At 36.1% G+C, this 140,387-nt stretch overlaps 10 protein-coding genes, 1 long non-coding RNA gene and 1 other non-coding gene across 18 annotated transcripts; 3 read left to right on the top strand and 9 right to left on the bottom strand.

Annotated features, from left to right (window-relative positions):
• Positions 1 to 5,526: 5,526 nt before the first annotated feature.
• LOC110693187 lies at positions 5,527 to 6,486 on the bottom strand. The gene has a single exon (XM_021870316.1). The coding sequence runs from the start codon at positions 6,153 to 6,155 to the stop codon at positions 5,886 to 5,888; it is 270 nt and encodes an 89-aa protein (XP_021726008.1). The 5' UTR covers positions 6,156 to 6,486; the 3' UTR covers positions 5,527 to 5,885.
• Positions 6,487 to 38,049: 31,563 nt separating this feature from the next.
• On the bottom strand, positions 38,050 to 38,473 carry LOC110693323. The gene has a single exon (XM_021870476.1). It carries the CDS (start codon positions 38,376 to 38,378, stop codon positions 38,121 to 38,123), a length of 258 nt encoding a protein of 85 aa, XP_021726168.1. The 5' UTR covers positions 38,379 to 38,473; the 3' UTR covers positions 38,050 to 38,120.
• A 1,883-nt stretch (positions 38,474 to 40,356) lies between these two features.
• Positions 40,357 to 41,366, bottom strand: LOC110693322. Its single transcript, XM_021870475.1, has 3 exons — positions 41,113 to 41,366; positions 40,617 to 41,033; positions 40,357 to 40,532 (listed from the first exon to the last, which is right to left on the bottom strand). The coding sequence occupies exons 1-3, from the start codon at positions 41,125 to 41,127 to the stop codon at positions 40,392 to 40,394; spliced, it is 573 nt and encodes a 190-aa protein (XP_021726167.1). The 5' UTR covers positions 41,128 to 41,366; the 3' UTR covers positions 40,357 to 40,391.
• A 13,939-nt stretch (positions 41,367 to 55,305) lies between these two features.
• Positions 55,306 to 56,241, bottom strand: LOC110693294. Its single transcript, XM_021870451.1, has one exon. The coding sequence runs from the start codon at positions 56,239 to 56,241 to the stop codon at positions 55,306 to 55,308; it is 936 nt and encodes a 311-aa protein (XP_021726143.1).
• A 1,526-nt stretch (positions 56,242 to 57,767) lies between these two features.
• LOC110693186 (protein ACCELERATED CELL DEATH 6-like) lies at positions 57,768 to 64,878 on the bottom strand. The gene is made up of 5 exons (XM_021870315.1): positions 64,250 to 64,878; positions 62,093 to 62,692; positions 59,707 to 60,230; positions 58,751 to 59,302; positions 57,768 to 58,631 (listed from the first exon to the last, which is right to left on the bottom strand). Exons 1-4 carry the CDS (start codon positions 64,500 to 64,502, stop codon positions 58,778 to 58,780), a joined length of 1,902 nt encoding a protein of 633 aa, XP_021726007.1. The 5' UTR covers positions 64,503 to 64,878; the 3' UTR covers positions 57,768 to 58,631; positions 58,751 to 58,777.
• A 7,876-nt stretch (positions 64,879 to 72,754) lies between these two features.
• Positions 72,755 to 76,573, bottom strand: LOC110693185 (putative disease resistance protein RGA3). The gene has a single exon (XM_021870313.1). The coding sequence runs from the start codon at positions 76,198 to 76,200 to the stop codon at positions 73,294 to 73,296; it is 2,907 nt and encodes a 968-aa protein (XP_021726005.1). The 5' UTR covers positions 76,201 to 76,573; the 3' UTR covers positions 72,755 to 73,293.
• Positions 76,574 to 81,469: 4,896 nt separating this feature from the next.
• Positions 81,470 to 84,215, bottom strand: LOC110693184. Of its 3 annotated transcripts, XR_002505564.1 has the most exons (4): positions 84,132 to 84,215; positions 83,392 to 83,573; positions 83,241 to 83,302; positions 81,470 to 83,054 (listed from the first exon to the last, which is right to left on the bottom strand). It is a non-coding gene; the product is annotated as an uncharacterized LOC110693184 (long non-coding RNA). The 3 variants fall into 3 exon arrangements; XR_002505563.1 differs by having other exon boundaries at positions 83,206 to 83,302; positions 83,392 to 84,186; XR_002505562.1 differs by having other exon boundaries at positions 83,392 to 84,186.
• Positions 84,216 to 84,286: 71 nt separating this feature from the next.
• Positions 84,287 to 84,358, top strand: TRNAD-GUC. Its single transcript has one exon. It is a non-coding gene; the product is annotated as a tRNA-Asp (tRNA).
• A 1,129-nt stretch (positions 84,359 to 85,487) lies between these two features.
• LOC110693182 (protein kri1-like) lies at positions 85,488 to 89,239 on the bottom strand. Of its 2 annotated transcripts, none has more exons than XM_021870311.1 (2): positions 87,270 to 89,239; positions 85,488 to 85,772 (listed from the first exon to the last, which is right to left on the bottom strand). In XM_021870311.1, the coding sequence occupies exon 1, from the start codon at positions 89,183 to 89,185 to the stop codon at positions 87,293 to 87,295; it is 1,893 nt and encodes a 630-aa protein (XP_021726003.1). In that variant the 5' UTR covers positions 89,186 to 89,239; the 3' UTR covers positions 85,488 to 85,772; positions 87,270 to 87,292. The 2 variants fall into 2 exon arrangements, with proteins under 2 accessions (XP_021726003.1, XP_021726004.1); XM_021870312.1 differs by having other exon boundaries at positions 87,273 to 89,239.
• Positions 89,240 to 92,216: 2,977 nt separating this feature from the next.
• On the top strand, positions 92,217 to 101,359 carry LOC110693181 (ABC1 family protein C21C3.03, mitochondrial-like). Its single transcript, XM_021870310.1, has 5 exons — positions 92,217 to 92,579; positions 95,554 to 96,841; positions 98,623 to 98,889; positions 99,718 to 99,873; positions 100,982 to 101,359. The coding sequence occupies exons 1-5, from the start codon at positions 92,572 to 92,574 to the stop codon at positions 101,099 to 101,101; spliced, it is 1,839 nt and encodes a 612-aa protein (XP_021726002.1). The 5' UTR covers positions 92,217 to 92,571; the 3' UTR covers positions 101,102 to 101,359.
• Positions 101,360 to 102,655: 1,296 nt separating this feature from the next.
• Positions 102,656 to 117,330, bottom strand: LOC110693180 (ubiquitin carboxyl-terminal hydrolase 14-like). 2 transcript variants are annotated; one of them, XM_021870308.1, is made up of 19 exons: positions 116,955 to 117,330; positions 116,322 to 116,493; positions 115,288 to 115,400; positions 114,627 to 114,960; positions 113,201 to 113,295; positions 112,465 to 112,598; positions 112,328 to 112,384; positions 112,139 to 112,216; positions 111,031 to 111,085; positions 109,337 to 109,417; positions 108,625 to 108,823; positions 108,447 to 108,504; positions 108,249 to 108,371; positions 104,894 to 104,982; positions 104,713 to 104,802; positions 104,437 to 104,607; positions 104,163 to 104,287; positions 103,943 to 104,069; positions 102,656 to 103,297 (listed from the first exon to the last, which is right to left on the bottom strand). In XM_021870308.1, the coding sequence occupies exons 1-19, from the start codon at positions 117,060 to 117,062 to the stop codon at positions 103,119 to 103,121; spliced, it is 2,388 nt and encodes a 795-aa protein (XP_021726000.1). In that variant the 5' UTR covers positions 117,063 to 117,330; the 3' UTR covers positions 102,656 to 103,118. The 2 variants fall into 2 exon arrangements, with proteins under 2 accessions (XP_021726000.1, XP_021726001.1); XM_021870309.1 differs by having other exon boundaries at positions 104,437 to 104,604.
• A 3,547-nt stretch (positions 117,331 to 120,877) lies between these two features.
• Positions 120,878 to 131,580, top strand: LOC110693179 (tRNA (guanine(37)-N1)-methyltransferase 1-like). 3 transcript variants are annotated; one of them, XM_021870306.1, is made up of 9 exons: positions 120,880 to 121,981; positions 122,151 to 122,249; positions 126,599 to 126,718; positions 126,799 to 126,965; positions 128,127 to 128,197; positions 128,517 to 128,659; positions 129,801 to 129,909; positions 130,844 to 130,956; positions 131,076 to 131,166. In XM_021870306.1, the coding sequence occupies exons 1-9, from the start codon at positions 121,070 to 121,072 to the stop codon at positions 131,121 to 131,123; spliced, it is 1,782 nt and encodes a 593-aa protein (XP_021725998.1). In that variant the 5' UTR covers positions 120,880 to 121,069; the 3' UTR covers positions 131,124 to 131,166. The 3 variants fall into 3 exon arrangements, with proteins under 3 accessions (XP_021725999.1, XP_021725998.1, XP_021725997.1); XM_021870305.1 differs by having other exon boundaries at positions 120,885 to 121,981; positions 131,165 to 131,580; XM_021870307.1 differs by lacking the exons at positions 130,844 to 130,956; positions 131,076 to 131,166 and adding an exon at positions 130,122 to 130,667 and having other exon boundaries at positions 120,878 to 121,981.
• Positions 131,581 to 140,387: the final 8,807 nt, after the last annotated feature.

Genomic DNA, 140,387 nt, shown 5'->3' with positions numbered 1-140,387 from the left:
CTTCAGTAGTAGACAACGTAACCGAAGACTGCAATGTAGACTTCCAACTAACCACAGAACCACCCAAAGTGAACACATATCCTGTCACGGACCTCCTGGTATCCACATCAGCTGCATAATCAGAATCACTGTACCCAGTCACCAAGCACTCCTTACCATTTCCATACACAAGACCAATATCAGTTGTCCCTCTCAAATAGCGATAAATCCTTTTCACCCCCTGCCAGTGTTCCCTTCCAGGTCGAGCCATAAACCTGCTTACAACACTAACAACATGCGCAATATCTGGCCTAGTGCAGACCATAGCATACATCAAACAACCAACCGCATTGGCATATGGAACTCTAGACATATAAGACAACTCCTCCTCTGTTTGAGGTGACATAGACAAAGACAACTTACAGCTTACAGTAGTTGGCGTACTTATAGGCTTTGATTTTTCCATCCCAAAACGAGACAAAATCTTTTCAATGTAGCTTTTATGTGTCAAGAAAAGCTTACCTCTAGCTCGATCTCGGTAGATCTCCATACCCAAAATCTTCCTAGCTGCACCTAAGTCTTTCATGTCAAACTCAGAGTTAAGCATCTCCTTTAATCTAGCAATATCAGATTTATTCTTTGTGGCAACCAGCATGTCATCAACATATAACAAAAGATAAATCATTGAACCATTATCGAGCTTACTATGATACACACAACAATAATATGAATTCCTATCAAAACCATGCGAAACCATAAAAGAATCAAACCTCTTGTACCACTGTCGGGGGGATTGCTTAAGTCCATACAATGACTTTAACTATCTGCAGGCATAGTGTTCCTTTCCAGGAACCTCGAATCCCTCGGGCTGCTTCATCAGAATCTCCTCCTCCAAATCACCATGAAGGAAAGTCGTTTTAACATCCAGCTGCTCCAGCTTAAGATCAAAGTGTGCTACAATTGACAATAACACACGGATAGAAGTGTGTCGAACCACAGGTGAGAATATCTCCACAAAGTCGACCCCTTCTACTTGATTGAACCCCTTAGCAACTAGTCTAGCCTTAAAACGCACTTGCTCAGTTTCTAATAACCCTTCTTTCTTCTTGTAAATCCACTTACACCCCCACAAGCTTCCTCCCTTCCGGTATCTTTACCAGTTCCCACACTCTATTCTTGTAAAGAGACTGCATCTCTTCACCCATTGCAACAAGCCATTGCGCCGACTCACTACAACTAATTGCTTGTTTATATGTGGCAGGTTCAAATGACTCTACATCATCAGCTACACTTAATGCATAACCTGTTAACTCATCAACACAGCAAGTCCTTCCCTTCATCTCTTGAATCAATCTAACAGGCTTCTTGATAACTCGTTTAGGCATCTCAAGAATGGTGTAAGGTTGACTAGATGACCCCTGATTAAATTGCTCCACCTCCTCCCTAGAGTTAGAATGAGTTGGAGTAATCTCAGGTTCAGGAGTACCTGGCACTAAAACATCAGCATCATCATCAATATATTGTACTCGAGGTAAATCAACAATGGTAGACTGATGTACCTCAAGCACCCCATCTGTCTGTAATAAGTTCTCCCCTTCCTTTCCCAAATCAGAAGTCTCCGTATTTTTAGTTGAATACATGGTGCTCTCATCGAAAGTAACATCCCTACTAAGGATGACCCAACCCTCCGAAGGTGAATAGATCCTAAACCCCTTCACACCATCCCCGTACCCAACAAAACACCCCTTCTTGGCTCGTGGATCCAGCTTTCCCTCACTAACATGATAATAAGCAACACAACAAAAAATCTTCAAATTTGAAAAATTAGGCAACTTACCACTCCAGATCTCAAAAGGAATCTTGAAGTCAATTCCCGAATGAGGACCCCTATTAATGACATAACAAGCTGTCAACACAGCTTCACTCCAGTACCTCCTCCCAAGACCTGTATTAGAGAGCATGCATCGAACTCTCTCTAGCAGTGTCTGATTAACCCGTTCTGCAACACCGTTCTGCTGTGGTGTCTTCCTGACGGTATGATGCCGACCTATACCCTCATCTGCAAAGAACTGATTAAACTCGTCTTTGCAAAACTCTAGCCCATTGTCCGTTCGTAGCTTCTTTATCTTCTTTCCTTGTCAATTTTCCACCAAAGCTTTCCATTGCTTGAAAGCTTTGAAGGCCTCATCCTTTGACTTAAGCAACCTAAGCCATGTTTATCGGGACTTGTCATCAACAAATGACACAAAATAGTGGTAACCTCCCATACCTTCAACTCTAGATGGACCCTGGCAATCTGAATGGATGTAATCGAGCACAGCATCAGTAATGTGAGCACCCTTGCTGAACTTTGACCTGTGTTTCTTACTAAACACACAATGCTCACAAAATTCAAGGTTGGCAACCTTGACTCCGGATAGAAGACCCCTCTTAGACAATAGCTGCATCCCCTTCTCCCCCATATGACTAAGCCTCATGTGCCAAATCTTAGTCATCTCCTGGTGAGACACCGATGCACAAACCGCAGAACTAGACAGTGTAACACCCTCAAAGACATAGAGGGTGTTCCTCTTGATACCCTTAAGTACCAACTCAGAACCTCTATAAATGCACAACTCCCCATCCGAAAACACACCATTGTACCCCAAATCATCCAGGGTACCCAATGAAATCAGATTCTTTCCTAAAGCAGGAACATGCCGCACCCTAGTCAAAGTTAACCTCCGCCCATCAACAGTCCTCAAACTCATGGACCCAATACCTGTGACCTTACAAGGAGCATTGTTACCAACTATAACCGTACCCCCATTGCGAGGCTCATATGTATCAAACCAATCTCGACGTGGACTCATATGGAACGAACACCCCGAATCTAGAGCCTAACTATCAGATAAATCGCCAGACCTAGCAGAACTGACTAATGCTAAGTCTTCCTCTGAATTATAGATCTCTTTCGGTTTTTCTTCGACTACAGCAGCTTGGGGCTTGTTTTTCCTCACTGGACAATTAGCCCTACAGTGACTCGGTTCTTTATAGTAATAACAGGTCTTAGTAGCAGTTTTACCAGATCCCTCCATGTCGTTTCCAGCACCCGACCCAGCATTGTTCCTTTTGTTAAACCCCTTTTTCTTTTTAGACTTCTCGGACTTAACAAACAACCCACTACCATTATCCCCATTATCTCCTATAGCTTTCTAATGAAGTTCCCTAGTATGAAGTGATGCCTTCACTTCTTCTAAGGTTAGTGATTCTTTACCAACAACAAAAGACTCTACAAAATTCTCAAAGCTAGACGGTAGAGACACAAGTAATATCAACGCAGCATCCTCATCATCAATTTTAACATCTAAATTACGCAAATCAAGTAAAATAGAGTTAAGTTTTTCTAGATGTTCGCGTAAGGGAGTACTTGACTGCATTCGGAGGCTAAAAAACCGCTGCTTCATTAATAATTCGTTGGTCAACGACTTAGTCATGTATAATGACTCCAGCTTCATCCACAATTCAGCCGCCATTCCCTAATCAGCAACCTCTGTGATGATGTGATCATCAAGGCTAAGTAATATGGTAGAGTGAGCCTTCTCTTCCATAACTTCTAAGTGCAAGTCAGTCAGCCCGTCTCCTGACCCCAAAGAAGTACTCTTTGGAGCCAACGGACGCCATATCTGTTGTTGTTTTAACAGAGCCTTCATCTTAATTTTCCATAGCCCAAAACTATTTTTCCCGGTAAACTTCTCAATTCTTATTGTTGAATCTCCTGCCATTGTTTCCCTACAAAAAATCTCCAAGGATTAAACCTGAGCTCTTGATACTAGTTTTTGTGCGGCAGCAGAAGCAAAGATCGAAAACAATAAAGAAACAACAAAGAAATTCAATGCAAACAATAAGAACAACACCAAGAATTAACGTGGTTCACTATCAATGTGATAGCTACGTCCACGGGCACCGAGATCAAAGATTTCACTATAAACTGCAAAGAATTACAATGATGAATCAAGTCTTTTTCAAGAATGGCTCTCTCTTTGTCTCTCGTAACCCTAGCACTAATATCAGGAAGTTTTTATATTAATCCCTAATTAAAAGATACTTGGGCTTCAAGATAATAAAAGATAACTCTAAAAAAACCGTAGAATCCGTATCTCTATCGAAATCTTCTTCCGCCCGGTCAGACCGGGCATGGCATGCCCGGTCGGGCGCGCGAAGCAACATCCAATACGAGACATTTTGCACTACCTACCCTCACCGCCCTGTCTGCCAAGGCATGGCCGCCCGGTCTGCCAGGGCATGAAATGCCCGATCGGGCAGTGGGGATTGCAAGATACATTGCACACATATCCTCTCCGCCCGGTCTTCCAGGGCATAGCATGCCCGGTCGGGCAGAGATAAGCTGTAAGATTCGAGTCACCTAATCATCAACAATTATAGCTACTATGTCATCAAATATCTTCTTCACAACTTGCCTTTCTTCGATGACATCCTCATAAAATCTAATTTGGTTAACAATACGTGTAACACGACCAAAGCACTAATGAGTTGTTTCACATTTTGACATCACCAAATCATCAAACTTGCTCCATAAAGTTTGAAGTTTCTTAGTAATTTCCTCTCGAGAACCCTTAAGCTCGTGTTCCAAAATTCTCCACGCCTCGTTGGCCGTTGTGGCAGCCATAATTCTTGGAAAGATTGTCATGTTAACTCCTTGGTGGATCAAAGTTAAGGCAGTAGCATTTTACGTATGGTTTCGTTGTACACTTTTCTCATCTAGAATTGGGATTGATGTTGATGGATTAGGAGTGGCCAGGTAGCTAGAAAGGAGTGAATAAGGCATATTTGATGCCATGTATAATCTAATCTTGTGTTAGTAGTCAAATTATATTATGATTATTTTTTAGGTTTATTGATAAAATAAAGGTTTCAAAAGAACAAAGTAACCATCATAGTTGTATAAGTTTAGGCAATCAAGCGCGCACGCATGAGTCGGTGGATATGCACTCTCTAGAATTTTCCAGGCCTTTTCCTTTAATCTCTTATTGACAAGTTCATGTGTTCGTGTCAATTTTAGTATTTACATGTCTAACTAAATTTTTTTGGTTTTTGTTATGTAAATTTGTGTTTATTATCCTATTTTCTTAGAATCTTAAGTCTTTGAATTTATGGATGTTTATGTTTATAAATCAGTCCAGATTAATAAAAAAATTATTCTAACCGGTCAAATCAATCTAGCCAACTCCAATTTAGTCCGATTGTCCAATTATCAGGAATTTAATTGTGAAATTTAATTTTATTTTGTATCAATCTTTTGTTGTTCGTCTAATTCGGTCCAGTTGGACTTGGGCTGATGAACATCCATACAAGTAAACACTGTCAATAGTTGCATAAAAGATAAAAGTGTTAGCGCATAAACCAGGAGACCAACTCTAAATTTGATAAGAGTATCGCATAAATTTAGATTCTTGAATCCCAACAAATAAAAAAAAGTGACATTAAAAAAGTTAAAAATAATAAGAAACAGAGAATAAAAAGAAAAAAATGTGCAAGTGCAACAAGTAAAGCTTCAAGAACAGAAATTTATAGATGAACCCTTGTTTTTTCATACAGTATACATAAATTTATAAAAACCAAACATAACTCGGACTACATTTCAAAGCCGAGTATGGCTCGGGTATTGTCATTTTTTTTTTTTTGGGCTTGATCAGATCTCAACCATTACAGTTCCTTAAAACCACATTTGCAAGCGAGCCACTTGAGACTGATTGAAACATAAGGGGATACTACCCTCAGACACCCTCACTTGGCAAGATTCGAACTTCATAAGAAACGTACCAAGTGAGTCAAGCCACGCTCGGTACGACTCGATGTAGTATATACAAAAATACTACAACAACAACAAAAAGAAAATTAAGAAACTAATTAGGACCCCAGCAACTGAGGTACATAACAGTCCTAAGAGACTCTTCAGATTGTTTCAACTTCTCATCTTTCATCTTCTTAGAAACCATAGCAGAAGAATTAGAAGATAACTTCTTCGCTTGAGAATAAGATCTAATATTACTCTTCAAATGTTGATGAACACATCTAATTGGGTAATTCCATCTTGCAATTCCTTGATCTTTCAATGCTTCTACTGCTGCAATACTTGCTGCTACTGCCCACTTCATTCCAGCTGACGAACTCATCTTTTGTTTTGAGAATTTGATGAACTAAAATCAGAGAGTTTTGAGTAAGATTTTTCTGAGTGTTTTTATGATGTTTTTGTTTATGATTTGGTTGAATGATTTGATAAGTGAAGAGTGGTATTTATATAGTTGTAACAAAATAAGGCGGTTGAGAAATTCAGTGGGAAAAAGTTGATGGTTTTTGTGAAATACCAGAGAAGTTTTCACATGGTTTGTTGGAGGAAAAGTTTAATACAGAAAAAGCAGATAAAATGGGGAAAATGACAAAAAATGCCGCACATTTTTGTGTGGTTTGTTGCAAATGGATAAATCAGCTTATGTATTATACAGTACTGTACATTTATACGAGTTGTACTATTATGGTAGTACTTGGACTGACTACAACTCGCAGTTTAAAGTACGAGTTTTTTTTTTTTTTTTTTTTTTTTTTTTGACAGAAAGTACGAGTAGTTGAATGCGCAATTCCTGGAAATTGCGTGTAGTAATTACTACTCGTAATAAAGTACGAGTGGAGTACTCCGTAGTAAATTTTCTTCAATTTGCGTGTAGTAAAGTGCTACTCCGTAGTGTATTCAGCTCTTTTTGTAAACTTTGTCCACTAGGCATGTGTATAGTGTACTGTGTAATTTAGCAACGAGATAAACTTCTAAGAGTTAAATAAATAAAGGGAAAAATAAGGTCTTGTTTAGCTGACATGAAAATTAAATTCTCATATAAAATTGCATTTTATGGAAAGTTATTTTCCTAATGAAATTCCTGGGAATTTCCTAAATTTGTTTAGTTGGCAATATGAGAATTTAAAAATCTCATGAATTTTGATTGACCTAGGGAGGGCTAGGTAATTTACTTCCCTTATTTTGTGGGAAGTTGAAATTCGCATGAATTTTCACTTCCCTCATTTTTGTTTTTTTTTTTTGTGTCAACCAAACAACTCCTCAATTTATCAAATCCCATGAATTTCCACTTCCCTCATTTTATATTGTCAACCAAACAAGACCTAAGTAAAAATACATCTTGTAATACCTTGTGCCTGGTATATTTATTTGTTCTTGTGATCTTGATAATCAACTCACTTTTTTATTTAGAGGGGACCGAGCAAAACTATCCAAAGATCCGAGTAGTCGAATATTCGATTAATAATTGATTGGATATCGATTTTGGATATTGGGTACCTATTCTGATATCAATTTTTGGATTTTTGAATTTTTCGGATATCCGATCCACATATCCAATATTTTGGATATTGGTCATGTTTTCTTTATAAAAAGATAGAAATTTCAAAATTAAAATAACTACGGAGTACTCCGGATAACCTTCGTAGTATTTTCGGTTATTATTAGATATTATTCGATCTGAAAATTTCTGGATATCTAAAACTTTTCTGATCAGTGCTTCTCTTCATTTAGAGTTGTATTTTATGTTTTTAAACCCCTTGATAGAATATGTGACCCTTAAAGTCTATACACAAAAATTTAGAAAAAAAAAAGGGTTTTTCTAAGCTATGCCCTCAAGGTTGTTGAGTTTCTAAGGTGTGTCCATGCCTTTTCAAAATTACAAGTTGTGCCCTCCAACTTAAGTTGTTTAATCAACCGTACCCTCTGACGTAAACTCGACGTTAACAATTGTAAATAAATAGGAAGTAATAAGAAGCGGATGAGAAAAAAGAATAAGAAATACACCGAGAGCTTGACATATCAATGGTTGCTTTTAGAAGAAAAATAGATGATAAAATTTGGAAAAAATGCTAAATGTTAACCTACTTATATAACTCTAACCCAATTTGGGCGTGAAATTTTTCTCCAAAGTGTTGTAATAAACCATGAATACAACTACTAACGTTGGATTAACGTTATAGGGTACGGTTGAATAAACACCTTAAGTTGAAGGGTATATCTTGTAATTTTGAAAAAGCATGCGCACACCTTAGAAACTTAATAACCACGGGGGCATAGCTTAGAAAAACCCAAAAAAATAAAAAAATTCAAAGAAAAAATAAACCCGACAATTTCTCATCTGTTGTTGTATTGTTGATGATTACTTGTAAATTATTTCCTCAATACATTTAGCTTTTAATACATTCAAGCTATATTTGCTATTTTGCTACAACTTATTTTGTAAAAATCAATTTAACTAATAATTGGAATAATATTGAATTAACCGAGGCTCAAATACTCCTAAGAAAAATTAACGTAAACTTATCAAATTAATTAATTTAATATTAATCAAGTCTTATATGAATGACCACTTTGCAAAATGCCCTGTTGAACTTATAATAAGACGAATGATGATTCATGGCTTATTTTGTTCACCTTATTTTCATTTATTTCACGTTTACTAAATTTATTTAAGTTCAGATTAGGGTTAATAAGTTCAGATAAAGTTTAATAAATTCATATTAGTAAAATTCAGGTGAATAAAACACACCCTTAAAGACTCGGTATTAAATCCAATGTTAACGTTCACCCAAGTACAATTAGTAACTAAATATTGACTTTGACTATGCTTAGTTCATCTAATTTATTTATTTATTTTAGATCAGATCAGGAAAAAAAAATCTACCAGATTAGATTAAAAAAAAAAAGTTTTGATATATTTTATCATTTTATGTACGGTTTTTTTTTCGCTAAATATTTTTAATATCATAGTAAAAAAAGTGAAAATTTTATATATTTATTAAATACATATTACAAAACTAACAAAACCCCTTATATATTTTTTTTTCTTATAGGCTAACTTACTTATTAGGTCAAAGTTTAGTCAAATTTGACAATTAGTTTAGAAAAAGTAATTTTAGATCATATTAAATTAGCGAAAAAAGGTGAATTAACATGCCCTAAGTTATTATGGTTTCAAGGGTTATGGTGCAATGAGCAAGTTAAAACCACTATCATTGTCAAGGTGCAAAAAGATGATACTAGTAATATTTTTATGGTGTAATGACAACATATTAGTGCTAAGACAAATTCTTGAACAAGGTGGACTTTTATTGTAAGACATGTTAAAGTTACCTTAAAAGTATTTGAATTTACTCTTATATACAACAAATTTTACCATTTCTTAACATAATTTTTATTCTTAATTAAATACAGTCATAACTGTAAGGTTTTAGATACTCTAAGAGAAATTTCGTGAATCTCATTCTTACGCACCTAAACAGGATCTCATGCATATACAAATAAAGGATCACATAATAGTTTAGAATCAACCTTTGATGCGTGAATTCTCAAGCTTTCTTCAACCTTGTTGCAGAGATTAGAGCCCCAATTGTTGCTCCTCTATTATTGGTCCACAAGCGTAGATCAAACCTCCACCAATGCTAGTTGGACAGGAGAGATTAATCTCCTCTTCTATGAAGAACTTCTAATTAACTGGTTGTAGAGAGAGAGGAGGGGAAAAATATTACGTTGTTTCTTTTGTGAAAGATGAACCTATGCATATTTTTCCCCAAACCCTTAATTATATAATCACATTATCTAATTAGGGTAAGACTTATGTCCCTTCTACTCCTTATGGCCGGTTATCCACTAAGCCCAACTTTTGGACTCAATTTCCTTATTCGACCTAACACTGTAACGTGTGACCTCATAGGATCTATTTAGTTGGCATCGGTTTAAACCAATGATCAATATTGGTCTCTAGCAAGACGTAAAGATAACCCAACTAAACAAACTTATTATCTCCATAATACGATCCATATTATATTCAGTAATTGCACGAGAGTCGAGGACACATTTCCTTCAATCTCCCACTTGTCTGAGACAAGCGTGCAATCTTCAAATTCCTTAAGTCTCTTAGTGTCCAATTTAATAGTAAGATTACATCTCTATGGCATCCATACAAGTCCTCAAATTGTTTCTTGAAATCCGAGTTCAAATTGTTTAAATAAATGATTATCTTATAATCCATTTGAGCACGACCATGCATTTCCAATCCTCACTCCTCAAGAGGCCAAGACACCCATCCTATCTAACATAGGAGGACCTTTCCAATCTTGTGGCAACCAAAACTCCCACTCAACTTTTAGCACAACCCGAGCACTGCTTTTATTTATATAGTCCCCTTTTACGGCATGACGTTTGACAGCATCAAAGTTACACTAATCATCGAGCTAAGTAGTGTTACACTCATGTCTTAAGAATCCATTAATATAATTACGAAGTTTTCAGAACTTCTAAGTAGGTCAGTTCGATCATGTATCAACCATATACATCCATATGATTGACTGAACATCTCTATGTTCCCATAGCCCATGAAACTGCGCTATCAATCAATCATATATGCTAATCCTTTTAATAAGTCATTTATGTCCAATTTAATGACTTGGATTAGGAACTGAAATATTCCATGAATTTAGTTCATTTATGGAGTTTCATTCATCAAATCACGCATTTGACATACCCATTGAATTCCATTAAATATTTTGGACATTTTATTTAATACTAAACCATGATTAAATAATTATGAAACTTGGTTTCACATTGATAAACATAGAGAGCACAAAATTGATAGTTTTGCAGCTGTGTCCAATACACAATTTAAGCCATCTAATATGTTCAATTTCCAACGAGCTTATTATGACTTTCATATTTAGGCTTTTGAAATAGTTTAGTTAACAAATTTTGAGACATTCTCATCCATATGAACTTTGCAAACTTTTCTTTTATGATAGTTTATATCCATATACCTAGACGTTGCCTTTTGTTCTTCTCAACGTACTTTAGGAAACTCTTAAGTGTATAAATTTCAATATCATATATCAGAATTCGATTGAAAATTGCACACGTGCATTTAATGAGTATAATGCATAGCTTACATGACGAATCCTTTGCAAATGCACAAGGAATGTCACTCATTCGCTAAATCTCATCAGTCTTTGCTTTGCACCGAGTCTTGCTAAGCGATGCGCTATGTTACATGGGAGTGAAGCCTCTTTTGGAGTTTCATGTTTGAACCTTGAGAGAATCTCATCGATATAAGTTTCTCAATTAAGTTCAATCCTCTTTCAAGACCTATCTCTATAAATATTGATTCCCAAAATGTACTCATTTAATTCTTCAAGGTCTTTCATACAATAACAATTCATTAGCCATTACTTGACCTATTCAAGTATGGGAACATCGTATCTTGTAAGAAGTATGTCATCCACATACATACAAATTAAAACCAAGAAGACTACATAGCTACCACAAAACCTCTTGCCTGCACAAGTTTCTTCATTTATGAGACTATCAACCAATTTGATTAACTCAGTAAATCGAAGATTCTACTCCATGATGCTTACTTCAATCCACTAATGGACCTATGAAGCTTACAAGCATCTCTAGGACTTCCTGGTCCTTCAAAACGTTCTTGTGTGAATCATATATGCATTCTCTTTCATGAACAATTTCAAAAAAGTGTTTTGAACTCCATCTACCAAACCACATAAGGTAGAAATCATTAGAAGTGTCTAAATAGGTTTTAAGCGATATTAGTAACGAAAGGTTTCATCATAGTCAATAATTAAATCCTTTAGCGACTAATCTATGCTTAGAAAACATTTTTCTTCCTTGTCTACTCTTTTGCATTCAATGGGTCTCACCCAATTCATGCAAATCAACCAAGTGTCTCACACTCAATTTCAAACATGGAAACCATTTCAGATTTTCTTTGCATTAAGCTATTTTGGAGTTGTGGCTCGTCAAATCTTACCTGTGACCAGTTTCTTCCTTACATTCTAAAATCAATATTTCAGAATTTCTAAGCCATCAAACTTATTTCTCTGGCTAAGGTTTAGATCTACTAGACTTTGTGGGTTTATATGCAACAAGTGAAAATTTATTTTCAATGATGAACAACATAAGAAAGGTATACATGGAATGTGGCCCTTGACACATGGTTATGTATCCCATTACCTTAATGAGACCACATGTTGGTCATTTTTAACATGGTGTGAATCATGCTCATTTGTTGGTTCTCTCGAACACCTTCGAGATTCATATACTCCCACTTGCCTTATGAAAAGGCTCTTTTAGCATAGGGTAATCCATGTTCATTTGTTGCTCTTCTCGAATTGAACTTTTCAAGATGAAGCCATTTTTGTTTGTTGCTCTTCTCAAACTTTTCGAGATTTACATAAATTACTCCCACTTTCCTTTTTGGAAATGACATATTTTCCATAAAAGCACCAATTTGAGCAACAAACCCTTTGTTCTCAAACATCTTGTGGTTGTAATACCCTTGTGCTTTAGAATTCAACATTGCACTAAACATTTTAATACAAGTTTCTTATTCTTAAATTTTGTAGAAAGACAAAATAAGAACTTTTCTTATCCATATCTTGTATGAAGTCTTTTCTATCGTTTGATTTGACGCAATCCTGTTTAGTATAAAAGCTTATTTTAAAATTGTATCCTTAGAACGATTGTTTGGAAGTACGATTCATCCTGAATCATGTTATATCTTATATTGTTTAATTCCTCCATTTGGAAACATTTTCACTTAGTGGAGTAGGTTGTAAACTAATTTCACAATCCTCGGGATGATCATCAAGTTCTTTGCTCAAATGCTCATCAGTAAAATCATATCGTAAATGCTTTTGAATTCTGGCCAAGTTAAGATTATCACTCAAATGTTCACCATCACGATTATATCGCAATGCTTTCATTGTCTTGTCAAGTCTCTTTTACTCTTCATTTTGAACCTTATTGAACTCCTTCAAAATTTTCAGATTCATGCTTCATGTAAGTATGTGTGATCATGTCACAAATGAAGTGTCCAAGTTCATCACTAGCCTTTGAACCTTAGGTTTCTTACATCGTTATGTATTCGGCCTAAGGTTCATGTCACCTTTTTTCCAAAGACGAACTTGTCATTTATCAAACTATAGTAAAATTCACATACATCAATTGATTCATAATCTTATGATGTCGGAAGTCCATCCCTTTGGAGCTTCCGTATGCGATTCTATTTTATTTTGATCAAATTGAAATTTCTAGAGATGATTTATATAGAAATGGTTCATATATATCTAATATGTAGAACTCTTTAACCTATTTAGCGTTTCAAAACATTCCTTGATTCAACACCTACACGTTTTTGAATCTTTTACATTCAGTGATAACCACAATGATAATGATATTTTGATTATAGCAACAATGTAATAACGATTATATGGTTAAGTGAGATGTAAAGTCATACATGTGAAACAAAAATTGTTCTCACATTATAGATTTACTTCCCCCTTACCCAAATTTCCACTCATTAGCTCAACTACATTCTTCAATGGGAGAGCTAATATTGACATCATATGTAAAATAAGTATGACTTTGCTAAATCAATTTCTATGAAATAATACTTGATGTGGAACATTTCCATTCTTTACTTCCAACTGTACTTTATGAGGTAGTTTCCAATTTCTTGGAGCTAGTCCTCAATTTAAAACACTTGCTATTCATAATAACAATTGACATTTTGTAGCCTCGAGAATTGAAATTGACAACTTCTTTGTCTTTTCTTCAGCCTTTAGCTTCTTATTGTCATCCCCATCCATCTTAAACCTTTCCCATTTGAAGCATTTAGAACACTTCTTTCAAGCTCAAAATGATACTATACTCAACTACTTTAAGCATCCTAAATAGTTTTGCTAAATCCATTCAACACAATTCATGTCGGAGTTTAATCTTGTATTTAACGCCGCATGCAATAAGTGAAGAATGATGTCACCTAGTCAACATTTGACGGTATGAAAATTCAACTCCTTCCCCATGTTCAATCATATTGAAGATAAGGAATTTTATTGGATTCTTCATTTGAGTCGCACTCAAGATGTCTTTAGAGGTCTCGTACCTCTCCATCGTATCCAATCACTTGAAACGTTTTCAAAATGAATCAATGGTGTAGCCATTCAATTATTCAAATTTTTGAGTTCTTGCAAGCTATCAATTGACGTGTGACATTCTTAAATAGGTTTCTAATGCTCCTTTTAGCCTTTACAACCTTTTAGCAAAACATGGATAATGGTTTACGGATAATCTTTTAGTTTTGGAACGCTTCTCAATATTTCTTTCAATCGAGGAGATAACATATATAAATCAAAATTTTATTTATCATTAAAGACATAATATTTACTAATAAATACAAAGTTCAACTATGTTTATCGAAATAGTTTATTATTCAAACATCCTTTGAAATTATTTTAGCTACTTTGCACTATATTCATTTTTGTGTCCCTTCATGAATAATGTGATTCCAAGATCCTATCCCAATGTAGCATTAAGCGGACGGAGGCCCTTCCTTAAGCTTACATTTTCAAGGTAAGTAAACTCCTTTACTAATTACAACTTCTTGTAACTCTTGGTTGGATAGATAACATCACATGTTCAACTATTCCCTTGTTCAACTATTCCCTTGCTTCAAAATCCAAAACGCTTTTGATGATTTTGCTGAGGATAACCAAATTAAGTGTGTAAAATTCGCAATTTCACCTTACTTCCCAAGATTAATAATAACACCCTGCGGAGGCATGCCCTATTACTATTAATCAAGGGTTTAATAAGTACTTTATATTTGGAAAAGCGAGCCTCAATATTTGTGGGACTTAAGTTTATTATGTTGTTATAAATTAGTGAACTTTAGCGCATTTGATAACCAACATTTAATAAACTTATAAACATTTTAAGAACAATAATAAAATGAATAAAATTAAATATGAGCTAGTATAGCCCCTAATCCTCAGAACTAAGCTTGATTAGGCACCTCCTTGAACTCTTCATGGATCTCCATCCACCTTCGTCATGGGCCTTCTCATCTTGGGCTCTTCTTTGAATTATTCAAGTATTTAAATAATTAAACTAATTCATAATTAAAATAAATTACAAAAATACTTAACGATACGCAAATCGTATTTAAATTACAATAAATACATAACGATACGCATGCAGATCGTATTTTCTAATTTAAATCTTGGGCCATATTAGTCATTTATACAATAATAATATATCATATATATACATACAATTTCCACATAATAAATCACGTAGCATACTTTGCCTGAACTAAAATATCAGATATTCTTTAATTAAGGCAAAGTATATTCCAAAATATCACATATTTTAAGACATGAGTAGATAATATCTCCATATTATTCATTACCATAATTAAAATATCATATCTTTAAATGAGAAAATACAAGTTTATAACCTTGATAAACAATATCAAGGAGTGTATATGTAAATTACATCTAACTTTGGTTAACTGTTATTTTCTCTCTCCTCTTTCAACATTTTGGTATTTTCTGATTTTCTCTCTCCTCTTTCAACCTTTTGTTGTTTTCTTTCTCCTCCTTGAACCTTCAATTTCAATGGTGGAAAGTAGACCTTTTCACTATGTGACGTCGAACAAGTCGAAATCAATGGAGGGAGAAAAGCTTATCTACCCTATGAGGTTAATCATGCCCGTTATTCTCACTTTGTTATTTGGGTTTTCGTTTAATTCCAGCGGTGAAGCCGTCAGAAATGGTGGTCCGAAGTCGAATTTATGGAGGAAGGAAAACTCAACTACCTTTTAGGGTTAACCATGCCATTAATTTCTGCTTTTGTTATTAGGGTTTTCGTTTAATTTCGCTGGCGAAGTCGGCGGAAATGGAGTTGAACGGACTTGAAAGAGAAGGTGAAAGTGGGCAAAGATTGGAGGGAGAAGATAAGGTGGGTGGAAAGAAAAAATATGAACAATGAAGAAGAAGAAGGTGGGAGGAAGAAGATGATGAATAGTAGCAAACGAAGAGTTAACGTGTTAACTTTAAAATCTGTCCAGCTTGTCATAGTGGCCCACGAACAGTAAAAAAAATATATTTTTTAATCAAAAAACACAATTTTCAATGCAATTTATTTACAAAAATGTTATTTGATAAACACAATTTGTTTACATAAATTATAAACTAGGGCTTTGCTCTATTTAAATTAGGCATGAGATGGAATCAAATAAATATATAATTTAAGAAAATAAATCATATTTATATTCTAGGATTAACTTAACGAATTTAAATATTTCATCCTAATCACTAGCCAACCATCCAATTTTAATTAGATTAAAAAATCAAATTATGGAATTATCACATAAACTAAGTCAAATAACCATCATTAAAATTGTCCTATCACCTAAAAATCTGATTTTGAAATATTATCCATAAATAAAATTTAAATTTCATAATCAAAATCAAAAGTAATTATTATTATTTTTTTTTTGAAAAACAGGGGAAAAAGCCGTGACTGAGCTGTTGCCCAGCCACGTCACTGCCGCCACCGCAGCTAAGCTCACAGCCCAACCACCACGGCCAGGCCAAGGCTCAGCTACAGCAGCGCCGGCCGACGCAACCAAGCAGCACGCCCAACCACGCCAACCAGCAGGGCAGCCACCAGAGCCGTGCAACTCTTCACGCTCCGGTCACAGCCCAACCCCTGGCTACCGCACCAGCCGCCGTGACCTAGCACCCTGCCCAGACAGGCCGGAGCCCAGCCGCAGCCACGGCCAGCCTCGCAGCCAGGCATTGTGCCCAGCCATGCCGACTTGCTAGACAGTAGCCGAAACTCGTGGAACTTTACACGTTCAACCACTACCCTCCCCTCAAACCGCCGGACCTGCTTCCCTCCGCCCACCTGACCACCGGAGCAGCCACCGTGACCCACCAGCAAGTGGCTCCGCCACCCAGCCGTGGCTGCTCCCACTCAACCAGATTGTTTTTTTTTTTTTTGAATGAAATTAATTTTACAACTTTTGCAAAATTAATTTAGTGATCTAAGTTAATTAAACATAAACATTTTATGCCTAATTCATAAATTAAACTAAAATATCCATTTTAATTAATTTAGAAATTTTCATAAAATTTAATCCTTAATTCACATAAAATTCTTTTACATAAATTAATTAATCATACTTAAACAATCTTTAAATATGAATTATATCAAAATATATGAAATTAATCACAAAAATTCGAAAATAATTAGGGTTCATAACACATCAAATTTTCGAAAATTAATTAGGGCTTTTAGGGCTTAAAATTCGGCAAGGGCTAAGAAGAAAATTGAGCAATTAAATCTCCATTTAATCAATTCCAATCAATCAAAATCATATTTTAATTGGGTTATTTGATCCATAATTCAATTCCTCCCCTTAATTGAATTAAAAATTAACATAGAACACATCAAAATAATCATATTATTGTGACCGATAAATTATATGCAATGGGCTCTCTGATACCACTGTAATAAGATTTTAGGTACTCTAAGCGGAATTTCATGAATCTCATTCTTACGCACCTAAACAGGATCTCATGCATATACAAATAAAGGATCACATAATAGTTTTGAATTAACCTTTGATGCATGAATTCCCAAGCTTTCTTCAACCTTCTTGCGGAGATTAGAGCCCTAATTGTTGCTCCTCTATTATTGGTCTACAAGCGTAGATCGAACCTCCACCAATGCTAGTTGGACGGGAGAGATTAGTCTCCTCTTCTATGGAGAACTTCTAACCGGTTGTAGAGAGAAGAGATGGAAAATATTACGTTGTTTCTTTTGTGAAAGATGAACCTATGCATATTTTTCCCCAAACCCTTAATTATATAATCACATTATCTAATTAGGGTAAGACTTATTTCCCTTCTACTCCTTAGGGCCGGTTATCCACTAAGCCCAATTTTTGGACTCATTTTCCTTGTTCGACCTAACATTATAACGTGTGACCTCATATGATCCATTTAGTTGACATCGGTTTAAACCAATTATCAATATTGGTCTCTAGCAAGACGTAAAGGCAACCCAACTAAATGAACTCATTATCTCCATAATACAATCCATATTATATTCAATAATTGCACGAGAGTCGAGAACACATTTCCTTCAATAACGTATTAGATTAATAATATTAGAGTAGCTATTAGCCTTTCTAACAAGTAACAATAACCTTGCTATACCATTGTAACCTAGCTTTGTATTGAATCGGACCTCCTATTGAATTAATTTATTCATTTAACCCTGTTTAGTTTATAATCTTTCTAACAAAACTTAATAAAGTTAATATGTCAATGTGACTACTTGGTAGTTGGTGCTAAGATGATAAAAACTAATTTTTCATCACATCTTTGAATTATGAATCATTGTAGAACAACAATTTCCTTCAAAAAGTGAAAATTAGCATTACTTTATAATATAAATCGACTACATTTACATACTCTCTAGTCTCTTCGAAGCTAAATTAGTGGTAAAGAGCAATACTCATCTACTATAAATTCCCCAAATTGAAGTCCGACATTTTTGATTTTTTGACTTCCAATTAACATAATCCATATACCCAAAAAACAGGGGAAATAATCCAACATATCCATTCATATTATATCTATCTTAAAATCTAACAGTAGAAGGACCAAAACAATCAATCTCCATAACTCTCTTTATCTTCATTTCTGTCTGCTTCATCTTTTCTTTCTTACTAATCTTCGACCCCATCTCCGAAGCAGCCGACGAAGACGCGGCCGCTTTGGAGGATTGAGGGATCGAAGAAAGAAGATTGGTTTTAAGACGATTATGAAGTAATCGTAAAGGGTAATTCCATCGCGCAAAGCCTTGATCTTTGAGTGCTTCTACTGTGGCAATGCTTGCTGCCGCGACGTATGATCTACACGCACTAGTTGCACTCATATTTGATCTTTTTTTTTTTTTTTTTTTTTTTTTTGGGTTTGAATTTGATTAAAACGAGTAGTGAATTGAAGAAGATGGTGTTTGAATGGTGGAAAATATGTGAGTTGTGTTTGATGATTGTTGGTTGAAAAAGTAGGGTTGGATTTATATAAGGAAAAAAAGTATGAAAAATGTGAGGAAAGAGAGCGGAAATATTGGGGGGAAACAGGGAATGTAAGAAGTAAAACTATGGGCTAAAGTGGCGAGTAGCAAGTAGTGCCAACGGTTTCGGAAGTCGCATTTTAGTTAAGTCTACCGCCTACCGGTTTAGTAGGGTCGTTTTCCGATATTAATTTGTTGTTATTTAAGAAAATGATATTTGCGGTCCTAAAGGTGGCGTATAAGGATTAGATAATGAGGATATGGAGTTAAAGTGGACATTAATGACTTTTTTTTTTATGTGTGATTTTGATATTCATTTTTATATATTTTTAATCTAGTCGAGGAGAATAAATTTGATGATATATCCAACCAATTTAATTATACAAAATATAATTTAATTAGTCTCAATATATATTTTTATATATCAATTTTGTATAGTTTTTATTGGTAAATTATTAGAAATCGATATTACAAAGTAATAGTTAAAATAAGGAAAAATATAAAAGAATAATCTTACCTTTGTTCAGTCTTCCTAAAACAATCCCACCTTCAATTAATTCAGAAATAATCCCACCTTTGACCCCATCTTCTTTTAACGGTCCTTTTAACCTATAACCTGTTTTACAAGTTTTATTTATTTATTTATTTATTTATTTTTTTTTTATTTTTTCTTTAGTTTTTTTTGCTCTTTTTTCATAATTCTCTCTCCTCTCCACAACCACCACTAACACCACCCCCACCGTCGCCACCTTAGAACACTCATCTCACCCTCGCAATTCAAGCCCACACACTTGAAATTTCGAAAACGCCTCCTTACCCCCTTCTTCCTACCACAACCCACCACTCCACCTACAAACCCACCCATAATCCCACCCTTTAAACACCACCACCCTCCAAAAAACCCACGTCTAGCCAATCACAATAACCCCACCCATCCAATCTGCATCACACATCAACTCTCCCTCCTCGCTGATACCAAGCATTCCTAAGTTGTTGCTGCAACTCTACTCGTCACACTATCAGATCACACAAAATCAAATTAATCATACATTTTGTTATAATGGATAAAAGAAAGAACAAATATTGAATGTAAAATTGACAAGAAAAACATACACAGATTTACCTGGTTCACCAACAATGTGTTGGCTACGTCCACGGGCAGGTGAGAGTAATAGTTTTATTGATCTTGGGAAAACAGAATACAGAATACAGATTCAGAACATATTTGAGACCAATCACATAAAACAGATTGATTGTCTCTCAGATTTCTAATGTTATCTCTCCCAGATGAAAATTACACACAAGACTCTCAGATTTCTGAATAACCACTCAACTTATTCGGCTAGGAGTAACCCTAAGGGGTATATATAGAACTCTCCAAAACATAAACTGATTTGGACCAAAGCCCAATTAATAACCACATGGACCAAAACCACATGACCGTGTACCTTAACCTACACGACCGTGTGACATGTCTTGTAGTAGCGGAACTACACGACCATGTACCATGAACCACATGGTCGTGTATATTGAAGAGTACATAATAACACTGACTACACGATCGTGTACAATGGACTACATGATCGCGTACCTACTCGGTCACCGATTTAAGGCATATTCCTTACACAATTCATCCAATTAAATACACTTTTTAGTTATTGAGGAGATAATTCAGAATAATTGAAGGCAAAATCTACAAAATTAAAATGTTTTTTCTTAATTGGGGTTGACTTGCTCGTGTTATCTGAGCATTCGATTTTCTCCCGCCCCGACTGCGGGGGTGTGATATAGAATATTCTCATCCTAAGTTTAGGATATATTTTGTATAAGAATATCTTTATGATATCTTTACATATCTTGTTAGTTACCTAATATGATTAGGACTCTCATTGTAACCCTATATATATTGATCAATGAAAATCACTCTAATCGAGGAGTTTATATTATCTGACAGATGGTGGTTGTCAATTTGTGGGGCAACGTTGGTATGGTGTTTCTATGGAAGAGGGGGGGGGGGAAGGTGGCTGGGAAGCCATGGAAGGAGGAAAGGGAACAAGGCTGGGAGGGAGTGTAGTTTTTTAATTTTTTATAATTTTGACCAATTGAAAATTGACATGTGGCATGTTACCTTCTTCAGCAAGTTACTAACCCATCAAAACCGGTCATGGCCTATTAATACAAGATTGATGTCAAAGGTTGGATTGTTTTGAAAATATTCAAAGGTGAGATTGTTTTGAGAAGATCGGGCAAATGTAGGATGATTAGTTTCAATTTTTCCTTAAAATAATACTTCGTATTTTGACAAATGCAGCAACTAAATGCAATGCATTTATCTTGAAACAATGGTGTATAAATTCAAGTTGGGTTTTGAGTGATGATTTATGTTAAAGACATCCAAATAAGTATATACATTTTTTATGGCATAGCATTTATCTTATTCAAATTTTAATCGATTCATTTCATTCTTATTTCAACTCATATTACAGAGTACACATTAAAATGAGTTTAATAAGAACCTACTTTGATAGCTTTTCTTTTCTTATTTATTTTTATTTTTATTTTTTTATTTTTAGAGTATGTGTATAGAATGTACTGCAGGTGCAATCAAAGAAGTAAATCTCAATAGACTAGCCTGCAAACCAAGCTAAGCTTGGTCTAGTGGCAAGGATTGTACGAGGGTTTCAATCCCCACTAGAGATACTTTAAGGGTAAAGATCCCTTACCTTTCCCTCTCACTCAACACATCGTTGAAATCATTTTTTTTTAAAAAAAAAAAAATAAATCATTGTTGCCATATTTTAACACATTATTTCTACTTAATTTAAGAATAAATACTATTTAAATAAAATTAAGGATAACTAAGTTCATATAAGAATTAAGAATAATATAAGTTCAGTCTAATTTATATAAATGATGAAAATCAGGGAATAAAATGCACATTAAATTATTTAAATAAACGAGAAATTATAATGTTTCAAATTGTTCTTACACGTTAATTAAATTATCTGTTATGATCATTGTTTCATTATGTTGACATTAATATATTTACAGACACTTCGGTTGTGGCCTATAATTTGTTTTTTATTCACAAAAATTAATGGTCTTTGGTCTACAATTGAAATTGGAAAGAGAGAAAATATCAACTTATTGATTACTTAATCTTGTAGGAGACAAACTCGCACTTAACTTATTTTGAAATCAAGTGAACGATAACTTATTTAAATCAACAAAGGTAACTTTTAGAAAGCGTTTGGTAGTTTATTGAAATCAATAGTAAATAAAGTTTGTTGACAAAATGAATGGGTTTGTTTTTGTCACCTTTAAGAACTGTTTTGTTTGATCAAGTAATACAACTACCAATCAATTGATTTTCAATTACATTTTTCTCGATGATTGGTTGATATAATCAATAATCTAATCAAAATTTTCGCAAGGTTGAAGATTGTGATAATTGGTGTTGGTGTGAAAAAATTATTCGCTAATTGAGTTATAAAGTCTTATAATTAAGCTATTAACAATTGTATGTCTAATATTAGTTTGAATTTTTTTGTCATCAATTAAAAAAAAAAAAAAAAAAAAAAATCACTCAAACACCAAAACTAAAACAATTGATGAGCAAAATAACTTAGTATAATTGTAAATTTCATCTACAATGTATACAAATACAATTGTTTAATTAGGTCCCCAACAACTCAAGAACATGACTTTTCTAAGAGATTCCTCAGATTGTTTCAATTTTTCATCCCTAATTTTCCGAGAAATTACAGAAGAAGAAGACCCAGAAATCTTTTTAGCTTGAGAATAAGATCTAACATTATTTTTAGCATGGTTTTGAAGAGATCTTATGGTATAATTCCACCTTGCATAACCTTGATCTTTCATTCCTTCTACTGCTGCCATTAAAATCCATGCTCTGCTTTTTACTGAACTCATTTTTACAAGTAGTAATTTTTTGAGTAAATTTCAGAAGAAATTGGGTGTTTTTAATTTGTTGGATTTATGATTTAAATTGTTGAAAGGTTGATGATTTAGAATGGTAGATTAAATTGGGTTTTATAGAGGGGCATAAAAGAGGGAAGAGATAGTAGAGGTAGAGCCAAGACGAGGTAGTTGTTTTGGGGAATACCGAAGGAAGAGATACCCCTGGTTTTTCCGTTTTTGGGACATACCAGTGTCATTAGTTTATTCCATCCGGAGTATAAAGTATGGATGATTTTCCATGATGTTCAAAATTAGAGCCTTAGAGGTGTTAAAAGTACATCTGATTTGACTTGATCTGAAATCGACCCGAAAAATATTCGATTCAGATTTGGAATAGCGTGGACATAATAATTTAGCATGACTCGACTTTAAAAATTGACCCGACTCGACCTGACCTCAACAGACCCGATCCGATCATCCGATTTGATACCTCTATTCTAAATACGTCTTTGAATTATGCCTCCACCAAACAATCCGGTCGTATACACCCATATGGCCCTTATATGCTCGTATGAAATTTTTTACTCCAATCGCTGTTAGAGTAAAGGGAGTAAAAGACGTGTTGTTGTTTGGTCGAATTATTGCTTTTCTAGATTGATTAGTTTACTCCATGGATAGGTTGTGGCATATCACGTTTGTTCACAGGTTGGTTGTAGAATAGATTTTTTTCATATCTAATTCATTTAACAACATGTTTATAGACACCTTAAAACATAAAGTGCCCCTCATTCTGTTTCATTTTCCTCTGTGGAAGGAATTCGAATATGGTATGACTTTTATGTGGCTATAGCCTAATGTAATATATTCGCCTGTTTGCGTTAAAAAAAACAGGAGATGTGCTTACTCCAAGATCAAAATGCAAGACCAGTGCAGCAGAACCAGAAAATACAAGATGGCAAGCATGGATTTGAATGAAGACTAGTGGTAATACGTTAAGTTGGGAAAAGTTTGTTCAGGTTGTAATTTGATTGGTTGTTATGTATTTGACAAACAATCATGCTAGTTTGTTTTAGGGCTATGAAATTGATAGTAGTTACACATTCAGTTTGTGTTTGGCTACAAGTTTTGTAACCACATAAGGATTGTTTCGGGTGTTTTTAGTCCCTCGGGAGAGTTACAATACGGAGTAGGCGCGGCTGACTTCTGTACCTGCAAAACCATGAAACTCCGGTTGGGTGGAGTTCCGCCTCCGACGACCAAGTTAGTATGATTTACGGATGGATAATAGTGCGGAAGGTAAATAAGTTTTTCTCAGTGATTCAGAGAAATTCCGCAATTAATATTGCTCGGGTTTTGTGTATGTATTTTTGAATACCCAATAAATGAGGAGGATTCCCCTATTTATAGTGGGGGAGACATGTTCCCTGATTAGGGTTTTGATGCCACGTGGCAGCATCCGATTGGATCCCGTTGGGCCTTTGGTGGGCTGCCACGTGTCATGGTATTATTGGGCCACGTGGCTAGGGGGTAGTTTTACCCCAAACATTTGCCCCTCACAGGTGTGACGTGGCATAGCCACGTGTCACCTGTGACAGGTGTCAAGCAAAGAGGAGGCGACGATTGAGTTGCTTCCCGCCTCTCTTTCCTGGATTCAAAATTCGAAAGTGCAAGGCAGAAGGTGGCGATTCGCCTTCTGCTCTTTGCCTATAAATTGAAGCGCACACCCTCTCTCCTCTTCACTTTACAAATTTTTCCAAAATTTCCTTGAAAGCTCTGACACCGGCTGCTAGTTTGTGCAACCAGTTGCTTCATTGAAACGCATACGGATACCGGTTGAGGACTTCACTTAATTTCCCAGGTACCGTCTGACTTGATTCTCTTTCTTGAGTAGAACCACAGACGGTCATACACCATCTGGGACTCCATAAGCCCCTTTTACGCTTTGCATTTGGTAGACCCACAGACGGTGTAGACCGTCTGGGGAATCTTTAAATCATGATCCTCAAAGATAGACCCTCAGACGGTGGTGGACCATCTGGGGTATCCTTGATTAATGGACTATACTCTGATTGCATGCCATAGCCCCACAGACGGTGAATACCGCCTGTGCACCTTTACACTGGTTTCTAATGTAGTTGCACTTTAAAAGACCCACAGACGGTTATATGCCGGATGGGACATCTTTAAACCTTGCTTTTCAAATGATAGACCCACAGACGGTGTGGACCGTCTGGGGTACCTTCAAACCTTGGCTTTTAATAATTCATTCCATAGGACCACAGGCGGTGATATACCGCCTGTGATATCTGCAATCAATGTCTTTCAAGAATTTGCATTCAAAGGACCCACAGACGGATACATGTCGTCTGGGGTATCTTTAGACTAATCATTTTACATCCAGTAGACCATCAACCGAAAATATTCTGCTTGGACCACCTTCACACAAATGCCTATCAAAATCTCCATCTCATAGACCCTCAGACGGCAAGGAGCCGCCTGGGGGGTCTTCAAACAAGATTCTTCAAAATCCGACCCACAGACGGTTTTGGACCGTCTGGGGTGTCTTCAAATAATAGCTCTTCATAACTGGACCCACAGACGGTAATGGACCGTCTGGGGTATATGCAAGCCATGTTTCAAGACTTAGATATTTCGCACCCTTAGCCGGGCTTATACCGCCTGGGGGGCGCTTGAACAATGATCTTCATAGCTTGTTCATAACCTGCCCTTCAAACACCCTTAGCTGGCTTTCATGCCGTCTGGGGGCCTTTAAGCAACCTTCCATAACTAACGCTTGAGGCATCCTTGGTTTCTGATAACCATTCAGTGAAGCCTCAGACGGAAGTGTTCCGTCTGGGGTATTTTTGAGTGAGCTTTATTGATCCCGCATGGGGTGTATTTGAATAGAACTTGTGATACCGTTTGTGGTATCTTTGAGCAACCCTCCTTGATACCGCCTGGGGTATCTCTGAGCAAGCCTCCTTGATACCGCCTGGGGTATCTCTGAGCAAGCCATTATGATACCGCTTGGGGTATCGTTGGATAAAACTGCATGATACTGCTTGTAATATCTTTGAACGCACTTTATTGATACCGCCTGGGGTATCTTTGTGTGAATTTCTTCCAAAATGTCTGACTGTTTGCGTTTGTGCTTCAGGTTTTCAACACAAACGGTCGTCTCCGCCTATGGCATCTTCAAGCCATATCTTTGGAATTTCAACACTAGTCTTCTTTCAACCGTCTTCATAAAAACAAGGTATCATCCTTGCCCCTTTAGTAACCTCTTGAGTTTACCGGTTGTATAGGTTAGAGAATAATGGACTCTCCCAATACACACACGGCACGGCCTAGGGCAGTTGTCAACCGTTCTCCGGATACGGCTGGGGATGCCGTCTGGGGGTGCATGGAACACCCTTACATTTCTGAGAATCCGACCGTCTCTTTTCTTGTACAGGACAGAATGGCTCGGATTAGAGGGACAGCTATTGATTTTGATTACAAGTCAGATGATTCAGCCGGTACACCGTTTGAAGACGTTCCTTTCAATCAACCAGACGTTCCAAGTACGCCTGGTGATGAGATTTTAGAAGAGTACGGAAGCTCAAGTGGTGAGGAAACCGACCAAGAGGCCGGATCATCAGAGTCCACAATGACGCCGGATGCCCTTCATCAGGATGAGGAAGCATACAGCTGGCCGGCAGTAAACAATCCATTGGAGGCGCACATGAGCGCCCGGACGTTGTGACATTAAACGCAACACTCGAAGCTTTTCTGAAAAAGCGTCCGGTAGGGGACGGCTGGGAGGTGGGTGTCCCGCCTATGAGCTCGTCAGTTGTCTGGGAGGATGACTTGAATCATGCCGATAACTACTTCGGCTGCTATGAGTCGGCATTCAAAGCCGGCCTTCGGTTCCCCCTTCACAGATGCATTAAAGCCATTTTAAGAGGCTATGACTTGGGGGTTTGGCAGCTTATACCCAATTCATGGGTGAACATCATCGGCTATATTGCCTCCTGTGAGATGCAGGAAGTGACGCCTAGCTGGGAGGCGTTCGCGCATATGCATTACCTAAGTCGTGCCCCAGGCGGCTGGAATGCCTGGTACACTCTTACCACGCATCCGGAATACATGATGACCTTGGAGAAGCCCTCCAAGTGGACGAGCTGGAAGAGCAAGTTTATTACGTCTCTTCCCCTTAAAGGGCTGTTAATCACCGGATGCGCCGTTACAATAAGAACCTGGCTCTTCTAGGAAAGAAGTGCGCTCTACCAAGGGTACCGGCTGAGGCTTAGGATGCCATAATGGAGCCGGGGTTGTTTAAAAAGACCACCGAGCCTTTGAATGATGGGACACAAATCATTGTTCCTTTATTCTGGGTCCCTCATCCGGACTGGTTCAAGAACCAGGCATTCCTCTCCGCCTGTGGTCTCAGCACCTTGTATAACAAAGGTCTACTACTTAACCGGCAATTTATACCGTTTGTATGATATGCAAATGATGCTAACTTTTCCTTGTTGTTTTGCAGAGGAAGGTTTAGAAATGACTCCGCCTGAGATGACGCCGGCTAAGTCAGCCGCAGAGATCAGGAAAGAGCAGTTGGAGCAGAAACGGGCCCAACTTGCTGCCCGGGCCAGTGGGGTAAGCACCGGCTGTCATATAACCGTCTGCTTATTTTGCCAATAACCTTGATTCTGATTTTTTATTTTTTTTTTATTTTTTTATTTTTTTACAGACGGGAAGCCAGAATGTTCCCCGCTCTATCTGCCAGATGGTGAGACCTGGTGGGGAGCTTCCTCAACCGCCTCCACAAAGGCGCAGGGTCTCATAAGGCCCTACTCCGCCATCAGCCGGCAGGACTCCGGCTCCTGTGAGGCCCACTACTGCAGGCAAAAGTCTACAAAGTCTTGGCCTGAGCTCTGAGCCGGCTGAGACCGGATCAAGGGAGCCTGCTCCTTCTAGCCGGGTGCCTGCTATTGCATCCGGTTCCAATGCGGCTGGGGGTGGTGGCACCCCTCAGCCGGATGACCAAGGTATGGACTCCGCTTTTGACCCCCCTTGGCCGCTTGGGCCAGTTCGAGTCAAGTCTCATACTTCTCTGTCGGGAGACTCGGTCGGGAACCGGCTGAATGTAGGAGCCGTTTATTCCCAACACTTAGCCGATGTGCCTCATGATGCAGATACCTCCTCTCGCTGGTCGAACATGCAAAATTACACAAGGAGAATGATAAGGACCTTGACTAGGTCCGAAAGGGAGGCTGTGTCGGGTGTCAGCTAGGTCAACCTTGACCGGATCACCTCGTTGCTGGCTGAGGTAAGTTGCCGGATGTGGTAGTTTTGCACAATCTACTGTTTCACTGGATGGGGTATTTTTGTGCAAGATTTGGTAGCTGATTGTTTTAAGATCAATATGCTAACTCAATTACCGGTTGGTCTTGCAGGCGATGCTAAGGGTGGATGGGTTAAAAGCCCCCTTGTGAAAGAAGCAAGAGGAGGTAAGGGATGCCCAAAAACGGGCAGCCGATTTAATTGATGTATGTCAGTACAACTCCCTAATGCTTGAAATCCACACTAAAGCCCGGGAGATGAAACAGGAGGAACTCATCCAGCAGCTGACGGCTGCTGCTGACACCGCCAACAAGACGGTTGCTGACCGTCAACTCCAAATCGACCAACTCAAAACCGACATCCAAGCTCTAAAGGATGCAGAGAAGGAGAAGACTGGGTTGAAGGAGGAGGTCAACCGGCTGCAGGGGGAGCTGGACAAAGCCAAAAATGATTTGGTTAAGTCCAAGAAAGATTCTCTGGACCAGCTGGCGGCTGAGCAGACCCGGCTGGTGAACGAGAACGAGCGTGACTGTGAAGCACGCATGAAGATGGCGTGGTCCATGATCCATCCGGAGACCGACTACGCCTTCTTTGACTTGAGGTACAAATACGCAACTGAAGTATTTGATGCTCAAGTTCTCGGGCTTCAGCAACCGGCGCCGTTTGAGGAGTGGGCCGGTGTAAGGGAGGAGCAGACGGAGGGTAAGGTGCCAGGTGACGGAACTCAGACCCAGCAGATCCAAGATGCCCCTAACGCCGGTCAAGGCCAGCAGCCGGAGCAGCAGCAACAGCAAACCTAGCAACAACAGCAGTAGGATTTTTTCTTTCTTTTTTCTAACCGGCCTGTGAGCCGTGAATTTCTGTATCACTTTTCCCGGACAGGGGTCCGGTTAACATTTGAAATATTTAATATATTTGTGCCGACTGTGTCGGTTTGCTTTGCACATTTGCAATTCTCGTTTTTTTTTTTTTTTTTTTTTTTTTTTTGAATCGAATCATGAAATCATGCGATATGCTGGATGTGTGAACCCTGATTGCCCCTAGATGGTTGTTTGCTTAGTTACCAACTCTAAGCAGGCAGCCGTCCATATGCATCCGGACAAATGATTAGGCGGTCCTTGACCGTTGTGCAATAGGGTGGGTTAGTTTAATTCGTTAGAATCGTACCGGATGTATGCGTTTTGAATGGTATCCGGATATATACAAATATGTGGATTACCGCCTGTATTGCTTTTGAGCAATAACCAAGCACAAATGTAGACAATGTTTGTCAATTGCCGGCTGTATTACCTAGGGGCACCAGCCGATTGCAATATAAGACCTTAATATCAGCAGAATAGCCTTGGGGCAATAGCCAATGTCAATTTGAAGATTGGAAAAATCGGGATAGAAGCGAGGTCCGGCTGTAGTGCTTTTGGGCAAAGCCGGCTGCTTAGCAAGATTTAAGTTACCGTCTGTATTGCATTGGGGCAATGGCCGGTTTTATCTTGTTTGCGATAGGTCATTCAAACGCAAATGGGTTATCTTCAACCTAGGCGGTTGAAGCCGTTTGAGAATGTGACGCATAGAACAATGTACCACCCGGAAGGGAGATGTTCTCTTCAACGAATTCACCCGGATGGGTGTCGTTGGATGCCTGTTTTGTATTTAAAGCAGACGGTTTAAGATATGTAGGCTTTGTGCCTTTATTCAGCTAAGTTAGGTACTTAGGATGTCCGGTTGTGCATTGCACACGGATTTTTAAAAGGTGCCCGGGTGTGTATTACACACGGGGCTTTAAAAAGCGCCCGGGTGTGCATTGCACACGGGACTATAAAAGGTGCCCGGGTGTGCATTGCACACGGGACTTTAAAAGGTGCCCGGGTGTGCATTGCACGTGGGACTTTAAAAGGTGCCCGGGTGTGCATTGCACACGGGACTTTAAAAGGTGCCCGGGTGTGCATTGCACACGGGACTTTAAACAAAATTGAAATAAAGTATTCTTTGTTCATTTACTCTATTTACAAAAAGTAATTACAATTTCCTTAGAAGTAGTACTTTTTCAGGTTGTCTATATTCCAAGTTCTAGCTAAAGGCCTTCCGTCTGGGGTTTCCAGGCGGTAGGTGCCGTCTATAACTTCTTCAAAAATCCGGTAGGAGCCCTCCCAATTTGGGGTTAGCTTTCCTTGTTCATTTGCCCTACCGGTTGACTCCATTTTTCGTAGCACAAAGTCCCCCACTTTGAGGGGCCGCTTGTGTACTCTTCTGTTGTAAGCCCTCGTCATTCTCAGACGGTATATCTCATGACGCAAGGCAGCATTGCCCCTACGTTCCGGGAGAGTATCCAATGCAAGACACATGGCCTCCCAATTAGCCTCTTCGTCATAGAGCATGACTCGGAGTGTTGGCTCATAAAGCTCAATTGGTAAGACGGCTTCTATGCCGTATGTCATGAGAAACGGGGTTTCACCGGTTGCCCCCCTTCGGTTGTTCTGATGGCCCAAAGGACGTGAGGTAACTCATCCGCCCAAAGACCACCGGCTCTTTCAATCTTCTTTTTTATGCCGTCTGAGATGATCTTGTTGAAGGCTTCAACTTGGCCGTTTGCTTGGGGCCGGCCAACAGATGCAAAACAATGTGAGATCCCCTGATCTCCCAACCAATTTTTGAGGGTAGGCGTTTCAAATTGAGGACCGTTGTCAAACACCATAGACATAGGAACCCCAAACCGGGTGATGATGTTCCTCCAAATGAAGGAGATGACATCCTTTGTCTTGATGCCTTTGACCGCCTCTGCCTCAACCCATTTGGTGAAGTAGTCTACAGCCACCAGAATGTATCTTCTGCCGCCTGTGGCAGGCGTATAGGGACCCAAGATGTCCATCCCCCATTTTGCAAATGGAACCGGGCTGTAGATAGCGGTAAGATCAGTTGCCGGACGGTGTATGAGCCGGCCAAATCTTTGGCACTTATCACATTTCTTCACCAAGTCCATGGCGTCTGCCTCAAGAGTGGGCCAAAAGTAACCTTGCCGCCTGGCCCTCTTTGCAAGAGATCTGCCGCCTATATGTGAAGCACAAAAGCTCGCATGCAGATCCTCTAGCACTTCTTTTCCCCTTTCTGGGGTAACACACTTCAGTAACGGCTGGAGATAATCCTTTCTGAAGAGTTCTCCCTTGTACATTTCAAAGCTCAGAGCTCGTTTTTTAAGTGCTGCCGCTTTTGAAGAGACATCCGGCAAGGTGCCGTCTACCAAATAATTCCAGATGGGGTCCATCCAGGTAGAGCTTCGATCGAGAATTCCAATGGGGTCATGCTCAATACTTCTTTTTTCCATGACCTCCCAGAAGACTGACCTAGGCGCATCACAAGTGGAGGATGAGGCCAATTTGGATAGAGCATCCGCCTGATTATTTTCTGACCGGGGCACCTGACTCAGATGTAATTCATCAAGTGTCCCTGCCTCATCTTTGTCCGCCTGAAGGTATTTGATCATTGCCGGATGGGTGGCCTCGTAGTCACCATTGAATTGACTAACAATCAATTGGGAATCAGAACAGGCGTCAACTTTTCTTGCCCCTGTCGCCTTACACATGCGTATTCCGGCTAGCAGGGCTTCATACTCGGCTTTATTGTTTGAAGCTTGAAACTTGAACCGTAGTGCATATTCATAAGTATCTCCTTCCGGAGATTTGCAAATTACATCTGCACCACAGCCGTTTGAGGTAGAGCTTCCGTCTATGAATAACTTCCAAACCTGATCGGAATTCTCCGGCTGTGGCGGCCTAGTCATTTCAACAATGAAGTCGTCAAACGCCTGACCTTTCACTCCGCCTAGGTTCAAAAGTTATCTCCAAGCTTTGCATTTCAACAGTCCATTTGATCATTCTGCCGGATGACTCAATGGAAGTCATTGGACGCTTGAGTGGCTGATCAGTATAAACAGTCACCGGATGGACTACGAAGTATGCCTTTATCCGCTTGACTGCTTTGTAAAGAGCCAGCCCAAATTTTTCGATCATTGGGTACCGGAGTTCAGCATTCCTGAGGATATGACTGATGAAATACACCGGGAGCTGCTTGCCGTCTCTCTCGGCAAGGAGGACGACACTAAGGGAGTGATCTGAGACGGCTAGGTATATGTAGAGAACCTCCTTAGGCAGGGGGCTCACTAGCCTTGGCAAAGAATGCAAGTGTTGCTTTAACCTCTGAAATGTCGCCTCAGCCTCTTCTCCCCACTCAAATCTAGACCTCTTCCTGATTTCTTGGAAGAAGTAAAGGCACTTGTCACCTGACCGGCTGAGGAATCTTCCTAGTGCCGCCAGGCAAACGGTTAGCTTCTGGGCCTCCTTGACAGTGCGAGGTGACTGCATGTCAATCACCGCCTTCACCTTATCCGGATTGGCCTCTATGCCTCTTTGATCAATTAGAAATCCGAGAAACTTCCCAGACTCAACACCAAAGACACAGTTTTTGGGATTAAGCATGACCTTATGCCGCCTGAGGGTGGTGAAGGTTTCTCGGAGGTCGGCTATGTGACCCGCCTGTTGCTTGGATTTGACTATCATGTCATCAATGTACGCCTCTACATTCCTTCCAATTTGATGTATGAAAACCGTGTTTATCATTCGTTGAAAGGTAGCAGGCGCATTTTTCAAGCCAAACGGCATCACCGTGTAACAGTACAACCCCTGATCAGTGACGAAGGCCGTCTTTTCCTGATCCTTCTTCCATAGGGGAATCTGGTGGAAGCCTGAGTAGGCGTCCATAAAACTCATCAAGGCATGGCCGGCTGTAGAGTCGACCAGACTGTCGATCTTTGGAAGGGGATAACTGTCCTTCGGGCATGCCTTGTTCAGATATGTGTAATCTACACACATCCGCCAAGTACCATTCGGCTTTTTGACAAGTACAACATTTGCTACCCAATCCGAGTAGTAGCATTGCCGAATGAACCCGCCATCCAGAAGCTTGTTGACCTCGGCGGCTGCCGCCTGAGACCTTTCTTCTGCATAATCCCTCTTCTTTTGCCTAACCGGCTTTATTTTGGGATCAACAGCTAACTTGTGGACAACTAGATCCGGGCTGACGCCTGGCATCTCTTCCACTTCAAAGGCAAAGATGTCTTTGAATTCTCGCAGAAGTTGGAGCAAGTCTGCCCCCAACTTTTCATGAGCAACCGTCCCAACTTTGACTGTTCTGTCAGGACGACATCAATGCTCTCACCAGCCGGCTGGGGTCGGGATTCATCCGGCCTTTCCCCGGCTAGTGATTGCTATTTTGTTTTTCTGGCGGGGGCCAATTGGCCCGCCTTTCGCTTCGTGCCGGCTGCCTTGGGGGCAGGCACTTCTTCGAGGTCAGCAGGTTCCTCGTTATGACCGGCTGCTGTTACAGTCGGCCTGACGTCCGAGAGATAACACTCCCTAGCCGTCTTCTGATCCCTGCTTATGGCACCAACTGATCCATCATCCCTCTGAAACTTGATCATCATAAGAGATGGGATGATGACAGCCTTGGACTCGTTTAGGGTGGGGCGACCCAGAATAAGGTTGTAGGCGATCAATTCCTCGACCACCAAAACTTGACGACCATGTGCCGCCCTTCCCCTTTACCGCCTAGCCGGATGGGCAGGTCAATCATTCCCACCGGATGCACTACTCCTCCCCCAAAGCCGACTAGGGGATGGGGAGCCTTGTGCATGCTGCTAGGCTTGTACTTGAGTTTTGTCAAGCAATGGTAACTGATTAGGTCAGACGAGCTCCCGGTATCGATGAAGATCCGGCCAACTCGTTGATTGGCAACTTTGCATTCGATGACCAGGGGGTCATCGTGAGGCCGCCTAGACCATGCCCCTATCCTTCTCAGAGATGAAGACCTCAGGGAAGGTGTCTTTCGACGCCTGGCCCTCATCTTCCGGGTTGGATAGTTTCCGGATGTTATCCTTGGCACCCTGACCTCCGCTTGCGAAGCCGCCTGCAATGGTGAGGATATGTTCTTCATCCGTTTCAGAGCTAGCAGCAGGCTTCTTGGACGGCTGTCCCCCACTAGATTTGGGGTTGCCCTTAGTTTTCACCAGATAGGACTCCAGGACCCCCTCTTCAGCCAGACGGTCCAATAGCCGCCTGAGGGTATAGCAACCATTGATGTCGTGGCCGACGTCCTCATGGAACTTGGCAATACTTGCCTTTGTCTCTGTTCTTGACAGAGCTTTTCATTGCAGCCGGTTTTTCGATTGTCACCCGGTCCTTTATCTCCATGAGGATGGAGGAGCAGTCTTTGTTGAACTCGTACTTTGGGACGGACGGTTCCAACTTCCTTTGTTTCTTCTAGGACGGTTGACCTGGGCGGTCAGCTGCCCAGACTTCTTTTCTTTTATTTTCTTCTTTTTTAGCAGGCTGGTTAGACTGGCTGTCCCTCCTGTCGGACCGCTTGGATTCCGACGGATGCCTGATAGAGCAGAGCTCGGTTGCCTGTATATAGGCCTCCGCCTCCATCAGCGCTTCTTGGAGGGTGGCTACCCTCTTGCGGACTAGGTCAAATTTAAAAGCTGACCTATCCTTCAGACCCTTGAAGAAGTCTGTATATGCCACTTCGTCAGACAGCCCTTGAATCTGAATTCTCATCAGATTGAACCGCCTGACATAGGACCGAAGTCCCTCCTTGTCACCCTGCTGGATAGCCCCTAGGTCGAGACTTGTCTTTTTAGCAGGGATATTCATGGAAAAATTAGACGCAAACAGGTATGCAAGCGTCTTGAAATTGTTGATGCACCCAGCCGGCAAGTTGCCGAACCATCGCTGGGCTATGCCCTTCAATGTAGCCGGGAAGCATCTATACCAGGCGGCGTCATCCAACCCCTGTAGGTACATGAGGTTGGTGTATGCCATTAGGTGGTCTTCTGGGTTGGTGGTACCGTCGTAGGCACCAACCAACACATTCTTAACCTTGGTCGGTTGTGCCGCCTCGGTTATCTCCCGGGAGAAAGCCGAAGGCTGTTCCCCAAGGTTTAGCAGTCGGAGCTGCCAGTCCATGGGCTGGACCTAGTAGGCCGCCTAACCCTCAAAGGGTGCCGACTGCATGAATGGAGACCATACTGGGCGTATGGCTGTTGGGGCACATACGGGGCCTGCTGCTGGATCACATGAGGGCCAGTACGTGCAGATATACTCTGTGACTGACTCCCCTGCTGTGTCTCCGAATGCTTCATTGAAGCATTTTGGAAACTGTCTGAATAGGTTGACGTTGAGGCCGACTGTGACATGCTCAGACTCTTCTTCTCCCGGATGAATAACCGGGCGTCAGAGAACACCTTCTTTGACCCATCCGGCTGTGTATGCCGGATGGCCTTCCGTTGCCCCGTTTCGCAGAAACGAAGTTTCGAAAGGTCGATCAGGGGCCCATCCGTCCCCTTGTGTTTGGGGTGCGGAGTAGGCACTCGGTCTTTGATTTGCTTCTTCCCGGAGGGAGAAGGCTTCTTTGCCGACTGACCCTTGCTGGAGCCAGCTGACTTCCTGATTATATCTTTGATTTCCCCCTTAAAACTAGTCATGAGGTTCATGAGTTCGTCTCTGGTGACGGGGGCAGCACCCTCCGCCGCCTGGGGTTGTCCAACAGGCTTGCCGCCTAGGTTGCTGGGACAAGCTTTGTCTTGGCTCCGTTCCCTTGTTTCCTTAGAACGGGTGCGCCTAGAACGGAATGATCCGTCTGGGGCCATGTAGGTTTCGACGTCGTAGTCGTCCCCACTGCCATTCTCATGGTCCGTGTGGACCTCGGGGTCAGCCGGAGGCCGGCTGCCCTCTGCATTCGGTACAGGATCAGATGCCATCTCAGTAGTACTCTCCCCACAGACGGCGCCAAATTTTTCGGGTGTTTTTAGTCCCTCGGGAGAGTTACAATACGGAGTAGGCGCGGCTGACTTCTGTACCTGCAAAACCACGAAACTCCGGTTGGGTGGAGTTCCGCCTCCGACGATCAAGTTAGTATGATTTACGGATGGGTAATAGTGCGGAAGGTAAATAGGTTTTTCTCACTGATTCAGAGAGATTCCGCAATTAATATTGCTCGGGTTTTGTGTATGTATTTTTGAATACCCAATAAATGAGGAGGAATTCCCTATTTATAGTGGGGGAGACATGTTCCCTGATTAGGGTTTTGATGCCACGTGGCAGCATCCGATTGGATCCCGTTGGGCCTTTGGTGGGCTACCACGTGTCATGATATTATTGGGCCATGTGGCCAGGGGTATTTTTACCCCAAACAAGGATAGTGGCTAAAATACATGGTGTGCATTTGTTATGTATGGTATTAACTATGAAATGAAAAGACAGGCTTTATTTTTGATCCAAAAAGTTGTTCTTCATTCATTAATTGCAATAAATTAGTTGTTCAACACATTGAGAACTTAAAAACAGGGGCTCTTACCCACAATCATCCAAAATACTATTGTTTGTCAACACATGACCTAAAAATATCAGTTTCTAATTAACTTAGGTGCAACATTAACTAAATCTATGTTAAATATCAAAATACAACTTCTTCAATTAAACTTTCCAAATAGCTTTGTTAAAAAAAAAAAAAAAAAAAAAAAAAAATCCAAATAACTTGTTTTTTTTGCCTTATTTAGACTTGACATGCAACTTTGGTTTGGGAGGAGCTTTTGACTTTGGAGGAGCTCTTGTCTTTGCTGCTGCCTTAGAGATAGACTTCCCTTAAGTGCTCGATGAAGGTTGAGATGTGATATGGGTCGTTTACCACACCAAATTTAAAAAATTAAATACCTAATTTAAACCTTTAAAAATATTAACAACTAGTAAAAAGGGTAAGTAAGGGTCGATCCTACGAGGAGATTAATTAACTCTATAAACTCAAAGTCAACTCGAAAAGTAAACTATATAAACATAAAGAATACTATTTACACTATATACATGAGAATGGGGGAAGGGTTTAACTTGAACGAGCAACTACACTAAACTAAACTACTAATCACAAGTGCTGACACACTTAACCAATTCCATTCATAACTTTACTCAGACTAAACTATTGATAATAATAATTGACTGACTCTGCTAAATTACTCAATTTAACGATTAGACTAATTGTAGAAACTTTAGTAATAAAGATTCTCTATCTCCCTTACTTGAAACCAATTCTGAACTAAGCCGAAATTGACTCTAAACCGATCTAATTATTATTTTTGTTAAATTACTCCGTACGGATAGATAGGTAACAATCCTTTTGGTCAGCAACTTCCAAAATCTGAGCATTAGCATTTAGCTCATATTACATCAATAGAAATATTAAAGCAATCTTATTAAATTGAGCAAAAATGATATTAAAGGAGCATAAAATTTCTTTTGAGTGTCTTTCAAAAAAGAAACTTTTTGAGTGAATCTACAATGAATTACTAATTTTATAATCAAAACGTTAAGCTTCAATAGATACCATAAAATTACATTAAGTTTTACCATGTTTTTCCATTACAAATCATAAAGATCCAAATTACCAAATAGCAGTGCCATACTATCAACACTTAATCTGCTCATATTAAGTGATTAAATAATTGCACAAAAGTTTATTAAAAGATTAATCAATTTACGATTCATTTCTTTAGTACACTACAATCATATTTAAAACTAAGAATGTTAATATCCTAGCTGGTGCTTGTATCATTTGGATTGATAAAGTTTAGTCATCTACTTATATTTCGGAAAATTTGTTAGAAACCATCTTTTTATGGGGCTAATAATAATAATAATCCCTATAGTATGGTTCATCTTCATAAGTTAAGACTTCACAAATTATCAAAGGTGCGAATTTTGGCTAATTAAAACAACGATCGATCAAACAACCAAATATGAGACCAAAAAAACTTGATTAAACACTATTTATATAACAAATATACAATCAAGATTATACAAATACAAGATTAACAAGGACCCCAGCAATTCAAGTACATAACTTTTTTAAGAGATTCCTCAGATTCTCTCAATTTCTCATCCCTAAAATTCTGAGAAATTACAGAAGAAGAACCAGAAAGCTTTTTAGCTTGAGAATAAGATCTAACATTATTCTTAACATGTTGATTAACTGACTTAATTGCATAATTCCACTTTGCATAACCTTGATCTTTCATCCCTTCTACTGCTGCTACTATTATCCATACTCTGCTTTTTACTGAACTCATTTTTTTAATATAAGAAGTTTTAATTTTAGAAAATTGTGAATTTCTTTATTTTTTTTTGGAGGAAGTTTGATAAATTTGATTGAAATTTTGGTGAAGGATTAGGTGTATTTATAGAAGAAGAGAGAAATGAATAGTGGGGTTGTTTTGGTAAAAACAAGAGGAGTGGAACCCCTGGTTTTTTTGGGATGGCAAGTGGGGTCCATATTAATATATATGGGACAATTAAAGTGAGTGTTAAAAAAGATAAGATGGGGTCCACAAAAGGCAAGAACAACGAAAGGCACTTTGATGAAATGTCCCAAAATTGGTAGGACTGATTAGGTGAGATTTGGATAAGATGAGACCTTACTTACGTGTGAGAATCTTGGATAATATAATTGTATTTTTTAAATGTACTTAGATCTGAATTATTAGCTAATTGTCCCCCCTAAGCATGATCTTTAGTCATGAACCTTGGGGAACTAGGGAAAGTAGTGTAAGGTGTAACTATTGCACGTGCGCGCATATGTACATAGTAATTAAAAAAAGGTTGTGGTTAAGATTTTATGATGGAGGTTTTTATGCTGTCAGTGTAGATATGGATGATTTAAAACTCGTATACATTATCAACGATAATTATTACCTTGGATATGGTAGATAATTCGCTAGCCAATCTTTACTCTCTTACGTTGATGTGTAGTTTGAGTACTAAAGATTTAACTGGTATAATTAGTATTGGGTGGACCCTCCATGTATGATCGATGGTGGGGTTGGACTTGTTATTCATCGCCCGCAAATCTCTACATAAAGCCCACATTTTATAATTTTTTGACAAATTTGCCCTTTTTATAATTTTAACCGAAGATAAATTTTTCGCACTAAAAAAAATGTGGAGCAGCACCGGATCGCCGAGGATCACCGGAGAATCGCCGTCGTCATCGGAAAACGAGGTTCGTAACGCATCGTAAGGACGAAATGGTGGCTGGCGCCTAGCCAAAAGGCCATGTCGTGGTTGTGGCGCCTAGCCAGGACGCCGCCACCGTGGTCACGGCGCCTGGTGGAGAAGCCTCGACCATGGTAGTGGCGCGTGGCCAGGACGCCGAAGCCACGGCCAGAGCGCCTGGCCAGGACGCCGCCACAATGGCGGCGGCGTCCTGAACAGGCGCCCCGGCCGTGGCTCCGGCGTCCTGACCAGGCGCCCAGGCCGTGGCTCCGGCGTCCTGGCCAGGCGCCACTAGGGGAATATATATATATTTTTTTTTTTTTTTTTTGATTTTTTAATTTAATCCCCTTTTTTTTTTTTTTTTTTTGTTTTGTTTTTGTTTTTTTTTTTATTTGTTTGTTTGTTTTTATTTTTGTTTGTTTTTCTTTTTTTTTTTTTTTTATTTTTTAATTTAATCCCTTTTTTTTTTTTTTTTTTTTTTGTTTTATTTTGTTTTATTTTGTTTTGTATTTGTTTATTTTTTTTTATTATGGTTTTTTTTGTTTGTTTATTTATGTTTGATAAATTTGAAATGAAATGTGTGTTATTATTTTGTTTTTTAAATGTATTATGCGTTAAATATAAAAATGATATTTAGAAATTTAAAATTTAGAAATTGCGTTTGTGATAATTTTGTGTTAAGTGTATTAATTTAATCTTAATGTAATTATATTTATACGTTATATGTTATTGTTACAGGATTATAGTGGAGACGGAAATGATTACAGTGGGATTTTTGTACATGATGGCCTGTTCGAAGATGCTCAACAAGCGATTGATTGGGCAAAACAGGTTGCAATTAGATCAGGCTTTTGTTTAGTAGTAGCAACTCATAAATCTCAACGGGATGGTAGAATGGATGGTAGAATGGATGCTTTGTACCATGCTCGCGTGCAACAGTAGTAGCAATTTAAAAGATAATGTTTCATTTTAAAAACTAACAACAATAATTTCACAATATTACAAACTAAAAAGATAATATTGAATTTTAAAAACTAAGAACAATAATTTCAAATATTACAAACTAAAAAGATAATGTCTAATTTCAAATATCAGTAATCCCTCTGTGACGCCCACTGCCACTGCTCAAGAGTCCGTTCCAGATCGTCAATAACAGCTCTGCCTGATGCACTCGTCATGCAGTCCCTTTCCTCAAAAAGTCGGTGTCCCAACTGCATAATCTTGCCCATCCACTACACAAAACAAAAAACATGAAACGACGTATTATACATATATATATTAAAATAAGAGAACAACAAATAAAAGATGAGACGTACCGCATAAGAGGCAGTGGCAGGTGGCACATCGTCATCCTCTGCGTCGTCGATGTCTTTGATCAACCTCGGGTGCGAGTGCCGGATGTACCATTCCATGTAGTGCTGGTCACACATGGCAGTCACCCCACTTGGCGGCCGCTGCAGCTCCGCCGTCCATAGGCGGGCAACCATCGGAAACTGCTCCCACATGGATATCATGTTTGCCGGCCATTGGACGACGTACTCCTTCGACGACGCAGATCGTACCGCCTTACTGGGCCATGCCGGTGGAGGTGGGACAACTTGGACAAATCCAAGCTGGCGAAGACAGCGCTGCGGCATGTACGCCTCTACGATCTCGCGATACTGAATCAGTCCGGTGTAGAGGGTCCTGGGTACCCTATTACTAGGGTTCTGGCCGAAAGGCATCCAGTTCACCTGCACATTATTTAAAATCAGTAACAGTCATAAAATAAAGCATCAGATTGTAAAAGTAGAAATAATTTGATCACTGTACCTCTAAGGGGGACATCCTGTCAAGCGATAACCGTATGGAGCGCAGGCGGTCAACGGACTTCTTCTCGACACGCGGACTCCACGCACAGGCACGTGGCTGGCCATCACCAATGGGAACCGGGTCGCGGTGTGGTCGAAACGCAGGAAAATACTCATATATCCAGGTATGTAACAACGTCAGACATCCAGTGATACCTGCTGCATCAGCCCGGCTCGAGAATCCTAACTGGCGATACAGATACGCCAGCGTAGCCGACCCCCAAGAAAACTGGCCTACTCTGTCGGGCTCACACGCGTCAACTATGTCGCGTGGCCTGAGCTTGTTCCCGCTCTTATCCGGAAACAAGGTACACCCGAGAAGAAGAAAAACATATGCAGCCAGCTGTGTGTCCTGCGTCCTACGTGCCGTAGGGTGCAAACATCGCTGCAAGACGGCTGCGATCTTAACGCCGCCGTGATCCCACACACCAAGTGCCGATGTGTACAGCGCAACCCTATCCACCGCCAACAGCTCCGCTAGTAAATCTGCCTGATCCGCATCAGTGACGACAGATGCTCGGTTTCCCTCCACGGGAATCCCAAGGATGGCCTCGACGTCATGCAACATGATCGTCATCTCACCGAACGGAAGGTGGAACGAGTTCGTATCCGGCTGCCATCGCTCAACGAAAGCCGTGATCAGCGTCCAGTCAATCATGTCGTGCATGGTGGCAGGAAGGTGACTCACTCTAGTGCCCCTCAATCGCCCGACCATCTCGCTCTCCTCCGGCCAAGCATCAGCCCAGCTACACAAAAACCTACAAGTCTTTTCCCGGGTTTGGCATTTCAAAATGCCTGTATCCAAAGCCCTCTCCTGGTCCTCCCAAATACGGGTAGCGATGTGTCCTAAAAAGCTAGGAATCACACTCCCGTCTATAGGTCCCCCGGCCACCTCACCCCTCACCATCCAAGAATCATTAACGGCCCTCGACCGTTTTCTGCTACCCGCAGACACAGTGGACGCAGATGATGTGCCAGATCTACTAACAAACCTACCATCTCGACCCTTACGCACATCTACCCTATGCGTCTCATACGTATCATCAAGCCTCTGACTGAATGGACCGTAATCATCATATGGTCCACTCTGATCGTCGACATCCTCATCTGCATCATCCTCGTCCTCGACCTCCTCCTCCTCGACCTCCTCCTCCTCCTCCTCATCATCATCTTGATCGTCCGCAGAACAGTGCACCCGTTCTCTGCGGGCCGAGGCCGAAATACCACGGGATCTAACGTGTCTGGGCCCCGAGCTCTCCATTGAGTAGATCGTACTCCTCACGACGTCAATACTCTTCCCCGCACCAGGTCCAAATTGCGATGCCTAACTCCAAGTAAATAACGAAATATAATAACGAAAACAAATTAAAAAAAGTCGAAAATAAACACAAAAGCAAATAAACAAGTCACGGAAATAAAATTATAAACATAAAAATATAAATATATATAAGACAATATACATATAAACATAAGAAATATAAACATAAACATATACCAAAAACAAAAAATATAAACTACAAACAAAAAAAAACAAACATAAACAAAAACAAAAACAAAAAATATTACCAAAAACAAAAAATATAAATACAAAAAAGGAAGGACGAAAATAAACACAAAAGCAAATAAACAAGTAACGGAAATAAAATTATAAACATAAAAAATATAAATATATACAAGACAATATACATATAAACATAAGAAATATAAACATAAACATATACCAAAAACAAAAAATATAAACTACAAACAAAAAAAAAAACAAACATAAACAAAAACAAAACAAAAAATATTACCAAAAACAAAAAATATAAATACAAAAAAGGAAGGACGAAAATAAACACAAAAGCAAATAAACAAGTAACGGAAATAAAATTATAAACATAAAAAATAAAAATATAAACAACACAATATAAATAAAAACATAAAAAATATAAATATAAACATAAAAAAATATAAATATGAACAAAACAATATACCAAAAACAAAATATATAACCAAAAACAAAAAATATAAACAACAAACTAAAAAATGAAAAACATAAACAAAAACAAAAAATCAAAAATGCAAAGAAAAAACCAAAAACAAAAAACTCACAAAACTTAAAAAATTTAAAATTGCAAAAACTTAAAAAAAGAAGAACATCAAAATTTTAAAGAAAATTTATAAAAAAAAAAAGGGAACTTATAATTTTTTTACATACAAAAATATAATTCAAAAAAAAAAAAAAAATACATAGGAACATAAAATTAAAAATTAAAACCAGAAACAATCTTTTTTTTTTAAAAAAAAATAGAACATAAAATTAAAACAAATAAAAAAACAAAATTTAAAAAAAAAAAGATAAAAAAAAAAGGGAACATACAATTTAAAAAAAAGAAAAACAAATTTTTTTAAAAAAAAAAAAAAAATTCGAAAATAAAATTTAAAATTAAAAAAAAACAAAAAAAAAATTTAAAAAAAAAAAAGAGAAGGAGGCGCCTAGGCAAGACGCCCGTACGGTGGTGGCGGCGCCTAGCCCAGACGCCACTACCACGGCTGTGGCGCTTAGCCTATGCGCCGCCGCTGTGGTAGTGGCGTCTGGGCTAGGCGCCGTCACCACCATATGGGCGTCTTGCCTAGGCGCTTCCTCCGTGGTGGTGGCGTCTCGCCTTGGCGCCCCACCGTCGCCGGAGGTTTTTTTTTTAAAAAAAAAATTACAAAAATTACCTTCTGGCCGGCAAACCGCCTTCCGCCCACCGCCGGTGCCGCCACTTCCTTGCCGGGCCGCCTCGACATAGCTCTGGAAATAATTTAGAGAGAGAAAGTGGAAGTAGAGAGTAGAGAGAGAAATTGTGTTTTTTAGTTTGAGGGCAAAAGTGTCATTTCACTCTTATTTTGTGGGCTTTATGTAGGAATTTGCGGGCGATGTTTAACAGTTCACTTTTTTTGGCCAGTCGAGCCACGATATGAAAATTTTGTGCCAAATGAGTCACGATTGGAAGACATGTTCAATTTTTAATCAAATTGCACAACTTCAAAATGTTTAATGAAGCTCGTCATGCCAATTGTGTGAGATCGAGTTCATAGAATAGCTAAAATGACCCTTCCTGAATTCCAATAGTTTGTGCAAATGCTCATCACCCCTTTCTTTTCCCTCCCTCTAAAAAGATGTTGTACTAGTTGGATGTGAGGTTATATGTAAATAATTAGTGTTTTGATTAACATAAATGAATTTAATTACTACTTTATTAGTGTTACTCTTACTTCAAAAAGCTACATATAGCTGTCCAAGAATACTACTTCACCCAATACCATTTATCTTTAGTGACTTTTTAACTTTAATCAAAGCTATTAGAAGACATAATTACAAACAAAGGGCCAGTCCCTATCAAGGTTTATTTAATTTATTTATTTTAATTATAGTTTCACAAATTTTTTATACCACTTATTTTCTTTTTCATTTCTATAATATTAGTACTTGCCTAAAGTGATAGACAGAATAGATGCAACTTGCTACCAGCCCCCACAATTCCAAATTACAATTATTACAGATGAAATAGAAAACAATAGAAAATTTTGTAAAAAATGCATTTTCCCCAAACTAATGATTACCTAGCACTTGCTTTAACATAGCGCTTTAATAGTTTCATCATTAACATTTTTGAACCACTTAAAATACCTTGTTATATGTAGTGAGTCCTAATTAATCATCATGATAAAAAATTAAAAAAAAAAAAAAAATTAAAAGCGTTTATCTAATGACATTTTGGGAAATAAATCAATAAAATATCTCAATCAACATTATATTTTCAATCAACATTTTTTTATTTATCATGAAGATAAACTTATATTTTCTCTTTTATATACTCTTATAAATTTATAAGACAATGCTTTCAATATTAATCTAATATTGTACATATAAGTTGTCATTTTGAAATTCATGCACACATCGAGGCATCGAGTATATAGGATGTAGTAGCTCTAGTTTAATGTAATTATTGATCGTTGCTAATCATAATATAAGTCAGAAAAACTCACGAAATAAACTTTCAATTAATTTATAACTAAAGATGTAATATACAATATGTACATATATTTCATAATAATAAAGTTTATGATACAATTAATTGGTACCCCAACAATTCAAATACATAACATTCTTAAGAGATTCATCGGAGTGTTTCAACTTATCATCCCTAATAATCTTTTTGGATAACACACTCGAGGCTGAAGAATTTACACTTTTACCCTGAGAATATGACCGAATATTACTCTTAACTTGTTGATGAAGAGACCTAATTTGGTAATTCCACTTTGAAAATCCTTCATCTTTTAAGCTTTCTACTGAGGCAATGCTTCCTGCGGCAATCAAGCATCTTGTAGTCATCTTTATCAACTCCAAAAATGTGAATGAAAACTATATGATAAAATTTTAGAATGTAAAGGATGATGATAAAAATTTGCTAGTTATTTCTGTTTTTGTTGAATGATATTAATTGCTTCTATATATAGGAAATTAGGGTGAAATACTTGAATGCTATTGGCTGTTAGAGAGATAAGAGGTGTGGGATGTCACGTGGGTTTTGGTTGTACGGATAGAGTGATTAAGAGCATAGGATTAGGAGGATGAGTCATACGATGAAATTAAGATTTATATGGACGTGTCTTGGTTACATACTGCCACTGTGTTTATTACCCATATAATTGAGCCTTTTTTTATGGGTTTTTTGAAAGGTATTATAGGGCTCACGACGTCTCCCTTCAACCCCAATAGGCCAAACCCATGTGACTGACGAATTTTTTTGGTATTTAACGTGACAATCAGGTCGTTTGAATTGACTTTGATTTGTTAATTTTAATTAGATTGAATTTTTTATACGATGATTAATAAGTTATTTAGTTAATTTGTAAGTTGTTTTTTGTTGGATTTTTCTTGAATCAATGACTTAATTAAAGCGCTTTTACTTGGATAAGAATTTCAAATGTTTTGAATGTAAAATATAAATTAAGTAAGCGTTTTTACATGGATAAGATTTCCAAGTAGTTTGGATGTAAAATACGTAGTATTAATTAAGTTGTAAATGCTAGGAGTTGAAGTACAAATTATTAGCAACTACAGTAAGGACTAAGGAAGAACCAAACAAATAACTCCTACATATCTTTTACTTGGATAATATACTTACATTATCAATTTGTCACACATAAACAATGTTTTTAATTGTAATCGATGACATGTATTTTGTTACACAAATTCAACAATTTATAATATCCCTAGCTAGTCTTTTATTACTATCAAATTTAGTTTATAATAACTTAAGCTCCACCACAGCTTCTTGGACTTTTTCAAGCAATGAAAGTTTTTCTTTAAGCTCTTCTACTTCCTTATTAGTGTATTCCAAATTAGCCATGTCGGATAATGCTTCGGCTTCATAGGAAGAAATTTCATTTTCGAGCTCCAATATCTTTTGTAATTTCATTCCTATGTCTTGTTGAAACCTTTCGGATTCAAAGAGTTGTTTCTTAAGCCGCTCTTCTTGCTTTCTCGATCCTTCTAAGTTAGCTTTGACGAACAAACCCTCAGCCCTAATAAACCGAAGTTGTTTCTCAAGATCCAAAACCTTTTGCAATTTTGTATTCATATCTTGATGAAAATTTTCACAACTTTGTAGTTGTTCTTTAAGCATATTTTCCTCCTTTTTCGACACTTCAAATTCACCCTTTGTTGTTAATACCTTATTCTTAGTATCCTCAAGTTCTTTCTCAAGCTTCATTACCATATTCAATTTCATTTCCATTTCTTCTAAGATCTTTTCTAGACTTAAAAGTTGTTCTTTGAGCATATCTTCCTCCTTTTTCGACGCTTCTAAATTAACTTTGGTAGATAACACTTCCTCATTCACGCATGCAACTTGTTTTTCTAACTCGATCACCTTTTGCAACTTCATTTCTACATCCTCTTCAATTTTTCGTCGATTTAAAAGTTGTTCTTTTAGTTCTTCTTCCTCTTTTCTCGATGCTTCTAAGTTACACTTACTTGTTAATGCCTCAACCTTAGTAGAAGAAAGTTGCTCTTGGAGTTCCCCTAACTCTAACAATTTTTCTTTCATATGTTCATGAACAAAATTATCAGTTTTCAGCTTTTCTACCTCTTGGTTCAACCGTTCCAAACGAACCCTAGTAGATGATAACTCATTCTGAGTTGATGAAAGTTGTCCTTCAAGCTGGCCGATCCTTCTCCTAGCTTCTCCTTTTTTATCGCCGAATAGTAAATTAAAAAAACCCATATTTTCGCCGAATTTGAAAAAATTAAGATTAAAAACACCATGAAGGGTGTATGGATGTGTAACTTTTGTCTTAAATCAACAAAATCTAGCTAAGAAATGATCATACTAAAAGTTGTTACAAAGATTTTGCTTAAGAAGGGGTTAAATTACATTTGGTTATATGTAAGGAAAAATAATGTATATATTCTTTCCTTGTGCATGAGTTAATTCGTATGTTATATTTTATTAAATGATAAAACATATATTCTTTTCCAAACTACTTGCCACTAGAATCGAATAAATTCTGAAATATGAATAGATTGATAACTTGATTAAAAAGGCCAAATTATGTAATATAGAGTAATAACAAATATACAATTGATACAATATAGTCAAAGCCCCAAGGCGGCTGACCCGACTAGATGCGAATTAATATAGTCGGTAAAGTCTTAGAAATAATCCTAAGACTTTACATCAAATCTCGTCCACGTAATTAATTAACGAAACTCTAAAGACTAATTAGGACCCCAACAGCTTAAGTACATGACTTTCCTAAGAGATTCTTCAGATTGATTCAATTTATCATCTCTAATTTTTTGGGAAATTACAGAAGAAGATCTAACATTGTTCTTAGCATGTTGATGAAGCAATCTTATTGTACGATTCCACCTTGCATAACCTTTATCTTTCATTCCTTCTATAGCTGCTTCTACTATCCATGCTCTGCTTTTTACAGTTTTCATTCTTTCTGAATTAGAAACTTAAAATGTAAATTTCTTAAATTTGGGAAAATGGTTGATTAATTTGATTGAAAGTTTGATTCTTAAAAAAATGGTTGATTAATGTGGTTTAGATAGAATTTATAAAGGAGGAAAAAAGATGGTGATTTGTTGGTTGTATTGGCAAATACAGAAGGAAGGGTGCCCCTGGTTTTTTGGGACAGTTAATGTGAAAGTGAGCACTCAAATGCAGCCAAAAAAAGGTTCATTGAATTAAGAGAATTTCAGAAATAGCATAATTTTTGTAATTTACCCATATTATTATATGGATAAGGTGGGATTACGTGTGAGAATCTTTTAAAATTTTGGAAGTATTATCTTACACTAGATGAATTACATAAAGGGTCGTAAACAACAATAATTGAAACATCTTCTTCTATTGGGAGAATTAAGTGGATTGCAATTTAATCAATATTTATGTTTAGAGCACCAACATTGATTAAACCAATGTTTATGAATAGTTCAAATGTTATACTGAGACACTTCAAAAAAAAAAAAAAAAAAAAAAACCGAAGAGAGTTTTAAAAAACGCAATCCACACATAATAACATCAATTTGATATATCCATTGTAAATTTTAGTTTTGTAATTATTTAATACATGTCGATTAATACATGATCATATTATAATGATAGATAGTGAACATGAGAAAAATTGAAGGAAATAGAAATCCAAAAAAAGTGAGAATTACGCTCAATTTCAATACATTATACTTTTAGCGATAAAATAGGCTAGAATGTCACTATTTGCGTTTTTTATACCAAAATGTCTTCACTTTGATTTATTTTATTTTATTTTTTTTTTTTTTTTTTTTTTTTTTTGATATAACTTCATTTTTTATACCAAATTGTCAAGGATATGTCTACTCTTAAATCAAAATGGCTGATTGGTTGAGTTTAGAGTTGATAAAAAAAAAAAAAAAATGTTTCCTTCCCTTAAAAATTTCTATGAATTTTTGTTGTCTGTGTGTACACCACCTATAGCCCACTGGTTCAGTATTGAAGCTTGATCTTGCTCAATAACTGTAATCAATCCCCCATAAAATGTTTACAAGTGAATTGGGTTCAAAGTTCAATTATAGTGATAAATGACTAGTTATTAAGTGATAGTATGGATTGGCCAACTCATTTTGTCATATTCAATTACTTATTATTATTATTATTATTATTATTATTATTAATGTGGATAACACATTAGTTTTACTTACAAAAAAAGTGCTTTCCATTCTAGTGTATTAGTCTTTTTTTGTTTTGGTTATTTGTTGAATGAATGATGGTAATAATTTATATTGGGTTAAACTTAAACATAAAAAAAATAAAATAAAAAAAATTTGGATAGAAAATTTTATTATTGGATAATTCAAGAGATAAGGTGAGAGGGATATCACGTGGGTTTCGGTAAAAATAAATAAAAATAAATAAGGTGTGATTTTGGCACCATTATTGGACAAACATTTAAATAAATTGGATGTACAATAAAACATTTATTATAAAATTACCTTAAAATGATCAAAAGTTACTCTTTAATGAATGAAAGTTACCTCGTATATATAAGTTATCTTGATATAAATAAAAGTTATGTATGATTTATTAATAAAAGTTATCTAAAAAAATCTCAAAATTACCCTAAATTTATAAAAAAGTTACCTCGATGAGACGATGAATGTATACAAAAAGTTTTTGCCATTATTCATAGAGCCATTCAACGTTAATTAAAGCGTATTTGGCCGTGCATCCTCCCATCTCAATATCACGAGGAGCAACGCCCATTTTCCTGTGAGGAGGTATGGTGCCACCGTACCATGGTCATGTATCTTTCAAGGTCCACCTTTAGGTAGAACCTAGTTTTCATGTCCTTTACATGCATCTTTCATTCAGTTCAATTCAGATTATGTCGGGTTTAAATCATATCATATACGGATAATATAATCATTTTATATATAAAGTATTTGATTAATATTTTATAAACATATTGGAGTATTTCAGATTTATTCTTAGGCACTTGGATTAAAAATTGAATAGTCTAATTTAAAGATTAGTATGGATTTCTATGAAGTTACTTTAGGTATGACGTCGTACTAATGGTTCTTAGTTATTCGACCCTTGTGCAAAATTACTTAACCGGTTCGTTATTCTTTTCTTGTGCATTAGTCAATTCCAATACTTGATGTCAACGTTGTTTTACCATAAACAAATATATTTGTAGATAAGTATATAATTATATAAGGATTACTACAAAATAAAGTATAGATCGAATGAAAAAAATTTCTTCATTGCAATGTAATTCAAATAGAAGTGACATATACAAAAACAAACTAAAAAAAAAAAAACGAAAAAAAGCACAAAACACCATTTACAATTGGACATTATCCTTCATGAAGCATAGAACACATCCTAATATAAATTATATGTATGTGTTTTACATAACTTGTACACAAGATCACGTTCCGGCTAATCGATCATTTAGGACCCCCAACAATTTAAATACATAACATTCTTAAGAGATTCATCAGAATGCTTCAACTTCTCATCCTTACTACTCATAACAATGCTATTGGATTTAACACTTGAGGTTGAAGTTCTCTTAGCATGATCACTTGTGAATGATCGGATGCTTTTCGCGGCATGTTGTTGAATTGATTTCATAATAGGGTAATTCCACCTTGAACACTTTTTATCCTTTGTGGCCTCAAATGCTGCAATGCTTGATGCTACTACCCAGGTTCTTGTGTTGTTCATCTTCTTTGAAATCCTAGAGGAAAAATACCACAATTACGTCGAAAATTTGATATTATAAATCGTCCTTTACTTCTCAAAAATACTATGATTAACTTGAAGGTGAAAAAGAAGTAAGATTTCAAGGTTTTAATTAAGGGGAGCTAGCTAGTATTTTTGTTGTTTGGTATTTTGGTTGAATAATAAATGTTGATTGATGAAAATATATGTTACACATAGTTTGTGTATTTATAGATTTGGGGATTTTATTATGTTCTCTATAATTGGGTGCACATGGAAATGAAGATGAGTCATGTTGATAAAAATTTGGAGTAATACAGTTGATCAACGTGTCCTTCTCCCAATGGTAGTGGCATTTTGAGTAAAGAAGATTCACGATCAATTTTGAACCCACGTAACGAACCGATACAAGTTTAGACCCTATTTTCCTGAGCTTCTAAGCAAATAGAGTAGAACAGAGCATAGTAGGTGTCAGCAGAGCAGAGTTGAGCAGAGTTCAGTAGAGCAACTAAAAAAAAAAAGCCATACTCAATTTTTGAGTCCATCTTTAGAAATGGAGTAATATACTAGTACTTCTTATTTTATTATGTGAAACTTTGTTTTAGTAAATTAGAATCCTTCCGTTTTTAGAAGTACTAATTTGTATTGTTTTGGTTTTGCACAACATAAATAATTCGTTTTAGGTTGTTCTATTTTATATTTTCTACTGTTTTTTTTCATAATTGCAGTATGTCACTCAAAACAATCTTATAAATTTCAGGAAGAGATTTAAGAAGGTAAGCTTTTTAGGGCGTGTTCGGCACTAGCTTTTGAGTACTTTTAGGTAGCTTTTAATGATTTGACCAAGTCAAACCACTACTAAAAAAAAAATTAATGAGTGTTTGGCAATGTAGCGCTTGAGGTAGCTTTTAGTGGTGAAGGTAACTTTTATCAAAAGTTAGAAATATTAGTTTTTGAAGTTAGAGGTAGCTTTAGAGGTAGTGGTTGAAAATTTAATCTATAGTTTTAAAAATAAAATATTGATTTTTATGTGTAACATCTAGTCAACCGCTACTTTACCTGATAGGGGTGTCACGCGTACCTAACAAAAATTACTTAACATGACCACTACTATGTAGATAGGCAAGTAAGGATCGAATCCCAATAGACTATGGTTTAACTAATTAAACAGACTCAAATTATCACTAAGCAAGTAACCAAAACGAACAACAGTGAGAATTAATAACTAAAGGACTAATTAAAACGATTAAATCTAAATAATATAATAAATCGAATGCTAAAAACATCCAAGATCAAACATTACCACGAATACAATTAACGCAATAGTCGCTCTACCCCTAACATATAATTCAATTGATTAACGAGGAAAAGTAATCCCTAAATAATACCAATGGTATCTCCCAAGTTATCAATGACTTCTTTAATCACAATCAAGCCTACTTCCATGGAATCATGTAAATTAAAGACTTTGAGCACATTACTCTAATTTCCTAATCATCCATTCAACTACTCCCGTGATGAACTTCACTAATTGATTTATTCAAACTCGTCAAAACCTAACTGCCGTTGCGATTAAAATAATGTATTAATAACAATACTAATTATCCCTAATCTAGTATTGGCATGAGCACAATCAATTAAGCATATCAATTGCAATTATCATTAGAGAATTTAAATAATTAAATCATGCATCAATCATATCCGGGTTCCGCTAGATCTTGGAATAAGGGAACTACTCACACATAGTAATGAAAATAATAACAAGAATTAAGAAAAACATAATTAACAATCAAAGGAATTAAAGAGAATAAGAAAATAACGAATCTTGAATTACGAGAGATAAATGAAGAATCTTGAGTGCATAATCTTGAATTACTATACAATGAAAATAAAATCTAGAGAGAAAACTAGGGTTCTAAGATTATAGATAATGAGATAATAATGCTAAAGTGTATTTATAATAAGGCTAAAAGATAGGATTAATTAAGGAAAGAAATCGGACTAAAACGACCCAAAATCGACCAGGCATGGGCGTGCCACACAGGACATGCCCGTGCCCAAAGTCAAAATTGATCTTTCTTCAACTTCCAGCAAGACATGGACATGTCAAATTCTGACATGGGCGTGTCTCATTGCGCTAACTTCACTCGACGAGGCATGGGCATGCCTGCATTCAACACGGCCATGCTTCCCTTAGCACGTAGCTTCTAGCTTGAAGCACTCAACTCGACATGGGCGTGCCTCAAATAGACATGGGCATGCCTCAAATAAAACTTCAAATTCAACTTTCTGCCTCTTCAAAACACAATGACACGCCCATGTCTCTGAGTGACATGGGCATGTCTGGCTGGAGATTAGCTTTAAATGACTTCAACTTCAAACATTGGCCTTCTAAGTGAATTGCAAGCTATGATCAAGATCCGCAACTTTGTAAAACCTTCAAATAGCTTCGTTAAATCCTAAAATACATCAAAAACAACGAATCTACCCATAAAAGCATCATATGATCACAACCAAACAAAATTAAGTCAAAATGAGCTATGAACAATAAATCTAGACTCGAAAATTACCTAAAAAGACCCTAAAAACACGTACAATATACAACTTATCAAACTCCCCCAAGCTAGACCAATGCTTGTCCTCAAGCATTGAACCATGAAACACAAGAAGAGTAAGATAGCTTCTCAAATGAAAATACATGTGCCATTAACCAAAAACCTAATGAAAAATAAGAAATTCAATCCAATGTTCACAAAACCACCATAAACTTCATATAATTAGAATTGACAACCTATCTTACCACACATCTCCCCTAACCAACTCAAAAAAACATGAATAGCTCCTCACTTTAGTTGTGCAAAATAAAACAAACAAGCCACTCATGTGTTTACGGGGTAGAATAAGAAATCACTCATCCTAGGCATAGAATGCATATCAACTTCATGTTATCATCCTCTTTAGACTTGCAAATTGACTTTCTCCACTTATAAAACGAAGATGCAACCACGGAAATCAAGAATTCCTTAAAAAGGGTAGGCTTGGTTAGTAGCAAGGTTGGATGATGTTATTTGGAATGTGGTGCTCAAAAAATATAAAAAAATTCTAATCCCACTACACAATCCAATGACGGGTTCAACCCAACCTTATTTCCTCCAAACTTCATATACAAAGCTGCCCTTTTATTTCACACATTTTTTCTTCTTCTTCTTTTTTTTTTTTTTTTTTTGAGACATTTTTCTCTTGGAACTCTCATTTGAATTTTTTTTTTATTTTAATTTTTTTTTTGAGAATACCTTCTGACATAGTAGCACGAATGAGACTATAATTGTCCCCTTTTTCCTTCTTTTGTTGCTATATTTTTCAACTTATTTTTTTTCCAAACTCAAATTTTTTCTCTTTTTCAGAATTCTTCTTTTTTCTGTATTTTTTCTAGCACTGAACACTTCATTTCACACGTCACTCAATAGGGCTTGAAATATACAATAATTCTCCTTCAAAATAAACTTACAAAAAGACTCTATGGCTTTAACACAAGGCATCAAGAAAAGGGTAATCATGGCTCAAAGTGGCTCAACCTAAGAGTGAATGTAAAGAACAAATAAAATTTTGTAGACCTAAGAAATTGAGGCTCTAAATATCTACGAAGGAAATTTAATCATTTTTCCGCAATATGCATCATTAAGTCTCAAATAGTCAATAAGCAAATCCAAGATTCAAATCACATGAAGGACAACTAATCACACATGGAAAAGAATAAGACTGAAATACAGTGAAATCAATTGAACATGGCTCAAGCATCTCACTAGGTACACAAGCTATCCATATTGGTCGAGCGAGAGACCATTGTAGCCACAAACAAGTTCAATTCCAAGCCAATTAGTGAATGGGTTTTCAAAAACAAGTTTTTCAACTTTTAAAGTTACACATGTATCACATATCATCATTGAGGCATAGTCTTATAAAGACGCTAAAAATCAACCCAAAGTAAACTAACTACTATATACAAAGCAAAAAGTAATCCCTCTCCCGGGCTAAACTTCACATTGTCCTCAATGTGAATATATATCAAATAAGAACAAGCAAGGGAAAGAGAAAACTATGCCCTATTGGTCGGAAGAGGGATCATACTTAAGGGCGGAGCTAGGATCACCCTTGAAATAATGTCGCATCATATCCCCAAGACACTAAAAATTTGATAGGCGTGTCGCGTACCTAACAAAAATAACCTAACAAGACCACTACTATGTAGATAGGCAAGTAAGGATCGAATCCCAAGAGACTAAAAAAACAAGAATAAAGAAAATAAAAAGAAAAGGAAGAAAAAAAAAATCAAAAACACAATGGGTAGCCTCCCAGTCAGCACTTGTTTAAGGTCTTTAGCTCGACCCCTCTTTAGTAGCTCACCCTGGGTCACCACACGGAAAAGATACTTCGTGGTGTTGCTCGTTAATATATCTACCTCCAAACGACTCCTTTAGATTAGATTTGATATGCCTTGTATCCGAATTTACCTTCATGTAACTAAACCCATCATGTGGTGGAATATTGTCCTTTTTGCTTACAAAATTTCTATTTGAAACACACTTATCAACCAAAGGGTTAGTAGCATCAATTCTCGAACAAGTACCACCATCAAAAGTAAAATTATGGTCATTAAAAAGCTTAAACACGACTTGTTTGTCCTGAGCTCTAATGGTCACTTGTCCTTTAGGAACATCTATTAAAGCTTGACTTATAGCAAGAAAAGGGCGGCCAAAGATAAGCGGGATCTTATGGTCTTCTTTCATATCCACTACAACAAAGTCAACAGGAAAAACAAGTTCACCAACTTCAACTAATACATATTCACCTACACCCTTGGGGAGTCTAACAGTCCTATCAGCCATTTGAAGAGATATGAGGGAGGGTTTAAGTTTTTTCAACCCTAATTTTTCATACGATGAAGAAGGCATTAAATTAATGCTAGCACCTAAATCACACAAGACCCTATCAAAATGTGTTTCGTTTATCATGCAGGGGATAGTAAAACTACCAGGATCATGCAACTTAGGTGGTTGGCTCTCATGCAAAAGACTAGAGCATTGCTCATTTACTACCATACGTTCTAATTCCTTATCATTATGGTTATGATCTAAAACTTCTTTCAAAATTTTTGCAAATTGAGGCATTTGAATTAAAATATCAGAAAAAGGAATGGTACCATATACCTTCATAAGAGTCTCAGAATATTTCCCAAAATGCGTATCGAGCATGGCTTTTGATAACCTTTGCGGGAAAGGCATTGGTTCCTCATAGGCATGTGGAGCAACATATTTGGGACCTTCATTCTCACGCATTTTTGTTTTCGACTCCACATTGTGTACTTTCTCTTCAAACCCTCTTGTATTCAATTCATCTCTCTGCAAAAAAATAGTGAACTAATAAGTGTAAAATTCCAACGTTGTAGTTAAAAAAAAAAACAGAGGAAGTATTTTATTTTCATTTCACTCAGCTTTCTAGTTGCTGCTCACATAAAAAACCTTGTTTTACAAGGAAAAAATCACATTAATAATTCCAACTATAAGCGATTTACCTACTTGGGATATGATTATATTCTAATAATCCCACCTTTAATTTAATTTGCTACAGTTTGCCTCTAGCACCCCAAATGACCAATTACCTAATGAATGGGTAATTTTTTTTTTTATTATATTAATGCCGCGTGTTGCAATTTAAAAAAAAATAATTAAAAAAAAAACAGAAAAAAAACTAATCTACCTTTCCCTACCCCCACTCCCTCCCCTTGCCCCACCGTTAAACCCCAATACCCAACCCTTCTGCCCCTTTTCCCACCGTGTAAACCCCCAGCCTCCACCCCTCCCTTTCCCTACCAGTACACCCACAACCCCACCCCAAACCAACACACCCCCCTCACCCCTCCCTAACCCTAAACCCTGACACCACCCCCTCCACGAAATCGTTCGGAACTATTATACTTCCCTTGTTTTATAAGTGTTACAATTACCAAATTCGGCCATATTTTAATAAGTATTACACTTCCTTTTTTGGCAAAAAGTTATATTTTAATATTATATCCTTTTTTCTCATGATCCCCACACAAACCCACTACTATTTTTTTTATTATTATTTCTTTTCTCTCACATTCATTACACAATAAACTATTAACCACATTATCTTTTATTTATTTATTTTTTTTTACACAATTTTTTAATACTCCAACTACTCCACTTACCTCTTATTTTATTTAATTCAATTAAATTGCCTAAATCTATGTGCCGTTCAAAGTGTAACACTTATTAAAACATGGAGTGAGTACAAATGATGTGATCAATCATATTTGTGGTAGGGTAAGTTGTTTCGGTCGGTTTCGAGGATGAGGATTGTTAAGGGGGGAGTGTTGTCGGGGTTTGGCGAGGGGAAATTTTGGCCAGTTTCATGCGGGTGATTTAATTTAGGGGGTGGTGGTGGGTTTGCTGGGTCGTTTCGGGGGTAGAAGGGGCCAAATGGCCATTTTCGGTGGTTAGGGGGGCGGTGGCCGATCGATATTCGATTGGGCTAGTGGTGGCCTAGGGTTTAACGATGGAGGAAGGGGAGGAGTGGTGGCTAGTAAAGGGTTTGTTTTTTTTTTAGACTAATAACATGTTGACACGTGTCATGGTACCTGTTATAGCGGGTCGTTAATCGATTGAGCTTGCTGAAGGCAAACTGAAAAGGTGGGATTATTAGAAAAATACCAAAGTTGGGGTTATTCAGAATTTCAATTCAAAGTAAATCGCCCAAATTTAGGATTTTTAAAGTAAATTTGTCCTTTTTAGACCTCACCTCTACAACAAACCACGGTACCACACTACTTTTTTTTTCATTTTTTTTTATTTCACTCAGCTTCCTATCAGGCCTCACCCATTTCTTAAGTTTGTTTTTCTACCATTTTTTTTAATTTTTTTTTTCTTTGAGGAAAAGTTTCGTTTTTCTACTTTGTTGTCCTTAACTTTCCCTTCTCCTGCAACATTGTCAAGCTGAACACCTAATTGCCTACAATAAACTAAATTTCACAGCTTGCTACAATCAAGTTGTCCTTAACTTTTATAATCAAGCTAGGTATTAACATATGGATATCACAACAAAATTAGGGTTAGTTGTTGGACTAGTTAAAGAACAAATGGAACTATTTTCTACTCCAAAAGTCCTATTTTTGTTTTTTTTCCCCTTTCAAAGCTTTATAGTTTTTCAATTAATTACTGAGCTGATTTTCCCCTTGCTTTACTGTGCATAAGCTAAACTGCTCAAGTAATACAAGTGTGTGGTTCAACAACTTGTGTCTGTATTATGACTATTGTACTACATAGTTCTTAAATAACCTCCCACAACATTCTTAGGTGCCCAAATCTCATAAAAATTCTTTAAAAAAAAAAATGTCACTCAATTCACTTAATTAGAAGACATTATTTTGGTTTTCATTTCACTAAGAATGTCTCAAATAATACTCATACTTCTTTGTCCTGTTAAAAATAAAATAAAATTCTTTGCTTTCAAAAACTGCACCACTTTAAATAGCAATGAGTAACTTTGACAATGCATCATGTAATAAGTACTCATGATAAGTGCTAAACACCACAAGAATATTTTAAGCCAATAACTACAAGAATTTTATTGAATTTATTTGTTGCTTCAATTCACTCAACTTTCTGGCCCTGCTACTGCCTACGCAACACGGAAAAGCTTTACCCTGAAAGTCATAGATTCATCAAATAAGTTATGCATAATTTACAACTAGCAATTATATATATTCCTCTAAAGTTATTAAAGGATGTCAAAAACATATTTATCTTCGACAAGAGAGCTCACCAATTCAAGCAGATACATTGGATCTCTCTAATTTTGCTTCTTCTTTGCTGAAGAGATCAATAACACTTTGTACAAGAGGGTTCTGTTCGCCGAAACTCCAATAAGAGAGCACATTATGATGATTATGATGGCTGCCCAAAGAACCTTTGGGTATATAACCACATAGACCCCAGTCATAAATGCTAATATAGTGGAGTAAAACACTACCATGAGTAACACCATGCTACGATTAATCAATAACAATGAAATGAACGAATTACTCGAATCTTGGACCATAGACCATACAAGGCAAATCAAAACCAACATGGAAGTACACATAGCCAATGCATTAGACATCAAAAATACCAAAAATGCGACCTTCTTGGCTAAAAGTGCTTCCCCGCTTTCTTGATTTAATCCGCCCGGAAGAGTAAAACCAGCAGTAAATGTAATAGTGGCTAATAGAGCCGCCACCACAAATAGTGAATTTCGCACTTCTAACAAATTGGTCTTACGCTGGAAGTATGATGTTTTTATCCATGGATTAAACACGATTCTTTGGCACATTTCTTCCTGCACATGGTTTGCAATTAAATGGATAACTACATGTACACAAATTTTGTGATTTACTTAAAGTAACTTTGGGGTGTTATTTGTGAGATATAAAAAATTCTAAAGTTGCAATTAATATGTAAGGGAGGAAGTAGAAAAATTGAAAAGCATACCGATTCACTAACGTCTGTGCAAGCTTCGTATGCTAGTCCACATATATTATTGCCAACATAATTAATTCAATAAAAGTTGTGTTCATTGATATCCAAAGCTCGAATAGATCTTATCTTTTTGTGTTTTAAGGAAAAGGAAATGGTACAAAAGAGCAAAATTTTTATTTTTATTTTTTGCATTAAAGAAGCATCATATTCATATAATAAAATGAATCTTAATATATAGCAAATTTTATTGGAAAGAAATCATACCCATGCCTGGTTGCCAGCGCATTTCTGAGCCAATAGATCTATGGCAGAATTATTTCCATCATCCTTGATGTCATAGTTGATCTTATCAATGCTGAGTAAAGTTTCAGTCAAGAATAAGTTGTCATCTTGTATTGCTTTGTGTAAAGGTGTTACACCTTGAGAATCTTGAAGATTAATTAGATCCTCCATGTTGTATGGATTCTTGAGAAAATCTTCATAGTCTATTAAACTTGTAAGTTTTATATGATGTAAAGGAGAATCCTTTTTTTCAATACAAAGATATCGAAACGCTCTCGGATTATGTTCGATGAAGGCAAGAAGAGCTGGGACATGACCGTGCTCACATGCTTTAATCCAAGCCAAGGGTGCTCTATTGAATACAGACGGGTCCTTTTTCAGTACAGCTTTTATAAACCATGCACAACCAGTTTCATATGCTGTATCCCAAGGTGATTGTTTATTGTTATCCTGTTCGGTGATGAACTCTGGTGCTTCATTAACTAGCGATGTCCCAAATCCTTCATCTAATTTCATAGTTTATAAAAAAGTTAATATAAGAATCATGTATTCGATCTGATCCCTAACTTCATAAAAATCTCATTTCCTTTGACTTGTCTTTTCTTAACTATAGTTGTCAATTTCCAATTGCATTGGATCCAAAAGATAAAAATTAAAAGTTAAGCTTCTGAAAAGAGCATAATAATTTGAGAATGGTTTTCACCAAAAAAAAATAAAAAAAAATAATAAAAATAATAATAATAATAATTTAAGAATGGAGAGAGTATATGCTTTAAGCCTATAAAAATATACTCCTTTGTTCTTTAATTATCATTATCTTTCCATTCACTAGTCTGTTTATGTAAAATGAAATAGTAAGTACGACCACTTTTTTTTTTTTTAAAAAAAAATAGGTAGGAGTGAAAAGTTTGTTTATAAAATTTATGTGGGTCATATGGTGGGTAAAGAGTAATAAAAGTGGATATTTTCTTTACCATAAAAAGAGTAAAGCAAAATAAGAAGATAAAAAATGAAAAGTAGTAAGATAAAAAACTAAAATAAAATAATAAAAGAATGGAGGGAGTTTTAAAATTCATTTTCATATATATAGCACATTTGTTTTATATTATTTGCATTGCCTGGAATAATCCGACCATTGTCTCATCCGCCCAAAATAATCCCAACTTTCAATTATTTTATTAATAATCCGACGTTTGATGTCAATACGCTTAAAATGGTCCCAAGTGACCGGTAACCTATTAAATAGATAATTTTTTGTTGGGTTTTAAAGTACACATGTCACAACGTGATTTATCTAAAATTTAAAATTAAAAATAATAAATTTGAAAAAAAAAAAACCAGTCAGACCTAGCCACCCTAAAAATCTTTCTTTCTCTCTTTCACCACCTCCAATAGCGGCGATATCTACCATCTCTGAACCCACCTCCGCCGTTGTCGCTCTCATCGATGAGCTCAATAAGCGTCGCATTCCTCTTATCATCGTCGTCAAAGAAGAATACTTTGGGACGAAAAAGGGAGAGGGGTTGGAATCGCGACGTGAAAGGGGAGGAGGGCCGGAATTGGGACAGGGAAGGGGTCGGTGCGGCGGGGTTGGTGGTTTATCGATTAATTAATTGATTTTTTTTAAGAAATTAATTGATAATTTTTAAAATTTTCTTAAAAAATAATTTTAAATTTTTTTTCTAAATTTTATTTTTGGACCAATTAGGTGTTGATACGTGTTAGATAACTTGTCATAAAAAGTTAGCTGATCGGTTGGGACCATTTGAAGCGAATTTACATTAAAGGAGGTGGGATTATTTTGGGCGGATGAGGCAAAGGTCGAATTATTCCAGGCAATTTATCATTATCATTATCATATCTGTCTCCCTTCTTTTCACTAGGCGAAATTAGAAATATCTCCCTGCATGTCTTTGTCAAGTGTGAGGCAAAGTACCAATTGATAGTCAAACAACGTAATAACATAGAGTGCAACTAGGCGCATATCTGCTATTTATTTGGGATGCATATATGAGGGCTAATTGATAAATTCACATAATTTCTTTTATTGTTACTGTGGTATTTTTTGATGTACCATTATACATGTATTTTATACTACTATAGAATAGGTTATTTTAGTAGTACTATTTATAGCCATTATAAGTAATAGTGGTATAATATTTGATGACAATTTATTTACTTATTTGTACCACTAGAAAAACATTTTTCATCACTCTTTTGTCTTATTCATGCTATTTACTTGCCATGTAAATAACAGCTATGCGCCAATACTTAACCAATACAATATACTCTGTATCTTTTATCTCGTAAAATTATGTGTAATAATAAATGCTAAATATTATTCTATGAAGGAACGAAAAACTATTACCTGTTAACCTTGTAGCAAGATGCAATATATTCCAACCAGTTGAGGAATCTTTTAGATATTTGGTCCTGCTTCTCTTATCCAAATTTCCCAATATGTCTTTGGCTACTTCAGAGCAATTGTTTTGTATGGCAAGAAACAACATAGCGTGCTCTGGCTTGTAATTATCTAGCAGTTCATCCATAATTTGATCATCCAGGAGTAGTGACAATATGTATAGTCCAAGATCTTCACGTTTGTTGCGTAATGCCAAGTGTAGAGGCCCTTCGTAATCTTTATTCATTTCAAACCATGGCAATTGATAGATAGGATATACTCTCCAAATAAGGTTGTGTTTTTTGTAAGCTTCAACAAGGAGTGGTACAATCTGGTTTGTTGCTTCATGAGTGGTAGTTGCAGCAACATGAAAAGGATTGTTTTGATAATTGTAATCCTTAACATTAATAAGTTTTACAAACTGATCTTTCCACTTGCTCTCTAATATGAACTTAAATAGCCATTCTTTGTCACTTTTTATCCAACTATGAACTATTGTAGATCCTTCTTTATCTACTCCTTTGATTAATTCTGGATGTTTGTCCATTAGTTTTGCAATAAAGTTTTCTGCTTGTAAAGAAGAATTGCTATTTAATATTTTTTCTACAATCATTCATAATTAAACAATATACGTAATAAAAAAAAAAAAAAAAAAAAAAAAAAAAGACTAATTTTATTTTGTAATTTACTTCCTTTGTAGTTTTTAAGTTAACTCATTTGTCAATGCATAAATTCAACTGTAGTATCTTTAAAGAATTATTATTAAAATTTACTTGTATAAAAAGTTGGTTTTTGAAATTACAAATCGAAAACAAAATTAAAATGATCAGACATGATTATGTTCGTTTTTTAGCTAAATTATGTTACATATATAATGTCAAAAGTGAAATGTATCAATTGTTAAAATTGACACTCTTTTTTTTGGAAGTAGTATTTATAATATCAACTTTTAATAAATCTAAACTATGAATAGTTAAAGTTATTAGTAACTGCAAATTTGTGCACGATGAATTATGTGTAAAGTCGATCGACATGGTACAATTAAATAAATAATTGGCAACTTTTTATTTATTTAATTTAGGAAACATTTTGCTTGAGATTAGACTCAACGTGTGTCCAATATATCTGACATTAATAATCTAATATTTGACATTTATAATCTAATATCTAATATGAGAAATCTAATATCTGACATTACTAATCTAATATTTGACATTAATAATCTAATATCTGCCATTAATAATCTAATATCTAACATGAGAAATCTAATATCTGACATTAATAATCTAATATATGACTATAGTAATCTAACATTAGTAATCTAGTACGGAGTATTTGAATTCTGACAATAGTAATCTAATATATGACATGAGTATATTAGATTACTAATGTCAGATCTGATATTATTAATGTAAGATGTTAGATTAATAATGTCATATATTAGATTATTAATGTCAGATATATTAGACTCATTGTGAGTCCGACTCACCCAATTTTTTTCGTTTATTTTATATTCTCGTATAATTAGTTAATTAAAAAACTTCGTTCTTTCGCTTTTTATGAGATGAAACATTTTACTCTGTATTTGTGGGCATATACTGGTAAAATTTGAAGGGTCAAGATTGAAAATGGTTTCAATGGCTACAATTTTATTATAGCTATTGAAAAGTCATCCTAAATTATAGATAATATATTGTGTAAATTATATAGCACCATGTCAACTTAAGATGGATAAATCATGACAAAAATGTTTTATTTCTTTGCATTGCTTTAGGTTTTAGTGGATAGTAAAGATGACAAAGAGAAAACTAAAGAGATATCCATATTTTTATCTGATAACGATGACCAAGTCAAAAGTAGTTAGAGTAGAATCTTTTCTTAATTATAATTTGTGAATATTCACTAATATCTATCTCGTTTAACAGCTTGTATGTATATTTTCTTAGTTTGTTATTATCTTTTGTAAACCTAGATTACAGTACTTCTTAGGTATATAAATACATATTAAACCTAATGAGAATATCATCAACTTCTCACATACTCTATTATCTTATATTATCTATTATCAATAATAATGCTATAAGTGAAAGTTAAAAAAGAAAGATAAATAAATCGTCGACTAACCTGTGCATAATGGAGCAAGATGCAAGATATTGAGCTTTTGATGATTCGTAAGAAGTTGAGTTCGACCTTTGTTATCGATTATCTTCAATATCTCTTCGGCAACTGTATGACATTGAGCCTCGACAGCCAAGAATAGAACATTCTTCTTACTTTCGATAACTACATTTTCATCCACAGACAACAAATATATTGCTAACTTTTCATTCTTATGGGCTATGGCCAATGACAAAGGTGTATCTCCATTTTCATCCATTAACCAAGGATGTTGATTATTTGAAAGGCTTGGTGATTCTTTTTTGTAAATATCTATCAGCAATTCTGCAATTTTTGTAGCATCTTCTGTACACGGGGCATATCTAGCCTAGTCGTGTAATGGATTGCCACCATAACTATTTGTTGAAGATACAAAGTATGTGAAAATCTTATTCACATCTTGGATGATATCCTTACAATCTAAGAGAATTTTGAATGGCCAAATTTTACCATAATATGCCCAGAAATGAAATGCCGAAGCTCCATTCTTATTTTTTTGTTTAATTAGCTCTGGCTCTCTCTGAAGAAGTCCTCGAAAGATTTCTTCTGATACTTCTGTTATAAAAAAAAAAAAAAAAAAAGGTTTTCAAAGATTATAATTATGTACTTGTGTGTATATTTGTGTGTTCATGTATATATACATATACTGATATACATATATTTGTATATGTTAACTCTCACTAAATTATACGGAGTACTTTATAAAGAAATAGGTAATCACGTAATAAGATTTTATTTGATTCATATTGATGTTAGACGTACCTAAACTTCTCCTTATATCTTGTCTTACTTCTTTAAAAAAAAAAAAAAAAAAAAAAAAAAAAAAAAAGTTGGTGTTGTACGAAGTACAATATTATTTTAATACAACTTTCTCATTAAGGTGTTTGTTCCATTTTGACTTACCATGTGTTTTTTCATCTTGTAACTTAGACCCACACTATTAATAATGAAATTTTATGGATTTTTTTTTTTTTTTATTAAAATCGATTGTTTTGAAAAACTACCTTATAAAATATGTTATAATAAAGTAGTTTAGTTTATAAAGTGTGTATAAAATTTTATAATAAGGTTTCATGCTTTCATTGCCATATTCTGGGAGTTTAACTACTCTTTCAACATTTACTTTTCGATTATTTTATTTTACTTTTTTCTTCTTTTTCATAAAAAATTAATAAGATAGTTTCCTATATTAAAATATTTATTTGTAAAAGAACTATTAGAAAAAGTATTACGTTCATTATTGAAAGATATTAATAATAACCATGTTTACCTGAGCCTTCAATAAAATGTATTGAGTGGAATGGAGTGTAGCCATCGTTTCCGCCGCCGCAACTGATAGGATGGGGAGACCTCAATATCACTAAAGCTAACTTGCTCATCTTCGTGTGCACGGCTTCGTAGACTAAGGAGCTACCACGATCACTAGGCATATCGGAAATCAACTCCGTATCCATTTTATAAATTTCCACCGCACATTCTTCTTGATAACGAATAAGAGCCACAAAGCAAGGGTTATCTCCCATGTTATTCTTCAATAACCAGGGTCGTTGATGTTCCAAAAGATGAGATGGGAATGTTGGTAAACAACGATAAACATCTTTACTATCTCTACATTACCAACAAAGGCTGCTACGTGAAGAGGGTTATACTTGTAAACTTCGTCCCCGGGTTGAACAAGGAGTTGCTGCTTGGCTTCTTGAGGTAAAATCCCCATGGCTTCTCTTATAAACTCTTCTTGGTTTTCCATCGTCGCCATGTGGAAGATGTTGCCATAATGACATCTTCCTGATTGTTCTTCTTCCATAGGGAAGGAAGTCAAGTAGTATTCGATGGGTTTATTTGATTCAACACAGTATTTTAGGAAGTCTACATCTCCTCTCAATGCTGCCTTTCTTAACTCTTCATCCATTTTAGAGGATGTCATGATTGTATGGTTACTTTGGGTTTGGTTTAATGGAGGAGAGTGAAATTAATGTAGTGTTGTTTGGGAAAGGAAGTCCCACAGTCACACTGTAAAGTCAAGAAAACGAGTCAAGTATGAGTTTATGGGATTGTTTGATGGACGGTGGAGATGAGGGAGTTGTGTAAAGGAGTGTGTCTCGGAGAGGTGGTCTGCCAAGTGCGGTAGTGTGGATCACATGGGGCGCTGTAACCTATTGTGCTTTCGATTTAAGTTTTATTTTTGTTTTTTTGAATAATCCAAACAAATAATTTTTGTTATCGTGATTATGAAGTAATTTTTCAAATTTCTAGATTACTTTGACCACTTTGTTGACCGTGATTAAAGGGATCAAAGTTCACACAAACCATAAGCGTTATTTATATTGAGAGTGAGGGATAGCTTAGTTGGTAAGAGCTTTTTTTCCGATTTCAGGTGATTTTGGGATCAATTCTCATCCCCGCCCTAGTGGCTTATATGAACCAAAAATAAATAAGCATTATTTATACTACCTCTGTTATGTATTATTTGCAACGATTTGACATAAAATGTGACTGAAAAACGTTTGATAATTGCAAATAATATAAAACAAATGTAATATTAGATTTGAATATAAAATCGTCATGTCATACCTTATATTTTATTTTTATGTATAGAATAAATGACTATGTGAATAACAAATTTAATTACGAGAAAATTGAGTCATAAATTAAATGTATACTACCCTGTAATGACCAAAGGAATTACTCTGTAATAATTTATATTTTTTTGAGGAACCCTACCTTTTAATTGAGTCCGAGTATGAGGATATGCTTTATAACTTGCATTGGGACAATTGCTTGCTTGTTTGTAGCAAATTTTTGTTATGTAACTTAATTAATAATTTAAATATGTTATGTTTAGTCTTTATACGCTATGTTTTTTCTAATTTTTACACCAATATGATATAAAAGATAAAGTTTATTAGGGATAATACAAGCAATTATAGGTATATCATAAATTCCAAAAAAAAAAAAAAAAAAAAAAAAAAAAACCGGACCATTTGGAGGTCCGAATAAACGTACTGAATTTGGATCCAAAAATTACGAATCGGATCGGACTCAGACTCGGATTTTTCGAATTCGGATTTGGATCCGAGTCCAGGGTCCGTTTACTAAACGGATCAGGTTCAGATTTAGCCGCATCCGACCCGAATCCAATCTGTTGCCATTCCTACACCCACCCCCACCTTCCAAGTAAAATGTTTTCGCGCCAAGTATGAGAGACCTCATGCCACATCCACACTTCAAGCCTAAAAGGTTCCCATATGAGGAACGTGATAGAGTATATAAATTGATAATTGAGTTCAACCATCAGTATTTACTAAAAACTTACAGACATATCAATGCATGATAAAATAAATTATTTATAATATTTAAATGATAAAATAATAAATTAATAAATATTGGTAGTAGGTAGTAATATAGCTGATGAATCTTGTTCGGATTTTAAAATATACTCCCTCCGTTTTTTGTAAGTGTCCTTTGAATTATTCGTTAAACATACTTAGACCAATATTTGTAAATTATACATAAGAAAAAATAGTCTTGTGGATACTTGTTGGAATCATCTCAATGACTAGATTATTAATATTCAATTGTTATAATTTATTTATCATATATTGATCAATTCTGAGTTGATGAAAGTTGTCCTTCAAGCTGCATGATCTTTTCTACCTTTTGGTTCAATATATATTTCCAAATGAGCCCTAGTTGATGATAACTCATTCTGAGTTGATGAAAGTTGTCCTTCAAGCTGGCTGATCTTATACTCAATCTCTGTGGATTCTGAATTTCCCATATTTTCACCAAATTTGAAAAAATTAAGATTTAAAACACCAAAAGGAGGTATGGGTGTGTAAATTTTGGCTTAAATTAACAAAATCTAAGAAATGATCATACTATAAGTTGTTACAAAGGTTTTGCTTAAGAAGGGGTTAAATTACATTTGGTTATATGTAAGGCAAAATAATGTATATATTATTTCCTTGTGCATAGGGTTGTTCATCGGTCTAAGACTGGACTGGACCAACCCAGACCGGACCGAAGACCGAAAAATTGAATTTCAAGAACCGAAAATCGGATCGATTAAGCTATGACCAAACCCGGACCGGACCGTAAAAATCGGTCCAAAACCTGGACCGGACCAGTTTAGACTGATGTTAGAATTTTTATAAAAAAATTTTCCTAAATTTTAAATTATTTATGAAAAACTCGATAAAAATATAAAGGAAAAACAATATTTTAACCATTTTTTTTTAATATGTTTAGTATAAAATAGCTCATACGACTAAGTTTTCCAAGCTTGTTGAGAATAATCTTAATTATTATTAAAAATTTTATGTATAATTTTAAGCAAAAGACCGGTCCGGTTCAAGGCTGGTTATTATAGGATTTCGGTCTTCGGACCGGAAAAATAAATTTCTCGATCCGGAGACCGGATCAATTGATTCGGTTCGGTCCAGTCCATTTTTTCGGTTCGGGCCAATTTTTGAACACCCCTACTTGTGCATGAGTTAATTCCTAGATTATATTAAATGATGAAAAATATATTCTTTTCCAAACTACTTGCCACCAAAATCGAATAAATAATTCTGAAATATTAGTAGAGAGAAAACTTGATTAAAAAGGCCAAATTATGTAATATAATAACAAATATACAGTTGATACAATATAGTCAAAAACCCAAGGCGGGCGACCCAGGCGACCCAACTATATGTGAATTAACTTAGTTGGTAAAGTATTAAAAATAATCGTAAGACATTACATTAAGTCTTGTCCACATCATTAATTAACGAAACTCTAAAGACTAATTATGACCCCAACAGCTTAAGTACATGACTTTCCTAAGAGATTCTTCAGATTGATTCAATTTATCATCTCTAATTTTTTGGGAAATTACAGAAGAAGATCTAACATTATTCTTAGCATGTTGATGAAGAGACCTTATTGCATGATTCCACCTTGTATAACCTTGATCTTTCATTCCTTCTATTGCTGCTACTACTATCCATGTTCTGCTTTTTACTGAACTCATTCTTTCTGAATTAGAAACTTAAAATGTAAATTTTCTTAAATTTGGGAATTATTTTGGAAAATGGTTGATTAATTTGATTGAAAGTTTGAAGCTTGAAAAATGGTTGATTAATGGGGGTTTGGTTGGATTTATAAAGGAGGAGAAAGATGGTTTTTTTTTTTTTTTTTTGACACAAAAGATGGTGATTTGTTGGTTGTATTGGCAAATACAAAAGGAAGGGTGCCCCTGGTTTTTTGGGACAGTTAATGTGAAAGTGCGCACTCAAATACAGCCAAAAAAGGTTCATCGAATTAATAGAAATTCAGAAATAGAATAATTTTTGTAATTTACTCATATTTTAATATGGATAAGGTGGGATTACCGATTACGTGTGAGAATCTTTTATAATTTTGGAAGTATTATACACTAGGAAGTTGAATTACAAATCAACATTAATTGAGACATTTGTCTTCTTCTACAGGGAGAATTAAGTGGATTGCAAATAAATCAATATTTATGTTTAATACAAAGTATTAGGTATAAAATGAGAAGATTATAACACGTACGTTCCCATATAGCTATATGCCTATATGACAATATTTAATATTATGTATAAAACATCAACATTGATTAAAGTAGTGTTAGTCATACTAAGACATTTTAAAAACGAAAGGAGTATTGAAAAAACGTAATAAGTTAATAACAATATAATAACATCAATTTGAAATATTTATTGTAAATTTTAGTTTTATAACGATAAGTTTAATTTTGGTTTGGATGATAATAGGCTATATAAATGACTAGTTATGGAGTATTAAGTTAAACTATAGATTGGACAAAGTCATATACTCATTTTATCATATTTACTTAATTATTATTATTGTAGATAACACATAAGTTTTACTCACCAAAATAAAAAAAAAAAAATTTAAAAAAAAAAAAAAAAAACTAGTGTTTTCCATTGTAGGCTTGTAGTGTATTTATTTTTGTAATTTGTTGAATGGATAAGTTGTAATAATTAATAATGGGTAAAAACTTAAACATCAAAAAAGATGATTTTGGATTAAAAAAAAATTATAATTTTAGATATAAGGTGAGAGGAATATCACGTGGGCTTTGGTTAAAAAAGAGCGTGTGATTGGCAACATTATTGAAATAGAAATCCAACGCAATTAAAGCGTGTTTGGACGTGCATCCCCCATCTCTATATCACGAGGAGCAACACCAATACCCCTGTGACGAGGGATGCTGGTCAATCTTTTAAGGTCCACCTGTTCGGATTAACATAATGCTTGATCGGTTTGGATTATGTCAGTTTAAATCATGTCATATGTGGATTGGTTTGGATTATATCAGTTTAGAATTTAGATCATGTCATATGCGGATAATTAAGTTATAGCCTTTTATACATGAAGTAGTTGATCTAAATATAATTGAAATATTTTAATGTTTATCATTTCATTTTTAATTTTAGGCACTTGAGTTAATATTGAATAATCTAATTTTAGGAATAATATGGATTTGAAGTTAATTTAGGTATGATACGTACTTACGTACTATCTATTAATGATGATTCTTAGTTATTCCACCATTGTGTAGAACTACTTTACTTTTTTTTTTTTTTATTATTATTATTATTATTATTATTATTATTTTGACAAAAGTACGTAGAACTACTTTACTAGCTTGTGAATTAGTTAGTTCCAATATTTGATTAATTGATGATCAATGTAAAACCGCTTATTTTACCATAAACAAATAAATTTGTAGATAACTATGTAAGGATTTCTAGGGAAATACTTTATAGAGAAAGAATTTCTTCATTGCAATTAGAATAGAAGTGACGTACCAAAAAAAAAAAAAAAAAAAAAAAAAAAGCAAATGCAAGCTCCATTTACGATCGGACATTTAACTTTGTGAAGCATCAAACACATCCTAATATTCTATAAAAAACTTGTACACAAGGTAGCGTATTGGCTAATCGATTAATTAGGACCCCAACAATTTAAGTACATAACATTTTTAAGGGATTCATCAGAATGCTTCAACTTCTAATCTTTGCTATACTTAATATGAAAATTCTAATGTAATCTTATGACTTTTAACTACCATAATTTTTTAAAATGGATGGTTGAAATTATTTCTTTTTTGATTTATTTTTAATTAGTAATTTTAATTAAAAATTATTTTTTAATTTTTTTATATATTTTTAAGGGGGGCTAGTATTGTATGTTTGGTTAATTTATAAAATGTTGATTGATGAAAATATATGTTACACTTTGTTTATGTACATATGGATTTGGGAATTTATTATGTTCTCTATAATTTGGTGCACATGGAAATGAAGATGAGTCATGTTAATAAAAATGTTGGAGTAATACAATTGATCAACGTGTCTTTCTCCCAACGGTAATGGCATTTAGTAAAGGATTCACGATCAATGTTGAACCCACGTAACGAACCCATGTTTGATACGTGTTACTCAATTTTTGAGTCCATCTATAGAAATAATATACTACTAAAGTATTTTTTTTATGTAAAGCTTTGTTTTAGTAAATCAGAATCCTTCCATTAGTAATAATTCGTGTTGTTTTGGTTTTGCACATGCATGAATAATTTGTGGTTGTCCACTTGTCCTATTCTATATTTTTTAACTCGTAGTTTTTTCATAATCGCAATATGTTATTCTAGCAATCGTATCATTTAAAGGTTATTTAAGAAGGTAAGCTTACAAAATACGGAGTATTCAATTAAATTGACACTAAATGTTCAACATCATTCTTGCGGTTTACAATTAAAGGAATTTTAATGTTCTCTAAGTTTCAATAAATTTCAATAGTAAGGTCTAATAAATTTCAATTAGGTCTAATAAGTTTCAATTAGTTCAATAATGTCTAAAAAAATTTCACCAACTTTAATAAATTTCAATCACATCTAATAAACTTAGATAAGTCCAGTTTAATCAAGTATAGATTTAATCAGGCAAGTGAAGAGCCATTATTAAGATTTCAACCTTAAGCATTTAAATTCAAGATAAAATCCTTGCCAAATGAGCTTGATAACACTAAGGGGGCATATGGTTAGTGTATTTTTTCGATTGAAAACGAATTTGATTAAATAGATACCGTTATCGTGTATTTGGTTTGAAGACATGATAACAATTAACAATTACCATTACCTAAGGGTGATGGTTACCCCTCATTGTAACCTCTCAAAAACTTGGGGTAACAAATAAGGGTATTTTTTACCTCATTTGTAATTTAAAAGCACTTTAAAAGGCCATTGTAAGTGAATAATATTTGAGGTAGAGATGAATTTAAGAGTTTAAATGAAAAAAGACTAAATAAAAGAATAGTTTTAAGAAAGTTTTTGAAATTTGTAAAATCATATACGACAATTGAGAAGAACAATGAAAGTAGGATCAATTTTGTATACAAGTATTTAAATATAAAAATTTTTTTAGAGTATGATTAACTTTATCGTAAAGTAGAAATTTAAATGATAATATTGGAAATGTCTTTTCAAATTACAAATTGAAAAATATTGAAAGCCATAACTTCAAAGTTATTATTGTTATTATTATTATTATTATTGTCCGTTTTTAAGGAACAAATAAAAAAGATAACCCTAGCTAAAAAAAAAAAATCTGTTCAACAAATATGCATGTCATTTTTGATCAAATAAACCGTTTCAGCAAATAGCATCAACTAATTACAATTTACCAAATATAGAACACCAAGCCAAATCTTGAACTGATAGTTTTTTTTATTAAATTATAATAAAAAATACAAACTATATGACCTTCGCAAAATATGGAATTGCAAATTACATTGTATTTAATTCATTAATGCTATTTTTAATAATAATAAAAAAAAAAAAAAACACCATCTATTAAAAACAATCTAGGTTTTAAGAACCCAATAAACATAAAATGCACTTAGAAATCTTTCTTCCAACCTCTATTACAATTGTACAACTAAACCCAAACAAAAACAACAAAAAAATAAAAACCCAACAATTACGATAAACCAATATCTATCTTTGAAAAATGACCGATGCGTTGTATCTTGGACCAATCTTCTTTGTTCGACGGTTGGTACCTCTCCTTCAAGCCTTGACAATTCTTTATAGTAAGTGTGGTTAAGGAGGTGAGGTCAAGGATGGCTTGTGGTAACACTGTTAATTTGTGGCATTCAATGATATGAAGGGATTGAAGAGATGTTAAATGCTGGATTCCCTGTGGGAGGTTCTCCAGTTCAGGCAGATTGTGCAAATGCAGGCTACAGAGATTGGTCAGGGATTCCCAAGGCATATCATCCTCCACGTGTTTGAATTGGGGTAAATCCCTGAGTCTAAGATCCCGGAGAGAAGTAAGATGCTGGAACCCCACTCCAGTTAGACTCTCTAGATGGATCCAACCTCGAATTTCTAACCTATCAAGGAAGGAAAGACGGCTCCACCACGAATCCCCAACTATTACCATTGACAAACTAGTTAGTCTCCAGGTCGTGTCTAGTCTTATAAGTAGGCTATCAGGTTTCCATTGGTCACCCTGCATACTAAATGGATAAGATGCCGGATCCTCTTGTTGACGGAAATCAGAACTCAAAATCAGTATTTTCAACTTAGCACTCAGAGGAATGGAGGTTATAAGGCTACCGAATATGCACATCGAGGAAAGGTGATTAAAACGATGTGATACTGGGTGCAACATTTGTGGTGTGGAGTCTTCTCTATGCCATGTTTTCAGATCTTTTAAAGTATTTAAATGAAGTGCCTCAAGGACTGGAAAGAATTCGGATTGATCATCCGTACCCTCTTCTATGTACTTCAATCTATGTAAATGCTCAAGTTTAAGGACTTTCAGATAACGCAATCGACCCAACCAAGGGATATGCTGCAAATAATAACATGAACGAAGGGAGAGCATGGTAAGGTTCGGAAGGGATTTCTCCAAGTCCGATGATGATTCCCAGTTAGGAAATGTTCTGCCTTGATAGCTAAACAAAAGGAAGCTCTTAATATCAGGATGGGGTTGAAGACCTTCAAGCAATAACTTTGTACCCCGGAATACAGAAAGTTCTTTGAGATATTTCATACCCTTGACATATTTGGAGCCTGGGGCGACATCACAATAATTTCCATGAACATGAATTCTAAGACTTCCCCTGACGTTTGTAAGAGCTTCCAAGTCTTGTAGCTTGCCTTCAAAAGTTGACTCTGAGGGATTGAATTTTGCAACAAACATTGATAGCCTATATAGGCAAGTTAAATTATTCAACCCCGTAGGCATATGAGTCAACTTGTTGCAACCCAATATATCCAATTCCCTAAGATGTACGAGTTTACTCAAGTTCTTTGGTAACTCTGTTAACATCGTACAATTCTTTAGCTGTAATGTCTGCAAGTTCAGTAGCGAGCAAATAGCTTCAGGGAGACACACTAACAATTCATCATTTGACAGGTCAAGATGTCGCAAATGATACAGTTTATCTATTGTGTCAGGCAAGGCTGTAATACTCATGTGACATAAGCTCAAAGCCCGTAAGTATCTTGCCTTGGATAGTAATACTGTTTCAGTGTCCAATGAAAGGTTAAAAGTACCTTTCATCTTCCCTGATAAAAATATTGTATGCAGGTGTCTCATCTGACCCAAAGAGGCTGTAAAGCTTTGGACGTCAATATTGCCTAAAGACAAGTGCCTAGCGTTTATCTTCAACTGGTCTACATGAGCTACATTATTAGAATTTACCACTACTATGTCTTCTTCGGCTACTCCTTGAGCTACATCATGCATTAGATCGTGGATCTTGCATGAAGTAATCTCACCCAATTTATCTATTTCAATATCATAAAAGAAACACCTTAGCAACAAAGTCATAAAATACTCCTTTCCAGCATCTTCAACACAACCAGCTTCTGGCTCTATGAAACCGTGCGCCATCCACATACTAATCAAAGTATTCTTGTCTATTCTATAATCCTTAGGAAATATAGCACAATAACTAAAACAGCGCTTTAACGGTGCTGTAAGTTTGTCATAGCTATACTTCAGCACTTTCAATATGCTTTCCTTATTGTCACCCTGCGTGATTTTTTCTAGGTCTGTGTCTCTAAAAAAATTCCATTTCTCTTCACCTTCACCGTAAAGAAGACTTCCAATAGTCGTTATAACAAGGGGAACTTTCGCACACTTTGTTAGAATTTCTCTCCCAATTTCAACCAGCTGCCTGTTCTTTCTGTCCTCAGTAGTAAATGCCCATTTGTCAAACAATTCCCATGAACAGCTATCAGATAGACTCTCAAGTTCATACGTTACGTCTCCTATATTTCTAGCAACTATCATAGAGCGCGTAGTGACTATTATTCTACTTCCCTTTCCCCCTTTCATCAACAAGTTCTTCAGTTCCAACAATTCCTTACAATTCTCATTCCACACATCATCTAAAACAAGCAAGAACTTTTTTACCAAAATGTGCTCTTGAACTAGACAACATAGTTGTCGCATCTTAAGGTGGTCATAGTTCTCAGGCTTCACTGACTGCAACAATTTCCGCAAAATCATTTCAAAATCAAAATAATCAGAAACACAAACCCACAATGTCAAAGAAAACTTGCTGCTGAACTCCGTATCATTGTAAATGTATTGAGCAAGAGTGGTTTTCCCTAATCCCCCAATCCCAACAATCGAAACAAAACAAAAATCCTCACTAACACTAGAGACAAGTAACAAGTCAGACACTGCTTTCTTGTCCTTATCTCTTCCAATAACCTTCGTTTCAAGTAAAATAGAGCGACTATCCTCCCTTCCCTTAGGCATTGTTGTTTTATTACCTAAAGAGCCCTGCGATGGAGAGGCAAAGTCACGACGATCGCTAGCAATCTCATTTAACGTCTTCACAAGTTTTCTGACCTCACTGGACATAGTAAAAGCAAAATCCAGTTGGTTGAAGGGAGAAAAGAAAAGGCATACCTCCTTTTTTCACGATGCGAGATTCTGCCAATTTTACACAAGTGTCTATTGATTTGAGAACTATTGCAACATCCATCTCTCTCTCTCTTTTTTTTTTTTTTTTTATAGGGGTTGAAGGAACAAAAAAGGGAAGAAAATAAGCGTATTTAGGTGTTTTAATTTGTATTGTGGAATGCACCAAGGAAAAAAACAATTTTTGGTTTAATGGAGGAGATAGAAATTAATGTAGTGTTGTTTGGGAAAGGAAGTCCCACAGTCACACTGTAAAGTCAAGAAAACGAGTCAAGTGGAGGGATATTGTGTGGTGGGGTGTATGGTTTGAGTTTATGGGATTGTTTGAGATGAGGCAGTTGTGTAAAGGAGTGTGTCACGGAGAGATGGTCTGCCACGTGGGGTAGTGTGGATCACATGGGGCGCTGTAACCTATTGTGCTTCGATTTAAGTTTTATTTTTGTTTTTTTTGAATAATCCAAACAAATAATTTTTGTTATCGTGATTATGAAGTAATTTTTCAAATTTCTAGATTACTTTGACCACTTTGTTGACCGTGATTAAAGGGATCAAAGTTCACACAAACCATAAGCATTATTTATATTGAGAGTGAGGGATAGCTTAGTTGGTAAGAGCTTTTCTCTCGGCTGCAGCTAATTTTGGAATCAATTCTCATCCCATCCTAGTGGCTTATATGAACCAAAAAAAAAAAAGCATTATTTATACTATCTATGTTATGTATTATTTGCAACGATTTGACATAAATTGTGACTGAAAAACGTTTGATCATTGCAAATAATATTAAACAAATGTCATGTCATACCTTATATTTTATATTTATGTATATAATAAATGACAATGTGAATAACTAATTGAATTACGAGAAAATTGAGTCATAAATTAAATGTATACTACTCCGTAATGATTAACCTATGTAATGACCCAAGGAATTACTCTGTAATAATTTATATTTTTTTGAGAAACCCTACCTTTTAATTGAGTCCGAGTATGATGATATGCTTTATAACTTGCATTGGGACAATTGCTTGCTTGTTTGTAGCAAATTTTTGTTAAGTAACTTAATTAATAATTTAAATATGTTATGTTTAGACTTTATACCCTATGTTTTTTCTAATTTTTACACTCCAATATGATATAAAAGATAAAGTTTATTAGGGACAATACAAGCAATTATAGGTATATCATACATTATCAAACAAAAAAAAAAAAAAATTGGATCATTTGGAGGTCCGAATAAATGGACCAGATTCGGAACAAAAAATTACAAGTCGGATCGGACTCATTCCCGGATTTTTCGAATTTGGATTTGGATCCGAGTCCAGGGTCCATTTACTAAACAGATCGTATTCGGATTTAGCCGCATCCAACCCGAATCCAATCCGTTGCCATTCCTACACCCACCCCCACCTTCCAAGTAAAATGTTTTCGCCCTAAGTATGAGAGACCTCATGCCACATCTACACTTCAAGCCTAAAAGGTTCCCATATAAGGGACGTGATAGAGTATATAAATCGATTAACTAATACAATAGTCAATTATATATCATATCTCATGCACAGACTGCAAGTGTAGTTCTTAGAGAATAGTGAAAATGCTTAAAGTTGCTTGTTCTTACATTTGCACATGTAATTTTAGGGTCTGAGGCACGTGAAAGGTTTTTGATCTGGACTTTATTGTTTGTTGTAGCCATCACATCCTCCGGGTATTTTTTACTTCTTTTTTCTGCTTGAATTATATATGAGAAAAGAGGAATGATTGATGTTTATCTTCTTTTTTGATACTGAATTCTTGAAATTGGATTGCGTAGGTTATTGGGTTTTATTTGATATATGCAGGTTGTAGGGAAGACTACACTGATTTTTGACTTTGTTTTTTTTACTGGTATAGCTTGCAATTATTATTCATGAGCTAATTAGTTTTCGACGATAAGAACGAATTGACCTATATTTAGGATGATGTAGGTGTAAACAATTGCTTGAGCACATCAACGATTGCTATGACAGGAGTTGGACTCGATTCAGGAAACTTTGAACACTAAGTTGCAAAGAGCTCCAGCAGCATCCAGCATCATCAAGTACTAGTAAAATAGGTAGAACTGAAGCTGAAGAAGGTGCTTCCCGAATTGCTTTACTTGAGAAATTGGGAAAGCGGGAGAAAGAAATGATAATGCGATCCAAACAATTGCTGAAAATATGGTTTGGGGGACAAAATGATTTAGTTTTAACTTTTTAATTGTTTTTTTCTTAGTTTAACTAGTGATAATTTAATTTTGTAATTTTTCTTATAGATAACAATGTACAAACTTTTAATTTATATTAATAAATTCTGATTTTTTTTTAAAAAAATTTGATTATAATTGTATTATTATTATTATTATTGGCATTAGGGTATAGGGAATCGTGGCATTAGGTATAGGAAACTGTGGCATTAGGTATTATAGCTAATGCCACGGCAATAAAGTTGCCGTTGCATCAGGTGTTGATCTAATGCAGCGGATCATTGATGTCGTGGCATTAGGTGTCATATGCCGTTGCATTAGACCTACTGCAACGCCATCAGATGCCACGGTACATGGTCATTGCATTAGGCCTAATGCACGGATTTTGACGCCTAATGCAACGGATTTGAGGGTTGCAATAGGTCAAAAATGTAGTAGTATATATGAGCAGTATTGTTAAGTATTTAGAGTGTTGATGGTTTGCGCGATCGCAACCATGAAGGACCGCCCGCGCAAGTTAGGTGTGGCCGCGCAGAGAGCGCGCCTAAACCGCGCACCTCTCTGGAATTTGGCAAAATTGGAAGGGTGAGATGGCGCGCCCGCGCTGCTGGTCGCGCCTAAACCGCGCCCCTGACTGCCTTCCTTTAGAAATTTCGCAGCTTTCGTGAGGAGCGCCCGCTCCTCCTTGGGGCGCGCCTGCGCCACCTGGCAATTGCGGTTTCGTTTATTCTTTTAAACGCGAAATTAAAAGAATGATGCTGGTTCTGGTTTTTACTGTCACAGCCACTACAACCAACAAGGCCACACCACCGCTACTTTTACTGTCAACGTCCGACCACCATTTTCCTCACCGAACCACCGTCACTGTCGCTTATACCCACTCAAATAGTACCAGACGTGGTGGTGAAACGGCGAGAAGAGGGAGAGGGAGAGTTCTGGCGGGAAGGGGACTGGTAAGTTGTCGAATGGGGGCTGAATGGGGAGGGGGATGATCAGTGAAGGGGGACGGGCTGAACGGGATAAGGGAGAGGTGGAGGGGATTTTTTTAATTAAGTTTTTTTATAAAAATTAAAATCATTTATTTTTAAAAGAAAATATCATAACCAATCATAATGTCACATGTTTCAGTTTAACCTATGAAACAGGTTAACGGTTTTTTATTCTCCTTATAGAAGATATATGTCAAAGGTCGTTTATTCTGAAATAATTAAAAGGTCATTTTATTTTGAAAATCCGGTGAAAGGTCGTTCTTGACAATTTTTCCTAAGTTATATCCACTTGATAATTATCTTCAAGATTGTTTTCTAAGTAACATTAATAGGTTGTCAAGTTTGTTGAATTTTAATCTAGTTGGTTGGTTATATAGGAGGCAGCCCCCATTGATCTTGTTGATCAATTTAACTTGTTAATCAAAATGGCTCTTTTGTAAATAAAGTGAACAGCAACCGTCCCCATAAGGGGGGCTATGAATGATGGCAGCTAGTCGGAGTAGGATTGTAATTGATTTAACGGACGTTAGAGTCTGTCCCGAGTCCCTTAGTGTTGTAGCCGACCGTCACCGTTGAAGCTTTCCCGATCTCCACCACCATTGAAGCTTTCCCGACACCATCATTGAAGCTTTCTCGACACCACCATTGAAGCTTTCCTGACACCATCATTGAAGCTTTCTCGACACCACCATTGAAGCTTTCCTGACACCACCATTGAAGCTTTCACGACACCACCATTGAAGCTTCCCCGATCTCTAACCCACCTTCCCCAATCTTAAATGAAAACCCTATTAATAAAGGGTGAAATTAATGGCATAGTCAACCCCTAAGGGAAGGGGTGACCATGTCCTCCATTCAAGCTCCCTCCATTGAGCTTGATTTTCGAAGATGGGTCGTTAATGGTAGAAGTGCGGTCGTTGACGGCGAAGAGAGGAGATGAAATATATATGACGGTGGTTGTGATGATGGTTGTGGTTGTGGTGGTGGTGGAGTGCTTTCACGTTTGACATCGATCGCCAATTAAGTGAGCTCTTCTCTTGGAAGTTGCCTCCATTGCTGAGAGATTAAGAAGAGTGAGGAGAGAGAAAGTTGAATTGGATGGAAAATGTTGTTGACATTAACGGCGTGAATTGTGTAACTGTGAGCTGGAGTAATGATATGGCAAGAATGCCAATTGTCAATGGCAAATTTACCATACCGTCCCTAATTAAATGATGGAAATCTCATTTACACCCTCTTGATTGACAGATTTTGTTGATCAAGAAGATCAACAAGTATTTTCTGATTATTTAGTTATCTTTAAGGAATTGTTCTATTTAACTTATTTCACATACTTATTACTTAATCTTAATAAATTCAGATCAGATTAGACCAGAAACATTCAGATCAGATCAAAACTTTTTAATTATTATTTACTTATTACTAAATATTGTAAATTGCGTATTTAAGAAAATTATGAAAATTATGTATTTGAAAAGTACATGATGAGTCAAATCTAACAAGATCCAATTTGATAATGTTTTTCTTTTTAGATTAGTATTAAATGAGGTCAAAGTTTAATCAAATCAATAAATCAGATCACACCAGACCAAATAATAAAGAATCACATCATACCTTATTAAAATCAAATCAGATCTCTTTATTTCAAATGAAGAGAACAATATCTAAAAGTACTAACGACTACTCACTCGTCTAATACATAATGATTAGTTTCGAACTGTAGAGTGGGAGTTAAGAAAGGGATCAAATTAAAAAAAGGCGGTAGGAAGCAAGTGAGAAGGGGAGAGAGTCCTACATTTTCATTCCTCTATCCCCTAAATATCCCTCTTTTTTTTTTTGGCTTTGAAAATTATAGGTCATACTTGCTCTTTAAATCATTATCTCCAACTCTCTTTCTTTCCTTCCTATCCTTATTTCTTCCTTTAAATGACTTTAAAATTATAGGTTGTATTTACTCCCCCACCCCTCTCTCTCTCTCTCTCGAATTTGTAAAAATCTTCTCTTTATCCTAATTGTCTATCCGTGTGGTCGTGTAATGTCTTTTAGTAATCTCTTTTTGAGTGGTATATATTTCATTTTCTCTCTTTCTTTTTTTTTTTCCTTACAAATTTGCAAATTTTATAGTTAAGTCTTACTTGCATATATACATCCTTCATTTGGTTACACATTTTATAAGAAAACCTATTTATCTCAATCTTATTATAGGTTGTACTCTCTCTCTCTCTACTAAGTAGGTTACACAAACATTAAAAAAGTACTTAATTATAAGTTTAGCACGATACTACTATAAGGTTAAAAAATTTATTCTAAAGGTGCTATTAATTAGCCCGACTTTCTCATAATTGTCATAAAACCACGTTGACTGAGTAATTACATTTATTGAAAGAAACTTGTCCAAATCTATTATCGAGTTGTGCGCACCCCTATTTGCTCACTCTGTTTGTCCTTTCCTTTAGCTTTTCCTTTCTCTTACTCGTCTTTTATGATTTCGAGCATTTTAGAAATCTTATAAAAAGTATTCTCATCTCCTTACTCAATTAAACTCCAAAAAAGTATCCCCCCTTTTCCTTTATTTCCCCAAACTCTCTCTTCCATTTCAGCATTGCACAAAGATGGCTGAGTTTCCCTACCTAGATGGTACACTTTACTTCTTCTATGATGCAGTCAGGTTATGGTGTTCTCTTGTGATTTTTCTGCCCTAAGCCTGTTGGGTCCAAGATTGATAGTTGTCATACTATGCAACCAAGGGCTGCTGCCCCAGCCCTACCTAATCCAGCCAAAATAAGATGTGTGCCAAAATCAGAGAATAGTGATGCTCATTTGCAGGCCCATTTAACCCGGGCATTAACTCGACAAAGATTAGGTTTCATACTACTCTCAATGCCATGAACACATTCTACCAGACCATGAGTCAGGACCCCTTTCCAAAGCAAAGTATCCCAGATAGGTGTCCTCACCAGCCTGAATTCAATTATACATGTTCCTCTTTTCATATCCTAGATGCTATGAATATGTACTTCTGGTTAACTGAATAAATCAAAGAATACTTTCCTACCTTGTATTTGAACATGACAACATGACATAATTTAATCAAAATATGAGGCAAACTTGATTTTAGATCAAATTCTAATGTGCAGGCACAATTTAAATGCTAAAAGACACCTGGTGTAATTTCAGAACTTGGTTAATTAGGGTTAAGCACTCACAAGATAATGCCTCCTTAATTTATTTTCATAAAAACACCAACAATTCCCTCCAACCAAATTTTGTAGTGTTATACTCATCATTGTTTTTGTTGAAGTAATATATGCAGACAAAATCAATGTATTTTATTTCATGCATGCATTTTCTTCAAATTATTTAAGAAGGATAAAACTGTTGAGTGGGAAAAAAGATGCCATCACTCAAGCTCAGCAAAACACGACATAGTGAAATGTGGAGAATATGGCCCTTTGATAATATTACATATACAGAACACTAACCACTGTTCCATTATCCAGCCGTTTTGCTGCAGCAATGTACTCTTTCATCAGATCCTGATTACATTCTTTCCCCACCTTAACTTCTTCTTCTAGAGGTTGGTAAATCTGATTTTCACAAGAATTGTTTCACAAAATTAGACTGATAAAACAATTGGGAATCCAGCATTACATTAGAATACATTTCAGCAGATCACAATCATAGTTGTAAATAACTACAGAGTAATAAATAAATAACAAAAATAATGTATAAACGAACCAAGAATTTAAGGAAAAAGGACAAAAAGAAGTTACAGCAAAGGCTTCAGCTTAGTCCAATTCTTGAGTATGCCTTCAATAGTGAGCCCTTCTGCAACCTTTTCGGACAATACAATTATGTTAGATAAAAATAATGATAGTGATGAACTGAAAATATTGCTGGAACAATGAATACCCCAATACTCACTGAAGATTTACAAATTGAAGGAATTATGATCTTGAACAACCACCTCACAAGCAACAAATACTACCTCCGTTTCATAGTATTTGCAACGATTAGACATTTTTCCTCTCTACTCCATGTCAAATTGTTGCAAATAATATGAAACGGAGGTAGTATTTATAGCCTGTTTCAACCACAGATTGCACCTGCAACAATGGCATCATTTTTTTTTTACAAGAACAATGGCAACATTATCTATGCTGTAATTCACCAATTTACCACATGAAAAGCAATCAACCAATGTCATCAAGCTTATGCTGTATGTAACCCTAACTCCCTAAGTTTTTTTCAGAAAATCTAAAGAATGCATTATATTCTATATATGATTAATTCACTGGTCTAACATTATATCTAGATACAAATACTCGATTAAACAAGAACAATTGCTCAAAATACCGTGAAATTGTGACAGATTTTGTGAAATCAAGGTCTACATAAAATGAGAAATTCACAAACTAATTGATCAAATTCAACCAATTTTCGAGTACAATAGGGTGTATAGGATAATCTACTACACATTTAAGAGAGAGAAAATTAAATATACTGAATTACTGATTCAATTCAATAACGATAAACCCTAGATTTCAACGAAGCAATTTCGAACCGGCTCATGTGCAGGAAATTCAAGTACATAGTAGTTAAAAAATCTAATCATACAGAACAGGGATCAATTTTATTACCTTAAGTAAAAGCATCAGATTTACCTTTGGTGATGTGATTTTTGGCAATAAGAAAATCCTTGGTGAAATCATCTGTATTCTTCCCATCATCAATTTAACTAACAACAGAAAATAAATTCAAGTAACTACGATTGAAAATAATAATAAATAAATTTTCTTGGAATCAAGGATCAACAAGTGTCGTTGTAGTATAGTGGTAAGTATTCCCGCCTGTCACGCGGGTGACCCGGGTTCGATCCCCGGCAACGGCGATTTTTTTTTGTTTTTTGCATCCCTAGGCAGCTCATACACAACACCTCCAATTCTCCAAACAAAACCAGATTTTTTCTGTTTGACTATTTGTCCCATCAACATCTTACCACGTTGCCAAAATAATACCAGATTACCAGTACATATTACCATTTACGTGTACAGTATTTTATTTACAAAATACACGTCATTGTACTCCTTCTATTCAAAATTAATTGTCACATAAATACTATTTGAATTAGTAACATAAGAACTATATTTATACGGACCATATAGTAGTATATTTTTCGAAGTATAGAAACTAATTATTGTGAATTACTAGCTGATGATTATTAGAAAACGCATGTCCCATGGTACATGTTTAAGGTGAGAATCGTTTTCATCCTACTTGAGCTCCTTTTTTTTTTGGGTAGTCTCGTACTACATAATGGTTGATGGTTCGTTTGGAATTGGTTGAATATTTATGTAGTAAGAGACAAAGAGATTAGGGTGACGTGACCTCACTACATAGTACAGTGTATCTAGGAAAATATACATTGGAGAGAGATACAATCCCAAGTCCTTTAGAAATTCTTCATGTTCCGCTATAAATTCTCCCCCACAAAATTGATCTATATTTAGTTACAAACCTAATCGAGTCAAATTAAGTTTACTAACATAGAATCCTAAAACTTTAAAAGCTGACAGATAGTGGAGAGATTATTATATACACCCGAGTGCACGGTGCACCTGGGTGTATATAACAATCTCTACAGATAATGAGTATGGCTATAAATCTGATTGTTCTCCGCGTTTATCACGGAGCTAAAAGACCCAGCAAATATAAACAAGATTACCCACCCTAACACTTCTCCGGCTTGTATTGTTATCTGTTTTCTGTGCTTAATCGTTTATTAGCACTAGATTTAAATCTCATCAAGAAATGTCAGGTTACAGAGAATTTTTTTCCAAGCAAATCATTGATACAGGTTGCTCATTTGTCAAATAAAGTGCCAAATCACGCAGTTAACTGTGTAAATGTGTAATGGCATCTTGCCATATTTGCTGGCTAAGGGAAGATTAATCATAGCTTTTAAACATGTGGAACTAAAATATTTCTGCACATCTTTAACAACTCATTTAAGCAGCATATACAAACTAAAATGACCATCTCTAGATAATAATTTTTATATAAGTTTAAAAAATGTTATTCTCAAATATAACTCAATACAAAATTTGATCAAGTCAAAGTACAAGCTTTGAACAACGAAGTTAGAAAGGGCCTATGTATTTTGAAGGGTGGGACAAAATTTCACTGTCAAACATTAGCTCCAAGAACTACAGTTTATCAGATATAGCCAAAGAGAGGATCTCCATAAATCCACAGTTATCTGCTTACTTTGATTGCCGTATCCCAAAAATTTGTTTCAAAGATTGCTGCAAAGTATTCAAACAGTGGTTAAATAAACTGCTCAAAAACAAAGCATTCAGGCGAGCCAAACTGTGAGCTTAAAAACGATGTGTTGAAGATCTATTGAAAAACATGATCATGTAACATGAATTCTTAAGCATAAAAAAACTATCATGATTTCCCAGGTTTTCATAATTAGTGCCACCCAAATTAATAGTAACATCAAGGCACATATGTCATATACCAGTAAATATGGACAGCAGAATCATACAGCAACACGCAGGAACAAAAGGAGCTTTGCAGAACCATCATCACCCAAACAATTTGAAGACAAAGATACCAGCAACTTTGGACTAAAAAGGTCTAAACACTAGTAGAAACAAAAGCATAGATCGTAGAACCAGATCATATGACAATATGGTGTAATAAAGAGATTTTATACTTCCCATTTGACGGTTCATCCTTGAACAAAATAACTAGTAGCTCCGCCCTGATTTTATTATTAGTTCAAATCACCATACCAATGAGATTTTACTCCAGACAGACAAGGAGTTCATATGCTCTGCAATGTCTAATACATAAAACCCAGCAACTGCGGTAACATTCTCACTTTATCCATAAAGCAGGTTTTACATGGCTCAAGAGATGAATCTATGGCATAAGAAGAGACATACTACAAGTTTAAGTCTTGTGCTATCTGATTTTCCTCAGCCGTGAACACAGTCCCCCTTCTTTTTGAAAAGGTTGTATTATACTTCTCCATTTTTTTAATTCAGCCATTGGGTTGGGCATGAGATTTTAGGAGAAACGGTAGAGAGGTTCAAAATACGTTGTAGCCCGTGATTTAAGGGAAGATAAGAGACAGAAACCATTGCCTGACCAACAAACCCCTCTCAGTGTCCTGACAACTACATTTCCGCTTTTAAAACGGTTTATCCTTCCACACTTAAATAGATGGCCTAGATGGGTTTCTCTGTCTTACACTATCTTAAGAAAGCCCTAATATAGTTATGATAGCACAAAATTGCAAGGCTATGCATCAGTAAACTGACAGCTGAAATTCAACTTATCCTATGTTAAACATATGTTAATTCAAAATTCTACCCAAATCTTGACAGAAAATGCACTAATTGTTATAAGACTATTAGCCAGCCTCGGCAACAGAATGGCAAATCGAAATATTCATACGCCTCAATGCAAAAAGGCTAAAGATTCATATCAAAACTCCCTCACAAAAGTATTCACAATGCATTTGCAACACTAATCTGCAAACAAACTACAGACCTAAACAATATTGCCAACAGAACTATCTCATGGAAAAATAATTCCATCTTTGCTATCTAAATATCTCTAGCTATATAAACTTTGTGAATATGTGTACTTTCTCATGCAAGCTGCAATACCCGTTGCACAGATAAGAAGTCAATAATACACAACTACAGCACAAATTCAAATCACAATGTCACAAGCTTAAAATTTGCAGGCTAGCAAACTTGAATTTAAAATTTATAGTCTGGAATTACCTCCTCTGACTCATGTCACAGGTTCAACTCTTTGACTTGTTCTTAGAACTGGATGGCACTTTTCCATAAGCAACGAGCCTCGATTCTGGCAGCTTCTTCTCCTTCATCCGGCGCCTCCTCCTGGCTGCTCGAGACAACTGACTCTCATCAACACTCGGCTCCTCACTCTGTGCTTTCCCAGCATCTACAGATTCCTTCTCATTATTTGTTTCACGAACATCACCATTATCCCTTCTCTTTCTCTTCTTTTGGTTCATCTTATCATTCACAATTTTCTCGAAGAACATCTTCTTCTGAATTTGAGGCACCTTCCACTCCTTCTCCCTATAAGTCGCAAGCTTCTTCAACGAAACATATTGATTCAACTCCTGCTCATCCAACATCAATATATCAGCAGCAGTCAATCCATATTTCGAGGGTTTAACTTCCCTGTACTTAAACCGGGTTTTCAAATCTCCAATACTATCCTCATAATCAAGCTTATAAAGTTCTTCTTCAAGCTTCTTATCAAGAGCTTCCTTAATAGCAGACTTTTTCCTCTTCCTCTTCTTCTTACCCTCATCTACCTGTTCATCATCATCATCATCTTCTCCTCCTTGCAATTCATCATCATCACTTCCATCCTCGGCTATACTCTTCAACCTTTCCCTTTCAGCTAAAAACCCATCACTCGATTTAGTCACATCCCAATCCTCAGGCAATCCAAGCAACTCATCTTCCTTCTTAAAATCCGGCTTCTCCAAATCACTCTCACTCTCATTCCCAAATTCAGGATCAACATCCTCTTCCTCATAATACCTATCCCCAAATGCAGCCTTCATCTTCTTGTCGAACTTCTCAGGATCGAAATCCTCCTCCAAATCATCCTCATCCAAAGGAATATCCTTATCAATACCCGCAATCTCCTTAATCTTACTAAGCTTCTCCTGAATCTCCTTCCTCTTCAAATTCTTCAACCTCTTAACCTCCTCTTGCCTCTCAATCTCAGCTTGTGCCAGCCTCTCCTTCTTCCTCTCCCTCTGATTCTTCCTCGCATTCGTCTCCTTCCTCACCGAACCATCCACAAACCGCGAATGCCCCAACACTCGATCACTCGCATTCTCCTCAAACCGAAAATTAAAACCTTTCTCATACTCCTCCTGCTTCTCAATTGCCTCCTCATCATCCGATAACCCGGCTAAATCATCCATATTCACCTTACTCTTCCCCTTATCATTATCAATCCACAACTTCCCCTTCAAATAATTCTTCAAAAACACATCATTCTCACCCAATGTATCATCCTCCCCAAAATACTCATCCAATTTCTTATTCAACTCCTCATCATCCTCCCCTTCCTCCTCATCCCTCTCTTTCTCCCTCAACAACTCGCCTTCGCCCCCGCCTTCGCCTTCCGCCTCCGCCATCGCTCTCAACACCTCATTCCTCAAATCCTCCTGCTCCTCATTATAACTCTTCACCCTCCCCACTTCTCTCTCCTCTTCCTCCTCCTCCTCGCACTCGGGACCTCGCTCAATCAATTGCTCAGCAATCACATCCTTCAAATACTTAGGCTTCTTCTTCCTCTCTCTTTTCCCTTCACCTTCATCTTCTTCATCACTACTACTCTCAAACAACTTCGAATCCTGCTGCTTCAAAATCGGATCTTTATTCCTAACCTTCATCAATGCTTCCAGTAACTTCCTCTCCTCTTTCGCTGCTTTCACAACATCAACAACTTCCGAGTCGGAATCAGTGTCTGACTCAGAATCAGAACCTGAGTCAGGAACGAGTCCCTTCTTCTCCATCTCTTCCAATTTCTGCAATTCCTCTCTCTTCTTGTTGTGCTCATATCGCTTTGCGAATTCCTTGTCGACTTCGATCTTCGATATCTTCTCAATGTCATCGTCATCAACATCGTCGAACAATTTCTTCATTTTCGATTTTTCGATGATTTAGGGTTTCAGATAGTGAAACGCTAAACATCGCCCGCAATTTACCATATAAAGCCCACAAATATGATATGGTTTGACCATTATGCCCATTTTCTAAAATTGAAATAATCTCGGTGTAAAAAATGTGGAGCCGTACTGACTCGCCGGGGGAGACCGGAGGGCAGGCCGGAGATGCGGGGGACGCCGGAGGTACGTCGTCGTCGACGGAAAACGAGGTAAGTCAACGTTAAAATTCACGGTTTACCGTCGGAGTGGCTCCGGCGCCTAGGATGGACGCCCAAACCGTAGCCTGGACGTCCAAGCCAGACGCCAGAACCACCAGAGTGGCGTCCAGCCCAGACGCCCAGACCACCAGACTGGCGTCCTGGCCAGGCGCCACTCCACTGGGTGAGACGGCCCTGCCAGGCGCCAGTCCATTGGCTGTGGCAGCCCTGGCAGACGCCACCCTTATAAATTAATTTATTTTTTTTTCTTTTTTGATTTTGTTGTTGTTTTTTATTTAATTTTTTTTAAAAAAAAAAAATCGAAAATGATTTTTTAAAAAAATTCGAAATGGGTTTTTTTAAAATTAAATTTGAAAATTCGAAATAGGTTTTTTTAAAATTAAATTTGAAAATTCGAATTGGGTTTTTATAAAAATTAAGTTTGATTATATATAATTATGCTTTTTTTGTGTTAATTCTGTGTAAATATAGAAATTAAATGTATTATCCGTTAAATGTATTTATTGTAATATATAATTGATGCAAGAATATGGTGGAGACGGAAATGATTACAGTGGGATATTTGGACATGATGGTCCATTTGAAGAAGCTCAACAGGCGATTGATTGGGCAAAACAGGTTGCAATTTTGAGATGGTAGAATGGATCGCATTTTGAGATGTGATCGTTATCGCAAAAGAGAAGAAAGAGATTTTCGTACAGCCACTCGGTTTGATACAAAGCGGAAAGGTTGTGGGTGTGAGTTCAGAGTAAAGGTTCGACAACTACGGAGTCGTGACGGTTGGGAAGTGATTGGTTACTCTAAATGGGGGTATCACAACCATGAGATGATAGTATATCATGACCGGATCCACGAATGGAACACCCTAGCTGCATTTTAGTTTTTCATGTTTACATTCTTTATTTGTAATCTTATTTGTACGTTGCTCTTTTAATGAGAACATTAATATTTTATATTGTATTGCTTACTGCATTCCACGAACGGTTATATCAAAATTTAAAAACAGCACTGATAATATGTTTAAGTTGGAAGCTAAAAGAACAATCTAAAATGTTACAATCTTACAACATAATGTCCAACATAATGCTCTATAAATAAAATACAATAACCATTAATAATCCCTCCTCGACGACGACTCCCACTGCGCAAGGGTCTGTTCCAGACTATCAACAACAGCTCTCCCTGTTGCACTCATGCTGACCTTCTCAAGAGAGAGTTTCTGTACGTCCTGCATTATCTTTCCCATCCACTGCATACAACAAAAAACAGAAGATGAAATACAATAACAACATATAAAACTTAATTAAAAGACAACGATAAATATAATAAAAGACATACCGCTTCCGTGGCAGTAGGCGGTGGCACATAATCATCATCGCTGTGGTCGAGATCTGCGATCAACCTCGGGTGCGAATACCGGTTGAACCATTCCATGTAGTAATGGTCACACATGGGAGTAACCCCAGAGGGCGGCCGCTGCAACTCCGCAGTCCATAAGCGGGCCACCATCGGAAACTGGTCCCACGTCCCGGTCATGATATCCGGCCATTGCACGACGTAGTCCCTCGACGATGCAGGTCGGACCGCCTTCATCGGGCATGCTGGGGGAGGAGGGACAACTTGGACAAATCCAAGCTGGCGAAGACAACGCTGGGGCATGTACGCCTCGACGATCTCACGATACTGAATGAGTCCCGTGTCTCGTACATGTCATCAATACCCTTACGCACCTCCACCATATGTGTCTCGTACATGTCATCAACCCTCTGACTGAATGGACCGTAATCATCATACGGTCCACTGCCATCGTCCACATCCTCATCCTCATCTGCGCCCTCCTCCTGCTCCTCCTCCTGATCACCCTCCTCAGCATCATCATCGTCATCGTCATCCTCATCCCGACGGTGGATCCGTTCTCTACGAGCTGAGGCCGAAATACCACGGGATCTGACATGTCTATGCCCCGACCTCTCCACTGAATAGCTTCTACTAAGAAGCTCTATATTCTTCCCCGCACCATGACGACCCAGTGAATTCTACACAAAATTTTAAAATATATAAACATACAAAAATTTATACGAAAAACAGCTACCACTCCCAAATCAAATAAACTAAAAACATACAAATAATTGTAAACAAAATATAAACATAGAAAAAATACAACGAAATTGAAAAAATTTATAAAAATAAACAACAAAATATAAAAACAATTCAAAAATATATTACACAAAAAAAAAAAAAAAAAAAATTAAAAACAATATTTTAAAACAAATATATAAAAAAAAAGGGGGGGGGGGCGCCCTGGCTGGACGCCCAGCCAGCGGTGGTGGCGCCAGCTGCAGACGCCGCCACCAGTGGGCTGACGCTTGGGCTGGACGCCATAGTTACGGCTGCGGCGCCTTGTATAAACGCCACAGCCGTGGCTATGGCGTCCATCCCAGGCGCCAGCCAACTGGTGGCGGCGTCTGCAGGTGGCGCCACCACCGCTGGCTGGGCGTCCAGCCAGGGCGCCCCACCGCCGTCACGGCGGTTTTTCCTTTTTTTTTTTTTTTTTTTTTAAGAAATTGTACCTTGCCACCTTGGGACATCCTTCCCTCCGCCGCCGCCGCCAATTCCTCGCCTTGCCGCCTTTATTGCCGTTGTTTGATTTTTTTTTTTTTTTTTAAGAGAGGATGAAAGAAGATGAGCAATGAGAGTGTGAGTGATGAGAGTGTGAGTGTTTTTTTTTAAAGGTCAAGGGCAATTTTGTCAAACCAAGTGAATTTTGTGGGCTTTATGTAGTAATTTGTGGGCGATGTTTAACAAATCCCTTCAGATATTGTTGGAGCTTCAATTGTGGGTGCAATTGGCGATTTTAGGGATGAACTAGGGTTTTCTGAAAATTTTGGGGGTTTTAGGTTTTCAGCCTTAAATTGAAAAGAAAAAAAAAATGAGGGTATTTTGGATATTTTGTATTTAAAAATATAAAATTGTGTAAAAGAAACGGAAAATAAAAATAAAAATTCAAGGCTATTAGTAATTTCCTTCCCCCAAATTAATTGTGGTCGGAAATTTATTTGAATCTCCGGCGAATCAGAGAATGCCGACGATTCTTCTGCACCGCCGTATCGCCGTCGCAAATTTTCAACTTCTTTTCAATTAAACATGTCCAGGTAAAATCTCTTTTTTTTTCACTTTTTAGTTTTCAAATTTTAATTCGAATTTCCTTTTTTTTTTCCGCAATTGGGCTGAATTTGATTAATGTTTGAAGAAAGCATTATATCACAATTAATTTGATTTGGCAATGCGTATTTACTGGAGATGTTAGTAATAGAATTTGGAAAAAAACGATCTGTTTATTTGTATTTTTGTTACTCACTGGACTAGGAATGATTGTCGTGTTGATAGTGTAATTTGAACTAGTCGTAGTAATGTGATAACTAAATCCGGAGCTGTTTATCCTATTTCGAGCTCGATTAATTGATTCCACTGTTGCTCTTCAGAGTATATATACGTGCAAAAGTGAGGTTATTGGGAATTTTGGGACTGTGAGGTATAACAATTTAGTGATCTTCCCTTTTTATTGGAAAATATGTTTCTCCAAAACAGTATTGGTTATTGAAAGAGGGATTAATTTCAAATCGGAGTTCTACAAATACGGTTTGTTTCAGCTGGGAATAATTTATCTAGAGTACAATCAAAAGAATGTCTCTTTTTAGGATGTTGCCTCTAGGGTGTGAATTTGATGAATGCCTCAAGTTTAGGTGCTGCGATTGTGGTGTTATTTACTTAATTTATCCAGGCCGTGATGGTAAGGGTCTGAAGGGTAAATCTGTATTGGCCTATTGGGTCCCCCTATGATTGTAAAGAAGATGATTTCTTTGAACCCTTGAACGTTGATGCTAATGATAAGCTTCTAAGATGGCTGATATTTGTCCACTGGGAAACAATAACAAAAGTTGTCTACTTATGACTTTTGCAATTCTGTTGACATATATGGTGAAATTATTGCAATGTATCCTATTTTGTGGAGATGTAAACTCTTGCTCATGAGTGGTGAGTGGAGACTATGCGGGTTTAGGATTGGATCTGTAATGCAAAGAATACTAGGGGAAGAAGCATGATATATACTTTCTTTAAATGGAAATACTCATCTATTTAGAGAAAGTGGCTCATTTTCTCTGACTATCTTATGCTGTAAAATGTAACAGTTATAAAAGCTCTCTATTGATGTGTTATCCAACTCAGTTGAATATGATGACAATTATTATAGTACGCCCTGTTTCAGGAAGATAAGCTCTTGCCCAACTGGAGGAGAGGTAGTTTAGGGTTGGTATTCTAATGCAGCGAATATGTTATGAACTGAGATAGCTTGGACAAATTGGTGATATATAGGTGTTGAAAATTGCTAATTAAGATTGATTAACTGAAATTCATATATATGAAAATGATAAGCACAAGCTTTTTAGTGGCTTATTTTACTCCCAATGGCTGACTCAAATTAAAACAACAATCCAATATTCTAGATGCCTTTCTCTCTCCCTACTCTCCTTTGTAGCATTTCTTATTCTTGTTGTCTGGCCGAAGACATGCTAGAAATAGTGGGATCAATTGACCCCACTATTTTGATTAATTTTTGCAGGATTTGTTTTGAATTTAGCTATATGAACTCACTAAAATTTTATTAATATATATCTTAACCTCGATAAGTATTTTTTTCTAGATCCTCCACTCTCATTTCTAATTAACTTTCTGCCTTTTTCTCAAGCATCCTAACTGGTTCATAGTGCTACTCCTACAGTATTCTTTATAAGGCTGGTTCATTGCAGAATACTAGGGGGAGAAGAAGGATATATGCCTTCTTTAGATCGAAATTTTTACCTATTGAGATAACTTGAGTTGAATGTTTCAATTATTGTATGGCTAGGAAGCAGTCAAAAGGGGAAGATGAAAAAAAACCCTCTATTCTCTACTCCTATTGTCCTCTTTAGGTTGTTTCCATATCATGACTTGAGTCTGGAACATCAAGTGCACCTTAATAGTCTACTCCTTCCGCCTTCAAATTTTTTCTCTCTTGCTATATTGGTTTTTTTTTATTTCTTGTTCACTTCTAAAAGTAGCTGACAAAGATTATGTAAACTTCTTAAGCTGTCATTGGTTGTGATAAAGTTATACACTAGATAAAGATCTTTTTACTTACTACAGAATTAATGTATTAGTTAGGGTAATTTTGGAAGATGATAAGTATTTACATCTTTGTAGACTTATTAAATACTATGGAGTAAACTACGAATATGCCATGGTATAAGCCGTCCTATGAGAGATATGTGGTAATGAAGTCAAACTAAATTACTCACTATTATTTTAGAAGCGAGTAGGGAAATTCTGTAATTTCCATTTGAGTGCTATGTATAACCCTAAGTATTTTACATTTTTACTTAATAGCTAACTCCTGTAATAGTTTCCATTAACTGATGATGCCCCTAATTGATACCCCTGATTCCAGGCACACTCTTAAAAGTTGGATTTTCCATTGGGACAAACATTTTGGATGGGGTGAGTACCTTTTCCAAAAAAAAAAAAAAAAAAAAAAAAAATTGATAGGTGTTGGAAACTTCCCACAAAACTTCTCATAACATTCAACACATAGAACACATAATTTTTATCGTAAGTATAAACAAAAACCAACTTAAATCATAAGAAACCTTCTGAAACATAAACCAAGTAATAGTAGGAAACTTAATTGTTAGATAAACTTAATTAACTCCTAATCCTCCTGTGCCTATTTTAAAAAGTAATGTAAAAATAATAAGAATCCCTTCTCTGGTTTGCATTGTATGACCAAAATATTTTGGATCTAGACTTCTATGGTAAGTGGGACATAAATTCTATAAAAATGCCTTCTGGAACCAAAGAAGTCTGCAAATTACATTAACACTAGTAACTAGTTACACTATTTTTTCTTTTGTGGCTCCAGCCTCCAGAATATAACCTTTGCGTACCTTGCAATATAGTTTTGATGGCATAAAATTCATGGCTTTGTTTAGGGACCGTATGATTTACCTGATGGTGGATCTTTTTACTTTTTGTTTGTACAAGCCTCACATAGTTATGGCATGAATTTTCTGGTGGACTCTTTGATTGCAGAAATTTGGCTGCTGGGAGAGTTAGAAGGATCATTCACACTTTTCTACAAGAGCAGAAATGTAGCAGTAACAAGTTGGACCCCTATTCTTCGTACAATTTTGTGAGAAAAAGCTATGCTTCACATAATTTTTCTGAAGCAAAATATCTTATTACCAACAATGGAAAACGGAAAATGCATAGTTTTTCGTCCAGCTTTTTATTCTCAAATGAAGCAAAAGTTGCTTGGAGAAAGCTTTTATATGTGCAGACTAATGGGGGACAAGCTCTTTCTCATATTAACAAAGCCGCTGCTGCTGTATGTTTAGCTTTGAGCCGTTATCAACTTCTTGCTCCTAGTATACTTGCTTTAATAGCTGGGCAGTTTTCAGGTGGACAATTTAAGTGGACTCATGCAGATTGCTTACCAGCATCCAGCACTCTGTATGATCATGCGCAAAATGGACATGTTTACTTGGCATCCTTTGCCTTTTCACTGGTAGAGGCTATTATTATATTTCTTAGGGCAATCTATCTAGCAATTATATTTTCACCTTGTGTAGTTATGGCTCCTTTCACCAATTCACTTGGTGTAGAATTTAGAAAAACCTGGCTTAGTATTCTTCGCCGCACCCTGGAAAAGGGTGGTCCAGCATTCATTAAATGGGGACAATGGGCTGCTACAAGGCCCGACCTTTTCCCTCAGGATATTTGCACAGAACTCGCACAGCTGCATTCCCAAGCACCAGCACATAGCTTTGCCTACACAAAGCAAACAGTTGAGAAGGCATTTGGCCGCAAGCTAGGTGAAATTTTTGAAAAGTTTGAAGAGGAGCCTGTTGCATCTGGGAGTGTTGCTCAGGTTCACCGAGCTACTCTTAAATTTCGTTATCCTGGTCACCCAATGAAGCCTAAGCTAGTTGCTGTGAAGGTTAGGCATCCTGGTGTTGGTGAAGCAATTCGTAGAGACTTCATGATAATTAATGTCTTTGCTAAAATTTCAAACTTGATACCAACATTGAAGTGGTTGAGACTGGATGAAAGCTTGCAACAGTTTGCTGTATTTATGATGTCTCAAGTTGATCTAGCAAGAGAAGCTGCACATTTGAGTCGATTCATCTATAATTTCCACAGATGGAAGGATGTTTCATTCCCAAAGCCTCTCTATCCTTTAGTGCACCCAGCGGTTTTGGTGGAAACTTATGAGCATGGCCAAAGTATCTTGCATTACGTTGATAAACTTGAAGGACATGATAATATCAAAACATCACTTGCTCACATTGGGAGTCATGCCCTTCTAAAAATGCTATTGGTATGATGCTATACTCTTAAATCAACAGGTTTTTTAGTTTCCTTTTGTGAATATATCTCTTTTTACTCTCCCTTCATTATTTTGCACAAACAAAAATAACTTTTATTAAGAAACTTTTTGCCAAATATGAAGAGATGTATAGTCTTCGGATGCAGATCAAAGTTTGTAAAACATGACCTAAAAGCATTACTCCCATTTTCCTCTCCCTTGATTTCTGGTTGAGGTTGTTTTGGCTGTAAAGTTATAAGGCCACCTTTTAACCTTAAAGTTGTGGATTCAACTGCTAATTCTGACACAGCCTGGGTTGTTTTTAGGGGATTGTATATCAAATCCTTTGTTGACTTGGGCCTGCCAGAGGCAGCCAGCAGCCCACTAGGACCCAGCATATCTTACAAATGTATCTACAGTATATATTCTTATGATGAACACCTTCTAGTTATGTAGCACTCCTCCCCCATGTTATGAATCAGCATATCGAAGTATATGATGAAGAGCTGAAATGGTGATTTTGTTTGATAAAGCTGAAACTACAGAAGTTAAATATAGATGTCAAGTATTCATGAGACTTGACACTCTCCCAAAGCTAAGTAAAGCTTAAAACAAATTTCTCATTTCTTCTCATGACCCATTCTTTTCCTATCCTCTGTTTAAAGACTTACTGATTTTTATTTCCCTCTAACTTATCTTCTGCCTTTTTTACAAGTTTCCTAACTAAAATATAGTGCAATTCTAGTGTACCCCTTGTAGTGCTGGTTCTTTACCCCACCCCACACTATCTTTATAATTACTTCTAGAAAAGTAACTTGGAGGGACATGTTTCTTCCTTCTTCCCTTTTAATTTACAGGCTTCCAAAAAATAAATATGCATATTCTTTAACAAATTGTATCTAAAATTTAATATTAATATAATATCTGTACCAGCTTCAGCAAGAGGTTTGGGGATTTTGTTACTTTTTCATCCACAATGTTTGATATGTACCAAATTCTTTCTCAACTTGCATGTTGTCCTGCTCTGTCTAAGAATAATATAATTCTCATTACCAATATCCACACCACCGAATAAGAAGGAATTGCTGAAGAATTAAAAAAATAATGTACGTGATTAAGAGTAAAGGTGTATTATGTTTCTTAATGGTTCTGCTATCAGTAAACTCCTCTAAATCCATCAAGTGGTTTCAGCTTTATAACATGCTTGCTATAGAGTGCTTGCTACTGCTTATTGTGTCAACTTTGGCCTTTGGGTCTTTGTTTCCAGATTTCATTTTCTGAAGTAATAATTGTTGCTAGAATGCTATCAGAGGAGTCTGTTTGTTGCCTTTGTATTCAGCATTACTTATAGCATAGCTAACATTACAAGACTGAAGATTAAGAAATCTTTTTGGGACAAGAAAATGAGTGTTTAGGGAAGATACAAATCAATATTTTTGTGACAAAATTTGAGTGTTTTGGGGCAGAAAATGCTGTGGTAAGCACTAGTAGTGCTGACTAAGGAAATAAGCTCTCTGAGTTGCTCCTAAGTTGTGGCTTGTTTTCATCAAAAAAAAAATGTTGCTTTAAAAATATTAGAATGTAACATTTTAACCCCATCTGTAATAGCTGATTTGAGGTGCTAGCAACTGTCTTACACCATACGCTTGAGAGCTGATTACAATCTTATTATTTATCTGATCATATCAACGCAAAGTACCTTTAAAGTTCAGAAGTTTTGTTTATTCTGATTGCAATCAATGTTATTGCTGTAAGACTGATTTATATTAATGAGACATAGGATGTGTTTGCAGGTAGACAATTTTGTCCATGCTGACATGCACCCAGGAAATATACTTGTCCGGACAAAAAAGAGAATCCCTGGGAATCAGCTCTTTGAATCAAGACCGCATGTTGTATTCCTTGATGTAGGCATGACTGCTGAACTTTCTAAAAGAGATAGGGTGAATATACTGGAGTTTTTCAAGGCTGTTGCTCTTCAAGATGGTCGCACTGCTGCTCAGTGTACTCTACAGTTATCAGAAAACCAAAATTGCCCAAATCCCGGGGCTTTTGTTAAGGTAATTTAACTTGATACTGCTTTGGTAATAGATGTCAGCTGTCAAAATTAATGAGTCAAGTTGGTTTTCCTAGTTAGCTCCTGCTATTGAGTGCTAGTGTTTGGTCAAGTTCCCTCTTTCAATTATCTAGTACCTAATGTTCTGTGTGATTTATCTTCAATGTTGCCTATGTTCCAACTCTTCCAAGCTAATTCCCTCATAAAGAGATCTATATTGTATCTAATTGGTTGTGCAGCTCTACATTTTCTGTGAAGTAGCTATGTGTGGAAATTGCTTTTACACAGTCTCCTTTGACAATGTTCAAATCCTGCATATCTGCACCAAAGAGATCATTTTTTTCATGCAATATTTCTTTTGCAATTGCTTGATGAGGCAACCACCTCAACCTGATATTGGGAAGTCACTACCATTCCCTACCATCTCATAGTTTAAGAGATGTCTGGAACACGTATAGGGTATACAGATTGATGTTGTCATTTTTTTTGAGACAAATAAGTTCCACCCAATTAAATCAAAGCCATATGATCTGTGGTCAATCATATAACTGTTGAATGTTCATCAGGCCAAATCAGTTGCAAGGGATCATCAGGTTCTAGATATCCACATTTGCTTTCTAAGAAAATTCTTTTAAGGTTTGGCTTTCATACAGGCACAAAAGTGATTTTACATTTTGAGCAAAACCACCATGTTTCACTAAGAAAACCATTACGCTTCATTTTGTAAAACTTTGGCATGTGTACTATCTAAATGCAGAACCTTCTTTTGCATAAATATCTCAAAAGCATGATGCTGTTTGACACTGCAGTAATTTTAATACATTGGTTACAGGAAGTAGAAAAACAGTTCAATTCCTGGGGCTCACCTGAGAGCTCGACTTTACATGCTGCTGATTGCATGCAGCAACTTCTGGAACTGGTTCGGCACCATAAAGTTAACATTGATGGAAATGTTTGTACTGTGATTGTCACAACTATGGTTCTTGAGGTAATCTTTGGCTCTATCTTTTATGCTTCAAAACTTCCTTATTCGGATCTCATTATGTCCGTATAGGTTTTTTTGTTTTTAAAAGCCTATTAAGTATAATGGCAGGTTTTTCTACAAACTGGTGTATGTTGCTCTTTGTAGCCTGCGTCTTTACAAATTTACAGTTCTACAATTCATTTTTTCTGTACCTTACAAGGCTTTTGTAAACAGAGTAAGTAGGAGGGGCTACTGTAGTGAAGCTTACCATTTCATGAACCATTTATGTTGTGGTTGACTATTTAATAATAAAAAAAAACAAAAAAAAAATGAATGAATAAATAACTGAATGTAGCGTAAGAAATCAACATGTGGTTAACTAGGTGTTTGTCATGTATAGTGAGCAAATTCTTCTGCAATGAGATCTATCAACTTCTTTTTTTTTTAGTATTCAATGAGATCTATCAACTAAATAGTAATCTTCTGCTGCGGCTTTGAATATTGGATATTCTTTTTTTATCGGTGGGAAAAGGAAAAGTACACATAAGATAGGAGTCTTCGCTGAATGTCGAATAGAACACACCCTTGAACCTTTAATGTAAAAAATAAATAAATAAATAAATAAATAAATAAAAGCACCTGTAAAGAAAAGACCTGGATTTGATGGTGGAGTTCATCACGAAGGCGCTGTACAAGGTTGACGAGGTTTACCCTTTCATATTTTGTTTAACAATTCAGGCATATCTTATATGATACAGAATGGAAATTATTTTAGCTTTGTTTGGACATTGGTTTTTGGCTGGTTCACTTGGCTTGTTTGAGCTAATATCATTGTTAATCGTCGAATGTTCATAAATATTTTTGGTAAAATCAGCTCTAAGCTATTATGACAGTTGTGTACGGGCTAGCAAAATGCTTATGAGGATTGGGTATCTGCTGGTCCAATATAGCATAAAGACTTATTCTATTCTACTAACTAAATTCATTTGATTCTGGATTTCTGGTAGTATCAATGCATAAGCATTAGCACTATGCATGTAGACTTAGTTACACATTTTTGTCGTTCTTTGGTGCAACCAACACAGCAATTATCATGTACTCACACTTTTTTCTGATATTATGTACTCTCCAGGGTTGGCAGCGTAAATTGGATCCAGATTACAATGTATTGGATACTCTGAAGGCAATGATGTTCAAAGTTGACTGGGCAGAGTCTCTAAGCTACACAATTGAAGGTCTGGTTGCCCCCTGAGTTGATGTCAACTATACTTATATGACATTTAAAGAAAATAAGAAAAACAATTTTGATTCATACATATTATGACTAGAATTATAGAATCTCTCTTTTAGAATAGGTTGGCAAGAGATGATGGCATCTTTACAAGTTGCCTGCAATTTTCAATTTTGTTCCATAGTGTACAATATGATTGATCTTGGTGAAACACCAAAATTTTATTCATGTATATGATCTCAAATTTGAACGAATAAGTGACAATGCGTGCTCCTTTGATCATGTAATTTTGAACTTTTTGAATTAATGAGAAATACCTTTGCTTCAAAGTAATATTTACAAAACTATGAACGTTTCACAGGCAAATTTATTTTCGGCATTTTTATCTGTTTATATAATGTTTTTTCCTTTTGCTACTCGTTTGATTCTGAACATAGGCACATAAGTGAAAGAGCACAAAACTTTAAGACTTGCCTGATACCTCACTGTTCGGAATTTATTTTAATTATAATTTTTTTTCGAAACCTTATAGCTATTTTCCATGGGAGGATAGGGACAAGTGACTATAGTATAGCTTATACAGTACTTTTTTCGTTCTTTAAATACGAAAGAGTTAGCCAACACTATGGCTATCCTTCATGGAGCCACCTGATCGCTGCAAGGATGGTGCTCATGAGCCTCTGTTAGGCTCCCCGTTGTCTACTATAAACACTTTTATTTATTGCTCTTTATATCAGTCTTTTTCTCAGCTTTCAAACTATGCTACTGTTTTTTTTTTCCGGCTTCTAAGCTTCTGCTGGGTGGCATGCTTGCAAATATTTCAATGTTTGCTTCATGCCTTCCCCTTTTGTCTGTAAGCTTTGGTTTTTCAAGGATGGACCATAACATCCTTATGTAATATAATCCTCGTCGTTCATTTTTAATAATAAAAATACGAAGTATTACGTTCTCCAACCTCTGTTTCTAAATATTTGCCTCTTTTATCTGTTTCTAAATATTTACAATATTTCCTTATTCCTATTTTAGCATAAGACCACTGTTATTTTAATGTTTCTCCAACCACCAATTCTTAATTTGTTTCTTTCTCCAATAAACGTCTAAAAATACTTTAATTAACCTCACTTGTACATTAATTTAATGAAAATTTGAATTTTACTACCACTAAAAAGCACCATTTTAATTTTTACTACCTATTTAAACTTCATTTTATTTAACTACCCACTAAAACTGTAAGCAGGGCCCACACGTCAACTATTAAAAAAAAATTCCTCAATTTGTGAGCCAAATGTTCCATTAAAGTAAAGGTCATTTTAGCCCTTAAGGATCCTATTTAATCTCGAAATTGGCAAAAAAAATAACATAAGTCTTACCTATTATGCCATCTTGTTGAGTGAGACAATTATATACATTCCTGTGCGCCTCTTTCGCACCCCAAATTATATAATCTTGAGTAGAGCAAGTTAGGGAGTATTTAAAAACGCGAAGTCCCTGCCAAACAAATTGTTCTAGAGATGCTCAGATTGCACACAGCATAATCAAGTAACATTAGCAATTCAAACTTGTAAACTATAGCAATTAAATTCAATCTAAGCAAAGAATCAGCCTTGATTCGACTTTAAGCCTTTTAATTGTGTTATATCATGCAGTTGATCACAGGTCAATTGCAAGGTTTGCTATAAACTCAAAAATTCACTACAATTGACACCCGAATACAATTTCACTATGAATGCATGCTAAATTCTAAGGTAGCAGTTTGTCAAATATCCTTCCCAAGGAAGCTACTTCCTGCCTCATATAAGCAGAGAATATAGCAAAATTTGTCAACATAACCTTCTTTTCCTGCCCGCAATGTATAATAGAAATTTGCTTCCCTAGAACGTTGACACGAACTCAGAAATGAATCACATTTCAAGTAGCCTGCATCACGGAGCCAATTGACTTTGGAAGAAGATAGTCATAGTCCTTCGGCAATCACAAAGCTAACAGCTAGATCTATCAAAGACCGGATGATCTGTTGAATATGGACTTGCTTACATCATCAATCAGCCAGTCTCTCAAAGAAGTACAAGTATCCCATATCCTTTGGAGGATTGACAGAAGCTCCAACTTTCTCGTCATTGTATAGTACCCATTTGCCATCTTTGTAGATGTGAGCAACATAATGACCACAATGAGTTGAAGTTCCCATGTGACTCACAAATCCAAGAAGCCGGTATCCTGTATTTCAATCAGTAAGCTCTCTTGTAATTGAATGTATTAGCATTAAAGTCTAACTATTGGGAATATTCATATTAGCAAGGCTAAATTTTATAGCTAATTTTTATATAGGCAATTTACTGGTTCAAAGAACAACCAAGGCTAATTTTTATAGCTCATTTGGAAGCTCGGTTGCACCTTACCCCTGTTGCAAGGTACAACCGACGGTACTACTGGTTGCACAGGGAAGATTTTGATTAACTTATCAGATAGAAAATTGCTTCAGATATTTTACTCTGCCTGTCCTCTTTAAAATTGCCTCTGGAAAACACTGACAAAATTCTCATTTAAGTATTTTTTTTTTCTTTAAAACAAATTCTGAGAAACAAACAGAAATCAAAAGCTCAGCAAGACAGACAGTGTATATATTTTGATCAGGATCATGTGGGTTGCCAGCCTTAACAGGTATTTTTCAATTTCTTAATCACTGTGCTCGCTTGAAAAATGATATGAAGAAAAAAAAGGTTAATATACCTTTTTTTTTTTTTTTTTTGAGACGAGATAATATTCTAGATATTAGGATTCAGTAAAAATAACAACCAGGCAGGCAGGAAAATCTATGCTGACAATTACGTGGATACATGAGGATGAGTAAAGATAACTTACTTCCTGACCCATCTGGTAGCTCGGCATCAGCAGCTGCAGCGCCACTGCTTGATGTATCCATGTCTGAGGTAGATGAAGAATTAGGATTGTTAAATATCCAGTCAGTTGCTTTTTCAATATCTCCACCCTGAACAATTATCAAATAAAGCAAGTTTAAGGTCACAATAGTTTTAGCAGCACAGAACAGAGATGCACAAAGCCACATGCAACACCACCATACCATAGCCGTAAGAGCCTTCCGAGCAAGTTCTTCTTCGAAACCAAATGAAATTAATACTTCAACACTTGATTGATCAACATAAACAGCAGCATTTTGAGATGTATGTGATATAGGATCATTGATATCTGACAAGAGAGTAAAGGAATTAAATTCAGACTATTTACAGCTGTCAGAAATTGCAAACTGATAGTTGATATACTTCAATGATACATTCATACAGGTCAAGCATATGCCATATCATATAAAAATATATGAAGTATATAATACCACTTACCAGAATCATCCATGTGAGTAAGCAGCCAGTTCATTGCCTCTTCAACTCCAGCATTGTTAGTAAATATGGCAGCTTTTTCACAAGGTAATCGGCCAAAACCCATGGAGAGAAGCTGAGAAACAATTAGCTCATCGGCTACAAGTCTAGTAGACTCTGCTTCAGCATCACCTGCTGCAGATTGATATCAAACAAAATATACATTAGAAAATCATTGGCCGTCTCCATTAATAAAAAAGAGCATGCACATGTGCACAGGAAGAACAAGAATATCCCCACCACTTTCAGGTAAAAGCTCTTCTCCAGGTCGAAGGCCATTGCTCCGCATGTGACTGATGTCTATAATATCAGGTACATCTATGTAGACATCTATGATGCAAAACAGAGAAAATTTGTTAGTCACAAAAATCAACCACTCATTAAAAATTATCAGGATATTCGCAAACACGAAAATGAATACCAAGCTTTTTCGGCACCCATCCATCTTCCATAACAAATTTTCTCATGTGCAAGACCAGATAATCAGGAAAGGATGTTAGACCAGTAGTTCTGCATAAAAATTATTTGACAGATTAGAGTATAATTACATGTTACAGCACATGTAAAGATGCAAAACAAACAACAATGTTTCCTTTAATTTAACCATAAAGTGCCTTGGACCCAAACATATCTTCAAAAAAAGGGAACCACATTGTAGCATGTCCTATTTCTTATGTTGCTGAGCCATTGGATGGTTCAGATACAAGGAACCAAATTTTGGCCAGATGATATTAAACATCTCATGAAAGGGTAATATTCAGATTCAGTTATCAATAATTGAAACAAGGTTTTACCATGGTGAAAAATGATGAACCAAGGACACTAAAAGTATATGTAAGCATTAATTGATACATGCATTACCACAACTCTGCAAATGACAGATATGCATGTTAAATCATAGAAACCAGCCAAGCATATATCACCAAGCTTGACCACGTGAAGCTATCATATACGAAGTAGAACATTAACAAAAGAGACCTACAATATGTTCCATTTGGCCCACAAAGATTTTCATGGTTTCCATATAAGAATGCCCCAAACATTTTGCAAGTTCCTTTTATGGTATTCTAAGTCTACCCAAATGTTCCTACTATGACTTTCTCTTACTATTTCTCTCATACCCAATATCTTTACTCTATCCACTTTTAAATTTGTATTTAACTTTAACTGTTCTTATTCTCACTATCTTAATGCCAAAGCAACTAGGCACATATTTGTGGGATGAAAGGAGAAATAACTACTAAATTATGCTACAAACTTGGCTTTAAAAAGCGCTCAAGGTGCGCCTTGGCGCCAGGCGAGTGAAGGCGTGGGCCACGATACAATACACAAGTTGGGATATGTGTACCAAACTAAAACAAACATTGAGATGTTTTTACCTAAAATGTCAATTTATTAATTGTAAAATCTGAGATGAAGTACTAAAATTACTTAAAACATCATAAGCTTGTAAAAATGTTTATGGGGCCTAAACTTCCACAAAAGACCCAATAAAACACAATTTTTTTTTTTGAAAGAGTAATGAACATGATATTTCTGCATTTTGTAACCCAAATCATCATAAAAGACAAAAAAAACAGTTAATGATGCAGAGATATACTACCTCCGTTAACAGTTATCTGCAACATTTACCAAAAAAGGGTGCTAACTATTATTTGCAACAAACTTATTTCTTTCCTATTTTAGTAACATTTTTCTGTCAGAATGACCAAAATACCCTCACTTAAAAATTATTACCACATAATACTACACATAATTACAACTCATTATAACCCTAATATGAATTAATTATCTAAATCTTCCCACCTAAATAATCAGATTATCTTTCTCTCCTTCATCTTTCTCTCTCCTCCTTGATCTTTCTCTCTCCTTCTCACCAACCACGCCAAACACCCAACACCATCTCCAACCTCTCCAACACCATCTTACACCGATTCTCGTGCCTCAAACCACCATTGCCACCCACCAACAGCAGTCGTGCAATTCCGGCCTTGCCAATCACCAATTCGCACCATAGCAGCCCCTTAATCTCTCACCTCACTGCACCTCATCTTCTTCATCTCTTATCTCTCATTATCAAATTCCACACCATCCTTTAAGTGGATTCCAGATCTAGTTGTTTGTGGGTGGTTTGCGTGATTCGTGGGTGGATTTGGTGGGTTGTGGGTGGATTTACAAGTTCGTGGGGGTGGTTTGTGGGTGGGTTTGGTGGTTTGGTGGTTCGTGGGTTTGGTGGATTTTGGTGGTGGTTCTGGGTTTGGAGATTCTGGGTGTGGTTTTGGTGGTTCGTGGGGGTTCAATTTGTGGGTTTTGGTGGTGGTTGTGGGTTTCGTTGGTTCATGGGTTCATGGGTTTTGGTGGTGGTTGTGGGTTTTGGTGGTGGTTGTGGGTTTTGGTGGTGTTTGTGGGTTCGTGGGTTTTGGTGGTGTTCGTGGATTTCGGTGGGGGTTTGTGGGTTTTGGTGGGGGTTTGTGGGTTTTGGTGGTGGTTGTGAGTTCTGGTTTTGGTGGTTGTGCGTTTCAGTGGTTGTGCGTTTCAGTGGTTGTGGTTTCTGGTTCTGGTTTTGGTGGTGGTTGTGGTAGTGGGTTCAGGTTTTGGTGGTGGTGGTGGTGGTGGTTGTTGGTTCGTGGGTTTTGGTGGTGGTTAGTTGTGGGTGTCGGTGGTTTTGGTGATTCTTTTGTTAATTGTGATTTTTTTAGTTGGATTAATACTTAATTACATGCCCTTATATTTCAATAATCATGCTTTAAAAGTTTTGCCTAGGCCTCCGCGAAAAGTACATTTGTTGCAAATAACCGTTAACGGAGGAAGTACTTCTTTTGTTTCACAATAGTATCATCATATTGTATTTTTTCACTATTCCCATATTAACTTTGACCATGTTTAATTACTAATATGTAACAATAAGTATCATTATCTTAATTGTTGTTGGGTAGTTAATCTCAATATATATTACTACCTCCGTTTCATATTTTTTGCAACTTTGGAATATTTTATATCTCACAAATAATACCCCAAAATTGCAAAAAAATATGAAACGGAGGTAGTATAATATATATTTCTAAGATTTTTATAGAAATAATCAAAGATATTTATAGGCAAAGTAAAGCATTGGCAAATGCATATGGTCAAAATGACTTGACTATTTTGAAATGGAGAAAGTATTTATTGGATATTTTAAAACATCTCATCATTAGTTAATATCATTTTCTGCTCTTCTTCTTCTTCCTCCAATTCTTGGTCTGCAGGTCACGGAGTATGCTTTCTCTCTTCAATCTATACTGTTATGTATATTTTGAAATTTACCTCGTTTCTTTTCTTTTTCAGTTTTTTTTATTAAACCAAGTCACATGACCCCCTTCCTCCTTCTTTTCTGAATATTTTAAATAGCTCTTTTTTAAGAATTTATTGAACAAAAAAAATATTTAACATTAAGAAAGATTTAAAATAAAAGAGAAAAGATGTGCATTGTATGCTGCAAAAAAAAAAAAAAAAAAAAAAAAAAAAAAAAAAAAAAAAAAACCCAACAACAATCAAAAAAGACCTTTGCGTCTTAGGGGGCCTACCTTTTAAAACTGAGGCTACAAACTATACAATGTAAGTGCTCCAGGTAATGATATTCGACTGGAAATCACAAACCTCCGGACTACCCTGCTGCTAATAACTAATAGAAACGAGAATAGCATGCTTGAATGACAGACACTTGTCTACCTTAAAAAGTTAAAAATGGTTGTTGAGTACCACAATAAACATTTCCAGCACATGGATATACTTACTTCGTTGCAGTTGTCTTAGCCTTCAATGCAGTGCTGAAAAAGTCCATCACCTCCTCAGGAGCTGAGTAGCTAGCTAGGCAAGCTTCTAATGGCACCCTTGGACGAACTACTTCACCCACAGCCCTGTGGTATTATACAACCTGAGTAAAATATTTTCAGCAGAGCAGGAAATGCATGACAACCAAGACATCAACTCACATTTCTTTTCCTTCAGATTCTGCTTGAGATTTTAATTTCTGGAACGCTTCTAATTGATCTAGAATTCAAAACACAAATGACAAGGTCAGGAAAAAAAATTGAACAATATTCTCTGCCTAGATTAGAAAGAGTCGATCAAGGTCTTCCATAGAGCACTCAATATAACCGCAACACATACCTTTATTTGTAGCTTCGTGCAATGGGATATTGAGAGAAAGAATGTAGTCAGATCGCCTATTATAGGTAACTTTTCCAGAGGGACACTGAATTCTATCTTCAATACCGAATTTGAAGTTTCTCGAGGGATCCAATTTTGGATTCCCTGCATTAACCCGCTCAACTTGTTCTAGAAGATGCAGGAAAAACTCTAATGCGTCCTAGTCAAGTCAAATATTCAAGTCATTAACATTTTCAAGTATCTTACCAAATAACGTGTCATACAAAGAAAACTATCTCAAGTGCGTAGTAAACAAAGAATTTACAGAACAATGAACCATCCAAAAGCTTGGCCAAAAAATTGAAACAGAAGATACCAATCGTTTTAACCGATATTATCATTAAATATTCAGGTCGCCCAACAGGTATCTTCAATAGAGTTATTTAGTAACTAAACCACTTAAAGCATGCAGACTAGGGAGGTGCCATAGGCTGACTCTATCAAGTCAGGTCCAAATATGTTCATACCCAATATTTTCAATCAGACATAATATTGATAAGTCTGCACAGAGCACAAATTTGATGTGACAGTGATTGCATGCTTTCAAGCAGAAATTCTAAACGAATTGCAGTTCTATGCAGCTACATGACATTCAAGGAAGCAGCAGCATATCAACAAAAAATGTCATCCAAAAAGCAATAGTTTTATGTGTACAATTAGTGTATGGACAAACCTGCTGTCTCATGGTAGAAAATTCTGGATGACTGGCAGCAATAACTGTCTTGAACATCCGAGGAGGAATGCCTTCCTGTTTCTGAAGGTTCAAATACAAACAAGGCCAAAATTATTATTTTGTTTCTTAAATGAGAGGTGAAGAGGAGGAAAGGTAAAAAAGTTCTCAGCAGTAGCAATATTCAAATGAAGCCATCAAAACGTACACTACATGAAACAGTCCCAGCTTGCAACTGTGTTTCCTTACCTCAAGATGGAGATTAAGGGAAAAAAATTATCACCAATATATCAAATGGGCAACCCTAAACATTTGAGTGCCTGGATGAAAGTTCCAATAAAGCCTCTAGCACAGGGTGCAGCTATGTAACATAATGTTACCTTTCTTCGGGTAACAGCCATGCTCAGAATGTACCACCGAATGTTTCAGGCCAACCCAATGTTAAAAATTAGGTTCTCTATGTTCGTCCCCTCACCAAACTAGAGTTCAAGAAAAAGGAATTTTCTTCTACTTTGGAGAAGTGTTCAGAGAGGAGAGAGCTAAACACGCAAAGAGGAGAGAGCTAAACACGCAATATCTTGTTTTTTATTCTAACCGCACTCTCCTCACCCCCCCCCCCCCAACACCCACCCTCTTTCTCTTTCCCTCCCACCATATTAAAAGGAGAATCTTATTATGTTATGACCTATGTTGCACACATTAAATTTTGTCAGAAATAAAGTAAATTAGGGAAATTAAATTATTTTTATTCGAAGCTAGAACCATAAATGTCTGCCAAAAGGTGCTTTAAATTTACTCTAAATTCTTATCACAGTTTAAATTTAGTGATTAGCTTCTCCTATGGTTTGTTTGTCACAACTCACAAGATACAACCAGAAAAATGTGTGCAAATAAATAATATGGGCATGGACATAAAACATTTTTTTTTTTAACATAAAAGGTACAAAATTATAATTAATACTAGGCCAAAATTATGGCTCTCAATGATATGAAAATGATCTTAGCATAACTTTCTTCCTACAATCTAGCCTGATTTATATTGATTCTGTTGATCTGTTTCAAAGTGCACGGTGAATTCTTATATATGTAGGGTTGGGACAATGTCACAATTGATCTCCAATGAAGGGAATAGCTATCACTATGAATGACCCCCAACAATAAAATTGACGATGGGGTTTTAATGTAAGAAACCACATGTCCACAACTGAATACTGATCATCAAGAAAAGTAATACTTTAAATATCACACAAAGATGAAAGGATTAAAGGGAGCTTAAAAATCCCACTTTCCTTTCCCCGGCCTCAAACTCGAGTTATAACACCCCCCCCCTCCCTTGGTATAGGGAGACCCAGTGTACAAAACTCATCACAAAAACACCTCCAACGAATTACTCGGCACTCGCAGCAATGAATGAACTTAACATCCACGTAGAGAAAGCTTCCTAATACTAACAATCAAATCAACCAATAAAGCAAAGAGCTTTCCTTTTGTCTTTTTAGGAACAACAGACAGATACTAAAGTTATTTTGCAAATAATTCATGGTAAAGATGTCGATATCTCTAAAAATTAAAAAATAAATAAATAAATAAAAAATAAAAATAAAAAATAAGAACTAAACTCGACATAGCAGAGCAGGCTCAAAGGGCTATGGATGATAAGGAACTAATTTTTTGTAGATTTAACTCCAGAAACACACCTCTAATGATGGAATTGAGTATCTCCCAGATAGCAATCCGTGACCTAGTTTTGCCCTGCCACACAACAGATGTCAATCACAAGTCACAAGCAAAATCTAACATGAGAGATAATAATCTTACAACTTATAAAGATAATCACTTTAAAAGAAAAGGGAATGAAATTTTATATGTTTTAAATGTAACTTCAAGAATCCATAAGGAATAAGGCCATGTACATATTAGCCTTCCAACTCTCCTAGACCTCACCATTGACATGATATACTCAAAGTGCTGTTTTATTCAGTTTACTGTTGCTCCAAGGAATTACTCCATGGCAAAAGGATTATCACAAAAGTAGAGACTCTTCTTTTTTCTAGAGGCATAATTATAAAAACTTTTCACAATACAATAACCAAACAATTAAATATAACAGAAAAATGGGGTAAGACCAATCTTCATGATTAAATACAAAAGATGATCAAGCATAAGGAGAAGACTGCAACTACTAATAGGAATTTACACAATCATGATAATCACTAAGCTTGAGCTACTCCAAAAGTCAATCAAAGAAATAGTATTTAAGCCCAGTCTGACTATTACAGGTCCAAAGAAACATAAACATAACCACGAAAATGAATCCATTACTGAATAGTTCAACAGCAATAAACTCTGACACAAGTGCATAGAAAACGCATCTTAAGTTCATTCACTACATTAACCGCTAAGTGGTTCGCTGCAGAGGAGCTTTGGTGAGATAGAAAACTGAACTCCTGTCAGGCAGCATAGCCCCACACACACAGTGTATGCCATTATAATTAACCACTTTGTAGTAAAGCAGCCATCAAACATCCCAAACAGAGATCAACTCCTAACATATTCTACCCATTCATTTGAGATATGGGAGGTATCAATATCAACTAATCCGCAAGACATAGTTTCAGTGACAGACCTAAAGATAAGGGACTGCTAGCTCACTCACAAAATATACAACATGAAATCAATTCATAACATATTATATTTTCAATCTTTTTTACCCATTCCTTCGAGATATGAGAGGTATCAATATCAACTAACCCGCAAGATTAGTTATAGTGGCAACTAAAGATAAGAGACTGATAGCTCACTTACAACTGCATGTTCAGGTCCACCGTTGGATCAGCAGGAGCAGCATCAAAAGCACTTTTCAAGCTTTGATTTGCATAATATCTGATTGGTTAATTACACAATAAACCTTGAATCAATAAAACAATGTTCAGAGAACTATACTCAAATTCTAGCACAACAAAAAATGAAGAAAAAAACTATACAGAAACCAACCTAGATATAAAAGCATGTGTGGTATATGCTACTTGCATGGTTGCTGCCAGATAACAGCTGTGTGGAAACACAAGGAATCATTAGCAGAAGAAATACAAGCAATAACCAAATAGAATCATATTATTCAATTAAATCACCTGTTGCCAAGATTGACAAGTCCAGTATAGCCTGGGCCAAATATTGGCTGAAGAGCCTCAGCACTTTCTTGAATCCGGTTCCAATCAAAGTTTGTATTCTGGTCAAGCTCCCTTTCGGCAGTGGTCATTTCAGTCTAACATAAAATACAAGCAAAAAAATGTCAGATTATAGGAAGTAAAAAATGAGAGAGAACAAGTCAGAAAGGATTTACCCCTCTCCTACAAAGAAAAAAAAGAATAATTTCATATAAACCCCATGACATGGTATGGGTTGTAAAGGATTTGTGAAAGAGGTAAGCTACTATACCATGGTATCTCCTCCTAGGCCTGTCAGATAATGAGACAAATTAACAATGCTACAGCCATAACACACTTTCTTGCTTTTTAGCATGCAAAATATGATTAGCAAAAAAGACTTTGTAGGGGGTGACACTAATCATGTGAAAGTCAACCACTAAGAGAATTGCAATTTATAGAAACAAACAGGATACTAAATGACCATGTAATTTATCCTCGGCCGATGCAACATCCCAAGTATTACTCTAGCCTACTTCTAAGCAATGAATAAGTGTACAGGCCATAGCTTGATCATTTCTCCTTTGTAGCTAGGTCGAAAGCCAAATCAGAATTCACTAAGTCCCTTTCCAGTTTTCACAAATACACATACACCTAAAAGTTTAAGAAATCACAAAAAACCAATAAATGCAGGATCAACAAAGACAATTAGGCTACTAACCTTTTGCAATGAAGAAAAATCAATCCCAAAATGCGCCAAGTGCTGTGAAAGAAGTGGATCAATGACACTTTCATCCTCCGCATAAGAGAAAACATCTGAGAAGACAATATGTATATTCCATAGTTATATATGGCCTCAATAAATGAGTGGACTCTTCATAGAAAAAAAAAAAAAAAAAAAAAAAAAAAAAAAAAAAAAAAAAAAGAAGAAGATATTACTTTTGGCAGGAACAGAGCTTATGGAGCTGTTCAGCTAAAGCTAATAGCTATACTGGATGTGGGTTATCAAAGAACAAAAAGTGGCAATCATCGATAAGATAAACTAAAGCTTCTCACTTTTGTTTCAGAAAATGTAACCGTCATAATAAGCTACAAGCTAACGAATAGAACGAAAACAAAGAAGAGAGAGAAAGGAGAGGGGAAGAGGAAAGAAAGGAGTAAGCAACTTCCTGCAGACATTCCAAGAACATCAAGCCCACTAGGGTCGCAGATGGGAGATCTAGAGCATGGTTTAATGCAAACGAATACACAATGATTTAGTGGAGAGTTATCAATTCAAACAGCTTCACAAATTTATCTATTGTTTATTAGGTACACCCCACTTCAACAAAGCGAACTGAGCCGCAAGGAACTCCAAATTGCCTCGGTGCACCTTGAGCTTTTTTAACATTGCTAAAACTCCAACTTTCATCTCCTTTTATAAAAAAAATTTACAAAAGAAAACGCTTTAACAAAAAGATGAAATTAAACATAGCATGGATACTAAGGGGGTTCACTAAGAGTTAAATTAAGCAAATAATAGTCAAGATGTCAGCTTAAAGGTTTTGAGTATAATGTATTCCATCATGACTAGTACCTTTGTTAACTATTATCAGCCAAATTAACCAATTTCATCCACTTTACAAGTTTTCTAAAGACAGGTTTATGACATTTACGAAGGCAAATCAGAAGATTAAGAATTCTAAAGGAAAAATAAATTCCATGGCGTCATATGACAATGAAGATGAAATAAAATGATTACTTATTACAGCAATTTGCAAGATTAAGAATCAAAGTTGGTGAGGTTGATCATGGTTTAGAAGATTCAACACCAATATTCCTATGTATAATATTATAAGCATCCAAACTAAGACTTTCAGGTTAGAACTCAGCATTCCCAATTTAAAAATATTTTCCGACAGAAATAAGTTTATAAAGCATCATACACATGAAAAAAAAAAATGATAAAAGCAACATAAATTGTAATAAAATTAAAACAAAAGGCATTTTTCACAGAAAATGATACTACTCATATAACAGGACAGGCAAAAAGAAATAATTGGACGACAGAATTTGAAACACGTGAGCAGATAACAAAATATTTAAATGAAAATTTTATAAAATAAAAAATTGTTGTATGACACACTAACGACTAATAGTAACACTACCTGCTGCTTCCAGATCAGCAGTTATTGTGCCAAGCTTCACAGCAAGAGGGTATTTTGTCTCATTGTAATGTTCAACAGCATGGTTGTTGCCACCAGTACCATCCCAATTTTTTCTACCACAAAGGATTGTTCCGTCTGTTAGATTTAACCAGAGATTATCTGTTTTATCACACTTTGCACATTTCCACCCAGATGGAGGAACAACAATGCCATTGTCAATCTGTGGCAAACCCATGGCATATGCACTGACTTGCTTCTCAGCTACCCAGGCTGCAACTTGCTCTTTTCGCTCAGCATCCTCAGCCAACAAAATTGCATCAACTGCCAACCTTACCTATAACATACACACATGTAACACAAAGATCAAGATAATTTTCTATCTGATTATTTGAAACATTCAGCAAACCCCTATGCAAACTCTATCAATTGAGTGTGTTTGACACAGACTACTTAGGGTACTTACCAATATGTAATGTATCATATTGTTTCAACAGCTTACTATCCTATTTGCTTCATAAATAGAACTCTCTAATTGCACACCTACATTGCTCTATGAACCAGATTTCCACTATACACATGGACCAAGAGTGCCAGCTATTCCCAACAAGCTGGAATGGAGCCAAGGATCTTAAGAAAGGAGAAAATAAGGAACAGAGAGTACCTTTTCTGGCAACTCCACAGAGGGGAACGGAAGACTAGCATAGTCTGGCAATATCACGATGCTATATGATTCTTCATAATCAGGTTCACCACTACCAAAACCCCCTTCTACACCTACAATCACACCAAGGATATCAGAATCATCCCACTATAATGAGATTCATGACATGGGCTTTCAAAACAAAAGCACATCAATAGGGATTCCAATAATGCAGTAGATTTAGAACCAATCAAAGAATTGTCTTTCTGATAATACACTCAAGATGCAGAAGTTCCGGCCAGAGATCACAAATTCACAATATCAATGATCGGTCTAGAAAATTATAGATATGTCTTGAATTTTATATATTTGGGATGCAAGAGTTATATTAGAATTCTATATCATGAAAGTTACATCATGATTCCACAAAATCGTAACTCCCTGAAGTTAACTTCCAAAAATAAAGTAGCAAGTTCATTCTCCTTATAATAACTATAGTTTGAGGGCTAAAAGAAGGAAAAATTGAGGGAGCTTCCAAAATTGAGGTTAACTTCCAAAAATAAAGTAGCAAGTTCATTCTCCTTATAATAACTATAGTTTGAGGGCTAAAAGAAGGAAAAATTGAGGTTAAAAGGATCATGGCAACACATGTAATGCTGAAAGAAGTTCAAACCCGAGTCAAGATCACTGCCATGCACGATTTTAATTGCATTTACAAGTTATGTGTCTTATATAACCACTGCTACAATTACAAGTTATGCACATTTTATGTGTCTTAAAGAAAATGGAAAAGAAAAAAAAAATGGCACCTTATAGGCAATCTAGACATGTTTATCCCTATTCCTTTCTTTATTTTGCCACTTTGATCACTTACAGAGTACATAATACTTATTAATTTGAAGTCTGCTCCAATTCTTAAGAAATGATAATACAAAACACAATATATATAAAATGTTACCATAGCAGTTTTTCAGTTCAATTACCATATCTTCACAATTAAACAGCATGATAAGGGAAAATGAAGAAGGCCAACAGTACGAATTGAAACAGCATACCAATAGCCAAAATAGTTGGCTTCTTTGAAGGCCTATCTTCTGCAACCACCTTCTTTGTCTGCTTAATGTGTAGATAAACTGGATTCAGAGTCTTTTCGTAGTTCCATTGCACAAAATCTTTCCCAAAGGCAAGGAAAGAAGACATATCCACATACAATCCACCTTCAGATTTCTACAACACCACCATAAACGCATTCAGCGTAACAAATTTCAAGAAATTATATCATTACCACTACTAATAGCGTCCTGAATAGTTCTAAAAAACGAAATGCGGCATAATCGTAACAATAAACAAGCAAAAGATTAACCCCAGTAATTTGTTATTCTCTTGCATGGATTTCCAGCTAACTTAGAAACACGCAAAAAAAAAATCAGCACACATTTCAAATTCAAGATTTCAATCAATCTTCATCACATCACCAAAAACCCTGGTTTAATCATCTAAAACCGCAATTCCGCCATTTCTAACGTTTTCCGACTAAAATTCAATACGCAAGCAATCATCATAATCAATCACTAGGTCAAAAAACAATCGATAACTAAAATCAATTAAACATTTGCATGAATTCCAATTGAATAATTTCCAGCAAAAACGAAAGCAAAAATCACCGAAACTGAGAAAAAAGAACTCACAGGAGTATCGAAAGAAACGCAACATTCATGCTTGAAGATGCGATTAGTAGGCTCAGGAATTCGAACGCGAGGGAGGTTCGCTCTGAGTATATCCATGGCTTCCACCATTATTGAAGCTTGATTGATTATCAATGGAAGAGAGGAGAGAGAAAGAGAGTTAGAGAGAGAGAGAGTAAAAATGGAGGAAAGAATCAGTGAGTTTGCCCTAAGCTAAGAGCAAGTGAATTTGCGCCGAAAGAAATGAAATGAACAACAGAACAAGCGTTGTTCATTCATATATACATACACACGCATACACGTTTCAATTTCAGTGCGAGGTGTTAGGGAAGATATGATGCTAGGAAAGGAAATTGCTCTTCCCATTACTTTGGAAGTTTGGATCTCATTCAGTCGCAATTTGATCGTCGTGTAATTATTCAAATTACGTTATTACAGTGATTATTAATCTCAGATAGAGGAAGTAGTAATGTATCTAAAGGAACACTTTGGATTATTAATATTTTTAAATGACCTATGTTCGTTATTAAGAAATAGTTGTAATTGTGATTTCTAACATCGGGGAAAAGAACAAAAGAAAACAAACCCGAACTAAGGACTACACTACCAAAATTAATGAAGATTACTACTCTTTAATATCTGGGGCTATCTAGGTCGACCTGTCCAGTCACTCCACTTAAATCCTCCAATAAAACGACTTAAAGATCCTTTAAATGGCACGCTTCTTATACAAGCAAACACCGTAATTAGGATGCGTTCTTTCACCTAAACTTAACTACTCTTAATTAACCTGTTGATTAGCCATGATCTCGCCTTGTGCTAACACCTATATGGACTTCATGAACCCTAACTAGACATTAAAAACCCATGAAACTTCAAGTGAGGAGAATGCACCAGCCTAGTTACTAGTCTCCCACCCAATTGTTTTGTACCCCCAAATCTGGTCTAGTCTAATTTTGGAACCTTCTAAAATACGCTCAATTTTGGAGAAAATCTCTTTCATAGACCGGACTCGCAAATTAAGTGGCATGTGCGCCTATTTCAAAATGACATCCCAAAACATTAAAAGAGTGTTTCCTTGTCCTAAAAAGAACCTAAAGGATAAAAAAAAAACGTGAACCTTATTAAAACAAACAAAGGTTAAAAGGCTAAAAGTTGAAGAGCTTGAATAAAATGAAACTATTTACCCCAAAATAGAAAACAATAAATCCAATAACCTAGAAATGTAGCTCACTTAAAAAAAAATTAACAAAAAACTGTCATTTCTCTCATTTGTATTCTCTCTCCTTGTGCTTATTATATTTATGTAATTTCAACCATAGATTGAACCCAAAGTTTTCACCAAATATTTAAAAAGCAACTAAGCAAAATTTGGGATATCATTCAACTTTATCAAGAAATTAAACACTAGTAACCTTGAAATTTGAAAATAAAAAGTAATCTCATGAATGAATATAAATTATTATTATTATTATTATTATTATTATTATTATTATTATTATTATTATTATTTTACAACGGTCCAAAAAGGAGGCTAGCTCCCAACTGACTCAATACTACAACGAGAAAATTTAAACCTCTTTACCAAACTAATACAAGAACTAAAAAGGGGATTGGGGGTTACAAACGTTATGAATAGCTTGGCAATACAAATAAGGGGGTTGAGGATATCCATAGCCAGCGCCATAATTAGCCCTAAGTTGTTCCAAACTTGTTCCCTTGCGTTTCTTGATCTTGCACAAACAACGGCTAGAATACCTTTTACATTTCTTGTTCTTCACCCTTGACCTGATTGGCCTTCCATTTTTTCTTGACGTAACAGAGAACATGAAGGTAGTGAGTGGTGGAGAGGACTGCACATGATCGTCATGGGGTCTTCGTCGTTAGAACCTACAGATTCCACTTCATCGATATCAATGGTAGTTAAATCTCTCATAGGTAACTTGTTCCCCTCCTTGATATTCGAACCCCCATTGTTGCTAGAAGTTAGGCTAGTAAGTATATGATCATCTAACTTCTCAACGGCAGCGCTGTTGGTCTTGGGAAGTCCAACAACGTGGCTGACCGCGACGAAGTCCAGGGATCGCTTGGCCTTTTACTTTTGGCCCTTTATGTTGTGACACCTCTTTTTTGGACCCACCATCCTAGTGGGCACGAGAAAGGTTTCAGGAACTTTAGATTCCTTTGCCTTATGGGATTTAAAGTGCCCATCATAAGTGGTCTTTTCCTTCACTCGTACAGTCATCCATGATACAGCAGAATGTTTGAAAAAACTCAAGGTTTTCCCTTGACAGAGATCCGAATAAGACAAATCGAAAATTTTAAGGGACTGATTACTTCTCGATCCGTTGAGGAACATATGAAATTTCCTCGGTCCCTTATCCTTAGCATGTATAGAATCCTGATTGTTTGGAGAGCTAGTAGCATCATCGTCCCCCTTTTTCAAAAGGGTAAGAATATTGGATGTAGTGATAATGCTCTCTACCATCATCTCATTAGCAGCGTCCATGGTGGGTAAGGTTGTAATATCACTCTGAGTATCGCTACTAGCTATAGGCAACCCAGTGAAGTCTAGACTGACAGAGGGATCGGATTGCTGATCTTCCCCTTTTTGTTGAAGATGGTGTGGGTCAAGTCGGATTCCTCAGTGCCCCTCTTTCCCTTGATCTTGCTAGCTTTTCTTCTTAAGCCCTCCACCTTCTCCATCTCGCGAAGGATATCCTGATTTTTAGGCTCAGTCTAAGCTGCTTTACCAAGATCTTCATGGACCTCTTCAAGTTGATAAAGCTTGATTTCGGCTAAAGCCCTTCTGTAAAGGGCTTTAGTACTGTTACCATCAAGCATAATGACTAATGAGCAGAGCCCTTAGTTTGTTCGAAATCATGGACTTTTAAGGTGCAAGGTGCCAGGTTTAACTCAAAGGATATGGTAAGGTTCCATAGAGAGACACAATCATCTTCATTTCTTGGCAGACAAAAGCACAGAAGTTTTAGCCCTCTGTCATACTTAGCCGAACGACTTCACTTTTCTTAGAGTAAGTATTTCCCTCCTCCTTCAAGTCTTTTTGCTTGATTAAGAATGTTCTGGGGACAATTATTTTTGGCAAAGTTGACAATGCTTTCGTCAAAATCATCGTTCAAGTGGGTGTACATGAGGACACTAAGTAATTTGCGGCAATCCATACAAAAAACTGCTTAAAACGGAAAGGAAATTGACTAACATTTTCATGAATGAAGTTACACACTAAAAGAGCCTTTTTATTAAAATAGGATCAAAAGTCCAAGACCGGCAAACTAGTAAACTAAAGGAAAAACATCAAATCATAAGGCCTTAGTGGAGATTGGTGGCAACTATCAAAAATAGATAGATTCTGCTAGCTGCATGCGGCAAGGGCTAAAATAGAGGTCCAAGATTCGGCTAAGATATGCTGGCACCCCCAGAAGGAAGGGCAACAGACTAGGAAAAGATCGGAGCACCACCACTAGCAAGCATGTCCGCGGAAAATAACGAGAAAAACCAGAAAGTAAAACCTCAAAACGAATTGGAGTTACGACACCGATAACGCCTTGGTTGGCTTGACTGGGGGTGAGGGGTTCGCCGGCTATCCTGGTGCAAGCCAACCCACTCTAATTACTTTAGTTTTAAACAACTTTATGTTCCTTTTCATATTGAGTTGTATTCTTTTCATATACAATGGGAGGGAGAGAGCTTCGTGTTCCTTATTCATATTGAGTTATGTTTATTTATTTTTTAATATGTAGAGGGAAACACGCACCTTTTATTATATTAGAGTTGTCGTTTTTGGTAGAATGCATAATGGACATCGTGTGTCTGAATGCACCGTTTAGATTGCAATACATATATACACAATTGTCAATACGTAGGAAGTAATACTCAATAATATACAATCACATAATCTTCAATTGTCTTACAAGTTAATCTCGGAAATCACCTATTGTATAATTCTATACACATAACTCATAAGATTATTTGAGCTCGAAGGGAGTATTGGACGGGATGTCAGGCACCCAACCTCTTATCCGTTGAGCCAAACAATCAAAGCATTGCTTTTCCATGCAACTCTACTGCCACTGTGAAGTTGTGTGTACTGTGTAGTGATGTTCACCCAGAAATTGATGCTTCTGCGTTTTCACTCCCATTTTCTCGCTCCTCCCAAGTTCTTCCCCAAACTTCTCTCCTCCACCTCTCCTCTCTCTCTTCGCCGCATCACCGCCGCATGTTCCGCCGCTGTAATCTCATCCCATTCTCTCTCCTCCATCTCCTATGGCCCTTCTCTTCAAAAGGGTACTCTTCCTGCAAAACCCCATCAAAACCCCATTTTAAATTCCGCCATTAATCCACCCCAACAAGCTCAAACCCCCGAAAATGGCGATGAAACCCCATTTGAGGAAGACTATTTTACCCGGGTATTTGAAATTGCTGCAATTCGGGTTCCGTCGGAGCGGTGTTTTGAGTTAGAGGGTAGGATTCGAGGGCACTTGCTTAATTGGCCTCGTGTTTCGAACATTGCTAGGGTTCCTGGGGATGAAATTGATGAGGAAGTTCAAGGGTTGTTGATGGAGGATAAGGGGTTAGGGATTGGAGAGGAAAATGAGGTTGAAAAGGCGGTGAGCCGGAGGATTTATGGGAAAGCTGAAGGGGATGGGGAGGAATTGAGTGGGGTTTTGTATAGGGATAAGCTTGCTAAGGAGTTTAATGCTAGGGGTTTTGTGAAGTTTCGGAATTTAGCTAAGATTTCGAGGCCTAATAGGAAGAAGAAGAGGCGAAAGGAGAGGCAAAGTGAGGAGGAGAGTCGCGGTGAGGTTGGGGAGAAGTGGAAGGGGAAGAGGAGTGTAATGGTGGAGGTTGTCGAGGAGAGTGAGGGCGAGGGCGAAAATGTTGGTGGTGATTTGAGTGGGTTGTTAGGGGATGAATTTATGGGGAGGAAGTGGAGGGGGTCTACTAGGTTGTTGCTTTTGGATGAAAGATATGCTGGGAAGAAATTTGACGAGCTTCCTGAAGCTGTTAAGGTGATAATTATGCACCCTTTTGGTTGTCATTGCAATTCTCGAATCGTAGTGCTTCATAATGAGCTTAAGTGAACCATTGATCCTTGTTTTATTAACTTATATTATATGCATCTCAACTATCAAACTATCTGACATTCAGTTTTGTTAACATTTCTAATCTGTTTATCAGGCAGCTTTTATTGAAGGTTCAAGCGAGGCTACAAAGTCAAGTTGTGAGCTAGTGAGGTGCAATTTGACCTTGTCGTATGATTACTGGTCTAATGATGAGGTACATAAGTATTCAAAGTTTTACACTATGTCATCATTCATATTTTTTATGCCTATTTCATTTGTTTGAGGTATGCATTGTATCTGTTACTTGCTTTATAATGGGATTTCAACTAGTCATGTGACTCCTTCGGAAGATTCCATTAATAGCATTAATTGGTGGTACTGCAGAGAAATGAGAACCTGGAAATTAGATGCTTGTTGGGACTCAAGGGTTAAAGCTTTTATCTTTTGTGGGAAATTGTGCATTGTAGTTCCTTTTAAAAGGGTGCATTCCATTAATGTAACTGAAAGCTTATATGTGTAAGCTATAGTGGGATCAAAACCAACAAGCAATTTGTATTAAAAAATCCAAGATGCAAAGATGAAGACAATTACGAACAATGGATTTGGAAAATACCCCTCACTAACAAAGTAACAAGAGGGGATAACCAACCAGTATTACTAATCAATTAAACAAATATAATCAACTTTCATACACACCGTAAATACACTATATTTTCTCTCAAGAACAGTAACAAGTCTTACTAAGAGTGTTCTCTCACGCATATTAAGCCTATGAAACAATGATCCCAAGCCCCCTTATATAGAGGTTGGAATTCTACCTTCACCCTAAGGAGGAAATAATTCTAGACTCATCCTAGGTTTAGAATACAACATATATATTAGGAAACTAACATACTTTCCTATACTAATAACAATGGCATAGGTAACAACTCACTTGCGATCTAAAGGGCTAAAACAACTAGAATTAGGAAACTTAATTAAGGTTTACCGTGAAAGAGAAAAACATTAAGACGAAAACTGTGATGCAATCTCCATGCTTATAAAAGTGATTATTCACGATTGGGGAAATTTCAATAGGAAATTATGTTATGAGTGTTTGTGCACCTTGGGTGATCACAACGGATCGAAAAATAAAGACAACTTGAGTTATATTTGCCAATGGAGGAAGCAAGTGTAGCAAAGATTTTTATGTTTGGGATGGGTTCTTGGGAACACTTTTAAGGGATAGAACTCGAAATGAGAATATACAATAATACAAAGTAAGGTAAGAGTTGTAGTTATTGAGGATAAGGTAAGGAAAACCAACTCCAGCATGTGTCATGTTGATGCATCGGTAAGGAAGTGGAAAGTTTGAATTGTGGGGATATTAGAAGTCTTGATGGTAAAATGACTTGGATTGGTGTGAGTGTGGGTGGCCTAGGGGGTGGGGTTAATAATGATATCAGGAAATTGGGCTTTAAGAGTACATAATGTTGGATAGAAGTGGAAAAAAAGATCTTTGTTGATAGGGGATAGATTCTCGGTACATTTAGTTGAAATATCCATTTGACTATTGAGATTAAGACTTTGATATTGTGATTAAGGTTACTATGCGGACTATACTACGGTGGGCCTCTACAACAATCCTACATGCTAATATAAGATGCTGTTACATATAGTTTAGAATTATCTTGTTGCTAGATATATCCTACACAACTACACAAGCATTATATGCTTTTCTCAATCTATAAAAGTCTATTGTTTCCTTTTCAAGGAGCTGTTCGCATTTCTCTATTGCTCATGGTAAAATGCTTATAATTCATGGTGGAAGTTTCAAGATTATTTTTACCATGCTGCCAAATTGTAATGTCAAAAATTACTAGAGAAATATTCGCCGGAGAATAATTTTCTATTCTCAACACTTAGCATTTGCTATCAAAGCGAGTTCGATCGTAAGAAACGAGTTGGGATAGGTACTAAGGTGATGTTAACTAAGTGAGGTTTGGAGAAGGGAATTGTGCCCACCATTAGAGCGTGCAATGTGTGGCTTAGTGTCATGGTGCTGAGATAACCTTGGCTATCTGGAGATTTACTTTGTTAAGGGTATTGTTTTTGGACTAAGATACAGAATTGAGTATAATATTGGCATGTGTCACACTGTCACTAGTCTTAGTATTTGTTAGGAGGAGTGTGCTACTAACACGATGATTACTCTTGTAATCAAGGTGTTGGATGTTGAAAGTTTTGGGCCTTTTTCCTAGCTGGATGGATAAGTTGAATGGAGATTACTATACAAGGTTGAGGATGTGTGTACAGTTCCTATTAGAAGGAGAAGCTATTTGGAAAATTATTGGTGATGAGGAGACCATACCTACTGCAAAAGTAGTAGAGATGTAGAGCCAAGTGGAAGAAATAATTAAGGTTGATGGTGAAGCCGTGAAGGTGATAAACATGAAGAAGGATCTGTGATTCAGTCTCCATGTTCAAAGAGATTATTGGAGACGGAAATTGTGTACCTTTGGGAGATATGGAGGAACAAAAATAAAAATAAGTTGGATATATTGCAAATGGTGAAAAGAGAACTCCAGGTTATAACAAAAGTTCAAGGATAATTATTGAGGGGGGGGGGGGGTTGTGAGAATTAATAATTATTCTCCTAAGATAATTTCTCTTGAATACCTTAACATTATAATTTAGCAGGCATTGTAAAAAATAATCTAGAAAAATCCACCATGAGCAACCACTATAACTTATTGCCGTGTGCAAAAGAGGAATGTGGAGACAACAATAATGGTGAGATAACAAACTGTGACTTAGGCCTATTCAGTTCCTAAGCTCTATGATTTCTCTATATTAGAAGAGTATGTTTCTATAGTGCTCTCTACATAGTAAGTTTTGGGCGATGCTAGCTGATAGACACTGGACTTGATTCTTTATGATATTTCTTCATATAACAATTTAGGATTGCAACTTTGACTGTGGGCTGTGGCAAATGTACTTGGCCTGATTGGCTGTTTCAAGCGTGCTATAATACCTAAATTCTCCAAAAAGTATTAAGTTTGATCACTCTTAAGTTTCTGCAGATATTTTTTATTTGTATCTGTCTAAGTTTTTATGGTTAGAATAGTTATTATTGTACTATACTGCTCTTTGTTAACCAATCAAGTTAGATTGGCATTATCTGCTCTGAATGCTCTTTCTTCTTTTCTTTCCTTTATATTGTCTGGAAGACTGGAAGTAGCCTATACCTGGTGTCCTGGTGAACTTAACTTGTTAAGCTTGTTTATTTCTTAAGTGTTAGCCTTTTGATAGATGAAATTTTTTTAACTCTTGTTTTTCAGCGTCCTAATATGTACTTTTGGTAACTTGTTATTAATTCAGGAACATTTGTGAACAACTGACCTACTATGACATGGTTTTTGTGTTCAACTATTTAATATGTGTGTGTGTGGTTTTTTTTAATTATTTTTTATTTATTTATTTATTCAACTACTTAAATATCTGTGTCTTTGTAAGTAACAAATAACTACCTAATAAATTACATTTTTTTTAGTAACAAATAACTACCTAATAAATATCTGTGTCTTTGTAAGTAACAAATAACTCTTGTCTGTAGGGCCCATACCCAACCTCTTTTCTCCCTTTCTCTGCCTGAAATAATTATACTGCCGATATCCAACCCGTCTGTAGGACCAAACACAACCTTTCTTCAACAACTTTCCATTATTCTCTCCTATGCAACATCTTCTTTCGTTCTCTTTCCATGAATCTCTTTTTCAAATCAGCTTGCATCTTCTTGAATCTCAATATCACTGCTTTGAATCAATAAAATATAATAGAAGATGTAGTATCAATCAATAGAACTTCCAACAACTCCTGATAAAATGAGATCGTAAGATGTGCGCGTAAGACAAAGAACAGCTGTTGAATAAATTGTGAGTAGGTGTATCCTTAACCAATTAAAGATAGCCAATTAGTAGGTTGATATTGATATGTTGAGTTTACAACATGCTCCAAATAAACATCAAGCTTCTTTATTAATTTACCCCTAATTTACAAATCCAAATTGGGGATGATTTCTAGTACGTTAGGCATGTATCCACAAAAATTTGAAGTCATAGCTGCTTTGTTGCATAATATTTCTTGATTTGCTATCAGCTTATTGGTAGGATTAGTGCTCTTCCGTTTTTGTTATATCAAAATGGGGGAAATGAATTTGGAATGGAAGGGAAAAGACAAAGAAAGGGTGGAAGAAGTCAGAGAAAGGGAGGAAAGCGGTTGGATGGGCCCCGTAAAAGGCAACTTTGACGGAATTCGTTATTTTCGGTAGTGCTGCCATAAATAGTATTACATAAGTTAGTTATTTACAAAATGTTGTGTCATAATAGGTAGTTGTTCACAAATTTTCCTTTTATTATGTAAATCTGTGCCTCTGAATGACATTTAACATGGCTTCAAAGCTGTTTTTCATGTTACATTGTGAGAAGCCTGTCCTTTCTCTGACAATGTCAATTAGATTTTAGCTGGGCTTATATGTTTGGTCTGTTAGTTATAGCATGTAAGTAATAAGATTCTCTACTGCAGGTGTTGGAGGCTTTGTTGCCAAAGGATATGATTATTCCCTCTGCTTTTGAAACTGTTGGGCATATTGCACACCTGAACTTAAAAGAAGAACATTTACCATACAAGAAGGTTATTGCAAAGGTGATTACTGGAGATGTAAACTTATTTTGGGTTTTTGATTGCTTGCTTTCTGCTGTGTAATAGATAGTATTTGGCTTCAGGTAGTTCTGGACAAAAATAAACCAAAGATTCAAACAGTTGTAAATAAAATTGAAGCCATCAGTAATGACTTCAGAACGATGGAGCTGGAGGTACTAGCTGGAAATCATTCCCTTGTTGTGATTCTCAGTGAGAATGGGTTGCGTTTCCAAATCGACTTAGCGAAAGTGTATGCAATCTTCTCCTGCCATTCATATCAACATGGTCAATTTTAGATGCATCATTCCCTAATGTGCAATTTCAGAAATTGTCTTGGTTGTAATTAATACAGCTTTCTGTATCATGTCTCTTTTGTATCCATCCCAGCTTAAGTTTTTATGACTATATTTTTCTGCAGCATTTTTCTGTTACATAAATAATTGTCACAGAACCTACTTCAGTGGAATTTTTGCATATACCAGTTCTAATTCTGATAAGCAGCTAATTGTGTTCCATGATAGCTTTTATTCGTACCTATTTAAAATATTTATCACTTGAGAAAGTTTAGTTTGGATCTGTTGACACATGATTAAAGAATTATTTTGATGAGCTTTCCTACAGGTGTTCGCTAATATATCTATTGAATTATGACAGATAGTCCTGCAGTCATGATAATCAGCTACAGTAATGCAAGCTCATAAATTTAGCTTATTGGTTGAGGGTGAAGTGTAATCTATTGCTTGTGAAAAAAAATGAAAATTTACCGTTGAATGTTGATCAATTGATTCAGTCCAGATTGGCAGCTGATTAATATTAGATATTATACTCCCTTGGCCTGTATATTGATACAGTGTGTGGTATTAGATTGTCTGTGTCTTTCCATTTCAAAGTATTCTTTCATTCCCACTTCCCAAAGAGATTTATCACCATGGAATGAAGTATTATTATTGATTTTGAGGCAATTCTCAGGCAGGCATAGAAACACTGCTGTAAAATCAATGGGATTAGATTGCCATGTTTTATAGCAGGAGACCAGGAGTGGAACAAGCTAGTTGGAAGTAAATCTTGCTGTAAAATAAATGGTACAAAATCAAGTCAATGTGGTGTGGCCTGTATAAATGTGTGGTCAAATTAATCCTTCTGCTATTGTGAACTGACTGTACTTTTTAATTTGTTTCAAAAAAAAAAAAAAAACAAAAAAAAACTGTACTATTTAGTCACTCATGGAGTCCTGTTATGCTAACTCGAATTTATCGTCAAAATTTAAAATATTCTAAGATGCCGAGCTTGATTATTTCTTTCTTGTTTATTTATTTTTTTAATATTGAGGCTAACTAGAATTGAAATATTCCTATTCAGAGAGGTGGGTTGACATGTTCATAGAAGTGATACCTTGTTTGATACAATGCAGCTACTGGAATTCCAGGCTATCAACTGAAAGACAGAGGCTCATAAGTTGCTTTACGAGTGATGATGTCTTATGTATGTTCACTTCACAGTGGTAGTTGTATGAATTTTATGAGTTTTATAGCAATCAATTATTGTTATTATTATATTTGTATTCTTTATAATTGTTTATTGTCTAATGGACAAAATATCACATATTCTCTGCAAAGTCTCATCTTTTTCATGTATCCGATTGGTAGAGGAACTTCAACCTACAGTGGTTAAGTGATTTTTGAAATTGCCATTAAGTTTTTGGATGGTAGTTTACTTTTTACATGTTTTCTATTTGAAAAATGGAGCCGAAAGAATAATCTGTTTACACTGAAGAATCAATTTTTTACTTTCCGATTTACAGGCGATGTTTTCTCTGGGGTTGGTCCGATAGCTATATCTGCAGCAAAGAAAGTAAAACGTGTATATGCAAATGATCTGAATCCTTATGCAGTTGATTATCTCGAAAGAAACACTGTCCTCAATAAGCTTGAGAGGAAAATTAAGGTAAAGCACTGAAACTTTAGGCATATTCTTCCCTTCTCTTCCCCTCTCTCCCCTTTGCCATTTTTCATGATTATTCACAAAAGTCTGTTTTAGAATGGATCCAGGATTCGGGAAATTGATTCACACCTCTATGAAAAAAATAACTTGTAAGTTTGATTGTCATTTTCTCTGGGATGAGCCTGTCTTGTCGAGTATGTCGACCATCTGGGAAAAGCATGGCTTACTAATTGGACATGCAAACCTGTGAGCTGTGACCCTGAGGGCACTTGCATTAGAGCTCCACAGCTTCCTCGTATGGGCGAATGCTAGTCCATGACAAGCAACTCACCAGCTATGGTTCAGGTATTTGGAAGTGTCACATGTCAGGTCTCAGAATTTCAGACGTGGGGGCACTTCCAAAATTGGACATGGGTGCAGGGAGGCCGGGGGAACAGCAATTATCAAACATAGTCCTGATATTAAATTTTTTTGCATTTGCTTTACTTGTTACAAATACATTTGCACGTATTATAGGTTGACTTCTTGTCATAATTATGATCTTAAGCCCATCTGTGAGCATTTCTCACGTATCTTTTTCTTTGTTTGAGATGTTTGGATGAGAATTGAGTGTTAGGTAATGAGGACTTTATACCCTTGTCAGAGTTTTGAGTGTTAGGTAATGAGGACTTTATACCCTTGTCAGAGTTTTGAGTGTCTGGCACAAGTATGTAAGAGAATGAAGTATCAAAGTACCGTAACTCACCTGTCAGAGCAAGAATATAATGTTAAATTTCAGAGCTTCCAAGTCATATAAATGGCTTGGAGAATTTAAACCTTAATGTCTGTTGTTATAGTCGGTGACTGGCTTTGGTTTTGAAATTGTTCAAATTTATTGCGGCTCATAGTATTAGTAATGTGGTATCGAAATTTGCCTTTTGAAATTCTCAACAGTTGGCTATTCTTCTATCTAATTTTCTGATGTCATGATTGTTTCTTATCCTTGTTCATACTTTATAACCACTGTGGTCTTCAGCCGTATATATAATTTTCTTTAATTATGCCATTCTTGAGTAGCATGTATTATTTTCTTTTACCTGAATAGCATGGTGCTTCAAAGGTACACTTGGGGAAAACCTTTTCTCATTTTTATTTATGTGCTTAGGTATATAACATGGACGGGAGAAGATTTATCGAGGCTATATTCTTGAGTGAGACCCATCCCGTCACACAAGTTGTCATGAATTTGCCAAATGATGCAGTGGAGTTTCTAGGTACATACTTCGCTGCAATATCTTAGTTTTTCAAAATTATATTTTATGCTAGTAGTGATAAAATATCCCAAGAAAAAAGGCCCCTACAGCATTCTTTTCATAGCTCATAGGGCTGAGACTTGTTGCGTTTATTAGCTCTAAGTTCTGAGCACACTCAGACTTGGATTTTGGGTGTCGTGTCTGACATGGTGTTTGATCCTCTGATGCTCTAGAATTTATGAATTTTCTTACAAGGCCACTATATATTTGGGTGGCATGTCGTGTCGTGTCGAAGGCATTGGAGGATCCAACACGCGACACTCGATGTACAGCAGGGTATTGAAGTTACATAGGTTCTGAGTTCTTTGTGTAGTGCTGCAAACCCTCCATCCCTCACCCTCGAAAAGGTGAAGAAAAATAAGGAATCAAGGGCACAAAGAATAGGGAAAGTATGAAGAGAAGTGATAAACGTGCAGATACTTGGGATGGGGCTATCATGTATCCAATCTTTACGAACGAGACTTACGGGAGTGATAAACATGCATATATACAGGAAAAGATTGTTGCAATGATTTAAGTGATATGGAAGTTGTAAATGAGGAATCAATTCAATTATAGCCAGTTAGTGTTGTGCCTATGTATGTCCCACAACTTAATGAACAAATTACTTGTAAAATTTGACCTTGTAAAATCTGGCATTGCTGACGTTCAGATTGTTATGTTTGGAAGTGGAACTTCTGTTTTGTGGAATTTGTAATGACAGAATTCACTTAAAATTACTCAAGCTGGTTAACTTGAAAGCACTATGCTGTTCTGTAGGCTGTAGTTTTTTTTTTCCTGCTCTATTTTTTAATTTCATCACGACACACACACATGCACCCGCACTTTACACTCATCGTATGTAATGTAGTGGCTTCTGCAATAATGTTTTGATCTTGTCCTTTTCATATTACAGATGCCTTTCGTGGGATTTTTAGTAACAGAACCAGAGATAGAAAATTGACTTTGCCGAAGATCCATGTTTACGGATTCTCAAAGGCTGAAGATCCAGAATTTGATTTCCATGAGGTTTGTCTCTATAGCATGTAGCTAATTGTTGCTGTATTTTACTGTCTTCAGATTATATAAATGCACCTTTTGTTTTTTTGTTATTATTTTTTTTAAATTTATGTTGCCATTGTTTTCAGCTTCACTGGCTGAGTGGCTTTCGTCCTGAAGTCTTTTATTATTCATAATTATTTCTTAAAAGAAAACGCCTCTTAACATGACAATGCAGCGGATAAGAGTCGCGCTAGAAGAAGCTGCTGTCGCTGTTGAAATGCGTCGTGTTCGTGCTGTTGCACCAGGAAAATGGATGTTGTGTGCCTCTTTTGTACTTCCTGAGAAGGTAGCTTTTAGTAAGTCCAATGTAGATTGTAAATAATATTTATCCAAAGCTGATTATAGGTTATTATAGGTCAATTTTGCTCCATGCTATATAACCCTTAATTAGTTGCATTTAGTTGTATGCTTATATTAGCCTTAAAAGTAATTTCTCCTAGGTTATTTTTCTTGAAAATCATACTTATTCTTTTACCTTTTTTAATCAGATCCAAAACAAACCAGACCGACCAATTTATTAAGTGCTAGTACAACATAAATGACCTTTTGTTTTTTCTATGGCTATTTTGAGCGTATTAATTTCCCATATTATGGCATTGCCTTAAAAGAAAACAATAGTGAACCATTAATTGTCAGTATGATATCTAAGAGCCCACATTTTTTGGTGCACCTAATCAGCCCGAGCTATTTCTATGAGTATGAACAGCAATAGAAATGTGTCATAAGCTCCCAAATCAAGCCCTATTTCCCCCTCTTCTAGGATTACTTGAGTGAATTCTTATACGAGGCGAACTTATAGTAACCTGTAAGATTGTGGTATGACTTTTACTTGTAATGAGTTACTACACACTATGTATTTAACAACTTACAAATGTTTGAGTGAAAAACCAAGTGTTGGCTTAATAATGTTAAGGAAAAGTCCTTCCAACCTTGAGGTTAGAGGTTTAATCTCCACTAGAGAAACTTTGAGGGTGAGGATTCCTTTACCCTTTTCCCTTATTCTCGAAGTGTCTAGTCCGTTACCCTTTCCCCTTACTAGAGAAACTTTGAGGGTGAGAATTCCTTTACCTTTCCCCTTACTCTTGAAGTTTCTAGTCCATTAACCCGGTGTAGGTTGACTTATGAGAGATTTCGGACTAACAATTGTCGTGGTCTAAATCAGCAAAATCCTGCACCCCACCTACAAAACCCAATAAAAGAATTTATTAAGCAACAGGTAAAATGCAACCAACATATGATCACATCCCTTGTGAGTTCTGAAAGTGACTGTTTTTTTACTGCTTCAAGAATAGTGGACCCAATGAAAAGGGGTACTTCATAAAAAAATAACTTCAAAATTCCAATCCTTAGAAAATTACAGAATTTTATTTTAGACATCGAATATTTAGCATACAGATTTGTCACTGCATTTGAACGGCCAAGATTCATCCTTTTTTACTGACCCTTTGATCCTGCCACCCCATAAATTCTACAGTACAAAAACTCCTTTTGTGGACCCCATTTCCATTTGCTGTCTTTTACGAGTATCATCAAATCAAATTTTTTTTACAAAAAATAATTTTTTTTATATAAAAAAGACTGCAATCAGAGTATTCCTGCAGAAGGGTAAAATGGTAATTTTGAAATGAGGAGCATAGCATATCTCAGTTCAGATCTGAAATCTTAAGTAGACAATTTAGGAAGAAGACAAAGTGCAGGAGAAGGTTGGATCTGTTGGTTAGGTTGCCAAATAAACATAAAGTGTTTGAAGACAAATTAATAAGGAAGGAGTAAAGGGGGATTTTGTTGCTTTTTTTTGCTAAAAAAATGAGATGTGCTTTGACACATATTGTGTAAAGTTGAAACTAACAGTTACCTTATTTTGTGACAATCCAATAGGGAACACATACATTATTTCTATCTCACCTACTCATCTTCATGCATCCCTTATTAACTACTCTTATTAGTACAACAATATATTGTATCTATACTAATTGTATTGGATTAATTCTATGATGACTGTGCATGGCTAAATATATGCTAGGGTTTTGAAGCAATTTAATTGGCAATTCGGAGACACTCAGTTTAAAATGATAGGAATATCCGAATATGCATTTGAGATTTGTTCTGGTGATACATTTTGTGTTGCACGTTTTGTCATGCACAACCGTGTTGTTATGCCAACTAAGCAAAAGAGGAAAAGGAATATGAAGCAAGGTTAAATGAAAGTTGAGGTGTGCTGTGATTTTGAACACTTCTATGTCTCAAAAAACCCTATAACCAATTACGTTGCATGATCTTATTGCTACACTTGACAAAATATAACTGATCTTGCTAGATTATAGAGAAACACATGACCTAGATTTTTAGCTTCCCTTAGATTCGCCAATATCCATATAAATTCTGCAATTGACTAAACGATCATTTTCTTCAACTGTATCATTGTATGTTTTTTTATATTGATTAAGAAATAGGAAACATACATGGATGACCAATGAACCTATGCCCAAACATACATAGATGACCAATGAACCTACGCCCAAAAAAAAAAAAAAAAAAAAAAAAAAAAGAAAAAAAAAAAAGAAAAACATTTTCAATCTCGTGCATTATTTATTCACATCTCTTTAATGATATATAACTTGAATCTCTTTGGATTTGCTTCTATCACAAAGATTGTTAGATTCTTCATATAACTAAAACTAAAACCAAAAATATATTTCTCCCCTAAGTAGAAAATTAGATTGAATATACATGAAGAAGAGAATTGCACTCACATGAATATCCTAAATTGCAACATTCATAATCCATGTCTTATGGCTTTCACACGTGAGAAACGGTCCCCATTTTATGAGTTTAAGGCTCTGTTTGGAATCGCAATCAATCATTAATTCTAATAAGCAAATATCCACTTTTACAGACTAGAGAATCCACATATGTTTGCACATAAAATGATAGGATAAATTTTTTTGCATTATTAAGTTCTTAATTTTATAACTTAACCAAACAGCTCCTATACAGTTTACACGTGACAAATGGTAGCATCACACGTGTCACATAGTCTCTTTCCCAAGTCCCTTACAGCCGTTATTCGAATGACTCCAGTTCTTAGGTAGGGAGTAGCTCATCCAACCTAGTACCTGAATTAGGCATAGTATCCTCCATCCTTTGGACCCACCCTCTATATGTGGGACCACAGAATTCTTTGGTCTAACAGTGTGGCATAAAATGAAGTTATCTTGAATGATCATTGAGATTTTGATTGAGACTGTTTATTTAGGATTTGTTTTGTTAGTCTTATTTTACTTATTATAAGGTTAATAAGTTTAAGAGAAGGTATTGGGTGTGGACTGTCGTACGTATAATTATGTGCGGTAAGCTTGGCTGATAAGTTTCATTTGTTGGATGATATATTTCATTTGTTGGCTGATATATTTTTTGTATTGTTTGATATATTTCTTTTGTTAGTTGAATGTTTTTTTTTTTAATTTTATTTAATATCAGCCAACAAATGAAGCGTATCAGCCCAAAAGGATAAAATTAACAAAACAAAACCAATATATAAGCCAACGAAATAAACATATCAGCCAACAAAATGAAACATAAAAGCCAACAAAATAAACATATCAGCCAACAAAATAAATATATAAGCCAACTAAAGAAACATATTAGTCAACTGATGTCTGATATGTTCCTGTTGTTGGCTGATATGATTTTATTAATGTCTGATATGTTCTTAATGTTGGTTGATATATATCAGCTGATATATTCTTTTTGTTGGCTGATATTTGTATTTTGCTGGCTGATATACATGATATCACATCCAGCTATAGAGGTTGTCATCCAACTTATAGATGATATCAGCCAAAAAATGAATGATATCATCTATACAATTAATCATGTCATATAGCCAATTAATCATAGTACTTTACCTCCATGAAACGATATCAACTATAAGTTTATTCCAGGCTAGTCACAAGAAAGCATTATCTTTGGCTTTACCAACTACAAGTTGCTTCCAATTACTAACACTTGGTTGCTATTTCTGCCCATCAATATGCTAATGAAGATGATTTATTGAGCATCTATTTCTGCGGATTTTTATCTTTCTTTAATTGGCTAGTTAGTGATCCTATCTTGGCTGTGAATGAGGCACTTTGACTCGCTAATATTAAGGTTTGAATTAGAAAACCAAATTCTCTCACTTTCTCTCTCCTCTATTGCAGTTCAAAGGAGGCTGAAGTCAAGGTCGAGGTCGTGGTCGAGATCGCCGGTCCTTCTCCGACCACTCGACCGCCGTCTTCGGTGACGCTCATGCTCAATCTACTCGTGATTCGAACTCTTCTTTTCAGCGCAACGCCGATTTTCGCCCAATTAATAGCTTTGATTACAATTACAATCGCAATAACTATAATAATTGTTATTATGAATATAATTCGTCGTCGAATAATCGTGAAGGTGGTAGTAATTTTAGAGGATCTGATAATGGAGTAAAGTAAAAAAGGAGGAGAGCATAGGAGAGAGAAACATAAGGGAAGAAAAGGAGTGAGGTGCTTCTCGCCGCACAAACTTGACGCACCTAATAGTTTGTGTAAGTTTAATTGAGTTCATACAAAGTAGTTTTGTAGAAAATAAATTCTGATAAGGAATACAAATTACAACGAAAATAAGTGATCTAATAAGTTTTGATAAGTGAATCACTAAATTAGGTGAAAAGAACATACTATTAGCAATTATATGTACTTTGTAAGTACTCTATAATAAACCTATCTCCTTCACTTCCTAACAAACCACCGGTCCCACCACCACCACACAACAACCTATCCCCTTCACTTCCTACCTAAACCAGCCACCACCCAGCCACCCCACCATTCGCCGCACCTCCCCACCACTTGTCACGCTTCACCGCCTCTCCCACGCCCCTTCCCCCCCCCACAAAACTTCCCCAGCCCCGTAAAACCCTAGAAGCCCCTTCCCTTCCCCATAATACCGTCGTCTGCCCCTCCCCCACCCACGAAACCCTAACGTTTTATGAGGCTGGGGGAAGTTTTCCGAGGGAGGGGGTCGGGGAGGGGAAGGGCAGGAGAGAGGTGGCGGAGTACAACGAGCCCTGCAATGCGGCGGCTGTGTTTTCCGGTGGTGTGAGTAGGTAGGAGGGTGGTGGTATGGTGGTGTGGTGGTGGTTAGGGAATGAGAATTAGAATGGAAATACCGGGAGGGTGGAGAATCAACTTGGAAAGATTTGGGGGAATGAAAAGGGTAACGGGAATGGAAAAAAAGGCTAATAAACAACAACAAAGGGATTCCCTTTCCCTTTTATGAATACCCCCAACCAAACAACCTCTTAGTTTCTTTAAAACTCTATTTAAAAATTTGAATAACAAATGTCACGCACATCTTCGGGCATTGATCTATGGAATGTATTTCACCATTTATCAATGATTATATTAATTACCCATAAACTTAGTGCATGACATAATAAACTTATAAACCAGTCAAATTGTCCAATTCATGCATGGTAGATATGTTCATGTTCGTTTCTTGTTTACATAAGGTTTAAGGGTATGTTCTGTTTACCTTATTTTCACTTATTTCAAATTTTACCAATTTTAAATAAGATAAGTAAAAAAAAATCAGGTCCGGTCCGGGTTTGGACCTGAATGGACCTATTTTGTGTCTTTTTCGTTTTTTTTTTTTTTAATACAAAACCTGTTGGACCTGCATATGGACCTGCATATGGACCTGTTTTGTGATTTTTAGACCTGTTGCATAATTTAATAATTACATACAAACCAAAATTATCAATTACAAAACTACATAAAGTCTATAAAGTCCCGATTCTCAAACACCAAAAATACAAATGAGTCCACCGAAAATACAAATAAGTCCACGAAAACTCAGTTTCAATTTTTCAGAGTTTGGTTTTCTTCTTTTTTTTTTTTTTTTTTAATTACGATTTTCCCGGGTTTCAGGTCCGGACCTGAAAACCACGGGTTTGGACCGGGTCCGGACCGGGACCGAGAACTTGAATTTTTAAGAACCGGGACCGGACCTGAATCAACAGGTCCGGGTCAGGTCCGGTCCGATTCAGGTCGGTTCAGGTCCGGTTTCAGGTCCGGGTCAATTTTTGTACACCCCTATGCATGAGTACTCTTAATATAATAATATGACATTGACAAAGACTAATAATACTAAAGTTTCTTACAAATAGTATGACTACAAGGACAAGGGTGAATCTTTTGTTTCCTTAAATTGTTGCATATAAAACTTCTAAATTGAAGACACCTCTTTCAATCAGAATTAGAGATACAAAAAGAGACTTATAAATTTTTCTCCTTAATAATTGTAAAAGAAAATGAAACACTTCATTCTCCTTTTCATTTTCTTGGGTAGGAAAAGTCTTCCAAAGCCACCTTTTAGTTTACTACAACTTCTATCGAAAATCCAAAATACAACTAGTTCAAAATACATAATAAACTAATTAACGTGATTATTAATTTCGGATGAAGCAACTCAAGGTAGTACTCTTTACAATTAAATAAGTATTATTCAGGAAAAATATTGTTTATGAAATTCTAGTACAAAAGCAACTCTTTTTTTTTTTTTTTTCTTCATTGATGGTTGATAATATTAATCATAACCTAGCTAATTCTAGCTTCTAGCTAAGGTGGGAACTGAAACCTCTCATTTCCAAATTATGGAAACATTGCCTTTTGTATGGAAAGCAACGATGGATAAGAGAATCACCATTACTTGGGAAAAGATCTACTCCTACATTTATATATTTAATCAATAATCGGCTATCGTATGATGTGAAAATATTTACATTGGTGATGAGATCGAGTCATGAGAGGAACATTATTAATTGAAGAATTAAGCTATTTTAATATGAAAATGGTGTACTCCCTCCGTCCTCCTCCTTTTAGATTTAGATAAGTATACTGTAATAACGTGTTTATTAGGGTGGAGTGAGGGTGTGAGAGAAGAAGATGTTACTGGAGTCTTGAAAGGTCAGGATCCACTTTACATAGGTTAAGTAGGAAAATTTTCAAATCAAGTAACCAGAAGATTTTTGTGAACATCCAAACAAGAACATAAAAAATTATTTGTGGACAGATGGAGTATATTAATGCTAAAAGTGAAAATATAAACTTAAATCAAGCATTAATTTGGTACATTCTTAAATTAATCCCAATTAAAAAATTGCTCGATCACCCAATCATTTCTTTCTTTCTTTTTATTTTTTATTTTTTATTTTTATTTTTATTTTTTAAATATAGTCGATCAAATAAAATTACGATGGGTGAGATAATTGCACATCATTTTCATGTAGTGGTCTAAAAAAAGAGATGTATACTGTAAAATGGAAGGGTGGACAAGGTCTAACCCAAAAGGAAGCACATGGGGCAGCTTTTTGATACCATTTCCACAAATGAAATACATGCAGCTGCTGCGCGCAAACCCTATACGACGACTACTATCTATTCGTACTACCCTTCATCACAGCCGTATCAATTTATTCATTACTCAATCTTTCTATATATACATTTTGTATATATTATTGCTTGTAAATTGAGTGACTTGGAATTGTTTTCCTCCATTGCTATATCAAATAATGTGGAGTAGCTTGTATCTGGACAATCGTGGGAATGCGAAAACCTCGATCAAAATGACCATATTTAAGATAAATTAAGGTAGTTCGGTATTTTAAAATATTACTCTGTATTAGTTATGATTTTAATTGATAATGATAATGTGTTATTATTTTGAAATGCTAAATAATAGGTCTTACTGTATTAGGTAATAACAAAAACTTCGTATTACATTTTATTTTATTTTTGATGCAAAAGAGGGCCAAGCCTTACGTACAACATCCTCCCAGAGAAGATTTTTTATTCAATTGAAGGATCATAGTAAGTGTTCAAGTATTATGAACATGTTATATATGTATAGCTACATACATGGTACTCCGTAAACTTGACTATCATACAATTTTGTCTTTTGTGAATTACGTAATTTATACTCCGTACAATTAACTAATCAATCATACATAACTTGAGTATAACCCACAATGATTTACTACTATCATGGACAATGGGGTATGGATTAGGAACTTGTTATTAGGGTTAGTTGGTATGATACCAGCACAATACAATCAATATATGTCAATTACCTTCATGGTTTGTTAGAGCATTTCCGCTCCGTTAGTAAAGTCCGTTTAGCGATGTTCAATTCAATGGTGTATAATGTAAATCAAGTGTTTGTAAAGATTGATTAATTCCTAACTTTAAAATGTTTTTTTTTTTTTTTTTTTTTTTTTTTTTTTTTTTTTTTTGGGGGGGGGGGGGGGTTCATATATAATATAATAATACAAGAAACACGTCCCAAAAAAAATAAAAAAAATGTAAGAAACACGTATCAAATAGGGGTTGCCTTGGTGGCATTGGTGTTTTAAGTTCTACGAAATACATTGGTTTTTTTATTATCGATTTTCTATTGGCACGTTATAAACCAAACATCACATGTATAACAAGTCTATATTATACTGCACATATAAATCAACAATAACAATACTTTGCCTGTGTAGTTGTTTGATAATTCATATCGTAACTTAAATTTAGCCGAGATTACAAGTTCGAACCTAAAATATCGAAGGGTCAATTTCCGTACTAACAATAATAGGCAAATAGCTAATCTATCAAAGGTTGAAGGATAAATACAAACTTATAAAAATTTTTATTTTTTTATTTTAAAATAAGGAGGTGGAAAATAAAGAAAAAAAGATAGGGTAATGATGAAGTTACCAAAAGAAGGAAGGGTGACAGAAGGTGCGTTAACCATGAGCCACCTGCTTGTTTTGGTACTCGACCATCACCCAACCCCTCTTTTGGTCCCGACCACTCCTGCATTTTCCGCCTCCCTCTTTCCCCCTTTTTTTAGGGACCACTTTTAACTGCTTGTAGTAGTAAGATCACCATAAAATTCATTTTCATCATCATACCAATTTTTTTTTTTTTTTTTTAGAATAAATATTCTCACCTTTAGTTTCTACTTGTGCTATACAATTTTTTCATTTTAATCTATTTTTTGCTGATAATTTTTTGATGCTTAGAAAAGCCTGAAAAAATTCGATCCCCACTAATTAACTTGTGTATTAATTATAACAACATGAAATGAAATTTTAATGTGACAAAAAATAATTCCACTATTTAGCATTATTCATGCTAATTATACCATAATTCTCATAATCCCTATTTTTCGAGGCACTACAGCCCAGCCTAACTCGTCATCCACTGTACTGTTAGAGAAGAAAAATGTAATTTAAATTAGTAACGAGAATCAAATAAAAAGATTGAAGAGAAGGGATATTGTGTGAATTGTTTGCGATGAATTAACATCATATCCTTATTCGCCCTCCTTGA

The sequence above is a fragment of the Chenopodium quinoa genome, unplaced genomic scaffold (genome assembly GCF_001683475.1).
Source record: "Chenopodium quinoa cultivar QQ74 unplaced genomic scaffold, ASM168347v1, whole genome shotgun sequence".
In the NCBI taxonomy this organism is placed as follows: domain Eukaryota; kingdom Viridiplantae; phylum Streptophyta; class Magnoliopsida; order Caryophyllales; family Amaranthaceae; genus Chenopodium; species Chenopodium quinoa.
Note: the sequence above shows the minus strand (reverse complement) of the source record. Positions and strands in the feature narration are given on the sequence as shown.

Bases quoted from the DNA above. Each gene is read 5' to 3' on its own strand.
- LOC110693323 (XM_021870476.1), bottom strand. From the start codon at position 38,378: ATGAGTTCAGTAAAAAGCAGAGTATGGATAATAGTAGCAGCAGTAGAA.
- LOC110693182 (XM_021870311.1), bottom strand. From the start codon at position 89,185: ATGAAGAAATTGTTCGACGATGTTGATGACGATGACATTGAGAAGATA.
- LOC110693294 (XM_021870451.1), bottom strand. From the start codon at position 56,241: ATGCGTGAGAATGAAGGTCCCAAATATGTTGCTCCACATGCCTATGAG.
- LOC110693186 (XM_021870315.1), bottom strand. From the start codon at position 64,502: ATGGATGAAAATGGAGATACACCTTTGTCATTGGCCATAGCCCATAAG. The intron at 60,231-62,092 runs GTAATAGTTTTT...CTATGAAATTAG, and splicing joins TCTTGCTACAAGGTTAACAG to ATGAAGGATTTGGGACATCG. The intron at 59,303-59,706 runs GTATGATTTCTT...AACCATGTGCAG, and splicing joins GCGCTGGCAACCAGGCATGG to GAAGAAATGTGCCAAAGAAT.
- LOC110693179 (XM_021870305.1), top strand. From the start codon at position 121,070: ATGTTCACCCAGAAATTGATGCTTCTGCGTTTTCACTCCCATTTTCTC. The intron at 122,250-126,598 runs GTACATAAGTAT...TCTCTACTGCAG, and splicing joins ATTACTGGTCTAATGATGAG to GTGTTGGAGGCTTTGTTGCC. The intron at 128,198-128,516 runs GTATGTTCACTT...TCCGATTTACAG, and splicing joins TACGAGTGATGATGTCTTAT to GCGATGTTTTCTCTGGGGTT.
- LOC110693181 (XM_021870310.1), top strand. The intron at 96,842-98,622 runs GTATGATGCTAT...ATGTGTTTGCAG, and splicing joins CCCTTCTAAAAATGCTATTG to GTAGACAATTTTGTCCATGC. The intron at 99,874-100,981 runs GTAATCTTTGGC...TGTACTCTCCAG, and splicing joins TCACAACTATGGTTCTTGAG to GGTTGGCAGCGTAAATTGGA.
- LOC110693185 (XM_021870313.1), bottom strand. From the start codon at position 76,200: ATGTCCAGTGAGGTCAGAAAACTTGTGAAGACGTTAAATGAGATTGCT.
- LOC110693180 (XM_021870308.1), bottom strand. From the start codon at position 117,062: ATGGTGGAAGCCATGGATATACTCAGAGCGAACCTCCCTCGCGTTCGA. The intron at 104,983-108,248 runs GTAAGTATATCC...ATTTTTATGCAG, and splicing joins GCTAAGACAACTGCAACGAA to AACTACTGGTCTAACATCCT. The intron at 104,608-104,712 runs GTGGGGATATTC...ATCAATCTGCAG, and splicing joins AGAGCTTTTACCTGAAAGTG to CAGGTGATGCTGAAGCAGAG.
- LOC110693187 (XM_021870316.1), bottom strand. From the start codon at position 6,155: ATGAGTTCGTCAGCTGGAATGAAGTGGGCAGTAGCAGCAAGTATTGCA.
- LOC110693322 (XM_021870475.1), bottom strand. The intron at 40,533-40,616 runs GTACGTCTCATC...TGTTTTGTGTAG, and splicing joins CTGCCACTGCCTCTTATGCG to TGGATGGGCAAGATTATGCA.